The 121,896-nt window shown below is 40.8% G+C and overlaps 6 protein-coding genes and 2 long non-coding RNA genes across 28 annotated transcripts; 6 read left to right on the top strand and 2 right to left on the bottom strand.

Moving 5' to 3' along the window:
* Window positions 1-2,136: 2,136 nt before the first annotated feature.
* LOC119483942 (muscleblind-like protein 2a) lies at window positions 2,137-56,656 on the top strand. Of its 18 annotated transcripts, none has more exons than XR_005205857.1 (11): window positions 2,137-2,341; window positions 12,746-13,578; window positions 37,277-37,441; window positions 38,200-38,403; window positions 40,238-40,498; window positions 43,890-43,943; window positions 44,300-44,444; window positions 47,472-47,507; window positions 48,572-48,666; window positions 52,252-52,404; window positions 52,856-52,992. XR_005205857.1 is itself a non-coding variant. In XM_037762455.1 (10 exons), the coding sequence occupies exons 2-10, from the start codon at window positions 13,405-13,407 to the stop codon at window positions 52,868-52,870; spliced, it is 1,107 nt and encodes a 368-aa protein (XP_037618383.1). In that variant the 5' UTR covers window positions 7,612-7,976; window positions 12,746-13,404; the 3' UTR covers window positions 52,871-56,656. The 18 variants fall into 18 exon arrangements, 6 of the variants coding, with proteins under 6 accessions (XP_037618383.1, XP_037618384.1, XP_037618382.1 ...); XR_005205862.1 differs by lacking the exon at window positions 2,137-2,341 and adding an exon at window positions 7,608-7,976 and having other exon boundaries at window positions 48,614-48,666; XR_005205860.1 differs by lacking the exon at window positions 2,137-2,341 and adding an exon at window positions 7,610-7,976 and having other exon boundaries at window positions 38,203-38,403.
* Window positions 56,657-59,520: 2,864 nt separating this feature from the next.
* Window positions 59,521-71,032, top strand: LOC119483944 (ras-related protein Rap-2a-like). Its single transcript, XM_037762458.1, has 2 exons — window positions 59,521-60,275; window positions 69,870-71,032. Exons 1-2 carry the CDS (start codon window positions 59,962-59,964, stop codon window positions 70,105-70,107), a joined length of 552 nt encoding a protein of 183 aa, XP_037618386.1. The 5' UTR covers window positions 59,521-59,961; the 3' UTR covers window positions 70,108-71,032.
* A 2,361-nt stretch (window positions 71,033-73,393) lies between these two features.
* Window positions 73,394-81,872, top strand: mrpl39 (mitochondrial ribosomal protein L39). Its single transcript, XM_037762049.1, has 10 exons — window positions 73,394-73,588; window positions 75,276-75,476; window positions 75,619-75,758; window positions 76,224-76,323; window positions 76,531-76,598; window positions 77,487-77,599; window positions 77,991-78,056; window positions 78,212-78,365; window positions 79,530-79,577; window positions 81,720-81,872. The coding sequence occupies exons 1-10, from the start codon at window positions 73,552-73,554 to the stop codon at window positions 81,807-81,809; spliced, it is 1,017 nt and encodes a 338-aa protein (XP_037617977.1). The 5' UTR covers window positions 73,394-73,551; the 3' UTR covers window positions 81,810-81,872.
* A 2,984-nt stretch (window positions 81,873-84,856) lies between these two features.
* On the top strand, window positions 84,857-100,306 carry jam2a (junctional adhesion molecule 2a). 4 transcript variants are annotated; one of them, XM_037762052.1, is made up of 11 exons: window positions 84,857-85,158; window positions 91,550-91,615; window positions 91,791-91,901; window positions 92,719-92,868; window positions 92,952-93,139; window positions 93,349-93,451; window positions 95,005-95,112; window positions 95,226-95,238; window positions 97,101-97,172; window positions 99,110-99,143; window positions 99,353-100,306. In XM_037762052.1, exons 1-11 carry the CDS (start codon window positions 85,107-85,109, stop codon window positions 99,389-99,391), a joined length of 936 nt encoding a protein of 311 aa, XP_037617980.1. In that variant the 5' UTR covers window positions 84,857-85,106; the 3' UTR covers window positions 99,392-100,306. The 4 variants fall into 4 exon arrangements, with proteins under 4 accessions (XP_037617980.1, XP_037617979.1, XP_037617982.1 ...); XM_037762051.1 differs by having other exon boundaries at window positions 95,223-95,238; XM_037762054.1 differs by lacking the exon at window positions 97,101-97,172 and having other exon boundaries at window positions 84,858-85,158.
* A 397-nt stretch (window positions 100,307-100,703) lies between these two features.
* Window positions 100,704-102,687, top strand: LOC119483966. Its single transcript, XR_005205877.1, has 4 exons — window positions 100,704-100,843; window positions 102,204-102,323; window positions 102,427-102,537; window positions 102,639-102,687. It is a non-coding gene; the product is annotated as an uncharacterized LOC119483966 (long non-coding RNA).
* A 76-nt stretch (window positions 102,688-102,763) lies between these two features.
* Window positions 102,764-108,337, top strand: LOC119484023 (multidrug resistance-associated protein 4-like). The gene is made up of 4 exons (XM_037762582.1): window positions 102,764-102,804; window positions 102,864-103,064; window positions 103,396-103,453; window positions 108,162-108,337. Exons 1-4 carry the CDS (start codon window positions 102,764-102,766, stop codon window positions 108,189-108,191), a joined length of 330 nt encoding a protein of 109 aa, XP_037618510.1. The 3' UTR covers window positions 108,192-108,337.
* An 8,669-nt stretch (window positions 108,338-117,006) lies between these two features.
* Window positions 117,007-120,131, bottom strand: LOC119484022 (putative ABC transporter ATP-binding protein MG015). Its single transcript, XM_037762581.1, has 6 exons — window positions 120,091-120,131; window positions 119,831-120,031; window positions 118,263-118,382; window positions 118,049-118,159; window positions 117,520-117,692; window positions 117,007-117,129 (listed from the first exon to the last, which is right to left on the bottom strand). Exons 1-5 carry the CDS (start codon window positions 120,129-120,131, stop codon window positions 117,683-117,685), a joined length of 483 nt encoding a protein of 160 aa, XP_037618509.1. The 3' UTR covers window positions 117,007-117,129; window positions 117,520-117,682.
* A 106-nt stretch (window positions 120,132-120,237) lies between these two features.
* LOC119483965 lies at window positions 120,238-120,695 on the bottom strand. Its single transcript, XR_005205876.1, has 3 exons — window positions 120,573-120,695; window positions 120,358-120,468; window positions 120,238-120,256 (listed from the first exon to the last, which is right to left on the bottom strand). It is a non-coding gene; the product is annotated as an uncharacterized LOC119483965 (long non-coding RNA).
* Window positions 120,696-121,896: the final 1,201 nt, after the last annotated feature.

Below are 121,896 nucleotides of genomic sequence, written 5' to 3'. Positions count from 1 at the left end.
TAAAGATTGTTAAACTGATATTTTTGTATGTATTTGTGTGTTTTTTTATGAGCCCAGTGTGCGTTTTGTTTGCAAGTGTGTGGGTGTTCATGGACTTTTCGAGAAGTATGCCGGCAGCAGCGTTTCTACAAATGCCTCCTCTGCATCGAGATCAATACGTTAGGCCTTGGGGGGATGAGCTTGACCTGTGTGAGCAGTTTTTCATAATCACTTACGTCTTGAAAATACAGTTTTTCCCTCCATAGTGGCGCTACCTTGGATGTGATGTATTCTGCTTTTCCATTTGCTATATTTGGATGAGAACAAAAAGACTAATGGCTCTGATATTTTTTCTGATATTAAATGCTGAAAAGAACACGAGCAGGCTGGGATAACATCAATATTCAATGACAAAATAAAAAGAGATTTCTTGGTTCTCTTGCCTGAGATGATGTTTAGTAAACCTTGCCACTAGTGTGATGTCACATATGTTGTGACACAAGGCAGTAACACATGTCAACAGCTACACCATCACCCGTCTGACAGGCCATCTTTGAATTTCCAACATGATTGATATCAATTTGAGCCCATACGTGTCTGTGCTTCATACAACTGTTGTTTCCTTTATGAAATATGACATCAAACCATCGGCGACTTAATAACGTCTTCATCCCTGACACCGCCACTGGCCTGTCAAACTGTGATGCCTTCATCACCAGTATAGCATTCCACCCGAAGCAGGCCTTGGCCCTGACAGAGCAGTCTGTGATGGCTACGTTCATTGTTCGTGCGCTCAATAGGCAGCACATGGCGTGGGCAGCAGTCAGTGGGGCTAAATTTGTGCCTCTCTGCTCATTCCGGGGATATTTGTGACTTGCTCCTTGTTGACTCGTTGCGCTTCTTGCTGACAACGGGTCTCTGTGTGTCACAGGCTGCTAAATCCAGCCAGCTGCGTGCAATTAGGCTGCAAAAACGCTGGGGATGTGCACGCTCCTCTGCAGAGCATCAAGTGGTGGCGATATGCTGATTTAGAGTCAGCTAATAAATCTATGTGTTTTCTGTCATTTTTGCAATTAATTTCTTTTCGCAGTAATGAAATAGTAATAAGAACATATAATGAGTCAATACATCACTGTACTGTATATCTATATTATGATGATTATAAGAAGACCTTTGTATAATGGATGATTTAGGTTATCACAACAGAAATCTAGATGAATATTAAGGCAAATTATTTCAGCCAAATCACTCTTAAATCAATGCCACTAGATTAAAATCATAAAAATATATCAATTGTCAATATTTATCTAAGAAATAAAGATAAGATAAGATAAGATAAGATAAGATGAACCTTCATTAATCCCCGGAGGGAAATTCAGGTGTCAAAGCAGCAACATCAGCAAACATCAGCAAACAGAGTGAAACACAGGAGAGGTAAAGGTACACACAAATTATAAAACAATAAATTATAAATAATAATAAATAATCATCATCATCATCATAAATAAATCATACCTTAGAGGTTACTGTACATCAATTAACAGTGTTATGGGAATTAATACAGTTATATATAATAATATAAATTGCAATATGTCTTTAATTATTTCAGCTAAATCACTCTTGTATCAATGCCAATAGATTAAAATCATAAAAAATACATCAATTGTCAATATTTATCTAGGAAATCATGCCTTAGAGGTTACTGTACATCAATTAACAGTGTTATGGGAATTAATACAGTTATATATAATAATACAAATTGCAATATGTCTTTAATATTGTCATCTTGGGGATGCTATTTTGACAGACAGACTCTGGTTCATAAATTAGTGGCCACATCTTTTCCCCCCAGGGAGATTCACTGTTGTTTCCTAGGTAACAAGAACCCCCTCCTCCCGTTACCCTTGGTTCCTCTAGACTGTACCACCTTTCACTGTAGGGGTGGTAAATGTGTTTATTATTGAAGAAGAAGTAGATTTCTGGGGTTTAAATTTAATTTACAAACACATTATAATTCCATACTATTAGTCTTTTCATTTAAGCTCATGCTATTTTAAATACTTCATAAATAATGCGTTATTAATGTTTAGCAAACGTAGCAACCCCCCCTTAGCGAAGCGCCTCCAACTCGAACTGTCAAAATCGCTTGTTGCTTCCTGCAGTCGCCTTAAAAGTAGTTAGCGAGCTAGCCTGTAGCTCACTTCTGTCTCTCTCTGAAGCGAAAAAAGTTGAGGAAAATAAACAGTGTGAAGTCTCAGTCGAAGCCGTCCTTCTTCGTACCACTCGTAAGGTCCCGTCACAACCGAAATATAGCGCTCCCCGGCGGTTGAAGAGCAGCTGGATGTGACAGGTTCGTCATCAGGTAAGCTGCAGGTAGTTAGCTTAGCAAGTAGCTCATAGCATCTCTTTACAACACTTGTTATTGTTGTGTGGCGGCTGTTTTGGACATTAGAGGTGGCTTTAAATGCTTGTAATGATGCTTTTCTAGTATCTTAAACACTATAGGCTGGTGTCTGGGTTGCAATGCTAGCTGTAAATCACTGCCCCACTGCTAGTTAGCTAATGACAACAAGTGAAAGCAGCTCCCATTAAAAACAACATCAGCATGCCTGGTGTGTCTCTCCTGCACTGATCAGGTTACTGCATTCTGGGACATGTTGTTTGCTATTAGTGTGAATGAAGTCACAGGTTTTGTTAATAACACCTTTATTATTGCCTCCATTTATGATAGTCACCATTATTATTAGTAGCAATGACGTTGTCATCATTGTCACGAGGTGCACCCACCCACATGTGACTTTCAAATACAATATGTGCAAAACACAATGCATGTAATGACACCTTATGAAAATGTATGCATGAAATCTCAGATTTGCACCAGTATAATAATTTTGGATTGTCATTTATATGGAATATATTGAGTTCATTAAGGTTATTACAACACCAAAAATGTTCACTTACAAACCAAAAACTGACAATAACCTGATATTTTCAGGTGGAATTTCTTGCCATTTCTTGTTGTCATCATTGTCACGAGGTGCACCCACCCACATGTGACTTTCAAATACAATATGTGCAAAACATAATGCATGTTATGACACCTTGATTAATGGATTGTTAGATTTATTTGCTGCATGCCTGCATAAGATGTAAGTGGAGGCACACTTTAATCTGCTGCAGGTTGGCTGAGCTTAGCTAATAGGTCATGTACAGTGGTCCTTATAAAAATGTATGCATGAAATCTCAGATTTGCACCAGTATAATCATTTTGGCTCGTCATTTGTATGGAATATATTGAGTTCATTAAGGCTATTACAGCACTTGAACACCAAAAACTGACAATAACCTGATATTTTCAGGTGGAATTTCATTTAATTCTCACTGTGCAATATCATTTCCGCAATTTTGTTAATAGTCTGTTTATTGTCAATACTGTATATACTGCTCCTATTTTTATACTTCCTTCTGTTTGCTCCCATTCTGGGACATGCTGTTTGCTTTTACTGAAGTAATAATGAAATCACAGGTTTTGTTAATAACTCCTTTATTATTATTGCATCCATTTGTGATAGTCACCATTATTAAGCAATGACGTCGTCATCATTGTCACAAGGTGCACCCACCCACATGTGACTTTCAAATACAAATGTGAAAACACATGTCACCTTGATTAATGGATTGTTAGATTTAATTGGACAAATAAAACAGTTCTAATGAGATGTAAGTGGAAGGCACATTTTAATCTACAGCAGGTTGGCTGAGCAGGATTCTATCCACCTGGTTAATAAGTTGTGATCAGGCTAGATAATAGGTAATTTACAGTGGTCCTTATGAAAATGTTTGCATGAAATCTCAGATTTGCACCAGTATAATAATTTTTGGCTTGTCATTTGTATGGAATATATTGAGTTCATTAAGGCTATTACAGCACTTACACACCAAAAATTAGCACTTACACACCAAAAACTGACAATAACCTGATATTTTCAGGAGGAATTTCATTCATTCTCACTGTGCAATATCATTTTCCACTTGTGCAATTTTGTTAATAGTCTGTTTATTGTCAATACTGTATATACTGCTCCTATTTTTATACTTCCTTCTATTTAAATGGTTCATAATTTGCATATATTTCATATATGCATACTATTATAATTATTTACATACTTACTTACTTTTTGTGAGTGATGGAAATAAATTTAAGTTAGAAAAATCCAGCACACAGATTTTGAGAGCAATCTCAAACTTTTTCATGTCAAGAACCTCCAAAATAGATGTCCAATTTAGCACAGACCATGGATGTATAAGAGGTTGTATCCTGTGCTTTTGCCCTGTGTGTTAGTTAATAGCCGACAACTCCATTAAATTCTGTTTATGTCATGCTACTAGCACTACTAGCTACTGTCTGATAACCGGTTGTTTGGAAACAGAGACGTTAATACATCCACCACAGTACAGGCTTACAGCATACAGCCCAATGGGTGTATTATAACACGATAAAAGTGATGAATTACAGCCAATATATCCATTATTACAGCCGGATAGAGCTAGCAGGAAGCTGGCAGAATCGGATATGTCATATGAGCGTGCAGGGCGGTGCAGTCCCGTGGGTCTGATGCGCGTTCATTATGCCGAGGAAAATAACTCTGGATTCAGCTATTAGTGAATTTTACAACTTTTAGGACATAATGATTTAAATGAGGCTCTATTTAAGTGTTCGTACTGGGAAGTTGATTTACCTAGATAAATTATTCTCTGATTGACAGACGTCTCTTTTCATGGACTCATTGGCATATTCAGTCCAAAATTGTGGCAGCGCTACTGCAACGCCATCTAGCGGCCATTATCAAAAAAGAACCAGAGTTTCGCCTCTTTGCTTCTGTACTCTTTGGGCTCAATGCATGGCCTTGAACTTGCTCCAAAACACACACTGGTTTCACCACTTGCCTAGTACGCATCCATTGGGCACTTGTTTGTTCTTTATCATGGTGTGGACTTGTGTGACAGACTTACCAGAATGGGTTTCAAGCGGAAGGAAGGAAGCACAACTCTCTGCCGCTTGATATTTGATTACGGCTAATAATAGAAAAAGACAGCTGCCTTTTCATTGATCTGTCTTCGGTGCCCTATTTCTGAGCCCTGCTTTTTTTTTTTTCTCCTCTGTCGTGTTTAACTCAGTAGTACCACTGAATACAGTATTCTGCACTGGTTGAGCATTTTCAAACTGTTTTAACCCATCAATCTTCTTTTGCTGTAATTAGCCATTGTTTCGGAATACCCCTTTTGTAAAACGAAGCCGCTTCGGGGGCCGCAGAATCCTAAATCTGGTTGTGTGTGAGCGAGCCAAGCCGTTCGGGGTCAAACAGGACAGGGATAATAAGAGGGGAGGGGATACCGTACAGGGAAGGAAGTGGCTCGGCTTGTTTGTCTGCCAGGCTTTTGTTTGTTTTCCTGTCGGACAAATCTATTTAGAAGGTGGGCTATCTGAGGTCCGCCGGTGGAAATTAGCTACAAAGCGGGCTTGTTGTACATTTATTGACAGTTATTCAGTAATGCGGTTATTGGGAAATCAGTTGCAGCCAAATGAGGAATTGATAACCTTCATCTATTAATGATGGAGCAGCCTGGCTTGTCCAACCGTTATTGTTCTGGATGAATGTTATTGAGTTGTTTAATTTATCTGGACATAGCTAGTTAAGTTTCATCCTGCAGCAATATATATTGTTGTTGCCGCCTCCTTTAATCTGCTGCATCTGTGTATAGCGAAGTGAGACTACATTCACAGAAGGTGTAAGGTGACACTTTTGCTTTTAACAAAGGCTGACATCCCCCACCTCCCTGCTCATATAATGGCAGAGTCTGTGTTATTTCATTACAGGTGCTCTGATGCCTAAAATGACGTCAGTGTCATCTGCTGAGGTAGACAGTTTCTCATGCTGGAGAGATTAATCCCCCCATCTCCCCTAAACCATTTGACAAACCTATTTCCTGTGGAGCATCAGATTATATATAGCTATTAAAGCATAATCAGTTTGTTTATCGCCGAGCTGTAAAGCATGTTTAGCCTCATCGATGTCAACGAAACACCCAGGCTGCTGCGTCATTCACAGCCTTTGTATGAGACAGAGGCAGAGAGAGAGAGGCAGACGGTACAGCTGTTCTATTGAATCTGGATCGAAAAGTCATGAAGCTGGATCTCTGACTCATCAGTTCTGTGACGCTCCGGTTTCACGGCTCATGTGATGCCAACCGGCATGTCATCAGCCGGGGCGGGGGAAGAGGAGAGGACGAGACTTCCAGCCACTACAAATCTTCTTTTTTTTTATTCAAATTCTGATGCAATAACAATAACAGAAATGTTCACCACTGTGCAGTTTTCCAGTCCAGTAAGGAATGTGATTGAAAAAAAATAGTGTTTGAAAGATATCTTTGAGGAATAAAAACGTACAGGTGAGGGATGGAAACAAGAGAAGGGGAGGAGAGGAGGAGTGTCTGGATGGTGGAGTGGATGAGTTTAGAGGACGGATGCTGAGAGGAGGTAGAGGAGAAACGGGAAGGGAGGTGGTGCTCTTGTTTCCTGGGGGGGATGGTGTTAATGTGATGATAGAAGGACAGGACTGAGCTTCATTATGCGACTGCAGCATCTCTTTGATTATCGCTTTGTTTCTTGAGAAACAAGTGTTGACTTTATTAGAGGCGGGGGAAAAAATCTATCCACCTATGTATCGCGATTATGAAATTGATTTTTTAATGCCAGAATCTATATATTTGCTTCATTTGAGTCTATACGGAGGTACACTCTAAAGGAGTTACCGCTTTTATCGTTGTAGTCTGAGTAACGTGACGTCATATCCGTTCTGTATCTGTCACTCAAAACAAACAGTACAGAGCAGAAAAACGGTGGAGGGTCGGCGTGGAAACGACCTGCACCCGCACATTTGAAATCCACAGTGGTAAACACTACACATACAGTAAAGTATAGAAACACTTTGGGTTTCACACATTGCCAGGAAAAGCATCATGATGAATCATCAAGCATCAGCATGAAAACATCATGGCGAAAGCTGCATTCTAGCTCTGTCATGGACAGGAAACGTTATCGTATTGCGGTAACGTGCGGTCAAGCCAGCCGTCACTCGCATCTCTATATCGCTTTAAATATTCCCCAAAGTAAAAGTCCCTAGAATTGTATGATTCAACTTTTTTCCATGGTCTAGTGTTAACAAAAATTGTAAATATACTGTAAATACTTTTAGAATCGCAAGACATATCGAATAGGCACCCAAGTATCGTGATGATATTGACTCGGGGGATAGGTGTATCATCCCAGTCCTATACTTTACATTCCTGAGCTTGTTTTCTCTTAGAAAGATGGTGCTGATTTGAATTTGAATATATTCACAGGAGAAGGATGGAAAACGAATAAATAATGTAGTTGAGCAGCGCGTGAAATTGGGGAAATACCTTCTACGATCAACATTCAGGGGTTGTTACAGTAAGCACAGTTTTTGCACTCTGTTCCAATGGAGAAAGCTGTGATTCAGTGTCGCTGCACTGCTATTGGCTGGAGCTGTTAAGGGGCAGGGCTTTGCCACAGGCTGGTGGGCAGGAAGGGGCTGGCTTTAGGGGTGTGTGTGTGTGTGTGTGTGTGTGTGTGGTGGTGGTGGGGGGGTTGGCTGGAAGTGTTTCAGCCAGATAGTTGGAGTAGACACTCTTCTGCTTCCTGCCTGCCTGCCTGCCTGCCTCGCTCGCTTGCTCCCCGGCTGAGAGAGAGAGTGAGAGACATCGAGAGAAAATCCCTGTCTAGGCATGGACCTCCGGCTGCAGCACTCGGCAGCTCGCGAGGAATGACAACAGTTCACATGGTCATTAACTCCAGTCGCTGAGGCTGAAGGGAAAGCCGCACTGTGTAGCTCAGTGTCACAGGAGCACCGGGTGCCTCCTGTGTTCGGGACAGACAGCACAGCAGAGAGAGCGACGGGACCCTGGGAAACGAGGTGGGAAACAACCGTCATATTGGCTTTTATTTTTTGTTCAAAGATTTTTTTCTGGAGTTTTGCTGCAGTGTGCTGCATACCACCAGTCTGGGTGAGGAGGGAGGGGAGGGGAATGTTTTATCTGTGTGAGTGTGAGGCTGAAAGCGAGGGAAGAAAATATAGAATGTGTGTGTGGCGGATAAATGCACAGGAGTACATGCACCCTTATTGCAGTTTCCAGCACTTTCTCCTTCGACTCCTTAGAGAGGCATTATCACAACAGTTTCTTTGCCCCTTCCTCAGTGTTTTTTTTACCACATGGGCTACATATTTTTCACTCTCTAGTGAAAAACTTGTTGTGTGGCATCTGTCACTGCTTGCTTTGTGCGGTTCCCACAAAGTTTTCCCTCGTAACTCTTGGTGTGGACATTTTCCGAATAACAAGGGCAAAGATTGTTTGCTCGGAGCAGGGTCTGGTGTTTTGACACCGGACACAAATAGCTGGAACTAAGGCCCACATCATAATTAACCTTTTGAGCTAGATGAGGCACGGTTGACGTGTCCCCAGCTTTCCGCTGCCTATCTAGATTTAGCCGAGCAGTGGACATCATCGCCTGCGTGGAAAAGGCCAGGGTGGTGTCATGCATCTGGCCGCGGATCAAGGGGGAAGTGGGTGTTTTCTAAAATGGAACATCAGTTCAGCCCTTCCTGTTGGGGAAAGAATGGGATAAGTCTCAGACAAGTCCTCGCTGCGAGACCCTGGCAGCCAGAAATCCCCTTTTCTCGGAATCGACTCTCGTGCAAATTGCACCTCGAGATGGTATTAAAAGGATTTAGTGGTCGGTAGGGTTTTCAGACATCTTCTGCAATGAAAGGGGGAGTCTGATTGCTCCGTGACACGAGGGTGAGTTTGCTGAATCATTCAGCCTCTTATGTCTTCAAGTGCTGTAATTTGAAGGCTTAAGATTTCAATTCATTTGATGTGTTTTGCTAATATTCCAACGTACAAGAGCTTTAATCTAACGTAGTATTTTCTGTCAGTGGAAGTTATCACAAACAGCTACTTCTACAACATTCACCTCAGACTTTTAGATCAAGTACGCTTCCTGTTAATGATCATGTTTATCTGTTCACCCCTGGCTGCCAGCTATACTGTAATTAGCTGATGGTGTCCTGTGGCTAAACAGAGAGGAGACTGCACTTACACTGTAAACAAGTCCACTTACAGAGCGCAGAGGTTGATATCCATCCCAGATACTGACGCTCTCTCCTTATAAAAACTTAAAAAAGCTCCATCATCTGTATTGTGTTACGAGACGGGCCACTGATCAGGAGAGGAAAGCCTGGTCCCATATCATGAGCAGGGCCATTCGGGTCACCGTGGTTTAGCTAAAGGCTATTATGATATGGGGCACACCTATCTGCTGACTGTGTGAAACACTTCTCGTGTCGCCCCCGAACAGTAGCTTAGTCCTGGTATAGCCTCTGCTGAGCTCACTCACCCGTCCTTATCGCTAATGGCACTTGATGATATTGAATCCAAGGAGCCGTAGCTTATGCCAAAGACAATTTCATAAGCATCATAACATCCATAGTATTAAATAAGAATTAGGTTGCAGGGTATAGCCCTAGCTCTGCTCTGTCTGATCCTCTCTGGACGGTGCAAAGGAACATTTTGCAAGCCGGCGGTGATGTCACACTGAAGCTAGGGACAATTTGATAAAACCTGTACTGTAAAGCTCACTCTTTTTCCATTACTCACTGGAGCGTTTTCACAATGAGGGCCTCTCTCCACACAGCCTTGAAAAACATTGACCACTTGTTCCTCTTGGCCATGCAAATGACCATAGAAGTGTGGTTCACCAGCGTAAAATGGTAATAAATGGAAATGCGGCCACTCAGGTACCCAGCTCATGTTTGCTTGTCTGTCGCAGCCATTTGTGTTTTATTTAGCCGGCAATACCTGGCCGATGCCACGGCAAACGTTGTCACAAGGCTTACGACCAACGGAAACCCGGTAGCTTATCGTCTCTGCTGAACAAATACAAGCTGCGGAGATAAACTGCTCCGCACAGACAGGGCGCGCAGATACCAGACTAATGGGTTACATACGTGGTATTCAGAGGTCAAGCCAATGACTTTCACTCGAGACGCCCCGGTCCCGCTGACTCTCATTCAATTAAGCAGGCTGACCAAGATAATGCCCCTGCCAGCTGGCCTTAGTAAGCGTCAGTAATCCATAAAGTCTAGTACTGTAGTGCTTTTCTTCACATCTCTGCCCTGCTTTATCAGGTCAGCCTGTCTGTCCACCGTTTGAACTGAGAACACAGAGGGGACAAAGCCTTCTGCAGGAACTAAAGATAAACAGGATATACTGTAAAGTGATGTGCAGGATTTAAAGCCATATTAACATCCACACACCCGGGACGTCTGGTATGAAAGTTATGGCGTCTATTTCATTACAATACCTTGAAATAAGATATATTTCTGTGTTGTCAGAGCCAGATTATAAAACTAGTCCTTGACTCAGGCTCTATTTCTGTCAATTTTTTGTCCCTAAAGGACACAAAACTGCAGAATCTGCGTCAGTCAAGGTGTACTTATCTAAGGTCAAAACCATGGTGCCTTCCTACCAGCTGACCATCTGTCTTTCCCTTCATATCAGCGACATTGTGCTTGAAGCTCGACCGCTAAGCTCAGCGTAAACTAAAGCCAGGCCTGCATGTACTGTAGGTGTAATGCACCAGCAGAAGCTAAGCTAGCCTAAGCCAAGCCAGAGGCAGACACACCAAAACTGCATGCATTGCCAGCATAACAGCTCTCTTGATAATGACAAACAAGCAGTTGCTTGCAGCAGTTAAATTCCCTGGGTATATTGCACAAACATAGTCTATACACGGTATAGGAGCAGACATGTGGTCATGTTCCTGCATGATTATTATCGCACCATCACCCACATGAGGGTGAGTCTATCTTCTTGTTTTGAATACCTTTCATGACAAAAACATAGCTTGAATGTTGCCTGTAGAGTCCCCTGTGAGCTTTTCAGATGACCCCAACCGACCCTCATCCACACTGCCGGCCCACACGATTTCATGAAAGCTTTCGGGCGCTGTAAACCTCCGCTTTCTCCACAACAAAATATCTCCCATCATTTGAGGCCGAGTCATTTCACCAAGAAACGTCGTCGTCCCTATCACACATTCTGACAAAGTAGGTTAGCTTGATACGCACACTTCTTATGGCTTCTAAAAATAAGAAGGGATTAATTGTTAAAGGTCAGATCTGACATGATTCTCTTACCTGACTTTCTCTTCCGCAGCGATTGGCTCTCCCCCTGGGGAGATGGTGTGAAATTAAATCCTGCCTTGGAGAGTGGAGCCCGGGTGTCGGTAGGATCGGGCGAGGAAGCTTCTCATCTCATTTCACATGATCAGCACTAAAGTGGGACAATATGATTAGCTAGACAATGGTCCGGATTCATAGGAACAGTATAGTGTTTGTGGGAAGCATCTTTTTGCCGCTAGTTGTCTTTGTGACTGGCAAAAAAAAATGAGTCTGGAAGATTTTTTATTCTTAAGTCAGGATCTTATTGAGTTTCTCTTTGATATTTCAGACTTCAAACACAACTACAAACAGAATTCGGAAGTTTCCAATTAGAGTGACCAACTTTCAGACCGAGACGCGTGATGATTTTTTACATCAGGACAAAAATACTGTCCCTAACCTGAATCTGACAAAGACCTGAAGGACTGTGCACCTGTATGACAGCTGTGTGAGGGAATTTGTGAAGGGATTTCTTCTTCCCTTAACAGTAGCGTAAATGGTTTGAGCACAAGTCCCAACTTGCCTTCATTAAGAGCAAGTGAAGCTTGTCATACGTCTGTAGAGGATATTGTTCTCACTTTATTTAACCTTTTTCTTTCCCCTGGTCTTGTCTGCCGTGGATATGTTTGGGGGATCTTTCAACCACTACTGTATGTTTTTACAACCCTTCTCCTCCCTCAGTCTGGTGTCCTCAACCCCCTTTTTCCCGCCCCCTAGTTAGCAGAAAAACATTTCCAGATGTGCCAAGAAAAGAGCTCCTTGCGCAGTAGCTTATTAATGGCTGTCGTACGCTCGTGCTAAAGGTCACTTCCTCAGATTGTTGCTCCACCTATTGTCCCCCCTCTTCTCCCTAAACAGCAAACGGACACCGTACACCTGTGAATGTAGATTGATAGGCCGCTGTCAATGAGCTGGTATCTAATTTGGACAGTGGGAGACCAGTGTGGGACGCTGGGCAGCGTCATAATCGCGTCTGGCACTGGCATATGCATCTGTCTCGGTCCCTCTGTGGCTGCTGGACGGCTGCCCGGAATAGTGCTGCGCCGCGCTGTTTTCTATTGGCTGCACCATCCCTCCGTGCATCGCTCTACAGGGCGGGTTGGACCCCAGGGCTTTTTTTTTCTCCCCTATCTCTGCTCTGACTCGATGTCCGATGTCTCATAGCACAGAGGCTTTTGCCATTCACCGCTTTGTGTGCGATATGTCGCAGAGCCCTGTGGTCGCCTTGTACAATGGCACACAGCAGACTTAAACTCAAGTGGCTTCTGAATAACCTCACAGCTGCCTTTTCTCCGGTTCATCAGCCATGTACTCTTTAGAGCGAGCACCCTCTGGGGCACACAGATTCAGATTGACATACGTACACAAACGCTGTTAACGCCTGTTGAAGCCCATTAGATAAACGGTTGCCTATTGTCATATTTAGCGAACCATTCTCACTTTCTTTCTCTTCTCCATTTCAGATCACTGACAGGAAGTGCCTTGTGAGACAAGATCCTTACTTGAATTGAAGATCCTGGGCGTTTTTCCGAGGAGCTCCAGATTGTTCCCTCTGCAGCCGCGAACACCCCTGACCTGTTTGTTGGTCCTCACCTGTGCTCAGAGTGAAGCGGTGGAGCTGCTGCACTGCTGGCCAAGGTGCCAAAGCTCAGAGAGATTTTTAAACAATAGAAAGCCACAAAGTTTGTGTCCCGAACTGTGCCATCGCACCTCAAAATAGCACCCCTTTTGCTCCACCCTTGCACAGATATCATCACTCATACAAAGGTCATTTTTGGGGGACGTTGGTACAAGCAGTAGAGCTTGTCTCTGAGCATGCCTTGTCAGAGGTCTGCACCTGAGACTTAACTGATTGATGAACAATTAGCTGACAAACTCCACGACGAACATTACAGTCCCATGCTCCGGTCACAGAGACTTTGCCAGTCCATTACCTCCACTCTCCTGTCCGCGAGGACAAACCTCATCCGCTGACCTGAAGCTAGATCATTTATAGCTGCATGTTTTAGCTGCGTTTTCCTTTTATTTTTTTCCACTGCAACACCTCCGCAGAGGATATCCTCCTCCCTAAAACCAAGTGGCTCCACTCCACCCCGGCTCCACAGCCAGTAGTGCCGCTGACATGGCTCTAAACATCGCCTCGATACGGGACACAAAATGGCTGACCCTGGAAGTGTGCCGGCAGTTTCAGAGAGGGACGTGTTCGCGCAGCGACGAGGAATGCAAATTCGCCCATCCACCCAAAAGCTGCCAGGTGGAGAACGGACGGGTGATCGCCTGCTTTGACTCGTTAAAGGTAAGGACTTTTAAATAAACTGCTGTGTTCTGTTGGAAACTATCCTCTACTTTTATTCTAATCCTTTTTCCCCAGAGTATAGACCCTTTTTGTGTCTACATCATCATTATGTCACAGTGTTAGCTGGAGGCAATCATCATGGATACTAACAGAAAAGGGGTGTATTGTTTACAAAAACACCTACACCTATTTAGACCTTTGCATGAGGTTACTTTGTTCATCATCATAGTTTCTACTTCCCTTTATACAACCTCATGCACCTGTCAAACGATGTAAAGCAAATAATATAGCACCGTTTCTGACATGAACTGTTATAGCGTTTCTGGTTCCTAATGGTCGGTGGGTGTAGGTTGTCTGCTCAAATTAGCATGTGTGTCAGGTCTCCATGCTGCGCTGCGGTTAGCAGAGCAGCCTGACCTATGAAGCTAAAGGCCACAGAGGTCTGTTGTCATGTTCAGTGTCACCACAGGTGCGTGCGTGTGTGTCTTTCATTTTTTTATACGGTAAGTTCTTCTAACGTTACCGCGCCTTGCCCATCATCTGTGTACGTGGTCGAACATCCGATCGCCTTAAGTCATTCCAGGGCTTCTATTCCTGGGTGCATGTCAGCTGTCACGCACAAGCAACATAAACAGCCCCAGCTTGTTTCGTAATGTTATGTATCCCTCTAATTAAGGCCTGTAGTTTATTTGTTGACCCCTCTCATGAGAAGTTATGTCGCTGTTATACATTAGTTTGCTCTTTAATAGTAGTAAAAATGTCCTAAATTAGCTTAACACCACCAGACACTTTGAAAGTCTCCCCAATTATAACAAGGTCGCTTCACATGCTGCAAAATGAAATGACTGCATCCAAGAGCAACCCATTATTTTCAAGCTGTGTGTGGAAAAAAAAACAAACAGCAGTGACAGTGATAAATAGCCAAAGAAACTAGAGCAGAACACCGAAACTGTGAGGAGTTTTTTTAAAAGTGTGAACTGTAGCTGCTTATCACGCACACAGCAGTGCGGTGTGTGGTGATTGTGTGCATTTTATATTGTTCAAGGTTGAGCTCAGTGACAAAAGAGAGGGTCTAGATGTGGTACATTTTCCTATATGTGAACATCGTGACCCTATCCCTCCTGAAACGCATTGTTGGCTTAGCACACTTTCCCTACTTGAAATCCATTAAGATCTTTGGAGTGTGTGTTGCTTATTCAACACTATGAAAACAAGCTGCGTTCATGGTGCGATCAGCAGTTTTTTCTTGGCTAAGATTTGCTCATGGTAAGGCCAGTCATCGAGTGACATTCCATCCCAGATGCCAGATTTTGCGAGGGCCGTTATGCCGTTCTGGTTTAACGAGCAAACAGCTGACTCCAGTCGGGATCGATTTGTCGTCGCACCATGCAAGGGGACGGCCTGACATGGATCCTCCGCACATGACATGATTTCGCTGTTCCTTGAAAACCCAATCCAGTCATCCCTGACTGAGGAAACTAAATGACCGGAGCACTCGACCTCACACTAGTGCCAGCTTTCATTTAAACTATTCTCAATGACGCTTCCTCTGCAAATAGTGGCTTTGAGGCATGCATCATCTGAAGGGCAATGCATGTAGTGTGCACTCTCAGAGGCAGCTGTAAAGTTACTTCTCCTGTAACCCCTGTTCTCTGATAACATGACCGACGCTTTTCACTATGAGGAATGCTCTCTCATCATTACATTCAAAAGCTTCTATATCAGCACTCCTATTACTGGCAATCTTGATGCTTATGTCAAGCAAGAGCTTTTGCAGGCTATAGGTTAGCTCCATTATTTTCTCTGCAAAAGATACTTGACCATCATAGACAAAAGGCTCCTCTTCCTTGTCTGATACAAGTTATTCTGACCATATGGTGCATTCAAATGGGGTCGTGTTGTGGAAAGTTTCTGAAAGCTCAGAGTTCACGACTTGTGACGTGTTTGTTGATCTGAATTTTGCTGCTGTCGTTGTAGGCTGCTCTGCCCATCAGCTAAAAGCCTAATGAAGCTAGATTGTTAAATGTATAGACAGATCTGACTGTAGCCACTCGCTCTCTCTCACACTCTCTCTTCCCCCTCGTTCCACCATGCAGCCCAGTGACAGAACGAGAATACAGGATTCTCTGTACTTTTAACTCCAACTCGCCCCCTTTTCCCACAAAGACTCTCCTCGTGACAGCTGAGAGAATGAACGCTTTATTATGCATTAGGAAATGTGTCTCGCTCCACGGCAGGCTGATTTCCACCCCATTACGCCCGTATCGTCTTCCTGGGTCTTCTCATCTGATAGGGTTATCGTGCCAGGGTTGTGCGCTGCCAGGTGCGACCTGGCCAATGATCAGAGGGGGTCCTTTTGGTAAACAGGGGAAAGGTAGAGCTCAGGAGAGGAGTAGAGTAGGAGGTGGAGGTTGCTCTTGTCAAGCAGCAGTAGGCAAGCGTGCCAGTTGTTGTTTTCAGAGCTTGTAACACTTTCTGTTCCTGTCCCCTATAGCCAAATCTCAAATTTTGCAGCCGATTGTCAAAATAACGTTTTGTTTCTTATCTTTGCACCAAGTTTTTTTTTTTTTTTTCAGATATAAAAGCAAGACTACAGCGACCTAAATACCTGCTTTTGCATTTCCTGTCAGTGCTCTTTACATGGGACGAATGACGATGAGGAATCACTCCTGCTTCCTCGATCATAAAGCTTTTGCAGCGTCCTGACTCCGCCGCGCTGCTCTCAGCACTTCTATAGCGTCACGTCTGGGGAATTTTTTTTTTTTTGTCCTCCTGCTCTACACTGTGGGCTTTAGAAATAGTCTCTCTATGCTACATTTGTCAGCTCTCAAAATAGGACACGCTGCTTCATCTCTGTCCAACTAAAGCTGTATTCACACTCGGTTGGTAGACGTGATGTAGCTTACCAGGCATCATTCATTTCCACTGAGACGTGACATGTAAAGTTGACAACGGCGACCTCAACGGGAGTAGCAGTGGGGAATGTTCAGACATGTCAACAGTTTTTTTTCACTTATACTCATTTGATTTCCCATTTCTCTGCTTTATCTTTTGAATTAGAAAAATTGCAAACTATTGTTACAATACAAATTGCAGTTGTTGTTGTCAAGTTAAATTTCTGTGGTTCAACGTCACGAGAGCTGACGGAAATTCATGCCGTCTCCTTTTTTTCTGTAGTGATATATTATAGCTAAAACAGTTAAACTGAAATTAATTAATTTTTATTTTTATTAGTTTTATAAGGCAGTATAGTTTTATTTTTTTCTTGAAAATATATTCTTTATTTAGTTTAGTAAAGATGTTTTTCACTGCTTATTTTCATTTTAATTTCATTTTTAGTTTTAGTTTGCTATAATAACCCTGGGTTAAACAGACAGGGAGATGATTTAAAAATGTAATCCAGTGAGAGAGATTGAAACATCATTAATTTTTGGGCTGAACAGTCCCTCCATGAAACATTAACATCCTTCACTGCAGAAGGTGATAGCTAATCAATACGGGCAGAGCTGCGTCTCTGGTAGTATCACAAACGACGTGTCGTGGTTGGAGCCCTTTCCGTTCAGCTCTTTGAGACTTTGTTGCGGTGTGACCGTGGAAACCATGACATATTGGAGGTGGTGGTGGTGAGGATGAGGGGAGAAGGGCGAGAATACCTCCGTTAATGGAGTAAATGCAATCGCAGCAGTCATGTGATGATGTCACATTGGCTGCGCCTCTGACAGTAGCCTTTTGTTGATCCTCTGCTTTTCCAGTTTCTGCTCTGACTGTGCTGACTGGGTTATATTCCTCTCTGCAGTTCATGTCCAGAGCATTTGTCTCAATTTATCCTTTCGACTGCTTGTCATTGCACTTAATATGACATATGACAAGTGGGCAGATTTGAAATACAGCAGACTAAAAATAAGCAGCTCATGGAGAGATTGTCATTAAGATATTTTTGAGAGAGTTTCGAGATGTCTTCAACATTCAAAGCGTTTGAGCCTTTACACAGCAGATCAGATGTCTGATAACATACTCTGTTAAGATTTTCTTCCCCCCATTTTCAGATTTTACCAGGTGACCTCCACGCCTGACTGAACTCCAATAGTCTGAGAGGTGGTGGTGGTGGTGGTGGTGGTGGGGGTGTAGTCTGGAGCATCCCGGCACTATCATGTTTCGTCAAGTTGTCAAAAACAAAGTGGCGAAGCGAGAGAAATAATAGCAGCTACGTTCAGGTGTGTGTGGGGTGTTTTCTCATTTGTGTCTCAGACTTGCGGCGGTCCCCCTGGGGGGGGGGTGAGGAGGCGCCCTGGTTTCCCTCACTTTGTAAGAACATCTTAATCCGGATTTTGCTTCAAAAGAGCATAAGTGTTTTTTTTGGGGGGCGTGGGATGGCTGAACCCGGTAAATAAAGAAGCGAGGGAACATTGCAAGAAGGAAAGGAGTTAATGTTTGAATGGCTACGTTCACATTACAGGCAAATGTGGCCCAAAATATGTAAACTGCGTCTTTAAGACAGACGAGCTTTATCTGGGAAACATCCCGTTTATTCACTTTACATGGAGCTAAAATAAAAAAAAAAAAAATGAAATACCGAATTATGTCGAATCATGTTTGCCAAATGAGTTAGTGTCTGTTTATGAGTGATTAAAAATCATAAATGATCTCTTAGAAGGAGTAGATGTTTACTGGTAGGTTCTGCCCCATTAAATTTAACAATAAGTCAACAGAGGTTTTGCTCCGACAGTAGGAAACAGTTGAAGACTTTATTTCCCTCGTGAGTCATTTAAAATGTAAATTAACTTATAAAACAGACCTTTCACAGTTCACTCAGTTCACTTCTGATAAAGTCATCAATCATGTTTCACAAAGTAGACCTCTGATTTGATGAAATCACGTTGGGGCACGTGCTGTCTGGCGGGTGTTTTGGGATGTCAAATATCTTACTCTAGTTTATTTAACTTAGTTCACAGCAGAGCTGGTGACATTAAATATCAGCTGAAATGAAAAGTCTTTCTTTAGGAGTCACACAAAGTCATATATTATGATTTAGGAGTAACATCTGTGTAATAGGGAACCCAAATCTGTTAAATTGAGCAATATGTTAATGGAGTCTGGCAGTCTCTGGACTCCCAACAACTTCAGTGTGTATTTTTTGGACCAATGGGCAGTCCCCAATGTATGTGACATTATTGATTGCATGTGAGGCGTTTCAGGGCAGAGACCCGTTCACACTGATGTCAGATATGGGTCACTTCAAACATAAATGTGAACAGTGTACACAGAAAGATTTGATGTAGGCAAAAAAATTGAGCATTAAGCCCTGTTATGTGAATGTAGCCTGAAGGAATAAAGGATGGGAAGAGATGAAATGATTTAACCAAAGGAGTGAAGAAATAAAGGTGGCAGGTTTAGCTAGGCAGGGAGCCAGAGCAACATTTTTAAACAACTTATCAAAGATTATAATCAAGATTCAGTTGGAAACTCCATAGCTACCAGTCCAGACAGAAGCCAGACAGTGAAACTTCAACGCAAGTTTAGGGATTCCTCTGATTTAACTGCAACTTCCTCCCTCCGGGCTTATTGAATTTGCATTTTTTGGGATCTTTAGGAAGCCTCAGTGAACATGAACTTTGTGCCCATGGCCTCACGCACCCCCCACCCCTCCTCCTCTCTTGTTTTAAAAGATGGGCTCGGCTGCATTCCTCAGCGTAATCCTCTCGAACTGGGCCACACCCTGGGCAGAGCAAACATGTGGAGGGGAATGCATGCGGCGCAGCGGGAGTCGGTGTTCCCCCGGGGTCATTCACACAGACACAATGAGGCACTGACTTGGGCTTAACGCGGGGCTGCAGCGGACGCGGCGTGCCTTTGATGAGCCCCTAGGAGACCCCCGCCGCTGCCGCTCCTTAAACGGGCCTCCTCGCACACAGACGCACGCTCGCCGTCCTCCCTGTCTAAACCATGCCAAATTTCATTTGATCCATGTGATTTCACCCCCTACAGCCCCGCAGTCTAGCTGATCTGAAAAAGAGCTCCGAAGATAGTTAGAGATAAGAGAGAGGGAGGAGGACATCAGATCAGTCTCATGACCCGGGTCCAGTTAGACAGTCCTACTGTGTAGTGAAGATCTCACTGGACATGATGGATACCAATAAGAAACATTGATTTTGTGTAAATGAAAGCATTTGAACCACCATTAACCTCAGTAATAGACCGGTATGAGATGCACTTGAGCCACATAGAATAGCTACATTTATATAGAGCTTTTATCCAAAGCACGTTTTCAAGGTTATTGCCGCTCATTCAGGTAAATTACCTGTTTTTTTTATCAGTTTTCTAAGTCCACTTTTTTCTTCCACAATCTTACTTTTCATTTTCTGTCTTCCTGTGATGTAACATTGTCACATAAATACTTACAAATGTTATTGACGTTACTACAGACTACACAGTATTGCGCCGTACTGCTGTTGATCAGATAAGAGAGGCCGATATAGTAGGGTACATGTTGGCATTTTAATTGGGCCACTGCTCTGACCCACATCTGTGTGTGTGTGTGTGTTAGAGAGAGTCTGCTGTGATCCCCACATTTCTCTGTTTCCCTCTGGGTCTCGTTGCAGAACTGGACTGCAGACACACTCTGTAGTATTCTTGGAATATTCAGCCGTTACAGGAAATGAGTAAAATGCAGCACTACCGTCCGTAATACTCTTTTTTTGACTTCACAAAATCAGTTATATATTTGTCGTTTCCTGCTTTTGAACTGCTTTATTGAGTGTGTGATATAGAGCTGCAACGATTAATTGATTAGTTGTCAACTATTGAATTAATTGTCAACTATTCGGTTTGAGTCATTTTTTTTCAAGAAAAAAAAAAAGTCAAAATTCTGTGATCCCAGCTTCTTAAAGAAACAGCGTGTAACATTTCGAGGGATTTATCAGCAGAAATGGAATATATTAATAACTATGTTTTCTTTAGTGTATAATCACTTGAAACTAATAAATCATTGTGTTTTCGTTAGCTTAGAATGAACCCTTCATATCTACATAGGAAGCGGAACATTTGAGGACGTCATCTTGGGCTTTGGGAATTACTGTTAATTTTTTTACCATTATCTGACATTAAATAGACCAAACAACTCATTGTTTAATCAAGAAAATAATCGACAGATTAATCGACAATGAAAATAATGTTGTGGCCGTAGTGTGAAATCAGGTTCTTAAACTTGTGAGTGCTGTTGGTACTGCTGGTTTGCAGTGTTTAGACTCACTTTTTTGGCAACAGGAATTTTGTGCCCTTTAATGTGGGCGGCCCAACTAAAAATAAAACACAGAAACAACTGAGAATAGTTGGGTGGTGGTACGTGTGACGGCAGTTTAAAATCAAGCGAGAATATTCCAGATCACAAAAAGGAAAAAGAGCAGCATTTAACTTTATTAAAAAAGTTAGAAACTATCATTTTTTTGTTATTTTTTTCTATATAATTTCACTTGAAACCATTATGTTCATTTTGCATTAAAGTTCTTAATTAAATAAGAAAATACTGTAAAAAATAGAAATATATATATATATATATATATATATATATATATATATATAGTTTCATTTGTCAAGTATTTAATTCACACAAGTGTATACCGTGTTATTTATATAGACTATTTATTTATTGAACTACAAGAACATATGCTATATCGTGATATACAGTATATCGTTATCGAGATATGAAATGATCAATATTGTGATAGAAGATTTTTGCTATAACCCTACTCATAATAATATCAAAACATGTGTTTAGTTCCAGAATATGAGCCCTTTGTCTTTACGCCGCTCTGCTAATATGCAGCCTCTGTTATATCACATACTGGAGTTCTAGTTTTGAACTTGAACTCCATTATGTCTTCTCTCTAAAACAGAAAATGTATGGCACTACTGTTGTTCATGTCAGATTGAATAGTAGGTGTTCGTCACCCAGTGAGCCGCCTGCAACATGATGGAGAGACTGAAAAATCGGCCCATCTGCTGTGCCAGTGTCTCACCTGGTCTCAATCCACCCACTATCTCTGAGTCATCCTCTTTTTACCATCTCTCTGTGCTGCCCACAGTGCTGCTGATAAAGTACTACATTCTCTGCAATCTTTTTTTTTTTCTCTTTCTCTCTCTGTAAAAGAAAAAAAAACTTAAATCAGTGCTGCAGAATCAATGCCATCCTCACATTTGGTGATTTTTTAAAGCCAGCTGGACTCAAACCCCCTTACCGCTGCAGTAGTCGCTGCACCTCTGCAGTAAAGCTGAAGGCAGATCTATGGCGAGCCGGGCAGGAGGCTCGCTGCGTGCTTGACCTTTAGTATTGGCCTCGTTAATTATTGATATGTAGTTTCATCATCACTCATCAGAGGCAGACTCAGGTCGTCCTAATCTAATTTCTACTGAGAGTAGCATTTATTTGTCTGCTTTGTTCAGCCGTATCCTGCCTTACATGGTTCCATTTAAAAAATGTATGTCATGCTTGGAAAATCAATAGCTTCAGAGTTGTTGTTTTTTCCTGGAGATGCCTACCGCTATCCGCAGTATGTTCCTCGTGTTGCCAGTTTACAGTACAGAAGCATATGGCCTTGTGAATGTGTTGACTGCTCCCGCCTGGCTTCTTGTAATTCTCCTCTGATTATAAAATGGACAAACTTACAAAGACACAAGATGCTCCTCCGTTCCCCGACACACACACACACACACCTAGGGAGCTACAAACAGTTAAGACAGACAGGCCCAGCTGTCTCCCAGGGGCCGGCCTTTATAATGAGACAGAGATCTTCTTAATTGGCTCTTTCTAATGAGGCAACAGAAATGCAATCTTTAGGGGCCCTACACCAGAATGGGTTCCCTCCACCTTTTTTTGTTTAAATGACTATTAGTCTGTGTCAAACCGGCTGCTACAAACCAGCCTTAGCGTGCATTCCCATGTGAAGATGTGTCAGTACAGCCTACATGCTGCTATGTCAGTATCAGAATAATTCCACGTTAATAAGTGAGGAGTATGAACTGCACTGGCGGTGATTGACATGGCCCTGCCCCCTAAAAAGCCTGTTAAAGTGACAATGCAGTGTGCCAACTCATTCCCTCTCCCAAGTGTTCTTGTTCTGACTCATGCAGTATCCCATTCAGGCTTGACGAGTGGCAGTTAGGGCTACCTTTAAGGTGTTGAATAAAATAACCCTGTACCAAGTAGTATCAAAATGTCTCCAGTCAAACAAAACCTGCATTTGATCCTTTTTGTACCCAGATCCAGAAAACAATAACTATTTAATGTGACGTGTGATTGGCTCACTACCGCAGCAGCTACAACCCCAACACTCTGTGGTGCGGTGAAGATGAGCGCGGTGTATTTGACGGAGGCGGCAGTTCAGCGATGCCACCAAAATGATTCTCAATACCACGGTAAAAATGAAGTACTTTATCTGTATCACTTTAAAGGTACTGGTACAGTTATCGTCATTTTTTAGACAATACCCAGTCCTAGTGGCAGTGATGGACAAGCAAAAGTGGTAATTTCTTGTGAAACGCTCCCTTTGCTGTGCTGCAGATGAGCTGAATGAAGACCACCATCTCAAAACTAGCACTTAAAAAGCCTGCACACTTACTTTAAATTGTAATTTGCACCCTCACCGTACACATAATGAAGAGGCAATCATTTACTCGTTAGATTGAGGATGAGGATCGAATCAGAGCGGTGGAATAATGCAGGTGTCTGAAAACGGGTGATTACCCCCTAACAATACTGCTGTTGCAGTCGGTGGTGCCACGAGGTTACAGTAGACAATTTATTCAAGGCCAATCTAAGTTTCCTCAGAAACATCAGGTTTAATAGGCTCGAGAGTCGCTGCTCCAAATTGGGGTAATCTGATAGAGCTTGTTTGGATGAAAGTCTTGGAGTCGATGTAAACGACTCTTGTATTAGTGAATGAAAGGCTTACAGCTGTCTAGTTAGAGGGAGAGCTGTTGTAAATGTTTTCATACCAATACACACTCTGCTAATTCAGATTTGATTCTTAAATTATTCTTAATTGGTGCCTCTGGTGCTCAGTATCGATTCCCACAACAACAATAAAACGACAACAAACAACATCTGTTATTAAAGCATAAATCGTAGTTTTAGTCGTCATTCCTGTCGGGAATAACACACACCAAGTTTATTTCTGGGAACGTGGTGATGTCACTGCAGAGATCACTGTCAAAGCTTTTCAATATCTTTTGATGCCCCAAAACATGCATGGTAATGTGTCCTATTCTTAGTAGGGATTGTTTTTGAATAGCCAGGCCAAGCCAGAGGTATTATTTGTATCACACCCTTCTCCCTTTGCCCCTACCACACAGGGTGGCCATACCATAAAGGTCAACCTTAGGTCATGTCAGCATATCTGTGCCTGTGTGTGTGTTTGTGTGTGTGTGTATTTGGGCCGACACGGGGATGCCACGCAAAGTTCATGGACGAAAGTGAGATGGCCAATTTCACACCCAGCAGATGCCTGCACCAGTGACCCGCGGCGACAGGTGGGGGACACTAATTGGCAGCGCGCAACAGTCACAGAGTAGGGCGGACCCATGGTGGGTGAGGGAATGAGTGAGGATGAGAGGGGAGGAGAAGTGGCACCGGTGGGGGGGCGAAAATTGGCATCACATTTGCTTGTTGCAAACCATTAGAACATCCATGATAGGACGAGCGTTGGGTTTAATGATCGCACACACGACACTGGTGGCAATTTATTCTTCTTTATACCAAAAACGTCATTTCATGGATGATAAACAAACAGATGTTGCCTCTGAAAACTACTCTCTAATCCCATTCTGTCTCATTTTGACTCATTCACCCCGCAGAGTCGAGGCTCACCTTAGAGAAAACAGGAAAAAGAGCAGGGCGATGACATGAGTGAAAAGTGAGATCAATATGTTTACCTGCGTCCGACGATTTTTAAGATCCACCCTGCAGCTTTTGAGTCACTGTACCCTGGTTTATTGATCTCATCTCTTTGACCAAAGGGCACTTATTACTCTAACCAAGTATAAACACTCATTGAGCCCTCTGTACCTCTCAGCCTTTACGAGGGCTGTTTTCATCATCTCCACATGGGCTTCGAGTCTCCTCGGCCCACGGGAGAGAGAGAGAGCATCCTCAGCGGCCTCATCACCACAACCAACAAACAACATGCCAATCCTGGCGATGCTGCGCCTTAATTCCCCTTTGGTTGCAGATAGCAACCGTAAAATTGCACAAGACATTTGTGCGTTTGTGGTTTCCTATTTATCACAAGGTTTTTACAGTGTCTGGTTGATCATATCTTGGTTTGTAACCAGCATACTGTGACTTATAAATAGAGATGGGTATCGACATGTTATGTTAAATTTAACAGTTTTGTTCCTATAGTGTGTGGTGAGCAACAATTTGGCCAAAACAGCACACCACACACTAGCAGATTCCATGACTTTTAGTGTAAACGAACATGGTGGACTACAGGCAGGAAGAATTAGTGATGTTAGTTTTTGTACTGAAAATTCATGAAGGATGGATTGATGAAGTCATGGAGACACGTTAAATAAACACTTGTGTTGTTGCCACAAATCAACAAGTTGGTCCCCCATTTCTGAGGTCCATCTTAATACTACTTTATGCTTCACGTTTTGCATTAGTTCTTGCATTACAAGAACATTGGCGGTTGTTGTCCTTCCTTTTTCAGTCAGCTTGGTTCTCAAATTGGCTATCGTTCTTTCCCACGTGACTGCGTCATCGGCTGTCCTCGGGGTTCCCCACACACAGCAGGATATCCGATCAATGAAGCCAGGATGGACTTCTGAGCCGATCGGGGGTTGTAAAAAACACTCTTAACATACCTCCCACCACAGGAATTTCTGTAAAGATGATCTTTAGAACCATTTAAAAACAGGGCTTTGCTGATGATTGTCGGGAGGCGGGAATCGGGGTCCAAATCGGCTTGATTCTCGTGTAGTGTGTACCCAGCATTATTGGTTCTTTTTCATTACTAAACAATTGCTTTTTAACATATTATTTAACAAAAGAATAAATTCAGAACAGTATTAGAATTGATTTATATTTTAAATATTAAGTAAACAGTTAGACTACATACAGACAGCTTTTGTTGTTATAGCTTGTTTGTAACAATTCACTATTGGCCGAGCTAGCCAAGGTTTTGTTTTACAAAGTTAGAAAAGAAGTGTTTAAGTCAAGCCGGATGTTTCCTTACACATAAAAGAATACTTCCACACATATAGCATACAGCTTATTATTTAAACACTGGTATTGGATCGGTACTCAGTATCAGGCGATACCCAAAGCCCAGATATCGGTATCGGGACTGAAAAAGTCAAATCGGTCCATCCCTACTTACTTACAGTAACGAGCATAGTTGGCTTAATTATCTTCACTTCATCTGTGCTTACAATACTCCGGTCTTTAATAATTTAGCACCAATGCCCATTTAATACTGGGTTCCGGTACCCATCCCTACATATAGATAACTTGTTTTTGTTTCTCATTGACTTCTCTCGTGATGTATACAGGGCTGTGAAAATCCCAAATATGCTCAAAGACGAGATGAGATTCATAACAGGAATACTAGAGTGTAACTGGGCTCTCCAGTTCCTCTGTAGTTTGAATTATAACCCTATACTGTACCTCTCAACTTTTTTTTTGTCAGCAAGCAACCAAAGCTTTAATCTCCAAACTGTAAGAGTAAGCAGCCATACAACATTTCTGCCCCCTATCTGCTGAGTGTGTTGGAAAGAGGCTTTGATGAATAGATCTGCTCTCTCCCTTCCATCTCATTATCCCCCTTTATCTGTTTTATGGATTTACACAACTCCTCAACACGCTCTGACATGCGGTCGATAGTGTCAGCGGAGGAAAGAAAGATGTAGGCTAGCCATTTTTTTACTTTGCTCGCATTGTTTGTTTAATTTCTCTCATTAGCGTTTGTAGTGGGTTATTCTTAGAATGCTGTGGAGACGGCTTTGATCGCTAGGGAGTGATTGAAATTGAGGTATCTGTTAACAAATGTAAAATTAGGAAAATTAAGGCCTACTGGCTGGTTTCCTCTTGGGGCTGTGGCACAGTTCTTCTCGAACTAGGGCATCAACATCGTATAACCTATTTCTATGAAATCTTCGTCTAGCTCGGCTTGCTGAAGTTCCCGTGCTGTCAAATCGCTGCAGAGCTGACGAGATCCATCTTCGCAGCATAGGGAAATGACAGCTTGTAAAGCAGGCTAATGCCTCAGTCTATTAGCTGTGACTCACCTCTCAGCAGACTGAGAGGTGGCATTGTCAGAGCTGTTCTTTTGGGTGTGTATTTGTGGGAGAGTTCACTTCAGATGTGCTCTATATGTATACATATAAGGGAGCACATGCTGGCGTGATTATGTGCCTACCCGTCAGCTACATGCCCTATATGCGTGTCCCTGTGTGTGTGTTTATGTGTGTGTGCAGATTAGAGGAGCTCTAGAGGGTGGGTTTCATGTCTCAGCAGGTCACAGATGATCAGATTAACTGAAGCAGGGCCTTCAGCCTCCAGCTGGATTAGCAGCAGGGACCTGGACTCTGCAGGTGCCCTCGCAATGGTGCCACTGCTGCAGCCACACTTTGGCCAACACCTCCAAGAGGAACAGTTAGAACAGTGACAAAAAAGCTCCTTTATGACAGATGTCCCAGCTCTTAAAGGAATATAGTCTATACAAACTAGTACAGAAAATCACCTCAGAGCTTAATAAAGAGAAATGAACACTTTTTAGAGCGCCTTCTCAATTGATTGCAGTGGACTTTTCAATATCTTTTGATTGAGGCCGTTGTAAAGAAGAATACATCTCCTCCTGACATCTTTCTTTTCTTTCACATGCAATCAGCCATGTGCTCCAATCATGACCTCAGTGTAACATTTACAGATAGTATCACTTTCACATCTCCTGGAACCGCCTGAGCTGCAGTTTGAGCTCACTGATCACTAGCTGCAGTGCTGCATCAACACAAGCATGTGATTTTTCAGCTGATGCACAACACTCGCGCAACTATTCCGAGACATTACTGCAGTGATTTACACAGAAACAATGTGAGGAAAGACTGATTGTAGTTGAAGCAAGCTAAAGGGACTCATTCAGTTGCTTAAGATCCTTGCGTGTGGACACAGACATCTCACATGGAGGTGGGAGTTTTATACCTTTATCCCCTGTCTGTGCATCTCTTCCAAGCTCTCTCCCTCTTCGGGTAATCTCAGGCGCGTCAGCAGCAGTACTACTCCCTCATCTGTGGGATTACAGCTGGCGAAACAAAGGCACTTAATTACTGCTGAGGCAACACAGTCTTATACGTGTATGTGTGTGGCTATTGTTTCTAAATAACCCGGTCTCTGTCCTTTGCTATAAGGGTGTTTTCTTGTTTGCATTCACTCCCATTATCACTAATTGTACTGCAGTCTACTAGCCAGGCCTGATCACGATATAATCAGCTGAGTTTTAACTCTATAGTTTTACATTTAAATGTTCTTACCCACTGTTTACTATTGATTCACATTCTCCATTACCAGCCCAAATGCAAGCAAAAAGCCTTCAGCTATCATTTCATAATGGATTTTCAGTGTTTCCCGGTGTCCTGGAGCCTCACGGCTTCAAACAGATCCATTAGTCCAAACGGATCCATTAGAGCCCCCCAAAAACAAAACAGGATCCTTAAGAGGGAGCTGTGTTTGAGGATGAAGGGAAGCCCTGTCCATGTGCATCCAGCGCCTCGCTACTTTACCGGCCGCTAGGATCACTGGCTCTGCTTCTTTTTTTTTGCAGCCTTTCTGAGCACTGTCCTGTTGGTGTCTTATAGCTAGGGGCTCTTATAAAAGTGGTTTCCTTGTGAGCTGTTATCGGCTGACCCACAACCAGCGGTCAGTGCCCCCTGGAAAAGAGACTCTTTCGGAGCAAACTGAGAAAACAAGAACAACTGTTTTTCTCATTGCCTTTAGAAGAAGGCTGACAGAGAGAGAAAGCAAAGAGGGGGTCGAAATTGGAAAAGCCAAGTTGTATGTTTCATCCAGGGTCTGAAATTAGCACCCGCCATCCGTAAATTGTTGGCAGGCAGGGAAAACGCTACGCATGGGAATAGAGAATCAGGTCCCGTTGAGAACCGGTACCTAGTTGTCCGATTCCTCCTCTGTATTGATGCTTTTCAACAGTTACGCATGCACAATGATGCATACCCACGCTGTATCATGTTTTCATGATTGTTTGGAACCGGAGCCGTGGCGGAGAGAAAGAAATCTGTTGAAATCGGCAGCATTACAACATTATCATGAGGTGTTCAAATGTAATCTCGGAAAATGTCATTTTTTGGCGAGAAACCTGAATAAATCCAGTTGTTTGAAGGCGATGTTTTCACAGCAATATAAAGAGATATTAGAGAGGGAGTTATGACCTGTTTATCTTCCTACCACTAGCTCTAAGCAGCTTATAACACATAATTAGAACTACTAATGCCAAGATATACCGTATATTAGATAGCAAATATGTAAATAATCATAATCATTTGAATTGTGTGTTTTATGCATATAACCACTGCAGATGACAACAACAAAGTACCATATAGTACTGTGTACAGTACCCTCCCACTGTAATTTACCATGCATATGATGTTTATTGTGTAAAATATATCGAACAATGAATGACACCAGATCTAAAATGTTATTCTTTCATTTAGCGCAGAGATATCAAAAGTGGCAGATACAATTTCTGAGTGGCTGACAAAAAAAAATACTTGCCTGCCACAGTGGCAGGCAGTGAAAAAAAGTTAATTTCAGACCCTGGTTTCATCGTCTAAATGTGGCGGTGAGGCATAACTTCCTAGAACCGATCATTCCAGGATCGGTTCCAGGAAGTAGTTGTTGCAAGCCAAGAAATGCTCTTATTTGGATATTTATAGCCACAAATATGAACGCCTGTAAACAAACACTCCCAGACGAAAGGATGAGCATGAGCCACGCGTATTTCCTCAACAATGCAAATGACATAGCATTAAAGGATGTAAACGCTGCGCTGCGAGGACAAGAAAAGAAAAGAGGTATGAGGGAACGCTTAGAGACAAGGACAGAGACAGAGAGAGCCTGTCCACCCCCCCGCCTTCTCTGGTCAGCGGGGATACAACAGGTTCTTCGTTTATGCTCTAAGGGGATTACACATATCGCAGGCTTCATGTCAGAAAAATTAGTGTCAGTTTCTCACAGCGGTCCTCCTCCTCTCGCGCTGAGAAGGACAATCGAATGAACAGGGGGGGAAGAAGACTTTGCTGGTTTCTTTGTAGGGTGCAACCATCCAAAAATACACCAGTCAAATCACTATAAACAAGACCTGACCACAGTATGTGGGTATTTTACTGTAAGTCTGTCCTTTTTGGAGTGCCTCGATGGTGCCTGTCCGTCACAAGTAGCCTCTCTTCTGCTGATCCTACATCTTTTCCCATTATCCTCCTCCCTGATTGGTTTGTCTGGACTGCCAATACCGCCAGTCGCACCGCCATTGATCGCGTCACCGAGCGCTGTGCTAGCATCAGAAAGACATCACGAGGATATGTAAAGCTTACCCAGCTTCTCTGGGGGAAAAAAAAGGGGCTATATGGAGAAACACATGCACACACACATCCCAGATTCGTAATTAACCGATTTGAAGTGTTGATGTGGGAAAGAAAAACTCATTTTGAGTGTATCCATCTTGGATGAGCACCATCAGGGCACTTGCTTCTTTACTAAGGGCAATTGGGACCACGAGGATGTAACCCAGCGTCGCCTTTACGAGGACATTTACTGCAGCCTATAGGCATCCACTCTCCGTCTCCAGCAGGCCCGAGGATAGAGCGCCCATTGAGGGCAAAATGCAAATGTTACAGTGGTGAACGGAGGGGCCCACAACTGAAGCGCTATTCTGCCGAGGGGGCGGAAGACTGGCCCTCTGTGTCTGTGCCACCCACGGACACACAACAGTCATCACTCTGACCATTCAGCCGGGCTGATGAAGGAGGTGGGGGGGTTCTGCCACTGACGAAGGTGGCGGCGCTCGGCCCAGTCAGGGGGTGCCAGTTATAAATGGACCATTTGGGCCAGTGTTCCCTGTAAATGTGAGATATTCTGGGGCGCTAAATTATGCTTCTCCGACTCGGGGCCAGTTCCAAGAGGGGGTGTTGTTTAATAATGGCTCGTTTCAATGTATTGACTGTCTTGGTGTAATTGAAATGGTGTTTATCATAGAAAATGAGGTAAAAAGGCTTTTGATTTCTGTCCGATTTTTCTCCCTTTAAGGGAAATATCACAGCCCTTAATTAGGCACTCAGCTGCCTTACAAGAGATGCTCCTTGTTCATCTGTGTCTACATTATATTAATTCTTACAATGTCATCTGCCAGCAGTGGAAAGACACCCAGACACTGAACACATTATTATAGGCGAGCAGAAGTACAAGGAAATGGGTCATGTACATGGTCAGAGGATGAATGTTTTCCCAAGTGTTTTTCTGTCTGCTTAGTTGCCATAGTTGGAGCGTTGCAGCACGATAGTTATGTTGTGTTTGGGCAGGAGTAATGTTGTACCCTCCTCAGCACTCTGTCACTGGGTTTGGATGGATTGGGTTTTTTTTCTGTGTGTGCTCTCATGCCAGTGTGTTTACTGTGGTGAAAGTTTGCCTTGTTTTTTCTCTCTCGCTCTGCTAAAGGTTTGTCAACTGAACAGTGTGTGCCCACGTCTGCTTTGGAGCGTGATCAGTGGATTGCTGAGGATTTTTTATCTTCTTCTTCTTTTTGATGGCACATGACATCAAGGATAAAGCAGTTTAGGAATGTATTTTTTACTTGATAAATTACTAAAATGTTGAATTGATTATGAAAATGTTGATTATTTAATGGAACATTAATGGACTAATGTATATTTTTATTCAAAAAACAGCAGAATAAGGTTCAAATAGGCTTCGGGACAGTGCCGCTGCCGCACTACTGTTCAAGCATGCACCTCTACACACAACAAACAACGATATCCATCTGAGAATTACTAATAATAATTAATGTAGAATACCAATAATGAATAATGTTATGGGATCATTGCTTATTTTATGGGCTATTTGAGGATTTATACATGATTATTAAATACTTATGTGTAAAAAAACGAAGCTGATTTGATTTGGAGTTCTATTACCATGGCAACGGTTGAAGCTTCGAAGCATTCGGGTCAGCCCTAGCGATAAGATATATTGTGATATATATTTATTACCTTTTTTTCAAATGTTAATTATGCAGTTTGTCAACATCTGTTTTATCTAATAAGATAGTTTTCACTCTTTGCATCTCAGAGTTTTCATTCACATATCTTGAGGTCAGAGGTCAAGGGACCCCTTTGAAAATGGCCATGCCAGTTTTACCTGAGCATTATTCAGCATCCCTCCCGACAAGCTAACATATCATGATTGGTTCCGATCGATTCCTTAGGTTTTCTTGTTTCAAATGATACCAGTATCTAGCTTTATGACTGGTTAATAGTTTATATAATAAAAGATTAATACTGTCTGTGTATCGATACAATATTGCGATACTACGCCTCTAGATGCCTGTTTTAAGTAACATTTTCCGCCAGAATGGATTTCCAAATATAATGAATGGGCCCAGTAATTACAAGAGCTAAAAACAATAGAAAGAGCCTCAATGGGAGAAGTGAGCGTAATCCTAATCTGTTTATGAAATTAAGCTGCCTTTATCCGCTTCCCCCCTGGAACAACCCAATATGGAGCACATTTTAATTTATATTACTACTATATGAAAACTTGGCAAACAGTAAGCGCTATCTTGTTAGCGATGGCTGCGGGGGATTTGAAGAACGTGCCAGCGGCACCGTGTCTTGGACAGAAGATCTATTTCAAGTGAAAACAACCGATAATTTATCTTTGATCTCTCCGTCATTGTTCCTTCGTTTTCTACTGCGACGCAAGGAGATAATTATCCAATCTGAATCAAAGCAGCGATTAGTGTATCCCAAAGCATTTCATACACACAGGGGGCAACGGTGCAGCCCACAGTGAGAGTTGCCATGTGAGCGACCCTGCTGAAAGGTATAATTTCAGCGTGTAGCTATGGCTACACACCGGCGGCTGGTGCGTGAATCACAGAGGTGCCTTGGTGCTTTTCAAAGATCCTTTTCATAGACGGCTGCTCGGAGGCAATGCCCGTGATGAATGGATTTCTGCTCTGCTCTGCTCCGAGTGGGTGGCTTAGACAGAAGGCACAGTGTGTGTGTCTCTCTGTGTGGGTGTTTGTGTGTTTGCGTGCGTCTGCCACCCTCTCAAAATGATAAAGGTCTGATGTTTTGGCATTGTCGTCAGCCACGCATGCTGCTTTTTAGCACTGTCATCGTGATGTCTGTGGACCACCTCGCTGCTTCAACCATGAGCTCTTTTTTACATGTGATGCAGTGCTGCCTTTCGACAACGCTTACCTCATCTTATGTGCTTCGAATCCCCAAGCGTGGCAGGGAAACGTCTCAAACTGCAGCCCGGACCCTGCACTGATGATCAGTATTAATATCACTCACACAAACGTACTGTAATTGCTATGTATAGCCATCACTACGCAGTTCTTGACCATGTTTTATTAAAGCAACAATGACTTCTCGCCATAAAGCAGATGTTAGATTTTCACCCTTACTTTGAGCTAATCAGAGCGACGGGACGTGGGTGAACGCTTTTTAACTGCTGTGCACAGTACCAATAAATTAACACCTCCCTGAGTTTAATGAATGCACCATAATATGTGTGTGGGGGTGTGCATTGTTACTTGATGACAGCTGGATGTCTTTTCCAGGGCTGGATTAGCCCAGAATATAGTCATGGACTACCTGGCCCTCATATCTCCACTCTAAATTAACTGATCTCCTCTTTTGTGTGCGACCTAATATTTTAACAACCCCCAAAGGATATCAGCCATTTTCATGTCCTTTAACCGTATTTATAGCAAATCCATATCCTCTTCACTATTAGGCACTGAGACTTCCAGGAGCCTGAGCTAGTAAAAGACACTGTGATTAACACTGCATGTACAGAGTGTGACACTTTTACATGTTAAAAGTAAGGCTACGTTCCCACTGACGTCAGCAATGAGTCTAAAAATGCAGTGTGTACAGTCCAGGTAGTAATGTGAAGGGCATACTGCTCTTAACCTCGCAATAATCAAGATGAAAGATAAAGTGATTGTGATATGTTGCGGTAATAACTTTCCATAGCTGGTTATTCTGTTTCATGGTATTATACACCGGACTACCTGGATCATATTTCACCACAAGAAACTGGATAACATGCTTCAAGATGTCAAAAGATGCAGCGCTGATCCTGGGGGTTTGGTAACAACCATAGAAATAGAATAGGAGTAGAACGGACATTGAGCTGTTATCTAGGTCTTCTTCATCAGTCCACACATACTATGTATAAACTTTTGAGTTAATTCAATTTACTGCAAATAAGTAAAGTGTTGAAGTAAATGAATGCTGCACCGAATTCTCTCACCGCTTTTAAACAGCGTTGGAAATTCCATTACCGTGACAGCCTTAGCGAAGGTGCTTAATTTATTTGCTTCTTCCACCTCCAAACTAGACAAAAAAGGAAGACCGAAGACAAACCAAAGCTAATTTATGCAAAGACCAGGCACAATGCTGCAGTAGATCATGAATACATCAGCGAGAAAAGGCTCTCAAACAAAGTTTGACGCTATGAAAGGAGAAGGTTTTAACGAGTCCAAGGCTTGCACTTAGCGCGACAGCGCCTGTACGTCCTGAAACACTCTCCCCAAGTAGCTTCACCGCCATTTACCTCATCACTTTAAATGGAGGAATAATGATGAGCAATTGCGAGAAGCGTGTGTCACTCACAGGTTATAGATGAACTGAATATGGAGCAAAAGTGGAGGTAATGGCTTCACTCTAAGTCCACATAAGTGACAAAGTGGGTCTGCGGTGGTGGTGTGTCGTTGTGTCTTTTATTTGTGTCCGTCTATGATCTCTGTAGGGGCGCTGTGGTGATGCTGCGCTTCCCTGCAGTTTGGGATGGCGTCCAGAGCTCAGCTTCAGCACCAGATCCCCTCTCACTCACACACACAGTCACACCCGCCCACACACTTTCTCCTGCACACATGCACTGTTTCACCTGCCTACGCATTCTCTCTCGTGGATGCAGATACACAAGACACACATACACACAAACACCTTTCGCTAGTGTCCGTGGCGGTGCATGAGGCTCCAATTAGTTTTGACACCTCTGGGTTTTTTCGGTTGCGGGGTTTCAGCGCTGTTCCTCTGGTCTGGACAGAGCTTTGCAGAACTGTTTGTGTGCCTGTGCCAGTGTGTGTGGGCGATGCTTGTTGTTGTGATTGTGTGATTTTAGTATGCATATGTGTGGGCAGGTGTGATGTATCTGTGATTTGGTGCAGCTTTAACACCGGGGTGTGGAGGCCAGTCCCGTCTCACACGTGACTCCCATCGTTTACAGAGCTGCTCCAGGGTGTCTCTCTATGAATGTCAAACCTGTTATCACACACACACACACACACACACACACACACCTTAATTCATATCTTTGTGTGTTTATTAATGTGAAAATTACAAAAAAGCCTACAGACTTAATATCCTTTTGTGGCACCTTCAAATCAGTTGAAAGAAAAGTCATTGTAACAGTAGTGTGTTTGATGCTCTGTGGGGTGTCTTTAATATCTGTCAGGGAGAAAAGGATAGCCAGGTTTTATTAGTTTTTTTTCCTTTGATGAGACTTGAAGATTATTGGTTATTTACACTGGGAGCCAGGCTTGATTAAAAGTCCTTCTCTGCCCACCTTACGTAGAACAACAAAGTGTGGCCGTGTAGACGAGAACAGTTTGCTACTTCAAATCCCCGCAGCACGACCAGTGAAGCCTTTGTGTTAACAGAAATAATCCATATCATGCTGTTATTCGTTTGCATCCCAACCCATGGGATGTGTTCCAGATATGTGCTTTACTGCACTAAGAATAGTAGAAGAATAATGTATTATTTTATAGATTTTTCTTTTTTTTTTTTTTTTTCATTTGCTGCTTCTAGAGCTCAGCTGGCGATACTGACAATTATTTTGTCAAGTGCATTCTTGTTATTTTGGTTTGTACTAGAACATGTTTACAAGCTTTAATGTTCAAAAATCACTTATTCTCATTCCGGCTTTGCTGCAGCACCCTCTGTCTGAAACGCCCCGTTTTAATACCTGTCTCTTTAAGACCCCCCCCCCCTCCTCCCAAAAAGCCCAGTCTGCTCTGATTGTGCCAAACTAGCCACTAGGCGGGTATTATGCAAATGAGTTACTTGGTGACATCACCACGTAACGGAGCGGCGAAGAAGTGTTTCTCCCTTTGGCGTGGACTTTGGGCTTTGTAACTTTGCAGACCTTTTACAAGCACAAAAAACGATACAACACACTTAAGGAAAGAGGCAAAAGCATAAAAGGTCCTCTTTAAGATCATCAGAGAGCATAGTAGATTTAGCTTGTTATCTAAATGCAGCTTCACCGTCTTTGGTTCTGACTCGATGTACTACAAGCTTTCTATTTAATAACAACTTAAAATATCAGGATATTGTCTAGTTGTCATTCTGTATGTTTGATACAGGACTTAAATTGGTGTTTGAGTGCAGCACTTGAGTAATTAAACACAGCTCATCACCGCCGTGTGGACAGAGCTGTCATATTCTCTTATGAGAGGAAATTAGAGCTAATCAGGCCACTGTGCTGCGGCTCTTTCCTGTCACGGAGTTAAGGGGTGTTACTTTGGACCTCCTCGCGCTAGACTGATTCTAATTTAGCTTCACCTCCCTCCGCCATGTCGTGCCGGGCCATGTCGTGTCGTCTCCTTTTGTCTTCTTGGCCTTTCCCTGTTCTCTCCCCTTTCCCCTCTCTGTACTAATATCACTCCACTCTGCCCACATCTTTTCCACCGCTCCATCCCCTCACCTTTACTTTCCGTCTTCTCCCACTGCCTTCACCATGTCGCTCCCTCCTGACCTCTCTCCTCTCTTCCACCCACTCTCTCCTCGCAATAAGCACTGCGATGAGGATCCATATTGGATTATTGTGTTTGCCATTAGCCTCTGGGTTGACAGTTTAATTGCCTTCATCCACCGGGGTATCTGCAAGTCCGACCCTGCCAGCCCTGCGTTTGCATTTTCCACAGAGAATACTGGATGACCTGTGCATCGAAAGGTTTCGTCGTGATGGCGAGATCAGAACTTTTGAGCACTTTTCCTCATTTCCATGTCTGCTCTGAATACTAGTGAGTGTGTCACAGGGGCAGGCAGGACCGAGACCTGCCAGAGTTAACAAGCTAGCAATCGCCTTTCATAACAATTTTTTCTCCTCAGAGCCGAGAGCTACCTGCTACACCCACTATCATTTTATATGTTTCACACTCTCCAAGTATGAATATGTATGCTGCCTTCAAGCACTTGATGTTTCAGAGTCTGTGTCAAAATCAATGCCCACAAATCTGCCACGTCCTCAGGCAGACACGCAACCTGTTCACCATCAGGTTTATTATCAAAAAGACAGCTTTTCTGTTGATCAGAGATGTGAAGTTTTCAGACTGCTAATGACCTTGTTTGTCTCTCTCTCGCTCTCCCCCACCCAACTTTTTGTTTCCCCGCTCAGGGCCGCTGCACGCGAGAGAACTGCAAATACCTCCACCCGCCCGCTCACCTGAAGACCCAGCTGGAGATCAACGGGCGAAACAACCTGATCCAGCAGAAGACGGCGGCCGCCATGTTGGCTCAGCAGATGCAGTTCATGATCCCCGGCACCACCATGCAACCCGTGGTCAGTGCCGGCCTCGCTGCCTGAAAATAGCTGTGTGAAAAAGTCTGGCTTTGCTCCTGTTAAAACATATTTACATATCAAGTTACATCAGTTCAAGAGAACTCAAGCTACGCCAGTATAATTTCCTTTTAGCGTCTTGGCACCAGCTTTAACGGACAAGCAGGGCATGATTCACTGCGAAAATATGAGACGTCTGTTCCAGTACATTCTATTAGATACTTTACTATTACATTTGTTCTCACAATAGTTATTGAGATGGCCTTGAGCAATGCACAAAACTCCCCAATTACTCTCTGGGAGTTGCTCTGCAGTCAGCGGTAGACTGTGGTTGCACTGGGGCAGCTGCCAGGTGTGTTTAACTGCATCGACGCGAGGCTGGGTGTAGCCGAAAAAGAACACGCTTGCTCAGCAAAATCTTCCCGGTATACATAGAGGTTAAAAAAAAAAAAAGCCTCTTCTCTTGTTTCTACTCTCTCTCCCACTTTTTCTGTATTCCTCTGTGTTCCCCTGGCTCTCTCTCTATCTGTCACACCCTCTCTCATCTTTCTCAGCCACCACTCTGCACAGCTGCGCCCTCCGTTCATTTGTCTCTTGTCTCTCCTTCCTCCAACTTCTTTTTTATCGCTGCACCCTCTCTTTTTGCCCTTCACCCTCCACTCCACACTGTCCCTCCCAACATCCATCATTTTACATCTATTTCTTTTGTTCCTGACTAATTAAGAATGTAAAAAAAATCGTTGGTCTCTCGCTTTCTCCAGCAGACGTTTCCAACGTGCCAGGGCCTGGGCTCCACCGCAGGCCTGAGCTACGCACCCTACCTGACCCCCATGTCCCACAGCATGGGCCTGGTGCCCACCGACATCCTGCCCAACTCCCCCTGCATCGTCCCCGGCAGCCCGCCCATCTCCGTCAACTCCGGCAACTCCTCCAACCAGAAACTGCTGCGTACCGACAAGCTGGAGGTGACCCACCCAATCACAGCCTGTCTCTCTCTCTCACACACACATACCTAATGTCGTCTTTGACGTGGTGAAGTATAATTACGGTATCACCTTACTGTGTTTACGGGTGTGAACAAGATACGTGGCGCTAATGAGCATCATTTATAGCTGCATGGTTTTGATACATGTGTAACATCTGACAAGATTTTCCTCCTACCGTGTTGTGAATATCAGAGAAAAAAACACTATAAAACACTACCTCTCTCCATGGTTACCACAGGAGTTGGCATAGCAACAAATAAAATACACATACGCACATCTTTAACCTTTGAATGAACTTTTCAACTACTTGTTGTATAAATTGCTCGTGACGAGGACCTGAAAGAATAAGCAAGGTTTCTGTTTCATAAGTAATTCATGACTTCAATAAATACATTTTGAAGTCGCCTTTGAATAAAACGAAATAAGCAATTAATTCTCGGAAGAAGTCTGCATCTTTCACTGCAGTAAAATAAGACAATCTCACAAAAAAATAGGTGAAATGTGTAACTGCAGTAGCTGATTATGCCACCAAGTTTAGTGTGTAGCTGTAGTATTCGTTCAATTTGAACTAAAGGCACTCAAGATATCATCTAAACAACACTATCAGCCTCCTTTCTCCTTCTGCAGTATCCTTGAGCATCACTTAAGGAACATCTGATTGTGTTACCCCTTAAAGAATTAATTTAAGGCTCAGAAACCTGACGCAAAATATAAAAGAGATAGTGTGAGATTACAGTAATTTAAATTGGAAATCGCTCAACACAAACTGGTACTTGCTAGACAGCCACGGTTAGACTGGGACAATTACAACAACCTCCATCTGCCCCCTGGCAAACAACACTGAATGAGAATAGCTCGCTGATTGAGGAGAGTGTTTTTTTTTTTTCCCACTTCATTTTTAAAGATAAACAATAATCTCCCTAAGACCTGGAGGTGATGCGTAGGTGTGTGCCTGTATGTGTTTTTCTCCGGGAGTGCTATCACTTAGCAACTGAATGAAGTTGGCTCTAATGAAACAGTATCCCTGTGAGACACGCATACACGCCCACGCAAGACCGGCATGTGTGTGCACACGTATGTGTGTGCGCACGCCAGTGTTTTTGTGTGTGTGTACTCAGTCCCTGAGTGCGAGTCAAAAGCAGATCCCCGTGTGATTAAGCCCAAGCCTCTGAACGGTTGAACACCGACTGGTTCAGTGACTCCACAGTCATTTGGGTTTGGCACACTTTGCACTTTAGTTACATGGTGTTGAGAGCTTTTTCACACCAAGTCCAAAACTAATTTATTGTCTGTATTTAAAAAAAAGGTGGGTGTGATTTTTTTAAAGTCTGGTACAGCAGAATAAAGTAAAACCTTAAGATTCTGTGTGCAACACATCCTATATTTGATTTTCTGTGCGGTAACTCATGGATAAGTACCTCATACAACCCCACTTCAAATCATCCGAACTATCCCTTTAAGGCTTGTTGGCCCTACCGTGCAGTATTTATCAAGATTCTCATTTTCAAAACAGTCACACACCAAAATGTGAATGTCAGATACTTTCAAAAAATGTAATATCGTCATCAAGATTTTGATGGCTGCCTGAGTTGCTGTGCTAGTTGGTTGATCATGCACTACAGTAAGAGGATGACAAGAAATAAATTGAATTGGATGCAGCCAGTGCAATGAATATTATGCTGTTTTGTTCCCTGACATGTTCTCAAAGCTCACGGTTTGTATGTCTCTGTGTGTGTTTCTTTGTTTTCTCTTCTCTGTGTGTCTGTGTATCCGTCTGTGTGTTTGTCCGTTCGCCTGCCTCTCCCGCTCCCAGGTGTGCCGCGAGTTCCAGCGGGGCAACTGCGCCCGCGGCGAGACCGACTGCCGCTTCGCCCACCCGAGCGACAGCCCCATGATCGACACCAGCGACAACACGGTCACCGTCTGCATGGACTACATCAAGAGCCGCTGCTCCCGCGAGAAGTGCAAGTACTTCCACCCTCCGGCCCACCTGCAGGCCAAGATCAAGGCCGCCCAACACCAGGCCAACCAGACGGCTGTGGCCGCGCAAGCCGCCGCCACGGCTGCAGCCATGGTGAGAGCACTGCGCAACAGCCTACCTACACAGTTGTAGAGCAGGAAACACACACACACATACTTGTATGGAGGATGGAACCTGTAAAAATCTAAAAATAAATCAATAAATAACCCGACCCCATCATGACATTGAGAGACAGCCCCCTCATTTGCATAACGAAGCAGATATGCATAAAGAAATGTAAAAATAAATGTGTAAAGAGAAGAAAACAGAAATTAATAATTTGGGGAAATAATTAAGGGCTGAAATGCAAAGGGAAAATCATGCAGAAATAAATAAATACATACATTTAAAAATAATATAAAATAAATAAATAAGAAATAAATGCAAAAATAAATGAATTAATAAGAAATTAATGCTAAAATAAGTAAATTAATACAAAATAAATGCTAAAATAAATAAATAGAAAATGCTTAAATTAATAAATTAATAAAAAATAAATGCTAAAATAAATAAAAAATGTAAAAATTAATTAATTAATTAAAAAATTAATACAAAATAAAAAAACTGAATAGTAAATAAATAAAGGAATTATTACGAAGATAAATCAATAAAGAAGAAAATAAAACAAAAATATCAATTTATGTCACATTTGATCAATTACACTTTTGATATTATTTTTGCTACATTTAATAACATATATATTTATTTATTTATCGAGTCATTTATTTATTGAGTTATTTTTTTTTTGGCCGGTTCTGTCTTCCATATACTTGTCCTTGTAATAAACAAACACACATCCCAAGGTTTGTTTAGAGTACTTATAGAGCAAGAGCTTGTAAGGTCTGGATGGGACAATAAGGCTATTTTACAGCACCTATATACAGTTTACCTTGAACTTTCCAATGAGAGCTTAGCCTTTCAAATAAACAAGTTGTTATTGGAGGTTTTATGGTTGTGGAAGAGCAAGTAAACACAATATATACAGTACTATTCAGTGATCTCTTTTGAGAAATTTTGCACCAATTAAAAAAACACGTAACCACACATACTCACTGAATACACGTGACGTTATCACATAATCACCTTGGCTTACACGATATGTAAACACAGTCTGTCGATGACGACACCCACAGTAACATAAAATGTGGAGCGCTGCTTTATTACTGTATAAAACATACCCACCTCTGCTGGTTCATTCTAGTGGACTCCAGTGTGCAATTCACTAAACAATAGTCGTCCCAAAGTGAGGCCGTTGTATACAATAAACAGGGTTTAGTGAGACCTAAAACGCATCAGTATAATGCCGCAAGAACAATCTGTTATTATCTCACCGCAGTCCGCTTTTTATTTTCCAATGCCCTTGGTTCATACAGAGACAATGTGCTGGCTCACCCACACCATCCCACCCTCCTCCCCCCCTGCTCTCAATGATAAGTGCGGCTCTCTGCAGATCAGTGTAAATTGAATCGGGGATGGATGAGGATGTAGCCTCACGGGTAGGGTGGGGGTTTCTGCCTTTAGTTGTAAAAATCCCCCCCAAACAGGCTGAGGAAGAGACAGACAGATGGATGTAAACGCAGGCAGACAGCAAGGGAAGGGTTTGGCAGAAGTGTGTCTTGGCTGTGCCCCTCCCTCCCCCAGTGGCTTCTTCTGAATGGTCCTTTTTGGCTGCTGCACTCGCACACCTTGTACTGCGCCACTGTGCTGACTGACTTCCCCCCTCCATGGCATGGGCATGCTTTACGCGTTGCACATACCTCTCTCTCTCATTGGCTGTGCTCCATCGCTGCTTGCTCTCTTTTGTCCTTCCTCCATAAGTGTGGACGATAAAGTCGACCGCGAGCTCAGGTTAGTTTTTGTAGCAGGAAATAAGGAATTGAAACATGCATAAATAAAAGAGAGCCGGAGACGCTATAACCTGACCCGTCAGCGCTGGTTTCTCAACGACGTCAAACAACAACATTCAGCTTATCTTCCTCTTTACGATCTACGCTTCATACCCGTCATACGGCCCCTGTTTATCAACTTTATGACCCAATTTACCACGAGCAGTTACAAGCCGCGCTAGAGGTGAGCCGGGTCAAACTTAGGACAATGACTTGTTTAGTCAGCACCTTTAATCCAATTTTCTTTTTAGCCCTCAGCCTAAGCTGAAGCGCTTTTATTGAAGCAGAGACCCCCATAAAACCTGTATTACTGCACTGCTGCAAATAGCTAATATCATTACCCATAATTCACTTCTTTTTGTTTTTTAAAAAAGCAAATAGTAGATAAGGTTACACACTAACTGATGCAGTTACAGTAAGCAGATCATGTTGTTTTTAACTGTGCCACATTATGTGTTGCTTTGCCACGCTGTAACCTCCTCCCTCATCGCCAAGTCAGACATCCTTGCTTTTCATGTCACTTTAATAGACCATCTATCCATTTGGACTAACAGCGCATCAGCAATGCCTTGTCGATATCTATTGTTACATACTAGAAAATCCACATACATGAAGCAAGAGGCCTGTGCATGGACCCCCCTTTAACCCGCTGTGCTCATCACATCCATGTCATCTTTTTTTTTTCTCCCTCTCAGCAGTGACATCAAATGTAAAGTTTTTTTTTAATAAATTAGCAAAAGCTGAACTAAAACAGGTTAGATTTGTAAACTCTTCTTAGTTTTAAGATCTGAATAAACAGAGCTCCACATTCTGTGATTGAACCACATCGTGTCACCTCCCCGTTGATCACACTAACAAGCCTACACGCGAGTATTTTTCACTTATTTCAGACGTGAATCGACACCACTACAGAGAAAGATGTGATCGTTAAGCTACTTCATGTTAGCGCTACTGATTATAGCAGCGTTTCAACAGCCTCTAGTTAATCTGTAGTTTAAAACCTGCCTACACAAATGTGTTCAATTCTCGCTGCCAGTTGTGAGGGCAGAGTTCAATCACTTGAGGGGCTTTGACCCAACCTGGGTGTTTTAGGCCCAAAAACCACCTCCAGGAGCACTGTAATTACTTTGTGTGTAGGAACCTGTTGTGTTTTACTGCAAAAAAGTTGATTTACTTGTTCAGAAAAACAGTTGACGTTACTACTAAATGCTTTCCCAGTAGTGTTGAAATACATCATAGTATCTTTGCTCTTTTTTTTTAACCAAAAGTTAATGTAGATGCTTTTTGTTGCTTTTGTACTAATTCCAAAAAAAAAAAAAAAAAGTAGCAATGTTTCAAAGTAAACAAAACAGTTTTTTGTTTATGTGCATGCCTATTGTTTTGTATGTGGTATACTTGCATTCAGATTATTTTTGTTTTTTGTTTTTTTTTCCTTCTCACCTATCCACAATGCAATGCTGTCCCCCATGACGCACCTCTGCTTGCTGTTACCTGTATGTTAATACGCTTGAATCCCATTGGCCCACTGCCATCATGTGCTCGCTGCCTGCTAATTAAAGACTCAGTCGACTGCCAAAGCAATGAAGCGACCCCTCGAGGCAACTGTAGACCTGGTACTTTGACCTTTCACCTTTTGCTTTGCATGTAGCTTTCTTTAATTGTACTGTAGCCACTCACAACAATTTAAGTTGGCTCTTTTGTTTTTTGTGAAACACTTAAAAAGTATAAAATATTGATTCTAGATTGTACTGTACATTTATTGAACTACAACGTAATGTTAATTTTTTCTTTAATGTGTTGTTGCTATGGTGTAGTTTCTCATTGTCCTTGTGATAGTTACAGCAAGTTTCCATTTTTGCCTTGTTGTGCTGTGCATAGACAAATAACACATTTACAAATATCACTTTAAGTTGAAGTATACGGATCAAATCTACTGTTTGTGTGTTTGTGTGTGTTTTCCGGCGGACAGGCGTTCCCCCACGGCGTCCTCCAGCCGCTACCAAAGAGACAAGCGCTCGAGAAGTGCAACGGCTCCCTGTTCAACCCCAGTATGTTGCACTACCAGCAGGCGCTGGCCAACGCACAGCTCCAGCAGCCCGCTTTCTTTCCCACAGGTAAGAGCTCCCGATCGATGCACACAGGAGCACTCGTAGAATTTATATGCGGAGCATGCAAACACACACTCACCGAATGTGCTCGGCTAACCTATTTTTTTTGCAAGAACACCTCTCACGATCAGTTACGTCTTCTATTTTCTTTTGAAAGGGTTCACCACAGAAGTAGCCCTGCTGCGATGGCGTGTGCTAATGTTACAGCTATTCGCAGCGCCATTCCCTAAACTTTGATCTGCCACTATAACACGTAATTGCTGCCAGGTTGAAGGGCAATGCAGGCTTTGATCAGAGCAATAAAAGATAGTTGAATATGATACACCCCTCTCTCTCTCATACTGTAACGCCCAAACCTACAAAAGAGCAGTTGTTTCCCCTCCAAACAAAATGCACCTCGACTCATAGATGGCTTTAAGCCCCCTAAGGCCGCCCTTTAAATGAGTTAGCTGCAGCTAATACGGCAGCCTGTAGCCACTCTGAGTCATCCCTCGCTCTTCTCTTTACCTGCTCTTTTTTTGTTTCCCTGCGGTGCTAGACGCCTGACGGCCCCTCATCCCCCCCCCTACTCCGTCTGTATCCATACGTGGGTGTAGCCCTGGGTTAAAGTCCTGTTTGAAAAATCATGTTTCTACAGATGGGTGGGGTTTAGATAACAACAGCAGGAACCAGATATTTGACGTTTAACTGTGATATTTTAGTGATGGACACGCATCTGTTGCAGTAAACCCTGCCCATCTTCATTTGATCTGGATGGAAGCCCGTGCACATCATTGTACTGACTCTGCATGATGCTGCTTTGTCACCTCTTAAGTTTAATTCTCTCTATTATTTAGTCTTCTCCCTCTTTTTCTAGAAATTACTCATTTAGATTCATTATTTTTCCTCAAATTGTTATACATGTAAATATACTAGTTACAGCTATTTAAAGGGTAACTTTGTTATCTTTCAACCCTATTTTCCCACGTTTTTGTTCCTATCTTACCAATAGGAGAGCGCTGTAGACGGCAGCTGCTCATGGACTGTAATACGGCACCGTTGGGGCAAGCTGGCACCGTCATTTACGTCCACTAAAAGTGCTTGTTTTTGCCACGACAGGCTCTGATTGTTATTTTAAGTGTCTGACAACATTATGGAAAGAGTCTCGCTCAAGGAGAAGTCAGGTTCTGACACCCTGGCGAGGTGATGTGCTGCCGTGAGACAGCGGTGGAAGAAGCATAATTTACTGAAATAAAAGTCGTCTAAAAATACTCCATTACAAGTAAAAGTCCTGAATTACTTATTTTACCTTTAAAAAGGTTATATTATTCTGTTTTTATCACAAACACATAAACATAAGAGCATTTTAATGCTCACAAATTTCAGATATCTACTTTGTATGCTAAAGAGTTTATTAGTAGTACAGTACTGCATCATATAGGCATATCATATGTTTTTTAAAATGCAAAAAGTAACTAGTAACTATAAGTGTCAAATAACAAAAGTACAATATTTGCCTCTGAGATGTAGTGGAGTAGAAGTATAAAGTAGCAGAAAAAGGAAATACTCAAATAGAGTACAAGTCTGTCAAAATTGGTGGAAAACGGTGGAATAGTATAATATAAATCCATGGTGGAAACGCGAGTGCCAGCTGGGCAGTTTGTTGTGCTGGAGTTTAAAAGATTTTCAATGTCATGGCTAAATATTTCAATTTCGACAATGTGGATGAGCTCTTTGAATTCGATGCCCACCCGTATTTATTAGAGCCAGAGTCTACGAATATTCCGATTTCACAACGAGACTTCTCCTGTTCTCCAAACAGACCTGATCAAGCGAAAGGGAAGAAAAAACGTTTTATTTCTCCTCTAGGGTCCTTTCCATAATGTTGTCAGACACCTATATAATAACAATCTGAGTCTGTCGATGGCAAAAACGAGCGCTTTAACGTAACATTACATTGACGCGGCTCGTTTCGTGGCTGCCGGTTCCAGCGCTCTCCCTGAATACTGGACCAGTTTCAATAAAACATTGTCCCAACTTAGACACAAAAACATGAGAAAATTGGTTCCAGGTTGAAATTGGAAAGTTTAATTGCAGGGCTTTTGTGGCCACAGAAGAAACCTCAGAAATATTGGATAAAGAATCTTTCTTTTTTTGATTGAATCAAGTATTAAGAGATGAGCTTGGCTGCTTGTGTGTGCAGCAACTTTATTAACGGCTGGATCTCAGACACCAGCATGGTCAAGCAGGGGTGTAAGAGAATACAGAGTATATTTTTTTTTGTGATACTGTATTGATTCTCAAAAAACACTACTGATTTTTAATTTAATAGTTTACATGCAAAAATGTACTCTCAATACCTCATTTAATTTGCAAAGAAAGTAGTGCTATGATGTTGAATGTTACTGTGATAAATGCAAATTGCATAAAAAAGTTTTTTCAGATTTTATGTTTATGATGGTGTCCTTTATACTATGACAGTTTTCCTAAAATTAGATAAAAAGAAATCTCATTATATCGCCATATATTGAATCGTAACCCCTGTATTATGATACGTATCGCCAGATTCTTGCCAATAAGCAGCCCTATGGTCAAGTCAAGTCAACTTTATTTAAACATATATAATCAGTACAACAAATGACACTCTGTCTGAAACAAAATGAAGAAGCAGAATGACAGTTTTAAGTCGATATGTGACTGATAATCTATCATTTCCTGCCTTCACATCTGGTTGATCCAGCTTTGCAACAACTTGGCCATATCCAGTATACCTAAGTTTGCTTTATGTTTAGCTGCTGCCGTATAGAAACAGTATTTCCTCACTAATGCCGTAACCGGATAAGAGAACTCCTCTGCTTGCAACCGTTAACTGCATTCATAACTGGCTGTCAGCACCACCATACCGTAGCATCTGAGCTAGCTTTTTATTTTTTGTCTTGTCTAACCTTGTTGTTCTCCTCCCTCTCAATTAACCCATTTATTTCTTCTCTCTCTCCCTCTCTGTCTCCCCCCTCTCCCTCCCCCTCTCTGTCTTTCTCTGCATGAACACAACAGGGTCAGTCTTGTGCATGACTCCTCATAGCAGTCTTGGTAGGTCCTGACCTTCCCTTTTGCTCTCTCACACACACTGTTTGATGTATAAGAGTGGGTTTGGAGGGGGGGATGAGAGGGCGATATCTGCAGCCCTTGCAGGTGAAACAAAAGGTCACCGCGACAAAAAATGTGCTCTGTGAAATTGTCATCGAACTGTCCATTTCTTTAGGCTGAGATATGATATTTGAATGTCCATTTTGTATCACCTGAAAGAGTTGTGACTCTCAGTTTCTTGTTTTCTCTGCTGACTTACTCGCTAATGACTGTTTGTGTAGGAAAGAAAAATGCTAGAATAAAAAATCTGTAGGATAGCTACTGTCTGTTTGCTGTGCTGTGTTGATCAGGAAATTTAAATCAGTTTCCCAGAGAAGTTATTTCCGCCAAACAGCTGGAGCGTTTGTCTCCGCTAAAAAGGGGATGGGAATTAAAAAAAAAAAATAAAAGTCCCCAGTCGGCTAATCAGCAGGTCCCACATTAATAACTGGGAAAATGATGACTAAGAGTAATGATTTTAAACATGATATCTATCATGTTTTTGGCATCTTCCTGCTGTTCGGCCCACATGAATTAGAAAATAAAAATTCCCATCCCCGCTGCCAAAACATGTCATTGATTCTTTTGTAAATTGGTGCCTCAACTTCTCTAGGAACAACAGCAAAAAACTGATTTTCCGTATAAATTTCCTTACTTGTGATTGTAATCAGCTTCTCTCCTCTTGTTTTTGTTTGTTATTTTTTCTCCCATGCTCTCTTTTTTCTTTCTTTCTTTCTGTCCTTCCTTGCTTTGCATTGTGAATGGTTGCATGCCATCTGCCGGTGTAACCCTAACGATGGCTTGCTGGCTCTCTGTAACATCCGCCAACCACCACCTCCACCAACCACCATCAACAACAACAACAACTACAACAACAACAAAACCGTCGACACACACACCTCACCACTGTTGCCACGGTTACCATAACGCTCCACCTACCTGTCCATCGCTACCACCTCCTTCCCTTTCCCCCCCCCATTCCTCCTCCCTCTCCCCTCACCTCCTCCTTTCCCACCCTCAAACCAAAGTCCCAATGATGTACAGTGCTACGCCTGCTACTGTCTCTGCAGCAACAACTCCTGCCACAAGTGTCCCCTACGCAGCAACAGCACCAGCCAATCAGGTTTGCTCCTTTTAAAGCTTTCTTTCATCAGTCCCCGGAGCTCTGAATAAGTGCTGCCTTCTAATAGTGAGCTGCAATAACCTGCAGCTGAGCCCACGCCCAGCCCCTCCCCATCCATCCACACTGGCATGAGAGCCGGAGTGGGTATTTTCCAAGAGGGGCTACCTGAACAAGCCGCTCTATTTCCTTGTGAAACGCACTTCTTCAGAGCTCCCACATTTGCAAAGTAGTAGTTGTGTTGTGTTGCACTACTTCCTGTTTTTTTCGTTTTGCATGTTTCTGTTTTAAGTTTTATTTTCCACTTTTCCTTGTTGTCGTCAAATATCTCCATCTGCAATAGGGGGCATCATCTGTACTGCTTGTGTGCTACGCAAAACACAAACAACTTCCGCAGCGCTGCTTTTCGTAGCAGCTGCCCTGTTCTTTTTTTCCCCCCAGTTTCACCTTTTTACCTTCTTCCTGGTCCTCGGGATGCAAAGGGAGAATAAATCATGTGAGGAAACAGTTACGAGGGGATTGTCAGGGGCGAGAGGGACGCGGGGAGAATGATCACATACGCCGTCTATAAATGGCCTCCGATCGGCGGCTCTCCTGTTGCTGCGCGTCAGCGGGAGCCGGGGGGAGGAGGAAGCAGGGCCAGGTTTTGGATGCCAGAGTGACGCATGTGTGCCCCATTTTAAACCTGGAAATTTCAGCACAATGCTGGCACTCCGGGGCCTCGCGCAGCTGGTAATCATTTACTGGTAGTTCAGTGTAGTGTGTAGGTGCCTTGAGGACACGCAGATGAACAGATTAGAAGTGTTGCACAGGTAGAAAATGTGCCGGGGAAAACAATCACGTCATGTCCACATAATTATACTGACTGATTTTTCCATCTGTTTTTTGTTCCTCTTCTTCTCACTACTTGGTCTTATTTCTTTTACTGCGTCATTATACGGAAAAAATATAGTGATACCGACTTAAAGGTGCTACTGATAACATTGATTACCTCCTCCGTTCCGTTGTATTCACTTCACAATAAGTCGTTGCCAGACTCAATCTCAGCCATTTATCCGTTTTTCCCACACTAAGTTTGACTGTTGGCTCAAAAGCCTTGTTACAAGTGGGAACCAAATGTCAGATATCTTCCACAGAGATAAACAAAACATTAATTTTGGACCCTTTCTAAAGGCTCTGTGGATGTAGTACTTTTAAAAAATATATTTGTCTTAGGGCTGTCTGATTAAAATATTTAATCACAAATTAATCACACATTTTTTTATCAGTTCAAAATGTACCTTAAAGGGAGATTTGTCAAGTATTTAATACTCTTATCGACATAAGAGTGGGCAAATATGCTACTTTATGCAAATGTATTAATATATTTATTATATATTTACAGGCAACAACAGCTGTCAGTGTGTCAGTGTGCTGACTTGACTATGACTTGCCCCCAAACTGCATGTGATTATCATAAAGTGGACATGTCTGTAAAGGGGAGACTCGTTGGTACCCAGAGAACCCATTTTCATTCACATATCTGGAGGTCAGAGGTCAAAGGACCCCTTTGAAAATGGCCATGACAGTTTTTCTTCAACAAAATGTAGCGCAGGTTCGGAGCGTTATTTAGCCTCCAAGCCAGTATGACATGGTTGGTAACAATGGATTCTTTAGGTTTTTCTAGTTTCATATGATGCCAGTATCTTCACTCTTTAAACGGAGCCCGCTACAACCTCTAAAAGATCGATTGCGTTAATGCGTTGAAGAAGTTAGTGACATTAAAGCGAATTTGCGTTAACGTGTTATTATCGCGTTAACTTTGACAGCCCTCATATGTCTACATATTAATGTTATCAATAAGACCTTTAAGTTAGAGAATGAACACTTTTGAAAGCAGAAAAATGAGAATGAAAAAAATAAAAGGTTCATTTTCAAATTAAAAAAAAGCAAATGACTCCTTCGATCATCAACCGAAGGATCCGGCCCCGGTGCTTTATTGCCCCTCATAGGCCGGCAGTGCGTGCACTTCCTGTGAGTCACCGTCTCTTCCTGTAATTGGCATGCAGCAGCAGTAGCAGCAGGAAGCAGAGCTGCTCTTTAAAGATGCATGTGGGACAAGGAGCAGGAGAAAACACTGACGTCAGCCCTCGCTGTCTGTCTCCGTCTGTCCCCCTCTCTCTTTCTCTCTCTCTTTATCGCCCCCTCCTCCTCTCCACCTTGCATAAAGATCCCTATAGCTCGGACACAGTTAACACTTTGAATCAGCTGTACTGCACACTTTGTTTACTACAGTCGTCCCCATCGCAAGGTCAGAATAAACACATTATGATCTTTTTTAATAAGGGCTGCCGACGTCACTGTTTGCTGAAAAACAACCTTTGTTTGTGCTGATGCTGGCTGGTTAACATCAGCCATCAGCATCTCTTCTTCAAGACCAGAACTTATTGAGGAGAATTATATGATAGTGATATTAATACATCTGGAGCTAAAGAGTGTGTGTGTCGATTACCTAAATATAAAATGAGATAAATAGTGAGTAACAGAGCGACAGGATGTTGCAGACATGTTGAGAGGTTCAGAGTCTGGTCAACTCATGACCGTCTGAACTGTCACGGTGACACGACAAGCAGGAGCCAATCGCATCATTCCATGTTCCAGCTCATATTTAACCATGTGCTATCAGTGCTGGTAAAGTCTCGCTTCCAGATTGTGAAGCTGCGGCGCCCTCCGCTGTCCGAATACGGCATTACGTTACATCCTTTTCTATGTGATCTGCCTGCTGAAATGATAGGAAAGATAAGTTATAATTAAATAGAATTAGAGATTGTTATGTTTGAGCAGCTCTTCAGCGAGAGGAGCAGGGTTCAATCTCACCTCTTTATCACATTTATTAAAATGAACAGACAAGGTTGCTAAGATCCAACGCAATTAGAATAATAATCTGATATTAATCTGTTAAAAAAACGTCATTATGATTCTGTAACGCACACTTTATAATTACCTCATCATCCTCCAGGCTGAAACACATTGCAAAACAGGACATGCAAACAACTCTTGTTTGTTTTTACCCCCCCTGTGGTGGCAGACGGGTGGGGTGCACCCTCCTATACGTGTGATCCCACCCATCTGACACCCAGTAATGTTCTCCTATTTTTTACTGTGGAGCGGGGCTCTCTCTTTCTCAGCCCGCGCACATCACAGCTGTGATGAACTCCTGTGATGTGTGATGTGACCAGTGGCTTCCGTCCTTTGCTGGCTGTCTTTTGTATATTAACAAGCGTCACGCTGCTTTGTACCGTGTTGGCACGCTGCCACATGAAGGCCGCCAGCAGCTTCTTCTACCTGTCTTCCCCTCCCTACAGACAATCTCTCTCCTCTCTCTCTCTCTCTCTCTCTCTCTCTTTGTTGTGTGTTGGATTTATCTCCTAAAGAGAGAATACACACAGAGGTGACCAGACCTGAGTCAAATGCTATTTGCAAATAATCAGAGAGCGTTTGCTCTCATGTGCATGAAACAGCAAGCAGGTAGCATAACCACAACTCAAGACAGAAAATTACCATTCACCACCACCTGATGCCTATTCTTCCTGCGTTTACTTTCTCCAGACCAAACCAATAGAGCTCAACCGTGATCACCCGCTTTTTGAATGGCTCTGGAGCTCCACCAATCCCAGTTACACCTAGGATTGTGGGTAGTGTGGTCCGTGACGTGGCTTCTACGGGATCATATACCATCGTTTCACAATCTCGTAGCTCGTGGTGAGTCGACCTTGGATGGTTATGACGTTAAGGCTAGTAATCAAATCCGTGATTAAGAAAATGAATGAGATTTTTCACTTCCGAAAACCTCACTGTTGAGCTCTATGAGCGGAGCGAATGCTCTCACGGGGCTTTTAGCGATGCATTTTGGATCGTTTTTATTATTTTTCGGGATCTAGAAGTTATAAAAATTGTCGGACATATGTGTTTGTCGTTGGTTGTTAGATGATCTGACAAGTTTGAAGCACATTGAGGCCTGAAGTAGGCAGAAATAAAGGCAAATAGTGTTTGACCCAGATCACACAATAAAAGCATCAATTCTGTGTACTTAGTTGTTACATTATATGTTTTAATTCTAATAATAAAGCTTCTCTCTTACAGGTTAACTAAATGTGTTCTCTCCTTGTGTTCTCTCCTTCCTTTTTTCCCCGCTTCTGTCTCTCTCCTCCAGATCATCCTGAAGTAATTTTCAGGAAGGCAACAGAGTGTCACGAAGCTGCACTAGGAAACCCAAAACAGCCCCTGTGTAAATACTACCTTACCTCTCCCATAGAGGTCCAGCAACCTGCATGCTAAGAGTGTAACACTTCAATTTAACCGTAAGAACTGCAGTGCCGGTGTAACACACACACACACACATACACACATTTAAAAAAAAGAAAAAGGAAAAAAAGATATATACTGTATGTATTGCTAGAAAAAAAAACTATTAACATGAAAAAGTCAAAAATATCCTTATGTATAGTACATACATACATAGCAGACACACTATAGAGGTCATTTTAACAACTGTTTCTCCAAAAGTACCGTGGATCCCCCTCTCTCTTTCATATTTATTCTAAGAACCGCTGCACAACGTTCATCCCTTTGGTTAGTAAAAAAAAAAAGAAGATTTGCACTATAAGAGACATATAGTGCTTAAAGTTGAAGACAGGAAGAGTCACAGAAAAACCCGTGCACAGCCACACCGACGCACTTTTCAGGAGTGTTTTTTCGCGGTCTTTGCTTCTTCTCTCTCTACAAAGTTGAATGTCCTCTGGGCGGACGGGCTCATGTTTTCTTAATGTGACTGTCCCTGCGAGGGTTTGCCCTCATCTGCCCCAGATGCTGTTAAGATGCCATGACGACGCTCATCCTCCCCTCCTCCCCCCTTCCCTGCCAACTTGACATCCCCGGAAACATCTTGCCAAAGTTGAAGATGGAATCAACCAGAGCTACATTTTAACAACCTGTTTTTTTTTTGCCATTGCGAAAAGCTGCTCACGACGCACCCTTTATTTGTTTCGGTGCTGGGTTCAGCACGGTGAGGGGGGAGGAGCAGCGGGATGGATTGTGCACGGATTTCTGCATGCAGTCGGGACTGGGGGGAAAGACAGAAGATAGTCGTGGCCATTTACCGAAAAAGCCTAAAGGCTCGGGTCCGTGCCAAGGGCTTTAACAAAGCTTGAGGGTTCGCCCCAGACACACCAAGCCTTGTGTGTGTGCGTGTTTGTGTGTTCGTATCTGGAGACTGATGGTCTGCCGGCAGACTGGGACTCGAAGCGAGGTCTAGCAGGCGATGACGACACCAGGCCTGGGAGGAGAGGAGAGGTTTTTTTGGGGGTGGGTGGGGGGATTTAAGTGCTAAGACTAAACACAAAAAAAAAAAAAACGGTGCATTTGACGACGCTCGTCAAGCAAAAAGATGACTTGAACTTCGACTGGAGGGCTATCTGTGACCGTCGGTTGTCCTGTCCAACCCTACTATCACCGATAATCCTGTTCCATTTTAGAAAACTGTAGAAGTGCCTAAAAAATGCTCATCAACAACACATTCATCCAGAAGTGTATCACTAGAAAAGTCACAAACAACGCCGGCTGTCGGGAAGCTAAAAAAGAGAAAAATGGACTTTTATCGGGGACGACATCACATTTCGTTACTGGAAACGAGTAACAACGTTCATTAACATCACAAGTGACTTTATCGAAACGAAAAGAAGTTAAAGACAAATCAAAAATAGCTTTGTAGAATGTTTGGTGTACCATCGTTTCTTACCATGGTTTGAGTAGTTTACATGAGGAACGTGAGTGAGAAAAAAACTGTATTGTAAACTGTGTAATGTATGTAAAGTGTCTCTTATTTTGAGAGTTTATATTCATGGTTCTAGAAAATGTATTCAAAGTTATTTAAAAATTTGTGTTGTGTCTACTATCAAGGTATTTTTGAACCCCCCCGAAATCCTCCACCATCTCCACCTCCACCCACAACAATCATTTGTCTTTTAGCCAAGATTGTTTTATTGTTTTTAGACCGACCCTCACATTATTTTTTAATTTAACGCATACTAAATTCCCATATTTCAAAAAATTCTGATGTAATTTCATGGTGCTTGATTAACATCGACAATCCACAATCATACCTTGGAACAAGAGCGCTTCACTCTGGTTTTCCGTTTCATCCACTCTTGATTGTCACACGCATTATGATTTGTATGTAATATTCGTGGAAAGGTGGTAAAAGTTTTATTTTGTTGTAATTTATCTTACGTTACTCTTGGTCAAATTTTAGTCAGAAACGATGTTGTTAACTATTCTATTTTGAAATGAATGTAATTTATTGAGCTGTGCTGCGTTCTGCACGGTTGGTCATTTCAAGGTCTAACCTGTCAGGTCAGCGAATGAGAAGCGGCGCACGTCTGAGGGGGCGGGGCTTAAAAGTCGAAACCCACCAATGGAAAGCTACTGGATCTTTCTTGCCTTCTCATCGATTTAAAAAGATCACGGTGTTGCAGTAATGAGCATAGTCATAGAGTTGCTTGTGTTGTTGGACAAAAAAAAATGTTTATTGTATAGATGACATTTTACCAAAAAAAAGAGAAGAAAATTTCAAAAAAGATGTACTTTTCACTCTAGTTATAATAGTATTTCATAACAATATTAAGTTGTTGCTGTGGCAACCAAATGTTGCAATTACTAAAGTTCGGTATTTTTGTAAATGACATTGTTAAGTTGATTTTTTTTTGTTTCTTTTTTTGCTAGAACACTGTACACAAGGTAGATTGTAAAGAAGACATTTCTTATTCTTCACTGAGATTATGACAATGACCTAATAATATTTTCATTAGCAAATAACAGCCTGTATAGTGCTGTGACTGTAACACTTAAAATAGATTTAAAGTCATCACGTTACATAGATTATATATAAATATAAATAAATATATATATATAAGAACTAAATATAAATTAATAAGCTCAGATGTACAACTCTTCCCCTGACAAAGGACCTTTAGGTTCCACACTTTTATTCGAGGCGTATGTATCACTAGAGTTAAGGATTGCACTTTTCATATTGTTTAAAGATGTGATCTGTTTTTCATTCCCTTTAAGGGTTTAGAGGTTTCTGCACCCTGCTAGTACAGCAAATCTGTTTTATCAATCAAAAGCAGATCCCACCGGGTAAATAACTTTAATTGATGCATGATAAAACATTTTCTTTTCTTACTAAACGTACTGAATGTTTCTAGTGGAGAAAAAACACACGAAATGTCCTCATTTGGTGACCCACAATGCCCTTGGAGTCCTCTTGAGGTGTAATGTTTTTTTGTTTTTTTAAATGTGTTGGCAATGATTGACTGATGGAAAATATGTAAGCACTTTCTGAGCAGTTGGTCAACTGAGCAGACTCAGCTTATCCAAACACTTTGCCTTATCTTGAGTCCATCGTGCTTAAGGTTTTCTGTTTTTAAGAGCTCTTATGAAATTCAAACCCCTTCTCAGTTTCATTTCAAATATCTTTATATCTAAAAAAAATCATTTTTTTAAGGGTTTTAATGTGCACATCACAAGGCCAAAATGAGGGGGACTGCAACAGAGTGAACAGTCATTGATCTTTTCTTCTGGTCTCCTTGAATCTGTAGTAGATCTTTTTTGTCCCATTGCCTTACAATGGAACTGTATGGAGCGCGTAATTCACAGCTTTAGCCAGCAGAGGGCGCTACACTGGAGACCTACAGGGTCTGACTGCCTGTGCCATCATTGTTGCAGTGCACCCCCCCCACCACCAACAAAATAAAGACATAAAGTTAAATTAACAAGAAGACCCTCATCGGATTTATAGTTTCAATGTAATCATTTTTAAATGTATTCTTTTTTCTTTCTTTTTTTTGCATATATTTTGTGCTATTTTATGTTTCTATAGTCAAAATGTTTCTTTGGTTCCAGCAAGATAGTGTAAAATCTATTGAAAGAAAGAAATAAAGAAAATCAAAGAAAAGTTTTCTGGATTTCTCATTTATGTCTTGTAAAGTTCATTATTTTTATTTGCAGGATTGTAACTGTGTAACTATAAAACAGTAGGCTATCCTTTGACTGATTCCTTTTATTGATTTTTTTCAACATCTTTATTGATTTTAACAACTTAACACAGACATACATTTGAATGCTTCCTGCCACAGATGATGAACCTAATGATTACATACTTTCATTAGTTGTTTACCATGTCATTTCCTGTTAATGCAGTGGAGCATTTTTTTTCAGCAAATTAAAGGGGGGGAAAAAAATCTATATGAGGTGTTAATAATACCACTGTTTTAAAGGCTATACTACTGTTTAGTTAGTACACTGCTAACTAGCTTTGATTTGTTAAAGAGTAGGACCATGTCTCATGTTAACAGCAGGGACACTTGAAGGACTATGAACTGCAAGGTGAGTGTCATCTACTGGTATCGTAGAGGAGTATAATCATATATTTTTGTGTTTATTGCATAGAAGTAGAACAGAACATTTCCATTCAAATCAACGTAGCAGAGTGATGGCCATTTTTATGCGTACCGTTGTCATCGCAACCATTGCAGCTGGCTAACTTCCATGTAAATCGACTCATGTCGGCATCTAGTGTGTGCCTGCATGTAGTCCCACCATGCCGGTTGTCACTTTTACAAGTACGAAAGAAAGCTTGAATTGGCCTTAACAGGCATTGATTCGTTTTGTCACCATAACAACAAACAACAATCGCCATCTTCTTTTGTACTAGTTACACCCAGGCCAGCCATTAGGAATTATGGGCAGGGGGACAGACTTTTCCAAATTGGGCCCCTCATCCAACCCGACTCCAGGTCGCCCAGTCTCATATGATATTATTATATTATATATTGGACTATATTCATATTCGCTCCAACAAAAGATATTCATTGTACAAAGATAGATGACACAAAGATATTCACTGTACGAAGATATATGACACAAAGATGTTCACTGTATGAAGATATATTCATATTTGTGTCGTATATCTTTGTACAGTGAATATCTTTGTGTCATATATCTTTGCACAGAGAATATCTTTGTGTCACATATCTTTTTTACAGTGAATATCTTTGTGTCATATATCTTTGTAAATATGCCGCTCCCCCCCACTGTAAAAAGATATATGACCCAAAGATATTCACTGTACAAAGATAGACGACACAAATATGAATATATCTTTGTACAGTGAATATCTTTGTGTCATATATATATCTTTGTAAATATGCCGCTCCCCTACTGTACAAAGATATATGACACAAAGATATTCACTGTAAAAAAAGATATGTAACACAAAGATATTCACTGTACAAAGATATATGACACAAAGATATTCACTGTAAAAAATATATGTGACACAAAGATATTCACTGTACAAAAGATATATGACACAAAGATATTCACTGTACAAAGATATATGACACAAAGATATTCACTGTACAAAGATAGATGACACAAAGATATTCACTGTACAAAGATATATGACACAAAGATATTCACTGTACAAAGATAGATGACACAAAGATATTCACTGTACAAAGATAGATGATGCAATACAGGTGTTTGATCAGAAAACACATTTTTCACTTTCACATATTTGTCATGGTGTCCATACTTGCCAACCCTCCCGATTTTCCCGGGAGACTCCAGTTTTTCATGCCCTCTCCCGGTTTCCTCCCAGGGTCACAATTCTCCCGTATTTCTCCAGATTTATGGCAATTTTTTACACTTTTCTTTTCCTTTTCGTTATCTCAACCTGTTTCTGGCACTGAACAGCGTGTATACTGTTTCCGCCCGGACAAAAATACAGCTAAAACAAATGTAGTTTCCCGGCGGAAGAGAGCACACGCAACACAGCGCATTTTGAGCTCATGTTTGAGCTGCGATCGGCTGCGCTATAGCCGCTGGATTCAAGGCACATCACAGCGTGCAGCGCCCAAAGTTGAGCTCAAAAAGCCGTCATGGCGTGACGCAAGCCACTGGAAACAACGGATCTCAGAGCGTTGTCGCGTTGTGTCTGAAAGGGCCTTCAGTGAGTGAGAGACAGAGAGAGAAATGGAGAGAACTGACTAAAAGAAATATTTGTGCATGGGGCAAAAACTAAATAAAACCTGAGGAATATTAGCCCACGCCACAGTGGTGAATTATTCTGTTTTCTTTCCTGAGAATTAAAGATCAAATTTAACATAAAAATGCTGTTGCAGTGTACTTAATGTTGGTTATTTCATTCTTTTATTTATTTATTTTTTTCATACTTTATTTTTTCCCCTTTTTTTCGAGGTTGTTTTCGGATATGCAATTTACAGTTCGTAAATACAATAGTTTATAAACGAATTTTTAAGTAGTTGAGCTTAGAAAAAAACACAATAAGTACACTAGAGAAAACATCAGCAATCAAAATTGAAATACAATTTAAAAAAAAAAGAATAGCATAAAATAAAAATAAAAAAAGTAATAATAATAAATTAAAAAAAATAATAATTTAATAGAAAACAAAAAAAGGGATTGGGGTGCAGAGATATAGCAATATCATTTAGATGGGTACACACATGCGTCCGCCTTCACATGTAAGGTATTTAATTATTTTAAAGTAACCAGAATGCAGGAAACAAAGTCTCTGAACTCTACTTTGGTTTTGAAATCCTCCCTATTTTTACGGTCTCAAGATTGGATGATCTCCAAAATTAGGCCAGTTTACTTACAATAAAAAGCTAATATGACAGTTTATCACAAATAAAAATGATATGCATCTTTGTCACAAACATTGCCATCTTCTTATCCTTCCTCTGTCGCTATGTGGCACTAATCACCCCCCATACCATCCAGGAAACAGCACCACAGAGAGGATGCACCGACTCCAGAGGCGTGGATTCCCAGCAGCTCTCCTGTAGCAGCCTTCTGCAGGATAAATCGTCTCTTTGCCTTTAACTGTAGCAGCCTACTGTACCCCCACTGTGCAGACTAAATGTAGTGCTAGCCTCCTCTAGTCTTGACGGCACACAAAAAGATGTGCTGTCTTTCTAATAATAGCCAATCTTATTCTAACCACACCAACGACGCCTTATTGCATTATGCATGCCTCTGGGATGGTGTCCCTGCAAGATAGCGTGGGAATATCTCAGTAAGAGCTGCTCATCTCAGCCTCTAGCTGCTACAGCATCTTTACTGGAGGAGACTGTGTCATGGCTGTAGTCTAGACTGGTGCGTCTGGATGCGCGTCTTTTCTGCGCTGCTGCTGCTGCGCGCTTTTCTCCTCTGCATGCCGGGTTTATTGTCGCTATGCGGGAGTATAAGGTGGTGGTGCTCGGCAGTGGAGGGGTGGGCAAATCCGCCCTCACGGTCCAGTTTGTCACCGGGACGTTCATAGAGAAGTACGACCCGACCATTGAGGATTTCTACAGGAAGGAGATCGAGGTGGACTCCTCTCCGTCGGTGCTGGAGATCCTGGACACAGCAGGCACCGAGCAGTTCGCCTCCATGAGAGACCTGTACATCAGGAACGGACAGGGCTTCATCCTGGTCTACAGTCTGGTCAACCAGCAAAGTTTTCAGGACATCAAGCCCATGAGGGACCAGATCATCAGGGTGAAAAGGTGAGTCACTTTATTATAGGAAGCATCATTGTCTTGTAAATGTATTCTGATGCAATAGGGATGAGGTTTTTCATCTTGTTTTAGGCCCTTAAATAGTCACATCCTGAAAAAAGGATGGTTGTTTTAGTGGGAGAGGAAGTTATAAATCCCTCATCGGTCCTTATCTTGCTGGTGCACCCCAGGGAACCCCCCAAGGGCCCCTAAAAGTCCCCCTTTAAAGCGGCAGTAGGCGGGATATTTTTGGGCAAAAAAATTCCATAATAATCTTTCAGCATGTTGTAATTCAAGTGTTCTGAGAGAGACTTCTGAAAAAAGCAAAGGATTACATAAATACATACATGCAGTAGCTACCACGGAGAAAAAGTTCACAAATAAAGCGAGGGTAGGCAGAATGTTTTTGGCATCCTTCGGCAAAATAATCCATAATAATCTTTCAGCATATTGTAATTCAAAGTGTTCTGAGAGAGACTTCTGCTCCTCCTCATGGCTCTGTTTTCAGACTTTAAAAAATCTAGCCTGTGACGGGAGACTTTGGCCAATCACAGGTCATTTCAGAGAGAGGGAGAGCGTTCCTATTGGCTGTGCTCCAGCTGGTGGGCGGTGCTTGGTATTTCCTCAACTGTTACTCAACATGCCTGCCGGGTCATTCTCATTTTTTACAGCTAAACAGTACACTACAAGATGATTCTGAAAACATTTGAGGTGAGAAATAGGCATTACAGTAACAGAATATTGATTCATATTTGATCAGCGCTGCCTAGTTTGACCGTTTGATCGGAGTTCGCGAGTGATTGACAGCTGCTCAGAGACGGCAAGGCTCCAGCTCGGCTTTGATTGGTCGTTTTCCTCCGGTCTGTGCCATTAGGAGCACTGAAGGACACACTTTCAGATTACAGGTCTCATGCACTACTCGCAGGATATAATGGCCGTTTTATAAAAATATATATTTTTTAATCATATTTGCTCCATTTCTACCCACTGCAGCTTAAAAAAACAACAAAATTGTATTATTTTTTTAACAATCAGGCCCAGGACTCATCCCAAACTTGCATCCTCCCAGCTGCTCTTCCCCTCCTCCTCCTCCTCCTCCTCCTCTGGATCTCCTTCCAGCGCTGCGTGAGAAGCTGCAACCAGCTCATATGTTCTTCATAAGAGGCCCCAGCTGCGGCTCACCTGTCATACATCAACCCGCTGAACCCTCACTGGGTTTGATATCCTCGCGTCTTTCACACATGACTAACTCTGGGATGGCTTTGATCAGTTCAGTCCATTACTCAACAAATCCACTGAGCTCATCTCACGGCTGGGAGGGAAGGAGGGAGGAAGGAAAACTGTGATCTGTCCTTTTAGTGGTGACATATTGGTGTCTATGTCACCGACAGACCACAGTTATGACTACAGGTTAAGAATCTATTTTGTTTTTAGTCAGCAAAAGCTGAACTAAGGCTTTGAATAGATAATGTTTTGGTGCCATGTCAATGATTTCAGTTTTACTTAAAGGGACAGTGCGTAGGATTTGGCAGTATCTAGTGGTGTGGCTGCAGATTGCAACCAACTGAGTACCGGACTCCGTGAAGAGGACCCGCTCCCTATGTAGATATGAAGGACTCATTCTAAGCTAACGAAAACACGATTCTTAGTTTCAGATGATTATATGCTAATGAAAAAACAGTTATGAATATAATATTCCATTTCTGTTAATAGATCACCCGAAATGTTACACACTGTTCCTTTAAAGGTGTTTAAGGGTTAAAAAAACAGTTAATTTTGGACGTTCTGGTGGCCTATAGGAGGTTTAAGACATCGCCGACCTTGTAATCACAGCCCCGTCGTTGCATGTCATCCCTGTTTTCTTCTTCCTGTACTATCAAAATGAAGGCAAACGTAATAAAAAAAAAACACAAAAAAGTGAAATTTAAGTATTAAAGAGGCGAGTATGTTGAGATATAATGTTCGATTTTCTATGCAGGGGAGTTAGACACAGATATTTCATAGGTCCTTATATTTGTATGATGACGCAACAAGGCATGAATGTTACACTCATGTTTTAAGGTGCAGTACCAGCAGGGGGCAACAAAACCACTCACTTAGGTTTAAGCTACAAAATCACTTAGTTAGGTTTAGGAAAAACATCATGTTGGCCTTTAAATAAGTATGTAAACTAAGTACAATACGTACGTAACATAAGCACGGAAAACTTACAGTCTCGAACATTGGTGTCCTGATTGAAAGTCCTGTGTTTGTTGGACCCATAAACAGTCTTTCTCACTTTTTATTCTCCGTCACTAGCGTTTTAACGCGGAGGCATTTACATTGCAGTCAGTACAGACTACATGGCGTACAAATGACACGCCTAAAGCAAGAACGGCATCCTTTTCGTGCGACCGGGCTGGATGATGATTGTGGGACCCTTTAGTTCCTTCTGGGAGTATTTTGTACAATGAGATGAACACCAGAAGTACACAACTACTGCTTGTAGAATCTACTCTGCATTTGTGAAAAAAATTTAAGGTAACCTTGTTAACCCCATGTTGGCAACCAGATGAGACTCCAGGAAGTCAATGGTCCAGCATATAACTGTCTGTACTATGTAGACGGACCCATTCTAGTGTCTTGTGTGTCTAATTCTCAACATTTCTTTTTCTTATCTCCCATGCTGTGTTCCTCCTACAGCACATTTATGTATAACTGCATGTTGTGTAATAATAATTCATAATTTAACGTGCATAGTTTGGTGCAGTGCCTCTCACCTCCATCCCCCCGGAGTGAACCGAATGCTCCCCGTGGCACCGACGTCACGGAGGCCAAGTGGAAGCAGGAGAGCGTCACGGCTGACGCGGCACAGCGGGGACGGACGGATGCATGAGGGAACTCCTTTGAAAATGAGAAATATAATGATGGATAAAACTGTGCTGTGCCGCCTCTAGCCAGCCGCCGCTCGATGCGGCTGCCTACGCTGCACCATCCGCCGCTGTCCTCAAGTGTATATCTATAAATATTTCATACTTTTATTTCACACTGCTCTGGGTTTTGAAGTAGGGATTGTTACTGTGTGTTTTATTGCGTTATATTTGTGTCTCAGAACCAAATTATTGCACAGTGTGCATGTAATATCACTTTATTTAAGGATAGGCTCAGTTGGTTTCTTAAACATATGCAGGCATCCACAGGGTGTCCATCTTTAATAAAACAAGCAACACAATCAGCTCCTGGTCTCCATTAGCAGTCTCCAGGAGATCGGCCTCCCTCCTCCCAAACTTCTTGCTGAGCCAGCAGCAACAACAAGCACCACACGGAGATATAGTATGTGCCCACTCACCAGAACTTAATGGGATTGTGTTGGGTTGGACGCCAAGAAGACATCAGGCCTCCATTAGGGAGACATATAAACCAGAATGCTTATGCAAGTGGGTGGGGAGGGAAGCATGGGAAAGAAGTGGGATCCTATATGTTACTATGCAGGTGTCATGAGGTCTCCTGCAGTCCACATATCACCTTCATTGTGCTGACTTGTATGCACGAGGAAGTGCAGCGAGAAGCAAGAAATACACTTAGAGTAATAGTTCGACATTTTGGGAAATACACTTTTCTTGCCAAGAGTGAGCTGAGAAGATTGATACCTCACTCATGGGTGTTCTGTAAATATTTAATTGGAGCTAGGTGCCAGTTAGCTTAGCTTAGCATGAAGCTAAGCTAAGCTAACCAGCTGTTAGCTCCGCTTACATACCGTATTTACTGTATAGACACGAGTGGTATCATCGCTCTCGTCAAACTCTCATCAAGAAAGTGAACAAGTGTATTTCCCAAAATGTAGAACTATTCCTTTAACGTTAGCATTAACAGATAGCATTTCACCCACTTGTCTCCCATCCACAGAAATGAGCACATTTGTCCAACTTTTATTCACTCTACTGTGACGAGACTGCGTCATTAATTAGAATTCACACGTAGAAAAAGTATCAATAACTTTTTAACGCAATATGTCAGAATTATTGTAACACTTTTAATCATTTAGAGCAGCTGATATTAACTAAATTAAAACAGCATGTTAAAATGATAAAACAAAAAAGAAACACTGATGCTCTGCCATGATTAAATGATGTGCTTTTCATAACATATGTGTATAATTGATGCATATTTTAGCTACTGTATAACGCGCCATCTCTGACACACTTTACCCTCCGTAGACTTGAGCACCCCACGGACTAACCAAATAAACCCCCATGTCAGTTGCTATCTGTGAAAACAACATCTGGGTGTAGCCCTCCTCACAATCTAATCATCTCCTCGCTCACATGTGCAGTTTTATTGCGGGCGCGTTCAAAGCACTCGAGCTGCGTTTTCACGCTGCACTGATGCTGTGTCTAATAGCAGGAGGTGAGCATCACGCGCCGCCGAGTGGGACCAAAACTACGTATCCCAGGGGGCACTTTGGTGTATAGGAGCAAAGCAACTTCCTGACCTCAGGCTTTTAGTGTTTGCCACCAAGAAGGAGAGAGTTGTTAAGCAGCTATAGCTTGGTTTAAAACGTGGAAAGCGATCAGTAAAGTGCTCATTGTTGGTGTGTAAAGTGTTTTCACCATTCTCCAGCATTTATCACTCAGAACTGGCTTGTAGTTTTCTGGCAGCTCTAAAATATGTGAAAACACATCTGTGAGATGTTTTTCTTATAGATCTGGGGATGATTTATGATGCCTTAAGCCTGATCCTTCAAAAAGCCCCATTTACTATAAAATGTATGATATTACTAAAGAACTGTGGCATCTATTTGTATGCCTCACAGTTCACTACTACAATCCCAAGAGGTGGAGCTTCTACCACCAGCAGGTGCATTGCATACTGCCAATGATTGGAATGGGATTGGTTATATCTACCAGCCTGTTCTTTGTTGAATCACTCTGATGAAGGTCTGACAGACCGAAAGCTTAGAATAAAGTGGAATACTGCATTGATCTAAGTGTGCGGATATCTTTTCCATCATCTTTTGGACTTCTTCCAGCACCTTAGCAAAGATTAAGACAGGTGGAGCGCTTGTCATCCTGCATTACCTAAATATATCAATCAAAAATAGGCATCATTTCCTAGCTTGGCAATCATCTTGCAAATGCGACCCCTTAGGAAAAAAATCACTTTGATCTGAAGCTGGGATTTCCTACATTTAGATGATTATCACTTTTAGCCATAACTACAGGACTGAAAACAAGAGACTGATTGTGATTCCAGATGCTTAAGGGGATGTTTACAGAGTGACAAAATCAGTTGGTATAACAGGAAGTCAACAGAGGTTTTTATAGAGGACTAAAGGGGCTGCACAAATCAGCTCGCACTCTTAGAGTCATTATAGCCTCTTTATTTCTCACTTTGAATTATTATCTGCACAGAACAGCGGGAATAATAAAACTAATTAGGACTTGTCTACTCCCATACTGCCTATATACTGCCTTTTGCATCTGCAGTACAGAATATGATCCAGAGGAGCTGGGGCTGCACCGTTAAAGATGGAAATTCATCATGAAACAGACTCCATCTGCTGTGCAGGCCCTCTCTTTGTCTGTTTATCACAGGAATGTTTGCGGTCATGTTATTTGGTTCCCTTTTCATGTAGCTGCGTTACAACATTAGCTATAGAAGCTTTGTTCTCCAGCTGTAACACCCTTTGGGAGTCAACACGGCGTAGGCGCTATAGGTTCTGTGATTTTCCTGTCCGGTCCCACCAGCAGCTACATGGCTGGTTGTCACACAGTGCAGCCGCTCCAACTGCTAATTAACAGCAGATGCAGAGAGCAAAGAGGCGGCTGCAGGGTTGGAGGGCTTCACTTTGGAGATGCCTGACTGTTGTTTTGCATGTTTGCCCGTGCTGTGGGGCTTGTAATAACGGGTAAGTGAAGTCATACTAGCTATTTAGCACAGCAGGTAGTCTTAATAAGGCTGTTGTATCCTGAGGCTAAGTGGAAAAAGTCCATTTTTTTGCGAGTTATAAACACAAATCCTCAGTGTGTGGGAGGTTTTTATGTGTTTGCCTGTTTCCCAACAGTCGGAACAACACCCTGCAGAGGCAAATGTGCTCTCTAAAGGTCAAATGTATATGAAGTTATTCCACATCCATTAATGAGGATGCAGCAGCAGCTTTTTCCCAAATGGACATACAGATGATGCTTCAAAAAATAGTGGAGCTCAGCACTTCCCTGTGTGAACGCCCTGCGGCTGAGAACACCCTCAGTATCGTTCTGAAAGAGTGCTTTTTTTTATAGCAATATTGTAGAAATAAATACACATTTTAACATCCGTATCTCCGTGTAATTTCATTAGCTGTCAACCACCTGCTGTTGCCTGTTCCATAAATCCGACGTGACTCCTCTCCCACCACATTTTGGAAACAAAAAGCTGCACATTCATACAGCTGGTAGTTTCAGCCAAACACATTCCAACTGTGCTGATAATTCCCTTAGTGCACGGCTGCCAACTCTTGAGCTGGACCAGGAACAAGTTAGCAATGTTAATAATTTTCTCCTGCTTTGTATTCATACGGTATGTAGAGTCGAAGCAATTCAGGCAGAACACCTCGAAAACCACAATAAGGACATTTTCATTACATCCGTATTAAAAACAGTGATGTTATACGAGTAACGTATATTTTTGAGGATTCAATTTAAAGTCTCAAATAAGTATTCATATCATTTACTCAAGAAATACTTCACAAGAAAGGTCCTGCATTAAGATTTTTACTTAAATTATAGCATAAAGCTGCTTTTTTTTTGGCCACTAGGGGGCAGCAGAACAAGCTGAAAACACAACATTGACATATTATCATCTTTTAATGGTAAACGTGTTAGCAAATAGTTACATATTTACACATTTACTGGCAAACGTGACGCAACATTCATTTGGAGTTTTATTCTTGTTATTAACTATTAACAAAGTGTTACAAATATTTATCTATATAATGTTTATAGATCTTTTACAAACACATTTTTAAAGGTTTACAAATCATTTTGTAATCACTAATCAATACTTATAATTAAAGTATATAAAATGGTATAATGTGTGCAACGCTAAACTGTTAAAATAACATAAATTATAGCATTACAAATAATTAATTATAAAGTAAAATAACTATTAACTAAGCTTAATTAATTTATATAAATGACGGTTATATGAAGTGTTACTAAAAATATAAAAATAAAGTTAGACCATGGTTGCAGCTAAGAGATAGAGGACCACAGCTAGCATATCTCCACTCTTCAAACCCAAACACTGGGTGACATATTCCTCAATAATACATGATATCATCCTATAAATCCCCATAGGGCAACTTTTGTTCATGCTGTGCTGAGCAGTTTCAGTTTCTCCTCATCTGGCGAGGAGGGAGCTGGTAGTTTTGATGCTGCAACAAACAAACTCCCCACCCAGCCCAGCCCACCCTGGAGAAGCTGGCTCTCCCTGTGTCTTTGTAGTTATATATAGAGTTTCTCCTGCAAGGCTGTCAGATTGCATTTGTCTGCGTGGTGCTCTCCTTGTTCACACTTCACACCCTCTAGACTCCAGCTTTCCAAACACACCAGGCCACGCGAGATGCTTGTCCTGCTGAGGTCAGCTGCTGTGTGTGTGTGTGTGATGTACAGTGCAGTGGCTGCGAGGGAAAATGTCAAGCTGCAGGGAAGTCTTTGACATTTGAATTTTTCTGCGTTTTCTCTGCTTGGCAGTCTTAAAGCGTGCAATTAGGAATAAGTGGCTGGCATTATTTGTAATCATTTGCACTTTTTGGAAAGCTTTTTTCTCTCTTGTGAATCCCTCTGGGAGGTCAGAGGTCAAGCTCAGCTTCAGATCAACACCCTTGAAGCTAAGACATTTCAGCAGGTGCTTCAAATGTCCTCCACCCTTCTGCCTGCACTCATTTCCTCCATCTCTCTCTCTCTCTCAGTGAGACGTTTGCCAGCTCTTTTCCACGCCTCAGCTCTTCTCCCAGCTGAGCAGCGTGGCAGCGGGCCACCAATTTGTAGATAAGAGCTCATTTCTCAATAGCACCAGCAGATCAATAAGCCGGGCTGGGAATGCACTTAGGAATGACTGATGGCCGAGGCTATTAGGTGGTCTGCGCCATTACCTGTTGTGAGAATATATACCCTCTGTAATTGACATTCTGTAGTTATTTAATCAGACAAAACATGAAGGGCGTCTCACTGAAATGAAATATCTAGTACCCAAACAAAGTCACTGCAACAACCTTAGTGTGCTGACACATCTGTGAGACAACTGTTGCCACAAAAGTATGTTTGTTTCCAGAAGCAACATCCTGGTTACTCTGGATAATCACTCATTGGAAGCACTATTTTTAAGAAATAGTCCCTGTTTTCCGTAATTCTCCTCCCATAAAACCAACTTTTTCTGCATTGGTTTAGTTTATACATTTAAAAGACGTTACACTTTGAATGCTCCTATTTGTACGGAAGCCCTAAACAGACATGATTCAAAACATTTTTAATGCCGTTATCTCGAGATCACGAGTTAATTATGTTGTTAACTCAAGAAAATTTGCTTTTTTTATCCTGAGATAATGAGATAATTAACTCATTATCACAAGAAAACAAAAGATTGTTTTGTTTTATTACTTATAACTAGGGCTGTCAAAGTTAACGCGTTAACGCATATTCGTCTTAACTACTATACTCGTATTTTGGGTTTCTACTAGAACATGTTTACATGCTTTAATGTAAAAAAAAAAAAAAGTAGCTGCTTGGCAGGTATCATGCAAATGTGTTACTTGGTGACATCACCATGTTACGGTAGAAAAGGCAGGACTTTCAGGCAGTTCAGGAGCAGTGTTTCTCCCTTCGGCGTGGACTTTGTTGACCTTTTACATGCACAAAAACTGATATAACACACTGAAGGAAAGGGAAAAAGCATAATAGATCCTCTTAAAGTAGAAAAAAAAGATATTTCCAAGGTATGAAGCCAATGTTCGTGTCCACCCATGTGAGAGCAGCACATTAGCTTTATTCAATTATTCAATAACCTATACCATTACTCTCCCCAGCCTGGTTTCCTCGTAATGATGGATGGAAGAGGACTGGGGATCGTCAGCCACACGCTGTGGGAAGAAAGCTTTTGATCCGTTACGACATGCTTAGTGCGTGATGGGAAAAGATGCAAAGAGGAGAACGTTCTAAACAAGAATTGGAAACCATTAAGTGTACAGCTCGCATGCTACTACGCTTAACGCATTTATAATGTATCCAGGAATAAATAGAGCATCGCAGCATTCAAAAGATAATTTTTTTCCCGTGATGACAGCTTTCTAATGAGACCGCCTACTGATATTAGACACCCAGGGAGTGATGGAGGCCTCCTGGGGAGCTGGAACTGAGTGTAGCCGTGTTTATCCCTCTCCTCTTGCTCCATTGTGCATTGTTCAAACCCCTTATTGTTTCTAATAAATACAGTATGTAGGCCAACAACGCACACACACACACAGTTTAGTGTCTGTTTCACATTCTCCCTTAGGTATCGGGAAGTTCTCTGTCTGTGACAAAACACACCCAGCGGGGGAGAAGGCAGATGCACACTCTGATATATTACTTCCTCTCTCATTTGCAGGTATCAGCAGGTGCCGGTGGTGCTGGTGGGTAATAAGGTGGACCTGGAGGAGGAGAGGGAAGTGTCCCCCAGCGAGGGACAGGCGCTGGCTGAAGACTGGGGCTGCCCTTTCATGGAGACGTCGGCCAAGAGCAAGACCATGGTGGACGAGCTGTTCGCCGAGATCGTGAGGCAGATGGACTTCTGCCCTCTGCCCGACCGGAGAGAGGCGTGTTGCCCCGCCTGCAGCGTGCAGTAGTAGCCTGATGGATGGCGTGATGGATGGGAGGATGGTTAGAAAATTAGAAATGCAAATGAATTCATGTTAGATAGATTAAAGATGGAGGAATTTAAAGGGAAAATCCACTCTTTTTTAAAACTGTTTACCTGCTTTCTGTAGCAGATTAGGCTCTGATCAAGAGGCATTCTGGGAAATGTAGGAACTGAAGCAGACAAAAGAAGGGAAAATTAAAAGACACAGGGTGGATGTTTCCCTTGAAAGAAAAACAACACTTGACCTCCCACATTCATCACAGTCCTCCTGATATACAGGAGCAAATGTTCGGGGGTTTCCCAAAGGCAGCACGGTGCCAAAACCATCTTAAAAAGCCATCGACAAAGAGGATCTAAACGCTTTTTTGGGAAGCCAGCCATAGGTCCAAGCAGGGATGGCAGTGTGCTCCTCTTTTCTTCTGCTTGTATTTTTCATTTTTTGCACTTTTTGGGGGCTTTTTTCGACGGTGCAAGACCAATCACCCAAGTATCTGAACGGATGTCAAGTAACACCACTGTGAAGGAGTCATACTGGGAGTTAAATTCACAGCAGGCCCGCCTAACTATGAATGAATGAACAGATGAGCGAATGTTTAATGAAAAAGGAAACCGCACCTTTGGGGAAATTCATTCAGAAGATCCCAAATGTTGACATGCTGTGGATGACGCGTGCATGAAGTTGTACTGACATTGAGTACAACCGATCTCACCCAAAGAGACAATATCAATCAATCAATCAGTCATTCAAACATAAGGGACACTTGTCTTTACACCTTACAGATACAAATGCCTTGTTACATTGTATGAAGTGAACAGTGTCAGTGTATAGTTCATTTATCTTAAGTCACATGTTAGTGGTTCAATGTGAAAAACACTTATTTTCAACAAAAAAATAAATCTTTATGCACAAATGTGTCTTTTCTTTTTGAAGTTATTCTACTTTTAACCTCCAGAGGTCATTAGATTTGCACTCATTGTGAAGATAGTCTTTCAGCTGTGCCGTTTAGCTGCAATCTGGCTCCATCTCGGCCCGCGTCGAGATGATTTATGATGTTTTGGTCCCGCGGCTGCGTCTCCCTTGGCCGTGGCGTCCTGCCTCTCCTGCTGCTGCCATTAGTGCCAACACTTACTGCTGATTCTGGTCCCGAGAAATCCAACGAGCATTTGTCAAATTCGGAGTGCCATTAGAGTCCATAAGAGGATGAAGTTGGGGACGTGTGAGACTTTGGAGCCAAGATCATAACTTTGGATTGCATCCAATCAGTGTAAGAGTTTCAACACTCAGGAGACAGAGACTGAGGTAATTCAGAAATAAATTGTTGCCATAAATATCAAAACTTTAGTGCAAGTGAAACAAGAAATATCAAATAAGTATTATGCTGAGATATACTACTGTATGTTATTTAATTGGTGATACTGTGGGGATTTTTTCTCTCTATCTAATACAAAAAGTATTGCAGTGTTTCCTTTACATAATCCATAAACTGAATTGACTACCAACAGTGACACCTGCTGTCACAAACCAGAAACAGCACCTCGTCCTCTAAGGTCACACGGAACTTTCCAGCCACTGACTTCAGTTCCTACCCGGCAGACCAGGTATCAGTATACACATATCATCAATGCATTACAGTGGGTTGAAGAGGTCAGACCTGACAGAGTGGTGATATGCACAGATTTAAAAGCTGTTTTGGAAAGTATACAGTCAACAAAAGCTGTAAGGCAAGATGTAATCATTGAACTTTGCACAGAGGGGGTATAGATGTATTATTCTGTTGGGTGAAAGCGAATGAGTTTGCAGATAAACTAGCAGAAAGTTCACTGCAAAAGGAAATAACAGTACCAGTTTTACTTGGGAAAGGAGAAGGAAGAGAGGTGATTAAAAGGAAAGGAGTGGAGATATTTCAGAAGTCGGTCATAACAAAGAAATATAAAGAAAGGAACAGAAGGGAGGAAATCATCATAACAAGACTCAGGCTGGATCACACAGGTCTTAATGGCACTTTGGCTTTAATGGGGGGAAAAGGAACAGTGACAAGTGTGGGGAATTGTGGTGTTAAAGAAAATGTGCAGCAGCATATCCTAATGCATTGTAAAAAGTATGAAAAGACAAAGACTACAGGAGCAAGTCAGAGAGGAGGGACGGGACTGGGATTTGATGGGGATACTGGGAACAGAGGGTGAAAGGGTTAAAGGCACCAAGAAGGCACTATTAATGTTCACTATTAATGTTCTTATTATTAATGTTCTTATTATTAATGTTCACTATTAATGTTCTTATTATTAATGTTCTTATTATTAATGTTCTTATTATTAATGTTCTTATTATTAATGTTCTTATTATTAATGTTCTTATTATTAATGTTCTTATTATTAATGTTCTTACTATTAATGTTCTTATTATTAATGTTCTTATTATTAATGTTCACTATTAATGTTCTTATTATTAATGTTCTTATTATTAATGTTCTTATTATTAATGTTCTTATTATTAATGTTCTTATTATTAATGTTCTTATTATTAATTGTCTTATTATTAATGTTCTTATTATTAATGTTCTTATTATTAATTGTCTTATTATTAATGTTCTTATTATTAATTGTCTTACTATTAATGTTCTTATTATTAATGTTCTTATTATTAATGTTCTTATTATTAATGTTCTTATTATTAATTGTCTTATTATTAATGTTCTTATTATTAATTGTCTTATTATTAATGTTCTTATTATTAATGTTCTTACTATTAATGTTCTTATTATTAATGTTCTTATTATTAATGTTCTTATTATTAATGTTCTTATTATTAATGTTCTTATTATTAATTGTCTTATTATTAATGTTCTTATTATTAATTGTCTTATTATTAATGTTCTTATTATTAATGTTCTTACTATTAATGTTCTTATTATTAATGTTCTTATTATTAATGTTCTTATTATTAATTGTCTTATTATTAATGTTCTTATTATTAATGTTCTTATTATTAATTGTCTTATTATTAATGTTCTTATTATTAATTGTCTTATTATTAATGTTCTTATTATTAATGTTCTTACTATTAATGTTCTTATTATTAATTGTCTTATTATTAATGTTCTTATTATTAATGTTCTTATTATTAATTGTCTTATTATTAATGTTCTTAAGAGACACAGGATTGGTGGGTAGAATTTAAGAGTAGCAGTAATGACATGATGTTACATACTCTTGTACAGTAGGTGGCGGTATGAAGCTTACAGTTGGTTGCTGAGACTGAGAGAAGAAGAAGAAGTTCCTACCCGGACCTAAATCATCGTTGCACACCCTCACAGACATGGCGTCCTTCAATAAGAGGCTCTAGTGACACATTTATCTATTTGCCCTTTTCGTGTCTATTTCATGTTATATATTTTTATGTATGTGTATAAATAATAACATATAGTTCACAATGTCGACCGGGACCGTGTGTCAAGTTCTCCAGCGACGTGAGTAACCGTTAAATACCGTTAACCTGCTATGACACGCTCACATGTTACATGTTGCCATTAAGAGGTGTTTATTACTCAGCTGTGACGTCACAAAGGTGATGTAGAAGTTAGTCAAAGGTTGTAAGATATCTTGTTTTATATCAACTTGTGTTTTTTAGTCTCAAATACAGCAAAGTTAGAGGATTTTATAATATATATATATATATATAATATTATATTATTAATATTATTATATTATAATATATATATTATTAATATATTATATTATAATATATATATTATTAATATATTATATTATTATATGTTAATATATATTATTAATATATTATAATATTATTAATATTATATATAAATATATTATTATATGTTAATATATATTATTAATATATTATAATATTATATATATATATTATTATAATATTATTAATATTATATATAAATATATTATTATATTATAATATATATTATTAATATATTATAATATTATTAATATTATATATAAATATATTATTATATGTTAATATATATTATTAATATATTATAATATTATATATATATATATTATTATAATATTATTAATATTATATATAAATATATTATTATATTATAATATATATTATTAATATATTATAATATATATATATATATTATATTATAATATTATATTATAATATATACATTATTATTATATTATATTATTATATATATATATATTATATATTATATTAATAAAGCTATATTACCCAGCTTCTAGCATTACATACTCAAAAGTAGCATTCAAGCTCAGGTAGCTCAACTTTAATTTGACTGTGTGTTCAGGAGCATCATCATAGATGGTCTAAATATGACAGTATGTTAAGCTACAATGACTTTGACATAAAGCTAGGCTATAAATGCCTTAAAAAAAAACTTTTATTTTATTTTTTATAATATGTTTATTGGGTTTTCTTATTTTCACAAACACAACAATAAGAATAAAAAAAAAATTAAAAAAACAACAACAACAAACACTGGTACATCTCAGATCAAAAAATGTATATAGGAGGTCATAGGAAATAGTCCATAGTGCAGGGAAGTCACAGGATATATGAGTTCATGTTCAGAAGACTCCTTGTGAGATAATGGAAGAGAGATCAGGTCAAATATAATTCAGATAGGGCTGCCAAATATTGTGGAACTGATCTACTTTGGCGTGTAGAATATTTGTGAGATATTCCAAAGGGACCATCTCAAATATGACTTTACACCAGCCTTGGACAGAGGGTTTCTTATCGCTAATCCACTGTAGTAATGTATTTTTTCTAGCAGCAAATGTTAGAAAAACACCTTATTTATAATTGTCAGTATTGTTTAAGTGTGTAAATTGTATATGCTGATATGAATTATACAGTTAAATCAAATGCATATCCTGAATTTCATTTGATATGCTCCAAAAACACTGAACTTCCCACAATGCTCCATGTCTTGTTTGTTTGTACACCCCTATGAAACACAGGCTTTCTGTAAGAAATTGTAGTCTGGAGCCCAGGTAACACCACTGACAAAATAGTGTCAACATGACATAAGATTATAAGTTTAAAAGATGGAGAAGCCTCTGCAGCCCCTTTTGGTTCCTCTTGTTCCTCCTACATCCCTCGTCTCTGCTTGAATCCATCCTCTCATCCATTTCTCTCCCCATCCACAGGCTTTGCATCTGCCGCAGCGGCTGCACGTGCGCCGGCCGTCCGCAGCCAGCGCAACGCCGTCTTCTCCAGAGAGCAGGCCAGGCAGAGAGCGCTGTACCCCCGCATCGAGAAGATAGAGGTGTCAATGCAGGGCCCGGGGCTGGATGGCACGCTGCTCGTCATGAACAGAGGGATGTCCACTCCGCTGAGCTGTGCCAGACGTGAGTGACGGGGAGCGGATGCAAGATTAATCTCTGCGGGGAGGCAGGGAATGTGTGCGATTCCCACGACTGTATAAAGATGTTCTGCTATAAATAAATCCTTGTATTGCACTCAGACGAACTCCTCTGTGTTTCCTCTCAGACCTGACGGAGCATCACGTGACCAACTCGGCTCTGGCGCTGGTGGACGGGAAGCCGTGGTCGCTCCACCAGCCCCTCACCCACTCCTGCTCACTCACTCTGCTCACATTTAAAGACAATGATCCGACACTGGTCAACCAGGTACTTTAACAAGAAATATATATTTTTATTTAATAGGATTTCAGATTGTTTTGGGCATTCAACGTCTCCTGCTTTTTCTTTGTGATTTAGGAAAATTCACAGTCTTGTTTCTGTATAAAAATGTACTCTAAATTTCAGCCAAAGCTAATATGAAGCTTTGGCAGTGTGAGTTACCCAAGTGCAGATGGTATCTTCTAAAGTTTTAGTCTTTTTTTAGATGATTAGAAAAAATGATGATGATTAAAAAAAGTTACTTTTATAAAATTATCACTATATCCTGACTGTAGTGCATGAGACGGGTAATCTGAAAAAACTCATGCGCCCCAGTGTCCTCCGGTGCTCCTAATGGCATGTGCAGGATTTCACAGACCGGAGGAAAACAATGAGTCAGCTGATCTGCAGTCTGTCGTCCAGCTTCAGTCTATGAGAGCCGGACATTCAGCGCGTCCTCTTGTTTCCAATCAGGCCTATTGGCGTTCCTGCGCTGCCCTGCTTGGCCAGGTGCTGGAGACGGCGTTCAAAGACGACTTCACCGTGGAGCTGCTCGGCACGCCAGAGGTGGCAGGTAGAGGAGCTGCTCTTTATGTCTCCAAATGTACCCATACCAGCCAAGTTAGTCTGTCTTTGCCTCTTCTCAGACGAGGAATTATATAGGCTGATTAAATATGCTTCCTGGCAGGTCATTTTTTTTAGTTAACGTTATTGATTGATTGGACTCTGACGAGAGGTGCTGTGGTGCTAATTTGCTTCCATGTCATTTGTTTCCATGTAGTCACTTCAGGGGCTTTCTGCTGTGATGTGATGCTCGACCCTCAGCTGGACTCATGGACTCCCTCTGAGGTAGGTGTTTCCATCAGCTGGTGCATGAGCTTCTTTAAAGATGTAAATATATTTGAGGGCGCTTTCACAAGCCAACATTTAGTCCGTTTTAATCATGATAATAGTTTTCCAAGCGAACCAAAATGCAGGCTGCCTGTGCGGGTATTTCAGGTAAACAACAGGTCAACACGAGTGGGAGCGGACGGACCTGGACTTCTGCAGAAGTCCGATGTTTGCCTGACATCTGGCCGAAGAGAACATATAGAATATACCAAATAAAGTCCACAAAAATAGTGACGTTTATAGTCATTCAAGATAAACTGGAGAAGGGATTTGTGCACACAATAGATCAGTGCCGAGTAAAAGTGAAACACTTAGAAAGCAAGTTAGTGAAGCAAAAGTATCAATTCATCCTTTATAGAATATCTTTAACTTAAAGTTTCCTGTCTGACTCAGTAACTTGATACTAAGCTGAAAGCCATTATTTCTGCTGAACCCGTAACCATCTATATTACTGCAGCTAGATGAGAATCTTTACCATTAGAGGTCAGCAAAACCATTTGGCCTGAATGCAGTTATTACTTTAGTGTTGGCTGAACGCCCTCCTTTAAACTCTGCCTAATACTGGCCTTCAGCCATATTTTGGCCAAAATGAGAGTGTTTTACAGTATCTCAATAAGTTTTAGTATTTATTTAAATGTGTGTTTGTGTGCGAGGAAGAGAGACTTAGAGAGTGTGACTTTTTATTATCACCTTTCAAGTGAAGTCTGTGTTTGTCACCAGCAGTTGCAGGGGAGGAATGATTCTTTTATATTTTGGTTGGTACCTTGGTTTACAGAGCTCTTGTGTCTCTTACTGTACCTGATCCTTTGTGAGTGTAAGTGAGTTGTGGCTGTTTTTTCTCTCCAGGAGTCGCTGCGGTCTCTGACCCGAGGGGCCCAGCAGCTGGTCCACCTGGACCTGGCCTGGGAGCCTCTGGAGGTGTCGCCCTCTGTGGCGATGGAGGTCTTCTCACACAGCAGGTAGACTGACTTCTTACTAATACCCCTTTCACACCAATGACCAGGGTTTGACGAGGTTTATCTGACCCTGGTTCAACCCTCCTTTTGTCAATTCAAACCAAGCCAGTCAACCCAGGTTGAACCGTGGTCAGGAAAATTGAGATACGAACTGGGTCACACCCGGTAGCAATGCATACCAATTACCTCAGGTGTTAGAAATGGGCGGGGCGGTTACAGGTGGATTACAGAGAGAGGAGATGATACTGGCATCATCAATATGTCCAAAAACACGCTTCATATTCTGTCCTCCTTTTGTCTCCTTTTCCTTGTGTCTTTGTTTTTCTTTCTAGGTCTTGCCCCTCATTAACACATGATGACTGTTGATGTTGAGCTTTTCCTCTGTGTCTCCCAGGTGTAAACAGGAAGAGGTGGAACAGGACGCAGCACAAAGTCCCAAAGGCACAGTGATGCTCCACAGGTGACTTTTCATTCCCACATTCTGGTTTCATTTCCTGCCTACATGTTTCCAGTGTTGTGTCAGCTACATGTCACATTATGTATATCTAAAGGAGGGTATATATCTTGTACATCCTCCCACAGTCATTAACCATTATCATTTCTCTTTGTCTGTAGATGTGGTGAGCATGTGCTGCTGAGTGCGGGCCCCCTGGTGGCCAGGACAGGCCTGTGCTCCCAGTACGAGGTGACGGCCATCCACAGCCTGGAACAGGGACCCCATGGCCTCCACCGACGAGCACAGGGCCTCTCCCTGCCTCTGCAGCTGCAGGTAGGGACATGTGTATGGAATACGGTGACATAACTTCACTTAAATACATCGAAGGCAGACGCTATGTGTGTCTCAGTTCCACTGGTAGCAACTGAGAAAGGTGATCGCAGCAGCACATTATTTGGTCGCACCCTTTTTCTTGGTACAGCCTGGTATTAATCAGTGGTGGAAAGTAACCAAGTACATTTACCCAAGTACTGTACTTAAGTACAATTTTGATGCTACCTTCTACTCCACTACATTTCAGAGGGAAATATTGTACTTTTAAATTCACTATATGTATTTATAATGAGTATATGAAATACAATGCATTATTATACAGTGAATTAAACAACCCAACAGTATAGAAAATGAGTCCTTTTACTTTTATACTTTAAGTGCATTTCCTTGATTATGTATTTACAAACTTTTACTCAAGTAAGGTTTTGATTGTAGGACTTACTTGCGACAAATTGTTTTTTAAATCATGGTATTACTACTTTTACTTAAGTAGGAGACGTTAGTACGTCTTCCACCACTGGTATTAATCAATGACACTTGCTCAATGGGTCTCTGCACTTTCATCATCAGTGGCGAGTGAGTCTGAACCTCTCGTCGTTTCTCCCTCCCCACCTGCCTCCTCCTCTCTCTGCTTTATTAAAATAATAAGCTATAGACTGCTTCATTTTCGGAACACTGTAACAAATAAATGGATTATTTAGTAAAGTTTTCCGCCGCTACATACATGCGCATCACGCTCTTTGCTCGGATTTGTACATGTGTATGGCGTTTAATTAGTCTCAAACCGCGCACATAAAAACCAAGTAAATGGATTTAGATTTAGTCCTATGACGATCCAAATTTTACGTGAAAATGTATGATGCATAGTGGATAAAAAATGTCAAATTTAAAGGTGAATATTAGTTTAAAATGTCAATTGGCACCTTCGCTTCCGACAATTTCAGGTTTTAATTCAAGTCAAAAAGTCCATTTAAAAGGGATTCTGTAGCGCTCTGCAGTGGTTTCCCTCCACGTTATTAACATAACCGCTGTTGCCATGGAACAGATTATACATGACATTTGATTGTTCTTCTAATATCAGCGCTTGTCCTTTGTACGGCTCAGTAAAAGTACGTTATCTGTGTCTCCATGTGCCTGCTAGTCACGTTGTGTTCCTCCCTGCAGGCTCACCACACAGTCTGGAGGAAACTGAGGCAGCGGGCAGAGAAACTGGTAAGAACAACAAATATCTTGTTTTTGGTTTTTTTTACCTCACACAGCCGTCCAACAGCAGCGACTTCAAAGCTGAAGTACTGAGGCCAACTCAGAAGGAGGGCTGTTAGTGTTTTGGGGCAGTGGTCTGGTCTACATGCTTGTTCCACATTCAGCCAGCTCCGTCCCCGGCTGCAGCCGTCGCTTCACATTTCACAAAGTAGCCAGAGGTTAGGATTTAACACGGCTATTTTTATTGCTTTTTGCATTTATATTTTGGCAAAAACAAGAGAGGATGAGATGCAGCGCATGCTTCTGGAAAAAAGCAGGTCTCATCCTCGTCATGAGGGACAAACTGCTGTTTTCTGAACTCCACATCAAAGACACAGACACTAACTCCAGATCCAAGGAAGAAGTATTTTTAAATCTCTCCAGGTTCAAGGCTCTTATTGTGACACTCGGATTGATACAAAGTTGAATCGTCTCTGTCTGAGCATAACCAAGCTAGACTCTGAAGGAGGAGGCATGAATTCTTCAAATTCAAACTAGGCTACGAGTTAATTTTGGATGGAGCCATCTAGGCGAAATATATTTTGCTGCAGCCTTTTCTGGCATCCTCTGCGCATCACTGATTGCGTAACGAAAAAAAGAAAAAAAAAAGCTGCACTCATTAATAGACACACTTGATTTGGCAACTGATGACATACGGCGCTCTGTGGCCTACATTTTATTTCCACATTCGGTTATTCAGGGAATGGAAATGGCACTTTTATTAAAGACAAAATGTGGACGTCAGAGTTGGACGGACATTTAAAAAGTGGAGGATATTTGGATCACGTCTTTTCAAGCACAGGATTAGCATGCAGACCTGCTGCAGGAGCGACAGGACATCACTTTATGTTCTTAGAGGACACTCTTCCATAGTGTCATCGGACACACTGATGTTTGCTGTGTTGTGTGTGCTTATGATGTTTATAGAGAGCATGATGTCCGTCCTGTCCTCTTTGTCCTGTGTGTTAATGCAGAATCACTACCACTAATCAGTGGAGGAGCTATAAACTTTAACAGAACCTCTGAAGGACGTTTATACTGCAACATTTTCAGTATATGTAGGCTTAATGCACATCTTTCTCTACACAAGCTCACACTGGTAGACAGAGATAATTTAAGACCATGTGGATGTTTTCATTCTTCTCATAAAACCACAGAACGCCAGCTTGTCATGTCATGCAGATAAAAATGTCTGTCTCTGTACGAAGACTGAGAGCTACACTGTACTTTTGTAGTTTGACCATCATTTCACAAAAAGATGGAGAAGGATTCATTTTCATTTATAAAGCCGTTGTTGAGAAACTCCTGTCTTAACTTAACACAGTACGTTTTTGCACTGTGCACCCTTCTTGGAGACATTTACAAGATAAACTTCATTTGGAAAAGCTGCTGTTAGAACAGACCTTTTTTGTGTATTTGGTGTAGTCTAAAGTTATGTCAAACTGCAATATCAGGCTATCTTCAGGATCGAATGACATAATCATGATCCCATAGGCATCCAGGAATTTAGCGAAACTAAGGAATTAAACTAAAGGCGGGCTGAGCCTTTTTCCCAAGCTCTGTTTTAGGGGAGGCCTACAGACTCAGACTTTGAAAAACCCTTATCTAATGCAATCCTGTACAGCTGTGGTTCTCAACCTGTTTTGTGTCAAATTCCCCTACAGTACATTACCCCTAAAACATCAACTTTTTATGAGACATCTTTTTTAAAATTCAACATAAAACGTTTAAGGCTGTGATCCTATAATACGCCAAATTGTAAGTTGAAAAGGTTTGTGTTATTTCGTCCACCCTCTGTATGTGCTAGCGTACAGAAACAGGTTTTATAAAAGCAGCGAGGCGTGGGCGGCGCGTTTTCTGAGCCGGCTGCAGGCGGTAGGGAAGCATGTCCCCCGTCTGCCTCCAGCTGGCGCTCAAAACACAGCCGCCCACGCTCCAAACAGATGCCTCCACTCCCCCTTACATCTCTGTAGAAATGTCCTTTTTTAAAGAGTATTTTTAGGCCCATTTCTACTTCATCAAACCCTCACGAAAGACAGCAAATAGGCTGGAGAGGAGATGTAACAATTATTAAAATGATAATTAACATAATCATGAACTTTATTTGCACAGGTTGAGGTGGCGAGGCCTGAAGAAGTGACTCCACCTTCTCCTCCTGACTCGACTCCACTCTCCGACCAGCCAGTAACAACCTCTGTGTAACCTTCCTCATGTATCTCATTGTATTATTTGTTCAATAAATGTGTAAAAATATGTGGCAAATCACTCCCACTTATCTCATTCTTATGGAAATCGCCGCAAATTGAAGGAAATCATTTCCAGTGACCTCATTGTCTTGCATTGTGTGTGTTGAAAGACAGATTTAAACACTCCCGGAGGAGAAGGTGCTTCAGTTCATAACTGTAAAGCCGATGGCGGACGTGTAGGAGTGAGAGAGAGAATACGTGTGTCAGCAGTTTGCTTAACAACAACAGCGGAGTGTGTGTGTGTGTATCTACTTGCTGAAGGTCAGGCAGCGGTGCAGCTGTTGTGTCTATCACTCGTCAAACAGGTGGCTCTCAATCCTCAGAGTGTGTTCGCAGTCAAGTGTGAGACGTTGTGAGCGAGCCTGACGATCGGAGCCATGAGGCGCTTTTCTTTTTCCTTTTTTTCCCCACCAGGATTCCAGGCGTTTTGACACATTAGACACAACACTCCTGCCTGAGATCGCCCTTTTCTCATCCGACACAATCCCTGCCGCCACTGTACATCAGCAGTGTGTAGAGATGCTGTAATGTAGCTCTGAGTCACGGGCTCAAATAGTTTGGTACCACTTTCCAATAAGGCTAAAAGTTAATTTATAAAAGTTATTCCTTTATAGGAGTTTGCTACCTACACATAATAGTTAAAAAAACATCTTAAAAATACATAACTCCCCAATGCTTAGTCCCGGCTGGGAGTCAGCTTAGACCTGGGGGGCCACCGGGCTTGCGATACACTTGTGGAAACCCTTTATAAAGAATTGGTAAATAATTTATTAAAGGAATAATTCAACATTTTCGGAAACACTACAACAAAGCAAATAAGCTCATTTCCCCCAAACTAACCTCTTTTTGTAAACTTATAAAGACTGCCTTATTAGAAAGTGGTACCCATAGTTTAGTACAGGTGGTTCCAGACAGCTGGTGATGTTTAATGACCACCAGTGACGCAAAGAAAACTGAGCAGCTCCCCCAGACCTTTCACCCCTTCCCCCAGTCGTACGTTACAGATCACTGTTTGACATCCGAGCCTCTTCCACCGTGTCGACAAGCAAGAGGAGTGAAAGATAAGTCGCATTACCCTTAATGTTCCAACGAGCAGTTTTGTAACTGGGAACTTTTTCTCCCTGCGTTTAATCCCAGTCCAACCGTATCAATCCCCGTCAGGAGACGGCTGAGGAATCAAGCGAAGCCTCAGGCCAGAAAACTTACGCCGCTGTGCAGCTGTTGCTCCCCCTCAAGCATCCCGCCGCCACCCCCACACCACCCAACACACACTGACAATGTGCGAGACACACCCAGGGACATATGCCTCGGACTTAGAGCACAGTCGCAGCAGCACCGATTGAGATGTTTGAATCGGTGCCCTGAATTCCTCGCCGCTGTTTTAGATGACTGCTGTGCCTGCTGCTCAAACGTGATTAAAGTTGAATAGCTACTAAAACACTCTGGAATAATGCATTCCTAGAAATGAATTGATAATGTGTTTCAGTTCTCCAGTTTTTTTTTGCTGAAGAGCTGGCAAAGTACGAGGTCAGCAGTGAAGTCACCTCCAGAGGTTCCCCTCATTTATTTCATAGTGGAAGAAGAACTGACTGAGAGCAGAGAAAGTGTTGAGGCAGAGTCTTAGTGTCCAGAAATGAAAAATTGAATACTCTACAGTAACTATAAAGTACGTATCCTACATGTTCTGTTATCTAGAGGAAGATCAGTACTGAATACTTTACTGTTTTTGTCTCATAAGCCTTTCATTGCTTTTGGGCTGCACCTCTCAGTTTCTGCCTCTAGCACAGCATCTTGATCCAAGACTAAACTTATTTCTGTCATTTTTCATTTCCTCTTCAACATCATAGTGCAGAAGTCTGAATCCTTCTACCTGGAAAATCTCAATTTTGCTAAGGGCTGGATGTTGTTTTGGGATAATACAAATTCAATCTAAAATGTAGAGGCCTGTTTAAGTGCTTATAGAGACTTTACAGCACTTTTTCTTTCAAATCTTTTTTATTGGGTTTTCTGTAGTCAGAGCAAAAGTCATCTTAACAAATGTAGAAGGTAACACATTGTCCTTAACATGAAATCAAAACAGAAAAAAGGGTCCACCCCTTCCTCCCCGCCCCGCCCCATGTTGGTCTTGGACACATGAAAAGGAAAAATAAATTAAATATGAATAAATTAAACTAATTAAAAAAAGTAAATATTTAGAAAAATAAAATGAAATAAGAGAAAAAAAAAGTATATGAAATCAGATAATTGACTTAGCAAAAAAATAAAAGAATAGGGAAATAAAAAGTGTGAATGCTGACATGTACATATGGTTGGAAGACTAGAAAGGCGCTATATAAATGCAACTCCATTTAACACAGCACCATTTATAAAGTTGTAATCAGTGACTATTAATTGGAAGGCCTATGAATTATTTATAGAGTGGTATAACCATAATTAATTAGCATGTTTTTGGGTGCCGGGTTGCCAAACGTTTAGACAGTCTTCTGGAAACACCATAGTAGTTTCACATGTTGGTAATCCATTAATAAATGTTTAACAAGTTGTTATAAATAGAATTTCATATGGTCCATGTAGGCTATCAAATAGGCTTTTATCACAATTTAAATGCTTAAAACTGATCCATAAGTTAGTAGTACATTATGAATAAAGCCATTATAACTTATAAACCATTTATGATATAAGGGGTGCCTTATTAACAAGACTTAAAGAAAGATAAACTGCAGTCTCTAAATCATTAGAAATAGAAAATATGTTCTGTTTGGAGGGAAATTTGGACTTTAAATGTTCCATATGGCTTCCAAATCATAATCTATGCCATTCGGTAATATTTAAACCCCTCTGTGGGGTCAAACCGGGTCCCACTCGGGTCTACTAGGTGTGATCAATGCCACACCTTGTTGCCATACCCATCATGACTCCTGTTATGTGTCCAGTTGTTCGTGCAGTGCGCGTCCTGGCCACCGCGCTGCGCTCTGACGCGCTCCACGCTCCACCTCCATCTCAACCTCAACCACATCTGAAACACACACACACACAACCACAACCTCATCGCTTCTCTCTCATACTCCGCTCCGTTCTCTGGTCGGTCCGATCTGCTTCTTCCTCTCTCCTGGAGTTTATTCAGTTTTATTCCCTGGAAGCTGGATGAATCATTGGAGAGTTGTGAACAAGTGCGAGCAGAAAGCTGAGGCTCCTCGCTGCGTCCAGACGAGAAGACGAGACTCCAGAGCCAGAGGAAGAGTTGTGGAGGAGAATGGAGCTGGGGACGTCCCTGTATCTTCCTATTGTTATTCTACTGATGCAATGTAAGTGACTAATGGGAACTATTCATTCATTCTGCTTCTGTGTTTGCATGCTTCTCTCTGCAAGATAAAGCCTGGGAATAGATGATTTAAGTGCTGGATAGCAGCTTTATAGTGTATTTTAACTCATCTTGTTACTTTTTATTAATGATGTACATCCTGGGATCTATACTTTGCACACAAAAAAGTCATAAAAGTAATTTAATTTGGTGCCCTAGACTTAAAATCTTTTTTTTAACAAGTGACTTATTCCTATTTTTGAAAATAGTGGTTTTAATAATTGGCATTTTCTTTCATTTTTTTCCCCCTAAAAAGATTCAAAAATTGAAAATATGAATTTGCATTGGAGTTAAATATAATATGATAAAATAAATATAAGTTAAGTATGAAAAAATATAAAGAAATAATTTATTTTGGACTCTTATTTTGTTGTTTACTGTTATTCCGCAGTCCCCCAGTTTTTGTGTTTCCATACTTCTCTCTGCAAGATAAAGCCAGGCAATAGATGATTTAAGTGCTGGATAGCAGCTTTAGTGTATATATTATTACTTTTTATTAATGATTTATTTTTTATTCAAAATGTACATCCTGGGATCTATACTTTGCAAAAAAAAGTCATTAAAGTAATTTAATTTGGTGCCCTAGACATAAAATCTTTTTTTTTAACAAGTGACTAATTCCTATTTTTCAAAATAGTGGTTTTATTAATTGACATTTTCTTTCATTTTTTTCCTAAAAAACATTAATTAATAAATTAAAAGACTAAAATATGAATTTGCATTGGAATTAAATATAATATAATAAAATAAATATAAGTTAAGTATGAAAAATATAAAGAAATCATTTATTTTGGACTCTTATTTTGGTGTTTACTGTTATTCCCCCAGTTTAGTTAAAGCCCCTCTGTGTGAGTGGGCTGTAGTGTCTGTGCAGCCTCGCTGGGTTCCTACAAGTTGGCCCCTAAAGTTGCGTTTGGCCGGGTGCCACCTTAGGGTGTGGGCGGCGTGGCGGTGGTGGTGGTGGCAGGTGGGCTCCCTTTTTGGCAGAAGAGGTGGCGTATCCGTGCATGAGGTCAGCGGTTGGATCACCACCAGAAACTTCAAACTGTTTTTCCTCGTGACGAGGTGTTTTCAGAGCGGAGATTGGGGGACGAAACAGCAAAATACAACCTATTTCTTGAAATAGCAAAAAAAGGCCCCTAACTTTCCCTGATGGAAAGGAGGAAGCTTTTTAGGACTCCAGGGGAGAAGCAGCAGCGGTGTGAGATGGATGTGATGAGACAGTGAGAGTGACGCAGATTTTACTCCACATTTTGCCACCTGTCAGGTCACAAGTTCACAGAGTTGTGTGTGTGTGTGTGTGTGTCCAGCCGCGCTGTGGACAACCTGACAGAAATCACTCATCATCTGGCACACAAGATAGGTGTCAACAGTTTAACAGAGCAGCTTCAGCTCTACTGAACGCCCGTGGAGTGTATTGTTTAAAAAAAGAAATGAAAGAGGAAATGTTTTGGGTGGGTCTCTGTGGCAACATCCCCCCCCATCTCTACCGCTCACACTGACTCACACACCGTGCCTGCCTGAGACAGCTGTTGCTCACAGGGCTACAGTCATACAGAGAGGCTTTGTTTGAATGGCGAACACACACACACACACACACTCACAGTCCTCCCTGTTTGTCTCTGTACCCCCACAGCCTTGAAACGTGTGCGCCGTCCACACTCCCCGTTATCTACATCACCCAGCCAGACAGGATACGTCCTACGAGTCCATCTCCCTTCCTCTTCCATTTGTCCTGTTAATTTGAATAAGTGCCTTAATTATTACTGCGCCATGCTTTTGACCTCGCCACAGCTCCTGGCAACACCCACCCCCGGTCTCGGTAACACTCTGTACGGACCCCGTAATGAGAGTAACGCTGCGTGCCAAGGAAGCGAGCGTGCCATTTTTCTATTTTTTGCTCAGGCGAAGAGGGTGGCTGTCCCTCTGAGAGTTTAAAGCTGTCGCAGTGTTTGCTTGATGTCGATGCCACGCACGAGATGTGTGCGTGTGTGTGTGTGTGTGTGTTTTTGACGCCTTTGTCTAGACGTTTGCTGTGCTTCAAAGCCACAACAGGCCCATTGCAGAAGCATTTTGATTACCTCGATGGCTGTATCTGATGCCATATTGGAGGATCATCAGAGACCTGCTGCTACAGAGCACATGAAAACCTTTACTAGAAAGTCCAAGGAATTTTCTGAATCCCATTTCAGTTTTTAGATTCATACTCATTAAAATCTTTTTGGTGTTGTCAAACTTATGTTATATGACTTGATAGGGCCACCAATTTGTGGTCAAGGATGCTCGGCTCAACAGCTGCCCAAGTCTGGCATGCCTGTTTCCTGCACTCATGATTAGTGACACGGCACAATTTTGGGCTAATTCCGGGTGCCAAATCGGGAGCCGATGCTCAGTCCATATCTGACCAAATTTGGCAGCCATTTATTGTCCAGATCACGATCAGTCCTCAAAGGGAAGTGTGCCGATGTTAAGCCACAATCAGCCCGACTCGGCTGGCTAGAGGGTAACATTAGCTAAAATACCTCTCTACTAGTAAAAAACTATTTTTCTTTTGCAAACCACTGAACCATTTTATGTTTGGGGCCAAAAATGTTTGGCTCAACAGATAGCCCGAGGCCGGCACGCCTGTTTGCCGGACTCAACAGATAGCCCGAGGCCGGCACGCCTGTTTGCCGGACTCACTCCTGATGGGTGACAACCATAGAATGTATAGAATATGGACGTAGTCTCCGTGACGTCATCCATAAAAAGAGCCATTATGAAGCAGAAAGTGAGACAGCTTAACTCCAGACTAACCCAAAAATTGGCAAAGAGGTGGATCGTTGGTGGAGCTGAGGCGGGTTGGGTGATGCAGCAGAGCAGACTGCTTGCAGCCCTCAAAGTTACGCCTAACTTTAAGCCTTAATATAATTTCGCTATGGAGATTGACTCACTTTTGGAGCCATCCTCAAGTGGCCACTTGAAGAACTGCAGCTTTTTAGCACTTCCACGTTGGCTTCATTTCTCAGCACCAGAGGTTGCCTCTTGGTGACAACAGCATCTTGGGGCTAATTTCAGGTGGCTATGATGGTCCAAGTCTGGCTGTTAACTGGAGCTCACAGCCAACTGTGCCGACACTCTGCTGGGTATACGCTGGCTAATGCTAAACTAGGCTGAATGGAGGCTTGAAATCAGTGCCATTTTAGTCCATGTTGCATCGGTGTCATTTGTAGACCTTTAGGTGGCTATTTCTTCTAATTAGTACAGATTCAGGTTTTTTACATGTTTATTTTTTTCTGTGACGAACCCGCCTCCCAACAATAGACCGTTGTTTAAAGGAACAGGATCCGTTTATATCTACATACGGAGCCGGCCGCCATGTTTCTACAGTAGCCCAGAACTGGACAAACCAAACTCTGGCTCTAGATAGGGCCATTCACGTTTTTCGCCAGCGTAGTTCTCCTACATGTGTAAAAATTTCACTTGGTTGCAATCTGCAACCTCACCGCTAAATGCCACCAAATCCTTCACACTGCACCTTTAATTTCATGTACTTTAAACTACATGTGTGAGGCTCAACACTGAAGTGACATCCAGTGCTCAGTGGGTCAACATTTACCCCTAATCCCGAGTAACATGTCTTGTTGACTTCTTGGACAGTAGGCCTTTTTCATTTAGGAAGCTACGCCACGTTAACATTACCCACCATGCAGTTGTGAAATCATCCGAACAGGCCATGTGTTCATTGTCTGCCTCGACGCCTTTATAGCTAATTGAGGCCATTGGAGCTGACAGTGCTCATAGTAGTGGAGCACAGTGAAAGCACGACTCAGGGGCGGCGGGACCTCGCATGCAGAACCGCTTTGCTCATTTTTTTTTGACGCGTGTACTTTTGTGTGCGTCAGTCAGTGCAGCGGTGAAGTGCGGGCATGTTGTCAGCCCTGCTACATCTCTTTTTTCTCAAAGAGGCACCCTTCAAGGTGGCGGCAGGCCTGGTCTCACACTATGTGACAAGAGCTTCTCCCATTCACAGTCCGACTGTCTGAGAGGATCTCCCTCGCCTTCAATCCCACTCTCTCTTTTATTCATGCTTCTGCAAGTCTCTGCCCTCCCCTCCGCCAACCTCCACCCGCCTCGCCGTCCTCCACTCCACTTCATTTGTATTCTATTCTTAGGGCCCGCTCATCTCTCCTTTGTCGCTCCTCCTCGTCCCTTTTTAATCTCATTGTATCTCCCTCCTTCGTCTTGTTCATCCTTTAGTGAGACAATGCTCCTCAGAGGGTGTCGAGGTACGCGAGCCAAGGCTACGATGATAATCCTGTTACGCCGCCGCAAGTCAACACATGGCAAAGCGAAGGGGAAGAGGCGGCGTCTGCGGGGAGAGCGTGCCGTTTTAATTCACTTAGCCCAAACTAAGTGAAGCTGGTGTAAATTGAGCCAACTTCAGGAAAAGCTTTTAAAAAACTTACGCCACATTTGTCAGTTGACATTATTATTGTATAGGCTGTTGTTTATTTAAAGGCTAACTTAAAAATAGCTGTAAATAAGAGCGAGAGAGACCTTTGGGGTCTGCTTTTTATAAGCTCCAGTTTTCATCCTTCATGTTCTTTTCCACACTTCCTGCCCTTTGTTTCAACTTTCCCTCCATTCTTCCACGTCAGCCTGCCTTCACGGGAGAAAACGTCTGCAATAGTAATCCAGTAACAATGGGCCCACACGGGAAGTTACTGACTAACAGGAAACTGGTCACAGTACTCTCAGTATACATGTTTTATAATGCCATGCCGTTTGCAGGAACAATGGCCGGAAAGGTAAATAGATGACTCCAGGGATGATGTATTTTTGTAGTCCAACCAGGGAGTTAGCATCGCCCTGGTTCCCTCGAAAAGCCAATGGGATTTTTCCATTGAGTTTAGGATTATCGCAGAAAATAAGCTCTGAGGCAAACCAACGTTTATGATACTTTTACGTTTTGTTCAGTAAGAGATGGAAAAACTAATAGAAGACACTTCTGATCAGGCACAAATCTCCCCATTGTGTGATTTATTGTCTACACAGATGTAACCTGGTAGCTGATGTCATGATTCAGAGAGTTTTTTAAAGACATTTCATAGAAGTTATTTGCTAATTATCATCTATTTATCAGCAGACATGGAAATTAAACAGATCAATTAACTTTGTATTCTTTTTCCTGGAAATGTATTCAATTAATTACCAGCTATTGGGAAATAGCGAAATATAATTATTAAATAATATTTATAATAAAGTAACATTCAATGAATTTTGAGGTAAATATTGGGGTAATTTGGCAGTAATTCCGTAGAAATTTAAAATAGGTTACTTTGCTAAGTATCACCTAATTACCATGAAATTTGCAGACCTGTAAAATAAAGTGTTACCCCGCCTTTTTAAAGACACATAAAGGCTTCAAAATTCATCGTATATCGTAGAACAAAACATTAAAATCTCTTCAGCTTGTGTTAACCGCAGACCTTATTTCAGGCATCTAACTAAAAACCCATTGACTTCCAGACGGGGGGAACCGAAAGTTTTAAAATGCTAACTCATTTCCTCGTTTTGGGACTCCTTCCTGTAGCACTCAATGTGTGTTTCCTGTGGGAAGATATTAAGCTTTTTTGCTTTCAAGAATGTTCATTACGCCAAATTAAAAGTTGTTTTTCATAGCCCTTAAAGTTCTGAGTAAGTACCCCTTGAGGCCCATTCAACATTTATTCTGTAATTTCAAAAATGCATGGCCTTCAGTCTAAAAAATCATACTTTCGGGAGATGTTATAGGCGTCCGTGCAGCAGCAGAAAGCAGAAGAGAGTGTTTACTGCTCTTATTCCCTCAGGTAACCTTCACCCACGTTGAACCTTTATTTAACAACAGGACGACTGGACAATAATCCTCCACGTAAACCAATCAGCACAAAGGAAGGGCATCTCTTGCTTCCTCTTCCTGTTTGGACGCTATCGGTGACACACTGATTGTAGGGGAAACAAAACACGGACAGTGTGCCATCCGCCTCTTTTGCTAATGCCGCCGTCCGCCTCATACATCAGGTTAATCTGGTGAGATGCTTGCTTAAGTAAACATACGGCGGGCTGCTCCTTAACCCTGCTGGATTACAGCGGAGGAGGGAGTAATCCTGCCCTTTACTTCACATCTCCTGGAGAACTGTCTCAGACGGCAGACCAGCCATTAAGCATTCTCCTCTTGCAGTTGGCGGGCAATGTGGAGCACTTTACCCAATTCACCTTGCCCCCTAATGGATGACAAGCGATATTGCGTTCTGAAATGCTCTCACTCTTTTTTTTTTTCACCTCCCTCCCCTCTTCTTCTTCTTCACCTCCAGGTTCCCCCTCCGCTCCCGTCACCGTGTCATCCGACAAACACAAAGTGGAGGCGCAAGAGTTCAAAGGTGAGGCGGAAAAAGCATCTCACTGTGGAGTCATTTCTCCCCCTCTGCTTTATCAGATTCTCTCTGACAGAATAAACCATACGGCTATAAATAGACCGAGCACTGATTGAAGGCTTTGCTACTCTGCCATAAATATCTCATTGGTTCCCTTTTCTTTTCTTTTTTTTGTTCCCAGACGCGGTGCTGTCCTGCACGTTCCGCACAGAGATAGACCAGAACCCGCGCATCGAGTGGAAGAAGAAAGGGAAAGATGTCTCCTTCGTGTACTTTGATGGACACTTCAAAGGTGAGGAAAGCAGCCTGTCGCTCTTTATCCCCCCCGAGTGACAAGCAGCGCATTTGTTTTAATCAGCTTGCAGTACCAGCTGGGAGGCGTTTGGGTGATGAAAAAACACCACCTGGATGAGATGGGAATAATGGATAAACCGTAAGAGATGTTTAAGCACAGCCCATGCGTCTCAACCTGTCTCGTATGCTTGATCCCTCTCCTTTGGATGTGGATTTAATGATGGGGTGAAATAAATAATGAATCATAGAGTAGCCTTCACCCGGTCGGCCTCTTTTACACACAGAGCAGTTGAGCCTGACGATTTTCTCAAATATGTCAAGCCTCCACTCAGCCTCCATTCAGCTCAGTTGAATGAAGAAACTAAAAGTATCTCGTACAAATCATGAAAAGTCATGAAACGCACTCTTCCACCCACTGGCTGGATTATCCGATTAGGGGGCCCTGGGGCAACACTTTTGCTGTTACAGGCTAGCCGGTATGTGATGTAAATGTACACTGTAGCCTCCAAGATCCTTTAACTACAGTGTAAACTAGACGTGTCTCCACTTCCTCCCACTGTACAAAAGTGAAGCCAAAATATCTATGACAGTAAACTGAATATCTTTGAGTTGTGGACAAAACCAGACCTTTTTCAGGACGTCATCTTGGGCTTTGATCGTCATTATATCCTGAAGTCTGAATCTTGCTTCATTGTGATCTGAATGTAATGTCTCATGTTTATATGGCAGTAATGTGATTTACTGTATGGCTTTAGCCTGCAGCCAGAGAAGACATTTCCTCCTCCGTCTCCCTGACCTTCTGTCCTTTCTTTCAGCTCCGTTTGAGGGCCGGGCGACCATCGACGGGGCCACGGTGACGCTGCATAGGGTGACCCAGGAGGACGCCGGGGAGTACCGATGCGAGATCAGCGCTCCTCGCGACTCCGTCAGCCTGGGCGAGACCAACGTCACGCTCAAAGTCCTGGGTACGACTGAAAGATGATAAAAAAAACTAAAGGAGATTGACTTTTTCCAGGTTTTGCTTATGTTTCTGTAATGTTTCCTCCAGTGCCCCCCGAAACCCCGTCCTGCGAAATCCCCAGCGGGGCGGTGACAGGCTCCGTGGTGCTGCTGCGCTGTAGGGACCGGCACAGCATCCCGCCTGCTAAATACTCCTGGTTCAAGGACAGCGTGCCGATGAGCCCGCCGCGCCACGCCAACGCCACATATCTAATCAACTCACAGACGGGAGTACTGGTGAGAAGCGTGCACAGATAAGAGACACAGGGAAGTGTGTATTGGGGAAATAGTTTACACTGTCTTCGCTGCCTTATCGAAAGAAGCGAGGAAATGATTCTGTGGAGTTTTGTTGATAGAGCTCTTTGTGTGTTTCTGAGTCTTGCTCAAGGACACTTGAGCATGCTTCAGTTAAAAGCTAACTAAGCCATCATCATTTTCTTCTGCAGGAGTTTAAATCTGTAGCCAAAGAAGACACCGGTCGATACAGCTGCCTGGCTTCCAACGGAGTGGGGTTGCCCCAGATGTGCGAGGGCAAGCACATGACGATAGGTGTGTGTGTGTGTGTTTTATGTGTGTGTTTCCACACTTCTTCCTGCCTCTTCCCCACACCTTTCAGCACTGGAGAAAATCAGGGATGCAGTGGAGAGGAAAAGCCTCCTGTTTCACCCTGCTGCTAAAATCTGTTTACAAAGCAGCTTAAAGAGTAACTAAACCCCCCACACCACTACCGACGTATATGGAGATTTAGTAGTGTTGTTGATGGATACAGGTTCAAATCTTGACCCTTTAGTGCAGAGTATTGTAATTCTACATAATGTGTTATATAAAACCAACCTCCCCAACGCCTCCCCCGAGAGGAAAGGATTAGTGAAGAGTAGCCGTTACTAGGGATGCACCGATCCCACTTTTTCAGTCCTGATACCGACAGAGATATCTGGGCTTTGGGCATCGGTAGATATCGAGTACCGATCCGATACCAGTGTTTAATGAATAAGCTGTATGCCTCACTGTGTGGAAGAGACTGGATCATTTATTTTTATTTTTACCAGCAAAAGGCTTATTTTACAATTCAATTCCAACGTGTATTAACATAACTTTTTTTGTTTTTAAAACAAATATTGAAACCAGATAAATAAAATAAAATAACATAATAATTAAAGAAAAAAAAATGTGTTAATGATATATTATTGACATGAACCTATCCTTGTATCAAATGTACTTCAACTACATAATAATAATAATATTAATTATAATAATGAGTAAATGAAAATATAAAGATACATGAAGATACATTCAAAGCAATGATTAAAATAATTGAGAAAAATGAATAGAACATTTAAAAAAAATGCTTTTCTAACTTTGTAAAACAAAATTTAAAAAAATGAACTTAACATAAATTTATTGAATTGTTATTTATTATTAAAATAATAACATCGTACACCAACAACTTGGCAAATCTTCAAAATGAACAGGAGTTACGATTCAGGTGTAAACCTTTTTAGTGCAGCAACAAATTGGTCAAATAGGAATGTCAGTATTTAATATATATAGTATGTATATAAATGTAGAATTGAATTTAATAGATCTGCCCAATTGTCACGATATCCGATCCAGCTATTTCAGTCAGTATCGGCCCGATATCCGATCCGGTATCGGTATCGGTGCATCCCTAGCCAGCCGCTAAATGGGTAAACAACTTAACGCTTCATCCACACACTTTTCTCACAGCGTAGGAAAGAACTATTCATTTTGGGACAAATGACGTAGTCTAAAAGTATGTTGTATTCTCAGGAAAGGTATTCAGCTTGCTAATAAATTACATAATGTACTCTAGGCTAATGCAAGCAACCATTTTATGCACTTAATGAATTATACGAATGTCAGTGGAGTGCAGGAAAAGGCATTAGACGGAGTTCCGTTAAAATATGGCCTTCCTGTTTATGTTTGGAGATGTAATGGTTCCGGCTGTTAAGGACTTCATATATTTCCCCGTCTTCTGTGACTTATTGCTTCAATAAAACAGAGAGTTTTTCTCCATCTATCTACCGCTGCATATGGAAAACAGACCATAACTCAGCCTTTTATTCCCCTCTCGCCTCCAGAGGACGTCAACGTGTCGGCCGTGGTGGCGGCGGTGGTGGTGATCTGCCTGGTCGTCATGGTCCTCGCAGGCGGGGGATTCCTCTTGCACCGCAACGGGTTCTTCAGCCGTGAGTTTGTCTCTTTCGTTCAGCTGTGATTTGCGGTCAGCGCATCACAATAAAAAAAATTAAATAAACTGTTTTTTCTCTCTTCATGCTCCTCCTGACTCATCCATCAGCAGGACACAGAGGAAGGTAAGAGCTCTGTGATTGCATTAACATTGATGTGAACAAACACGGGGCTAATACCCTACACACTTAAAGATGGGAGGGAGGCGGGGGTTGGTTTGTTGTTGCACTTACAGTCCTGTGTGCTGAGTCAGGACTGTACAGAGTGACAGCTGTGGCTGTGTGTGTCCGAATGTGGTTTTTGAGCCACAGCAGCGCCTGTTTCTACGATGATTGGCGCCAACAGATGTTGTTTTTTAAATTGATTGCCACTTCCAAGCAGACATGCATCTGCTGAATTCATGTCAAAATGTACCAAGACAGATGATCTAAAAATGCAGGCATGTAAAAGGGGGGGAAGAAATAATCAGCGCAACATAATTATGGAATAATTACTGAGGAGGACAATATCGGCGGTAGAAAGAATTGCAGGCAATTAAACAGATTGGATGGGTAATTTAAAAATGGATTATTTCGATATGGAGGAGATTGAAGGATGAGACTGTGGCACGGCAGAGGGCTGTTAGTGCGGTGCGTTTACACACAAGAGTGGCCGTTTTGATGCTTGACTGGTTGTTGAGCCAGAAACCGCAGAGACGTGAATGCGTGTCCTCGTGTGACTGGCCTAATTCGCTTGACTTTATGTTATTTGATTACTGGCTTGTTACGCCGCGCAGCGTTTGATGGAGAGTCATTGTCGGAGCTCTCCTTGAAGCCGATGCGAAAGCTCTTTGTCTAGGTTAAAGTCTGATGCTTATCCCGCTGAGCTAACTGGAGCTGTCAGTGTCAACTTCCTATTTATAGAACAGGCTTCTTCACAACGACTCAAAGACAATGTGACATGATATCTGATGCACCAATAGGAGGCACAAGTTAACAAAGTAGGAACTGGGATTTAGCAGAAATAATGGTCAAGGGGAACCTGGTTAGATGGATGAATGTTATATCACTATAACACTAGTGACCAGGGTCCAATTTTAAGTTGAGGGTTGTTGTGAAAAAGGATAATTTGGGCTTTTTTTTTTGTTTTTAGGATCTTAAATGTCCCTGAAAAATACACCTAACTGTCCATGTGTACTCTGATGGTTACATTACGTATCCGTAACTCTCTCAGCTAGTGTTTGAGGTGGATATTTGAAGAAATATACTACTAATAGTTATGTTTTTATTTTGTCAATCATAAGAAAATCTTAAAATAAATGAGAAAATCGTTGCAGTGTATATTAAAATACTGTGTGTGTGTAGATTATATGTATATGTATGTATATACATTTATATGTACATGTATACGTATATGTAGATGTGTATATGTATACTTTAATGAATGTATACCCAGCTACAATAACTTCCACAGCTGTAATACAAAGCTGAAAAAGAGCCAGTAGAAAAGAGTCAAACAGGATTTAGACATTTTTATATATCCGGGTTTTGGATTGCTGCATGTGATTGGCTCACCACTAGACCCGCTCACCCCCAGAATTTTTATTCCAGCTCTGCTGCATCACGATTGGCTGCATGTCAGTGCAGGTTTGTCACCGTGAACCCTGTTTGTGTAAACGTGTGCGTATCATTTCGTATCGTAAATGTGTATTTTCAGGGTTGTTTTGTGAGTCTGCATGTTGCCACTTGTGCCGGCAAATGTTGTGAAGGACAATTTACAGGCACAAGTAGCAACATGCAGACTCACAAACAATAAACCCTTTGTCTCAAGATAGATTATCTCAAGAAAGACTCCAGAAATACAAATTTTACCCAACTAGGGTTACGGCGGCACACTTGGATTGAGTGACTTCATACTAATGACCCCTCCACCCGCTCCATTAAAGCATGGTGTGCAGTGTGCCCCCTCTTGTTAACCCTTTTTAAAGCCAACACGCTGACCCTTACAGGTCCTTTTGGATCTCCCAGTGTCATGGTGCAGCCCACATCAGCAGCCAAACCCTGCACAGAACTGAGGACACGTGAGTGTGACCCTTAGGCTGACAAACAGATATGGAAGCAATTAACTGCCATAGTAATTTGAACAATTGCGACAATTAACCATGAATGAAAACTTCAATAATTTGACATTTTGGTAAATATGTTTGGGCTACTCTCCTGTTAGGCAACCAGCAAAAACTCCACAGAATCAATGCACCTGGCCAAGAAATAGTTTGGTACATAACCCCCTGTATAACCACAAATTGTCAATTTTCACTTGTTTTTAAATGGTTTAAACAAACAAATATGGTAGTGAGTAATTATTAATTACTTTAAACCTAACATTGATTGATTTCTGGAAATTCTTTGAATACATTAAGATAATAACAAACACCACTTGAAAATAGCTACAGGAAATGTCAAAGACTGAAATTCAAAACCACATCTATTGAGATGGTTGTCAAATTAAAAATATTTCAATGCTATAAATTCAGTGCTATTTATTTTCCAACATTGAGTTTGAGATGTTGAAAAACACGGCCATTAACTTTCTTGTTGAGAAATTATTTTGGCTACTTTTTGCTTCCATAGACAGACCAGCAAAGAACCAGTGACTGTAGATACGCTCAGTTGCCACTTTATTACGTACACCTAGTTAACCACCTGAGTCGACTGTCTTTCAGAGGCTCTAGTAGGTTCAGTTCTAGGGCTAAAATAAAGCTACAGATATGATATAAAACTAAAAAACCTAAGGAATTATCAGTATCAACCATGATGACCATTACTCCGCGTGTCCGTCCTTCCATCCGTCCTTCCGCCCTTGCGTCTAGTCTCACTTTTGTTTCCTGGGCAGAACTCAGAAACTATTTAACTTAGGAACTTCAAATTTGGTATGCTGGTTGACAGTGTGGTGTAGTTGTGCCTTTTGGGGGTTAGAAGTCCAGGGTGCCCAACATTTTTCGAAATTTTGGCCAAAAACTGTGATCTTTTCGACTTCAATTTTGTTTCCGAAGCAGAACTCCAAAACTATTTTACTTAGGAACTTCAGATTTGGTATGATGGTTGACAGTGTGGTCTAGTTGTGCCTTTTGGGAGTTAGAATTTCAGGGTACCCAAAATGTTTTTAATTTTTCCAAAAGGACAAAACCTTTGGCCCTACTTTAGTAGGGGTCAAGCAGTGCGCGGTGGTATGTGAACCATGCTCGCTTTTGCCTTGTTTTCACCTATTCTTAAATGGTGTGTTTGAATATTTCTGCATACTGGGGTCCATAAACAGTCTTGGAATTACATAAATTGGGTATCACTGTAAAGCTGAGACTCTTGTGGATCAAATGAGCCCAATTGCATTCATGTGTGATGATGTTAGTCCCCGTTGTAGCCATTTTATTGTAGTGTGACCATTTTTTGAAACTATACACTTTTACAATTAATTAATTCATTCATGTTTATTTCTGATTTCTGATTTGAAGAACTTGACACACAGTGCTGAGCTGCATCTCAAATTAATCTTCAGGTTCCCAGCTTTCAGATGTTGTACACCACTTCTATATGACACCTCTCTGTATACAAACTGCATCCTCCAAAATGACCACATAGTTGAATCTGAAAAACGTTCTAACCTTCGTGAAAGTCAGATTTATTACAGGACTCTTGTATTAGACTGCATCACTTTGAGCTAGATGTACCTAATAAACTGTCAAATGAGTGTATACTGACTGTTAATCAAATGCCCCGTCACCAACACTTTCTGACCTTACACAGTCCTCTCTCCACATCTTAATATAATCCCGCTCAGTCGCTTGAGAGTTCAGAGTCAGACTTTCCTTTTTTACCCAGTGGGATGTTTGCCATGTATGATGTGCATTATTAATGCAGGGCAAGATATGACTCAGGATACAGCTGTCCGCCTCGAGTTTCTTCTCTTCTCTGTGACTGTGTCAAACTGTCCAATGTGCTTACCCGTGTCTTTGTCTTTCAGATCCAATGTCAACTACATCCCTCCGCCCCAAGAAGTAAGTGTTTTTTTTATATTTCCTTTGTCCTCTTCCTCCCTACACCCCTCCTCTTCCTCTCCCTCTCATGTTAAGCTGAGCAAAGCGCTGACTACGCCGTACTTAACCTAATGATCGTGCTGCGTTTTTGATTGAAATCACGCCGCCGTCACCTCGAGAGCCATAATTCTGAAACAACTCAATACTTTCTTTTTTCTGTGTCCCCTCAGCCCCAGGATTTCAAACACACCCAGTCATTCATGCTCTGAGAAGCCGGCCTTTCTTCGAGATCACCCCCCCCCCCCACGTGATAAGGTGCCAAACACTGGATTTTCTCTCTGGACTCTGAACGAGCTCTCGATCTTCCAACATATGTTCATTTCAATCTCTACCACTCCTTTTTGGATGGCAAGAAAATGTCTTCTTACTCTCTCTTGGCGCTGTGTGGGTCACATAAGTCATTGGTGTTTTCTGCTCTTATGGGATTAAGTTCACTTTCATGGTGTTCTGCTCCCCCCTGGTGGTCAGAGTGTGAAAATCCAATTGATCTTTTTCTGAACAATCCAGGGACTAAGGGAGACTTTGTTTCTTCCCTCTGCAGGCCAATCGTTTCAACTTTTCTTTTTTACCAAAGACTGAAATTTAAGGGATTTATTTTGCTTTAAAAGATTGAATCATCACAAGGGAATTGTGCGTAAAGCCATAGAGAAAGCATTACTTTCAATCTACTCAAACGTAAATGTAGTTTACCTCAGCATCTGCCAATGTTTTGTCTACTGTAACACTGGGACCCCCAGCTTATCAGTGCCACACAAGAGTCTTCTTAGTGACAACATGAAACCAGACAAAGCCAGTCCAGGAGACCAGGGAGACAATTATAGTGAGACCAATCCCATTCCATCCTAATGTGCCTGCATGGTCTTTTTATATATATATAAATATATATATACACACACACATAAATATATACCTTGTGCCTTTTTAATTTGTCATATTTATCTAGGGATCACACTTTTTTGTAAAGAACTTGCCTTACTTTTTTCTGTCTTTATATTTTTGTGCCACTGTTTATCAATGTTTTATCGAAATGGAGTGTCTGTTTTTAGACAGTGTGTGAATGGATTGTTCAGAGTTTTATTTGAATGGTGTATCAGTAATAAAATGTTTTTCTATTCAAAACGCTACTTGCCGTTATTTATTGTGATCACAATTGCACAAAATAAAGTACATTTACTCAAGCACTGTACTTAGATATCATTTTGAGATACTTTTACACTTACATTCCACTATTTTTATTTGATAACTTTAGTTACTAGTTAAGTTGCAGATTCAGATTAATTATACCAAATCATATATCTTTGTAGAGTGAATATCTTTGTGTCACATATCTTTGTACAGTGATACAAGATATATGACACAAAGATATTCACTGTACAAAGATATCCCAGGTTGTATCTAGCCCGTCTAACTATTTATAAAATAAACCTATATATATATATATATATATATATATATATATATATATACATATTTTATATGTTCTATTTAATAAATTATATATTTTGTGCAAATAAATAAAACTAAACAAACAAACACCCCTGTGCTCCACTCCACTTAGTACAGTCTGGCTCCCTCTTGTATTAATTCAATTGGATTCTTCCACTTCCTGTTTGTCAGTCGGACCTTTGATTGGGAGGCACCGGAGCGCGTGCTTCAAACAGGTGAGACTAAAACAATTACAAACAATCCAACAACAACAACAATCACTAACCAGGGATGCAAACAACTCAACATGTTTAAACGAGGAGCGTCTTCACTGTTTGACAAATATTAGTAAAATAACTGATAACAGAACTCAGTAAGAGTTGCATTGATTGATTGATTGATTGCTTGCTTGCATAGACCGGAAACAGCTGTTGGAACTTGGTGATTGTGCAACAGGCACTTTGAAATTTGACCTATTTTATATGAATGCAGTATAAATGTGTTTTTATTCTAAAATGGTGTATTTGAATATTTCTGCATACTGGGGTCCCTAAACTGTCTTGAATTACATACATTGTGTATCACTGTGAAGCTGAGACTCTTGTGGATCCAATGAGTCCAACTGTATTCATGTGTGATGATGTTAGTCCCCATAGGAGACATTTCATTGTAGTGAGACCATTTTTTTAAACTTGACCTCACTGTATAAAATGACCTGTGGTGACCTCTAGGATAATCACAGCCTCATGAAACTTTACAGCCACAAACTAGAGACCTAGAGCATTCAAGCTTTCCTAGCTAGATTGACAATAAGGGGCTTTCTGAGCAGTTTACACATTAGAAGTGCTCGCCATCCAGTAGCCAAAAAATGCAATTCTTGCAGAAAAGATATTCACTGTACAAAGATAGATGACACAAAGATATTCACTGTAAAAAAGATATGTGACACAAATATATTCACTGTAAAAAAGATATGTGACACAAAGATATTCACTGTACAAAGATAGATGACACAAAGATATTCACTGTAAAAAAGATATGTGACACAAAGATATTCACTGTACGAAGATATATGACACAAAGATATTCACTGTAAAAAAGATATGTGACACAAAGATATTCACTGTACAAAGATGGCAAAGGGGGGTGGGGGGGTATGAGATGATAAGTTGAAAGGTGTTTTAATGATACCAGTATATTTATTTATCATGTAAATATATTTAATTTGCACTGTCAGTGATATAGGTCAGTAAGTTAAGTGTTGTTCTTGATCCCATTTAAGGGTCAACCATAGACCTTTGCATGCCCCCCACCCTGGCCTTGGGCGCGGGAACAGCTTTACCCTTCGCCCCCCCCCCTGACGGCGGTCCTGAGTCCCTCATGTGGCTCACAGGTGGACTGCAGATATAAATATTAAAAGCTTATGGAAGAAATTCTGCAAATGGATTTGGTGATCCTAATAAAATGTCTTTGGGATTGACTGATGTACAGTATGCAGGCTGGACACTTGTGAAATGTGTTGAATCAGATGACAACAACCATAATGTGTGTGATATTAGTGATTTGAAATGGCTTTTTTTTTCATGTGTCCTGCAGCTCGGAGTCCAGTGTTGTCCCACCTGTCGTCGTCTCTTCAGGGCCTGTGGACCATCCGAGCCTTTGGAGCAGAGGAGAGGTTCCAGAAAGCCTTCAATGCCCAGCAGGACCTGCACTCAGGTTCTCCTCAGCCTCAGCACCTTTACATTCACTGCTCATCAATATGAAGCGTTTGTGAGCTGCGTCAGTGCAGTGTCTATAATCTATGTCCTTGTCCTTACAGAGGCCTGGTTCCTGTTGCTGACCACCTCTCGCTGGTTCGCTGTCCGTCTCCACGGCATCTGCTCCATCTTTGTTACCGTCACCACCTTTGGCTGCCTGCTGCTCAGAGACCGTAAGGAAGAATTTTAATCTTTTAATATTAAAGTGATAGTTTGGGTGTTTTGAAGTGGGGTTGTATGAGGTTCTTCTCCATAGTCAGTGTTTTACCTACAGTAGATGGAGTTTGGAGAAGCAGACAGGAGTACCAGCACGGGAGCAAAGCAATGTACTGCTGTGGACGGGGCCGGCAGCAAAACACATTTTAGAAACATGAACAAAATCTGCATCAGTTTAAGTGTATGCTATATTTAGAATATAAGGAAGGCTCTGGAGGAGGTCAGTATCCAATCAGCACACTCCAGCAGTTGATCTTCTAGCTCTCATTGTGGTGTGCGTCAGGCAATCTCTCACTCGGTGTTCCCTGCAGGTGCAGCTGAAGTCCGCGGTGGAGGAGCTGCCCGGGCAGTTGGAGACGGTTCTGGCCGAGTCGGGTTCCAACTTCAGCGTGGGCCAGAGGCAGCTGGTGTGTCTGGCCAGAGCCATCCTGAGGAAGAACCACATCCTGGTCATCCACGAGGCCACGGCCAACGTGGACCCCAGGTACTGCTGACACAACTCACCTCATTGGCATAAAATGCATGCAGTAGTACTGTGTACTCCGTTTTTATTCTTCCTATTAGTTTGTCTTCAAAGCTTCCTGCTGTAGCTGCTGGTCCTGCTGTAGCAAACGTGCAGTGAAAGCAAGTATGTTGGTGCTTTTAGACGTAGCTCTGATCTGCATGTAAGAAAAGGGAGGCATTTTTGCACCAGTTACAAACTCAAAAGATCACGCCAACAAAAGTCTATTGTTCTTATCAAAGACTTTATTCATTTTACTCGTGGCTCAGGTAGTAAAATGCATTTCTTTAACATCTCTACCGTGTCTCTGCAGGACAGATGAGCTGATCCCTCATCGTCTCAACACCATCATAGACAGCGACAGGATACCGGTGAGTCCTCTTACTCATAGATTCTAGAAAAGACTACTTGTTTATCATCATAGTATGTCATCAAGTCATGTAGCGTTATTGCATAGAGCAGATTAGTAATCAATCATTACTTTATATCAAAATATGGATCTATAACTAATAACTCAAAATTAGGAATCATAAACCCATGAATTGTCGTAAAATGTGAAGGAGAGTGATGACAGTCAGCAATCACAATTCACCCTTATATTCAATTCAATTATTTCATTTAGGACGGCACCCAATTTTGAAAAAAAACAAACAGGGAAAACTTCAAAATTTCATATTAATTAATTAATCAATTGAGTCTCGCTTGCTACAGGGTTCTTGCGCATGGTGAACATTGATTTTAGTTGTTTATAAACACACAAATCAAGTAACCAAGTTCTTAATAAATTTAAATGGTTATTTGACTAACTACTTTACCGTACTACTAACAGAAAATAATTCAATAAATGATAAAGTCATAGTATAATATGTCAAAAATATCATAAAAAAGTCATGATTTAGTATGCATATAAAAATGTCATAAATAGTAATCGTATAGTATGTCATAGTACAGAATTCCATAAAAAAGTCATAGTATAGTACGCTATAGTATAGTTTGTCATTAAATGTCATAATATAGTATGTCACAAAAATGTCATACTATAGTATGCTATATTATAGTATGCCATAAAAATGTCATGGTATGTCATAATAAAGTCATACCCTTACCCTTCGCCCCCGCCTGACGGCGGTCCTGAGTCCCTCATGTGGCTCACAGGTGGACTGCAGATATAAATATTAAAAGCTTATGGAAGAAATTCTGCAAATGGATTTGGTGATCCTATTAAAATGTCTTTGGGATTGACTGATGTACAGTATGCAGGCTGGACACTTGTGAAATGTGTTGAATCAGATGACAACAACCATAATGTGTGTGATATTAGTGATTTGAAATGGCTTTTTTTTCATCTGTCCTGCAGCTCGGAGTCCAGTGTTGTCCCACCTGTCGTCGTCTCTTCAGGACCTGTGGACCATCCGAGCCTTTGGAGCAGAGGAGAGGTTCCAGAAAGCCTTCGATGCCCAGCAGGACCTGCACTCAGGTTCTCCTCAGCCTCAGCACCTTTACATTCACTGCTCATCAATATGAAGCGTTTGTGAGCTGCGTCAGTGCAGTGTCTGTAATCTATGTCCTTGTCCTGAACAGAGGCCTGGTTCCTGTTGCTGACCACCTCTCGCTGGTTCGCTGTCCGTCTCCACGGCATCTGCTCCATCTTTGTTACCATCATCACCTTTGGCTGCCTGCTGCTCAGAGACCGTAAGGAACAATTTTAATCTTTTAATATTAAAGTGATAGTTTGGGTGTTTTGAAGTGGGGTTGTATGAGGTTCTTCTCCATAGTCAGTGTGTTATCTACAGTAGATGGAGTTTGGAGAGAAGCAGACAGGAGTACCAGCACAGGAGCAAAGCAATGCACTGCTGTGGACGGGGCCGGCAGCAAAACGCATTTTAGAAACATGAACAAAATCTGCATCAGTTTAAGTGTATGCTATATTTAGAATATAAGGAAGGCTCTGGAGGAGGTCAGTATCCAATCAGCACACTCCAACAGTTGAGCTTCTAGCTCTCATTGTGGTGTGCATCAGGCAATCTCTCACTCGGTGTTCCCTGCAGGTGCAGCTGAAGTCCGCGGAGGAGGAGCTGCCCGGGCAGTTCGAGACGGTTCTGGCCGAGTCGGGCTTCAACTTCAGCGTGGGCCAGAGGCAGCTGGTGTGTCTGGCCAGAGCCATCCTGAGGAAGAACCGCATCCTGGTCATCCACGAGGCCACGGCCAACGTGGACCCCAGGTACTGCTGACACAACTCACCTCATTGGCAAAAAATGCATGCAGTAGAACTGTGTACTCCGTTTTTATTCCTCCTATTAGTTTGTCTTCAAAGCTTCCTGCTGTAGCTGCTGGTCCTGCTGTAGCAAACGTGCAGTGAAAGCAAGTATGTTGGTGCTTTTAGACGTAGCTCTGATCTGCATGTTAGAAAAGGGAGGCATTTTTCATCTGGTAATTAAAACTGTATCAAAACATAGAACATCAAACCACATCGAACCACTAGTGCAGCAGATACAAACTCAAAAGATTACACCAACAAAAGCTTATTGTTCTTATCAAAGACTTTATTCATTTTACTCGTGGCTCAGGTAGTAAAATGCATTTCTTTAACATCTCTACCGTGTCTCTGCAGGACAGATGAGCTGATCCCTCATCGTCTCAACACCATCATAGACAGCGACAGGATACCGGTGAGTCCTCTTACTCATACATTCTAGAAAAGACTACTTGTTTATCATCATAAAGGTCATAGTATGTCATCAAGTCATGTAGCGTTATTGCATAGAGCAGATTAGTAATCAATCATTACTTAATATCAAAATATGGATCTATAACTAATAACTCAAAATTAGGAATCATAAACCCATGAATTGTCGTAAAATGTGAAGGAGAGTGATGACAGTCAGCAATCACAATTCACCCTTATATTCAATTCAATTATTTCATTTAGGACGGCACCCAATTTTGAAAAAAAACAAAACAGGGAAAACTTCAAAATTTCATATTAATCAATTGAGTCTCATAACCTCAGGGTTGCTATGGAGTTCTTGCGCATGGTGAACAGTGATTTTAGTTGTTCATATACACACAAATCAAGTAACCAAGTTCTTAATAAAATTAAATGTTTATTTGACTAACTACTTGACCGTACTACTAACAGAAAATAATTCAATAAATGATAAAACAAAAGGAATAAAATGAATAAAGGATAATTGAAGGAACACATATAAAAAGTCATAGTACAGAATTCCATAAAAAAAGTCACAGTATAGTACGCTATAGTATAGTTTGTCATTAAATGTCATAATATAGTATGTCACAAAAATGTCATACTATGTCATGGTATGTCATAATAAACTCATATACAAAGTAATAGTATAGTATGTCATAATATAGTATGCCGTATAAAAAGTCATGGTATAGTATGTCATAAAAAGTCATAATATAGTATATGGAAAAAAGGCATAAAAAGTCATAGTGTAGTATGTCAAAAAAATAGCCATATAGTATGTCAAAAAAATCATTAAAAAGTCATAGTATAGTATGTTGAAAAAAAATTAATAGTATAGTATGTCAAAAAAATAATCATAATTTACTATGTCAAAAAATGTCATAAATAGTCATAGTATAGTATGTCATAGTACAGAATTCCATAAAAAAGTCCCAGTATAGTATGCTATAGTATAGTATGTCATAAAAATGTCATATACAAAGTAATAGTATAGTATGTCATAGTATAGTAGGTCATAAAATGTCATAGTATAGTATGCCATATAAAAAGTCATGGTATAATATGCCATAAAATGTCATAGGTTTTATAAAATATACAAATTTAAATTTATTGTTAAGTCTTGATGGTTGAGTCCCGTCCGGGAGTCCCGTCTGGGTCATAAAAAATCATAATATAGTATGTAAAAAAAAAATACTCATAGTATAGTATGTAAAAAAAAGGAATAATATAATATGTCGCAAAAATAAAAAACAGTCATAGTATAGTATGTTGAAATAATTCATAAAAAAGTCATAGTATAGTGTGTCGGAAAAAAAAGTCATAGTATAGTATGTCAAAAAAATCATAAAAAGTCATAGAATAGTATTTAAAAAAATAGTCCTACAACAGTATGTCAAAAATAATTATAAAAAAACATAGTATAGTATGTCGCAAAAAAAAAGTAAAAGAATAGTATGAAAAAAAAAAATAGCCATAATATAGTATGTAAAAACAATCATTAAAAAGTCATAGTATAGTATGTGGAAAAAAACATTAAAAAAATCATAGTATAGTATGTCAAAGAAATAGTGATAGTATAGTATTTAAAAAAAATAGTCCTACAACAGTATGTCAAAAAAAAGTAATGGTGTCAAAACAAATTCTGAAAAAAATATAGAATAAAGAATAGTAAGTAAAAAAAATAGCCATAATATAGTATGTAAAAACAATCATTAAAAAGTCATAGTATAGTATGTCAAAAAATATAGTCATAAAGTATGTAAAAAAAATCATTAAAAGTCATTGTATAATATGTTGAAAAAAAGTCATGGTATAATATGTCGAAAAAAATTAATAGTACTGTATGTCGAAAAATAGTCGTAGTAGAGTATTTCAAAGAAATCATAAAAAAGTCATAGTATAATATTTTAAAAAAATAGTCCTACTAGAGTATGTCCAAAAAAGAGAAAAAAAACAAAAAGTTATGGTATAGTATTTAAAAAAATATATTAAAAACAAAATAGTATAGTATGTCACAAAAAAAACATGTAAAGTAATAAATATTATGTAAAAAAAAAACAACATTGTATAGTATGTTGAAAAATAGTCATAATATAGTATGTAAAAAACAATCATAAAAATGTCATAGTATAGTATGTAAACAAAGTCATTAAAGTCAGAGTATAGTACGCTTTTCCTGTGCGAGTATTTGTAGAAGTTACTCTATGAATGTGATCATGGTTGTTGTTGTCGTAGTATTTGTAGAAGTTACTCTATAACTGTTGTTTTAGAAGCTTTTTTAGAACTGTAATCATAGTTAGTGTTTTAGGCTCTGATGTTTGTGAATGTGATGCAATTCTCATGTCTTCCTTCTCTTCTTTTCTCCCCAGATGAGAGCAGAGTCTTCTGACCACGACTGAGGATGACGGGGTTTCTTCATCCACGTCTTCGTCGTCTTCTTCTTCTGCTGAATGAATGCAGACGGTGTACCCAGAAGGGTGGGAGGGGGTCATGCAGGAGAAATGCAGGGGTTTTTCAGGGATTTTTCACTAAATAAACACGAAAAGGGAAAAAAGACGCATTTTTGTGTTTCATAACATCTCCGTTCTATGTCTCCGAAAGCCCAGGAGGAGACGCACGTCTCATACTCCCTTCGGTACCTGACACTTACGCAACCCCACTACCCCGGGGATTCGAACTCTAGTTCTTGTGTAACCACACAACCATCCAAACCGAATGTTCCGCCACCAACCCACCAATGCCAAGCACACTTGGATTGTTCTCCTGGTAACTTTGTCTTCGTCATTGTGGAAGTTAGATCTCAAAACTCCCATTATAAGGATCGAACCCACAACCTCCAGTCTTCTAACCCAGCTTCTATCACTCTGAGCTATTGGTCTTAACACTCTTATCTAATGTTTTTGGTCGTATTTGACTCTTCATTTAGGATGTTGGCCCTTAAAACTTACTTTACTGCGTTTCATAAGGATTGAACCCACAACCTCCAGTCTTCTAACCCAGCTTCTATCACTCTGAGCTATTGGTCTTAACACTCTTATCTAATGTTTTTGGTCGTATTTGACTCTTCATTTAGGATGTTGGCCCTTAAAACTTACTTTACTGCGTTTCATAAGGATTGAACCCACAACCTCCTGTCTTCTAACCCAGCTTCTATCATTCTGAGCTAGCGGTCTTAACACTCTTATGTATTGTTTTTGGTCTTATTTGACTTCTACATTTAGGATGTTGGTCCTTAAAATTTACCAGTGCAATACATAAGGATCGAACCCACAACCTCCAGTCTTCTAACCCAGCTTCTATCACTCTGAGCTATCTGTCATAACACAAGTGATGCATTTCTTGGTGTGTTTGACTTCTTCATTTAGGATGTTGGCCCTTAAAAATTACTGCACCTTATAAGGATTGAACCCACAACCTCCTGTTTTCAAACCAGTCTTCTATCACACTGAGCTATCTGCTCAGATACACTCCATCATTATTTCGTTGCATCTTTGACTTCATTTTGGATGTTAGACCTCAAAAGTCACTGCTCCTCATAAGAATCGAACCCATAACCTCCAGTATTCCAACTCAGCTTCTATCACCCTGAGCTATCTGTCATAACACAAGTGATGCATTTCTTGGTGTGTTTGACTTCTTCATTTAGGATGTTGGACCTTAAAAATTACTGCACCTTATAAGGATTGAACCCACAACCTCCTGTTTTCAAACCAGTCTTCTATCACACTGAGCTATCTGCTCAGATACACTACATCATTATTTCGTTGCATGTTTGACTTCATTTTGGATGTTAGACCTCAAAATTCACTGCACCACATAAGGATCGAACCTATAACCTCAGGTCTTCAGACCAGCTCACCTAAGGTTATCGAGTAGCAGTCATATCAGTCCTTTATCCTGGTGAGCTATTCCTGAGTTGAACATTTTTTTTTCATTCTCATATTTGTTGTTCACACTACCGCATATCATCATATCATCAGCACAGCTGTTGTTAAAGCCCATGTGTTTGACTTCTTCATTTAGGATGTTGGACCTTAAAAGTCACTGGACTTCATAAGGTTTGAACCCACAACCTCCTGTTTTTAAACCAGTCTTCTATCACACTGAGCTATCTGCTCAGATACACTTCATCATTGTTTTGTCGGATGTTTGACTTCATTTTGGATGTTAGACCTCAAAATTCACTGCACCACATAAGGGTTGAACCTATAACCTCAGGTCTTCAGACCAGCTCACCTGAGGTTATCAAGTAGCAGTCATATCAGCTCCTTATCCTGGTGAGCTATTCCTGAGTTGAACATTTTTTTTTCGTTCTCATATTTGTTGTTCACACTACTGAGGAGAAAACTTGGAGAATCTCAGGACTGGTGAGCTGGAAAGGGGAGCCGGGATTGATCCTTTCGCTTGAGACTTTTAGACATCAGCATATCATCAGCATAGCTGTTGTTAAAGCCCACACACTGTGAAACACTCTACCTGTTCAGATCAGACTGTTGTTTGCATTTTATTCTATTGTTGTTGTTGGTTTTATCTGCTGTATATTCTGAAAAGCACTTTGTAACCTTACATTGTATTGTATTATTGTGTATTATTGTATTATATTGTAACATAATATACATAAAATTCATTTTTATTGTTACTGACAGCAGAAACTCAACACATCTTACTAAAAACGCATCTGTTCTGACTGCACCTTGGCTCATAAAATAAAATAATTTATAACAAAACACATCTTTCTCTGTCTCTTATTGATTGTTGCTAAATGTGAAGCAATTCAGCATATTTGCTGCAGTTGATGAACTTGCATGATTCTTGCAATTTGCAATAATGGTACTAGAAAAACTTTCATCCTCAAAACTTTGGATTAAGAAGACACTTGTTACGTCCCCCCCGTTTAGGGTCCAGGGGATGGAGGGAGTAACAAAATACATTTTAAACCCAGGAATGAGAGAGACTGGCCACAGGATTATGTGCAAAACAATTATACAATTTATTAACAAAAAATTATGAAAAGTTTACAAACACCAACGAAAAACTACTTTCTAACAGAAAGTGTGATGTAATTATACAATAAAATAAATAATAAAAAAAACTACTTTCAACTTGGGCACCTCTCCTCATTCAATTCAATTCAATTAATTTTTTTATAGCGTCAAATCATAACAGAAGTTATCTCGAGACGCTTTATATATAGAGCAGGTCTTAGACCGTACTCTATAGTTTAGAGACCCAACAAGAGATCCCACCAAGAGCATTGCACCGGAGTGCGCTGTGGCCAGGAAAACCTCCCCGTTTAGCGGGTAGAAACCTAGAGCAGAACCGGACTCTGGGTCGGCGGCCATCTGCCTCGACCGGTCGTCCCTCACAGCTGCACAAGGAGAGAAAAAAACAACACAACCTACCACTGCACGTAACAACACTTTAGAAAGTAACTTTACTTCACAATTGTGAAAAAAAGTCATAGTATAGTATGTCGAAAAATTACATATTTTAGTAGATCTTGAAGATATTGTGCTTATTTTCTCTCCAAGCAAATAAGAGAAAGAGAAACCATAATCCCAACCCGAACCCTAACCCTAACCCAAGAAAATAAGGGTTAGGGTTTCTCTGTCTCTTATTTGCTTGGGTTAGGGTTAGATTAAAGCGCAGCACTGTAATTGAGTGCTACGAGGTGCACAGGCACACGGGAACCAGCTGAATAAAATTCTTTAAAATGCCATAAAAAAGGAATCATAAAATATTTCTTAAAATCGTTAAAATACACCGGGGCCAACTAACTCAAGGAGGACAACGGAGAGATTGCTAAAAAGAAGGGAGGGGAATAAAAGGCAGGGTTACCATAAAAAGCAATCTAATAAAAACCCTTTGGGTTGAAGGTTATGGTTTCTCTGTCGCTTATTTGCTTGCGTTGGGGTTAGGGCTAGACAATATCTTCAAGATCTATTAAAATATGTAATTCTTTGGCACAATTGCGAAGTAAAGTTACTTTCTAAAGTGTTGTTTCCTGCAGTGACGTGCAGGTGGTCTTGTTTTTTTTCTCTCCTGTGTCTCTCAGGTGCTGCCCTTCCCCCCTGTGCAGCTGGGATGAGTGTGCGTGGCTGCAGCTGATCAGCAATCAGCGCTGCCTCTGTGAACCAGTAGTGTTAAAGGGTCTGTCTGTAAGAATCAGAAATGCTTGTTAACAGCGACACCTGTGGCTGTTAAGCAAACGAAAGTCAGCGTCGGGCTCGTGCTTTCGCTCGCTCTCCATAGACATGAACGAGCATCGCTTAAAACAGTGAGGCGACACACGTCAGCTAAAACCACAATATCACTCTATATTTCAGCTGCTTGGCAGTAATGTTAGCTGACCAGACGAAGGTCTCTCCATGAATCACTGCTGATCCTAGTGTTGGCTTTTCCTGCTTCAGAAGTTACAAACAGTCCCTTTAAGTTGAGTACTCCCTGATTTTTCGCTGCCTCTATTGAGCAGTAGCTTTAATTTGAGTGCTTGCAGATTGGTTATTGCCTTATTTGTTTTATTGTATAATTACATCACACTTTCTGTTAGAAAGTAGTTTTACGTTGGTGTTTGTACACTTTTCATCATTTTTTGTTAATAAATTGTATAATTGTTTTGCACATAATCCTGTGGCCAGTCTCTCTCATTCCTGGGTTTAAAATGTATTTTGTTACTCCCTCCATCCCCTGGACCCTAAACGGGGGGGACATAACAAGTGTCTTCTTACTCCAAAGTTTTGAGGATGTAAGTTTTTCTAGTACCATTATTGCAAATTGCAAGAATCATGCAAGTTCATCAACTGCAGCAAATATGCTGAATTGCTTCACATTTAGCAACAATCAATAAGAGACAGAGAAAGATGTGTTTTGTTATAAATTATTTTATTTTATGAGCCAAGGTGCAGTCAGAACAGATGCGTTTTGAGTCAGATGTGTTGAGTTTCTGCTGTCAGTAACAATAAAAATGAATTTTATGTATATTAGGTTACAATATAATACAATAATACACAATAATACAATACAATGTAAGGTTACAAAGTGCTTTTCAGAAAATACAGCAGATAAAACCAACAACAACAACAATAGAATAAAATGCAAACAACAGTCTGATCTGAACAGGTAGAGCGTTCCACGGTGTGTGGGCTCTAACAACAGCTATGCTGATGATATGCTGATGTCTAAAAGTCTCAAGTGAAAGGATCAATCCCGGCTCCCCTGTCCAGCTCGCCAGTCCTGAGATTCTCCAAGTTTTCTCCTCAGTAGTGTGAACAACAAATATGAGAACGAAAAAAAAAAGTTCAGCTCAGGAATAGCTCACCAGGATAAGGAGCTGATATGACTGCTACTCGATAAGCTCCGGTGAGCTGGTCTGAAGACCTGAGGTTATAGGTTCGATCCTTATGTGGTGCAGTGAATTTTGAGGTCTAACATCCAAAATGAAGTCAAACATGCGACGAAACAATGATGAAGTGTATCTGAGCAGATAGCTCAGTGTGATAGAAGACTGGTTTGAAAACAGGAGGTTGTGGGTTCAATCCTTATAAGGTGCAGTAATTTTTAAGGTCCAACATCCTAAATGAAGAAGTCAAACACACCAAGAAATGCATCACTTGTGTTATGACAGATAGCTCAGGGTGATAGAAGATGAGTTGGAATACTGGAGGTTATGGGTTCGATTCTTATGAGGAGCAGTGAGTTTTGAGGTCTAACTTACACCAAAAAGAAGTCAAATATACAAAGAAACACTACTCCAGTGTTATCAGGTCATATAGTTCAGAGTGATGGATACTGGGTTGGGATACTGAAAGTTGTGGGTTCAATCCTTATGTATTGCACTGGTAAGTTTTAAGGTCGAACATCCTAAATGAAGAAGTCAAATAAGACCAAAAACAATACATAAGAGTGTTAAGACCGATAGCTCAGAGCGATAGAAGCTGGGTTAGAAGACTGGAGGTTGTGGGTTTGATCCTTATGAAACGCAGTAAAGTAAGTTTTAAGGGCCAACATCCTAAATGAAGAGTCAAATACGACCAAAAACATTAGATAAGAGTGTTAAGACCAATAGCTCAGAGTGATAGAAGCTGGGTTAGAAGACTGGAGGTTGTGGGTGTTCGATCCTTATGTGGTGCACTGGTAAGTTTTAAGGTCCAACATCCTAAATGAAGAAGTCAAATAAGACCAAAAACAATACATAAGAGTGTTAAGACCGATAGCTCAGAGCGATAGAAGCTGGGTTAGAAGACTGGAGGTTGTGGGTTCGATCCTTATGAAACGCAGTAAAGTAAGTTTTAAGGGCCAACATCCTAAATGAAGAGTCAAATACGACCAAAAACATCAGATAAGAGTGTTAAGACCAATAGCTCAGAGTGATAGAAGCTGGGTTAGAAGACTGGAGGTTGTGGGTTCGATCCTTATAATGGGAGTTTTGAGATCTAACTTCCACAATGACGAAGACAAAGTTACCAGGAGAACAGTCCAAGTGTGCTTGGCATTGATGGGTTGGTGGCGGAACATTCGGTTTGGATGGTTGTGTGGTTACACAAGAACTAGAGTTCGAATCCCCGGGGTAGTGGGGGCGTAAGTGTCAGGTACCGAAGGGAGTATGAGACGTGCGTCTCCTCCTGGGCTTTCGGAGACATAGAACGGAGAGGTTATGAAACACAAAAATGCGTTTTTTTTTGTGTGTTTATTTAGTGAAAAATCCCTGAAAACCCCTGCATTTCTCCTGCATGACCCCCTCCGACCCTTCTGGGTACACCGTCTGCATTCATTCAGCAGAAGAAGACGATGAAGACGTGGATGAAGAAAGTCCGTCATCCTCAGTCGTGGTCAGAAGACTGCACTCATCTGGGGAGAAAAGAAGAGAAGGAAGACATGAGATTTGCATCACATTCACAAACATCAGAGCCTAAAACAACAGTTATAGAATAACTCCTACAAATACTACAACAACAACAACCATGATCACATTCATAGAGTAACTTCTACAAATACTCGCACAGGAAAAGCGTACTATACTCTGACTTTAATGACTTTGTTTACATACTATACTATGACATTTTTATGATTGTTTTTTACATACTACATTATGACTATTTTTCGACATACTATACTATGGCTTTTTTTTTTTTTACATAATATTTATTACTTAACATGTTTTTTTTGTGACATACTATACTATTTTGTTTTTAATATATTTTTTTTTAAATACTATACTATAACTTTTTGTTTTTTTTCTCTTTTTCGGACATACTCTAGTAGGACTATTTTTTTAAAATACTATACTATGACTTTTTTATGATTTCTTTGACATACTCTACTACGACTATTTTTCGACATACAGTACTATTAACTTTTTTTCGACATATTATACAATGACTTTTTATGATTTTTTTTACATACTTTATGACTATATTTTTTGACATACTATACTATGACTTTTTAATGATTGTTTTTACATACTATATTATGGCTATTTTATTTTACTTACTATTCTTTTTTTTAACGATTTTTTTTGCGACATACTATACTATGTTTTTTTTATAATTATTTTTGACATACTGTTGTAGGACTATTTTTTTTAAATACTATACTATCCCTATTTCTTTGACATACTATACTATGACTTTTTATGATTTTTTTGACATACTATATGACTATATTTTTTGACATGCTATACTATGACTTTTTAAGGATTTTTTTCCACATACTGTACTATGACTATTTTTTCGACATACTATACTATGACTTTTTAATGATTGTTTTTACATACTATATTATGGCTATTTTTTTTTTTTTCATACTATTCTTTTACTTTTTTTTGCGACATATTATACTATGTTTTTTTTATAATTATTTTTGACATACTGTTGTAGGACTATTTTTTTAAATACATTCTATGACTTTTTATGATTTTTTTGACATAATATACTCTGACTTTTTTTTCTCCGACACACTATACTATGACTTTTTTATGAATTATCTCAACATACTATACTATGACTGTTTTTTATTTTTGCGACATATTATATTATTCCTTTTTTTGACATACTATACTATGACTTTTTTACACATACTGTACTATGACTTTTTATTACATACTATATTATGATTTTTTATGACCCAGACGGGACTCCCGGACGGGACTCAACCATCAAGACTTAACAATAAATTAAAATTTGTATATTTTATAAAACTTATGACATTTTATGGCATATTATACCATGTCTTTTTATGACATATTATACCATGACTTTTTATATGGTATACTTTTGTATATGACATTTTTATGACATACTATACTGGGACTTTTTTTATGGAATTCGGTACTATGACATACTATACTATGAGTATTTATGACATTTTTTGACATAATAAATTATGGCTATTTTTTTTAAACTTTTTTTGGACATACTGTAGTAGGATTATTTTCTTAAAATACTATACTATGACTTTTTTGACATACTATACTATGATTATTTTTTTGACATACTACGCCATGACTTTTTTATGAATTATTTCAACATACCATACTATGATTATTTTTTTGACATACTATACTATTAATTTTTTTTCAACATACTACACTATGACTTTTTAATAATTTTTTTGACATACTATATGACTATTTTTTTGACATACTACACTATGACTTTTTATGACATTTTTATATGTATAATAAACTATGACTTTTTTTATGGCATACTTTACTATGACTTTTTATATGAGTAGTCTTTGTATTAACTGTGTTCCTTCAATTATCCTTTATTCATTTTATTCCTTTTGTTTTATCATTTATTGAATTATTTTCTGTTAGTAGTACGGTAAAGTAGTTAGTCAAATAAACATTTAATTTTATTAAGAACTTGGTTACTTGATTTGTGTGTATATAAACAACTAAAATCAATGTTCACCATGCGCGAGAACTCCATAGCAACCCTGAGGTTATGAGACTCAATTGATTAATATGAAATTTTGAAGTTTTCCCTGTTTTGTTTTTTTTCAAAATTGGGTGCCGTCCTAAATGAAATAATTGAATTGAATATAAGGGTGAATTGTGATTGCTGACTGTCATCACTCTCCTTCACATTTTACGACAATTCATGGGTTTATGATTCCTAATTTTGAGTTATTAGTTATAGATCCATATTTTGATATTAAGTAATGATTGATTACTAATCTGCTCTATGCAATAACGCTACATGACTTCATGACATACTATGACCTTTATGATGATAAACAAGTAGTCTTTTCTAGAATCTATGAGTAAGAGGACTCACCGGTATCCTGTCGCTGTCTATGATGGTGTTGAGACGATGAGGGATCAGCTCATCTGTCCTGCAGAGACACGGTAGAGATGTTAAAGAAATGCATTTTACTACCTGAGCCACGAGTAAAATGAATAAAGTCTTTGATAAGAACAATAAGCTTTTGTTGGCGTGATCTTTTGAGTTTGTATCTGCTGCACTAGTGGTTCGATGTGGTTTGGTGTTCTATGTTTTGATACAGTTCTAATTACCAGATGAAAAATGCCTCCCTTTTCTAACATGCAGATCAGAGCTACATCTAAAAGCACCAACATACTTGCTTTCACTGCACGTTTGCTACAGCAGGACCAGCAGCTACAGCAGGAAGCTTTGAAGACAAACTAATAGGAGGAATAAAAACGGAGTACACAGTACTACTGCATGCATTTTTTGCCAATGAGGTGAGTTGTGTCAGCAGTACCTGGGGTCCACGTTGGCCGTGGCCTCGTGGATGACCAGGATGCGGTTCTTCCTCAGGATGGCTCTGGCCAGACACACCAGCTGCCTCTGGCCCACGCTGAAGGTGGAGCCTGACTCGGCCAGAACCGTCTCCAACTGCCCGGGCAGCTCCTCCTCCGCGGACTTCAGCTGCACCTGCAGGGAACACCGAGTGAGTGATTGCCTGACGCACGCCACAATGAGAGCAAGAAGCTCAACTGCTGGAGTGTGCTGATTGGATACTGACCTCCTCCAGAGCCTTCCTTATATTCTAAATATAGCATACACTTAAACTGATAGAGATTTTGTTCATGTTTCTAAAATGCGTTTTGCTGCCGGCCCCGTCCACAGCAGTGCATTGCTTTGCTCCCGTGATGGTACTCCTGTCTGCTTCTCTCCAAACTCCATCTACTGTAGATAATACACTGACTATGGAGAAGAACCTCATACAACCCCACTTCAAAACACCCAAACTATCACTTTAATATTAAAAGATTAAAAGTCTTCCTTACGGTCTCTGAGCAGCAGGCAGCCAAAGGTGGTGACGGTAACAAAGATGGAGCAGATGCCGTGGAGACGGACAGCGAACCAGCGAGAGGTGGTCAGCAACAGGAACCAGGCCTCTGTAAGGACAAGGACATAGATTATAGACACTGCACTGACGCAGCTCACAAACGCTTCATATTGATGAGCAGTGAATGTAAAGGTGCTGAGGCTGAGGAGAACCTGAGTGCAGGTCCTGCTGGGCATTGAAGGCTTTCTGGAACCTCTCCTCTGCTCCAAAGGCTCGGATGGTCCACAGGCCCTGAAGAGACGACGACAGGTGGGAGAACACTGGACTCCGAGCTGCAGGACAGATGAAAAAAAAAAGCCATTTCAAATCACTAATATCACACACATTATGGTTGTTGTCATCTGATTCAACACATTTCACAAGTGTCCAGCCTGCATACTGTACATCAGTCAATCCCAAAGACATTTTAATAGGATCACCAAATCAATTTGCAGAATTTCTTCCATAAGCTTTTAATATTTATATCTGCAGTCCACCTGTGAGCCACATGAGGGACTCAGGACCGCCGTCAGGCGGGGGCGAAGGGTAAGGGTATGACTTTATTGTGACATACCATGACATTTTTATGGCATACTATAATATAGCATACTATAGTATGACATTTTTGTGACATACTATATTATGACATTTAATGACAAACTATACTATAGCGTACTCTACTGTGACTTTTTTATGGAATTCTGTACTATGACATACTATACGATTACTATTTATGACATTTTTATATGCATACTAAATCATGACTTTTTTATGATATTTTTGACATATTATACTATGACTTTATCATTTATTGAATTATTTTCTGTTAGTAGTACGGTAAAGTAGTTAGTCAAATAACCATTTCATTTTATAAAGAACTTGGTTACTAGATTTGTGTGTTTATAAACAACTAAAATCACTGTTCAACATGCGCAAGAACTCCGTAGCAACCCTGAGGTTATGAGACTCAATTGATTAATATGAAATTTTGAAGTTTTCCCTGTTTGTTTTTTTTTCAAAATTGGGTGCCGTCCTAAATGAAATAATTGAATTGAATATAAGGGTGAATTGTGATTGCTGACTGTCATCACTCTCCTTCACATTTTACGACAATTCATGGGTTTATGATTCCTAATTTTGAGTTATAAATTCTAGATCCATATTTTGATATTAAGTAATGATTGATTACTAATCTGCTCTATGCAATAACGCTACATGACTTCATGACATACTATGACCTTTATGATGATAAACAAGTAGTCTTTTCTAGAATCTATGAGTAAGAGGACTCACCGGTATCCTGTCGCTGTCTATGATGGTGTTGAGACGATGAGGGATCAGCTCATCTGTCCTGCAGAGACACGGTAGAGATGTTAAAGAAATGCATTTTACTACCTGAGCCACGAGTAAAATGAATAAAGTCTTTGATAAGAACAATAAGCTTTTGTTGGCGTGATCTTTTGAGTTTGTATCTGCTGCACTAGTGGTTCGATGTGGTTTGATGTTCTATGTTTTGATACAGTTCTAATTACCAGATGAAAAATGCCTCCCTTTTCTAACATGCAGATCAGAGCTACGTCTAAAAGCACCAACATACTTGCTTTCACTGCACGTTTGCTACAGCAGGACCAGCAGCTACAGCAGGAAGCTTTGAAGACAAACTAATAGGAGGAATAAAAACGGAGTGCACAGTACTACTGCATGCATTTTTTGCCAATGAGGTGAGTTGTGTCAGCAGTACCTGGGGTCCACGTTGGCCGTGGCCTCGTGGATGACCAGGATGCGGTTCTTCCTCAGGATGGCTCTGGCCAGACACACCAGCTGCCTCTGGCCCACGCTGAAGGTGGAGCCTGACTCGGCCAGAACCGTCTCGAACTGCCCGGGCAGCTCCTCCTCCGCGGACTTCAGCTGCACCTCCAGGGAACACCGAGTGAGAGATTGCCTGACGCACACCACAATGAGAGCTAGAAGCTCAACTGTTGGAGTGTGCTGATTGGATACTGACCTCCTCCAGAGCCTTCCTTATATTCTAAATATAGCATACACTTAAACTGATAGAGATTTTGTTCATGTTTCTAAAATGCGTTTTGCTGCCGGCCCCGTCCACAGCAGTACATTGCTTTGCTCCCGTGATGGTACTCCTGTTTGCTTCTCCAAACTCCATCTACTGTAGATAACACACTGACTATGGAGAAGAACCTCATACAACCCCACTTCAAAACACCCAAACTATCACTTTAATATTAAAAGATTAAAAGTGTTCCTTACGGTCTCTGAGCAGCAGGCAGCCAAAGGTGGTGACGGTAACAAAGATGGAGCAGATGCCGTGGAGACGGACAGCGAACCAGCGAGAGGTGGTCAGCAACAGTAACCAGGCCTCTGTTCAGGACAAGGACATAGATTATAGACACTGCACTGACGCAGCTCACAAACGCTTCATATTGATGAGCAGTGAATGTAAAGGTGCTGAGGCTGCGGAGAACCTGAGTGCAGGTCCTGCTGGGCATTGAAGGCTTTCTGGAACCTCTCCTCTGCTCCAAAGGCTCGGATGGTCCACAGGCCCTGAAGAGACGATGACAGGTGGGAGAACACTGGACTCCGAGCTGCAGGACACATGAAAAAAAAAGCCATGCAAAGGTCTATCTTTTTACAGTGAACATCTTTGTGTCACATATCATTGTACAGTAAATATCTTTGTGTCACATATCTTTGTACAGTGAATATATTTGTGTCGTCTATCATTGTACAGTGAATATCTTTGTAAATATGCCGCCCACCCCACACTGTACAAAGATATATGACACAAAGATATTCACTTTGAATGGGTTGATTTATGTAATTCAAGACTATATGAAATTTAATAATAAACTAAAACCAAATACAATAAGCACAATAACAAATAAATGTACAGAACACCATAAACTGAAATCATTTTAGTGAATTTAAAACATTGTTATGTAATACTATACTTTGTATATTTCAGTTTTTTTAACATACTATACTATGACTATATTTTTTGACATAATATACTATGACTTTTTAATGATTGTTTTTACATACTATATTATGACTATACTTTTTGACATAATATACTGTGACTTTTTAACTACTTTTACGTCTTTTTTGACATACTATATTATGGCTATTTGTTTTTTACATAATATTTATTACTTTACATGTTTTTTTTGCGACATACTATACTTTTAATTTCTTTTTTGACATATTATACCATGGCTTTTATTCAACATACTATACTATGACTTTTTATGATTTTTTTACATACTATATTATGGCTATTTGATTTTACTTACTATTCTTTTACTTTTTTTTTGCGACATGCTATTCTATGTTTTTTTCATAATTTGTTTTGACAGCATGACTTTTTTTGACATACCATACTATCACTTTTTAATGATTGTTTTTACATACTATATTATGGCTATTTTGTTTTACTTACTATTCTTTTTTTTAATGATTTTTTTTGCGACATACTATACTATGTTTTTTTTATAATTATTTTTGACATACTGTTGTAGGACTATTTTTTTAAATACTATACTATCCCTATTTCTTTGACATACTATACTATGACTTTTTATGTTTTTTTCCACATACTGTACTATGACTATTTTTTCGACATACTATACTATGACTTTTTAATGATTGTTTTTACATACTATATTATAGCTATTTTTTTTTCTTCATACTATTCTTTTACTTTTTTTTGCGACATATTATACTATGTTTTTTTATAATTATTTTTGACATACTGTTGTACAACTATTTTTTTAAATACATTCTATGACT

Source organism: Sebastes umbrosus, chromosome 24 (genome assembly GCF_015220745.1).
Source record: "Sebastes umbrosus isolate fSebUmb1 chromosome 24, fSebUmb1.pri, whole genome shotgun sequence".
Taxonomy (NCBI): domain Eukaryota; kingdom Metazoa; phylum Chordata; class Actinopteri; order Perciformes; family Sebastidae; genus Sebastes; species Sebastes umbrosus.
This window is presented reverse-complemented; position numbering and strand designations above follow the sequence as displayed.

What these genes read in the sequence shown, in the direction of transcription:
- LOC119483942 (XM_037762451.1), top strand. Translation starts at nt 13,405, where the DNA reads ATGGCTCTAAACATCGCCTCGATACGGGACACAAAATGGCTGACCCTG. An exon ending in TGCGTACCGACAAGCTGGAG is followed by an intron (nt 38,404 to 40,237) that starts GTGACCCACCCA and finishes TCCCGCTCCCAG; the next exon opens with GTGTGCCGCGAGTTCCAGCG. An exon ending in TCGAGGCAACTGTAGACCTG is followed by an intron (nt 43,944 to 44,299) that starts GTACTTTGACCT and finishes TCCGGCGGACAG; the next exon opens with GCGTTCCCCCACGGCGTCCT.
- LOC119483944 (XM_037762458.1), top strand. Translation starts at nt 59,962, where the DNA reads ATGCGGGAGTATAAGGTGGTGGTGCTCGGCAGTGGAGGGGTGGGCAAA. An exon ending in CAGATCATCAGGGTGAAAAG is followed by an intron (nt 60,276 to 69,869) that starts GTGAGTCACTTT and finishes TCTCATTTGCAG; the next exon opens with GTATCAGCAGGTGCCGGTGG.
- mrpl39 (XM_037762049.1), top strand. Translation starts at nt 73,552, where the DNA reads ATGTCGACCGGGACCGTGTGTCAAGTTCTCCAGCGAC. An exon ending in CGGCACGCCAGAGGTGGCAG is followed by an intron (nt 76,324 to 76,530) that starts GTAGAGGAGCTG and finishes GTTTCCATGTAG; the next exon opens with TCACTTCAGGGGCTTTCTGC. An exon ending in GAGGTCTTCTCACACAGCAG is followed by an intron (nt 77,600 to 77,990) that starts GTAGACTGACTT and finishes TGTGTCTCCCAG; the next exon opens with GTGTAAACAGGAAGAGGTGG.
- jam2a (XM_037762051.1), top strand. Translation starts at nt 85,107, where the DNA reads ATGGAGCTGGGGACGTCCCTGTATCTTCCTATTGTTATTCTACTGATG. An exon ending in GGAGGCGCAAGAGTTCAAAG is followed by an intron (nt 91,616 to 91,790) that starts GTGAGGCGGAAA and finishes TTTTGTTCCCAG; the next exon opens with ACGCGGTGCTGTCCTGCACG. An exon ending in ACTCACAGACGGGAGTACTG is followed by an intron (nt 93,140 to 93,348) that starts GTGAGAAGCGTG and finishes TTTCTTCTGCAG; the next exon opens with GAGTTTAAATCTGTAGCCAA.
- LOC119484023 (XM_037762582.1), top strand. Translation starts at nt 102,764, where the DNA reads ATGCTATATTTAGAATATAAGGAAGGCTCTGGAGGAGGTCA. An exon ending in ACGGCCAACGTGGACCCCAG is followed by an intron (nt 103,065 to 103,395) that starts GTACTGCTGACA and finishes GTGTCTCTGCAG; the next exon opens with GACAGATGAGCTGATCCCTC. An exon ending in TAGACAGCGACAGGATACCG is followed by an intron (nt 103,454 to 108,161) that starts GTGAGTCCTCTT and finishes TTTTCTCCCCAG; the next exon opens with ATGAGAGCAGAGTCTTCTGA.
- LOC119484022 (XM_037762581.1), bottom strand. Translation starts at nt 120,131, where the DNA reads ATGCTATATTTAGAATATAAGGAAGGCTCTGGAGGAGGTCA. An exon ending in GAAGGCTCTGGAGGAGGTCA is followed by an intron (nt 120,032 to 120,090) that starts GTATCCAATCAG and finishes GGTGTGCGTCAG; the next exon opens with GCAATCTCTCACTCGGTGTT. An exon ending in CCAGCAGGACCTGCACTCAG is followed by an intron (nt 118,160 to 118,262) that starts GTTCTCCTCAGC and finishes TTGTCCTTACAG; the next exon opens with AGGCCTGGTTCCTGTTGCTG.